Genomic DNA, 144,179 nt, shown 5'->3' on the forward strand with positions numbered 1-144,179 from the left:
CTGACATGCTGGGCTGCCCCATGATTAATGATGGGGATGTTTGTGGAGCCTCCTCCTCCGTTTAGCTGATTAATTATCCACCACCATTCATGACGGGATGTAACACGACTGCAGAGCTTTGATCTGATCCGTTGGTAGTGGGATTGCTTTGTTCTGTCTATCACATGCTGCCTCAGCTGATAAGCATGCATTTAGTCCTTTGTTGTATCTTCACCAGGCTGGCATCTCAATTTTAGGCATGCCTGGTGCTGCTCCTGGCATGCCCTCCTCTCTGAACTCTTCACTGAACCAGAGTTGATCACTCTGCTTGTTGGTACTAGTAGAGAGAGGGACATGCCGGACAATGAGGTTATAAATTGTGGTTGAATACCATTCTGCTGTTGCTGATGGCCCATAGCGCCTCATGAATGGCCAATTTTGAATTGCGAGATCTGTCCCGAATCTATCCCATGTCGGTGGTGCTGCACCGGACAATGCAGGGCATCCTCAGTGTAAAGTCAGGACTTTGTCTCCACAGGGACTCTGCGTGGTCATTCCTACCAATTCTAAATTGGACAGATGCATCTGCGACAGTCAGACTGTTGAGGGCAAGGTCAAGTAGGTTTTTCTGTCTTATTTGATCTCTCACTATCTGATGCAGGCCCAGTTTTGCAGATATGCCTTTTCAGGACTCGGCCAGGTCTGTTAGTGGTGGTCTACCAAGCCACTCTTGGTGGTGGGCATTGAAGACTCCACCCAGAGTACATTCTGATCCCTTGCCATCCTCAATGCTTTTTCTGAGTGGCGTTCAACATGGAGGAGTACTGATTCATCAGCTGAGAGGGGAGGGGGATAGTGGTAATCAGCAGGAGATTTCTCTGTCCATGTTTGACCTGGTACCATGAGACCTGATGGGATCCGGAGTCAATGCTGAGTCCTCCCAGGGCATCTCCCTCATTCTGTATACCACTGTGCGACTATCTCTGGTGGGTCTATACTGCCAGTGGGACAGTACATAGCAGGGATGTTGATGGAGGAGTCTGGAACTTTGGCTGTAAGGTGTGATTTGGTCAGTATGACTATGCCAGTCTATTGCTTGGCTAGTCTGTGAAACAGCTCTCCCAATTTTGGCACAATCCCAAATGTTAATGAAAAGAATTATTTTATTAATTTAATTTAATCTCCGGAGCATTAGTCCAGGCCTGTGGATTACTAGTCCAGTAACATTACCATTATGCTACCATTCTATTTCTGCCTGGGCCACCTTCACATTAGAGTAATTGCACTAATTCAGCTTTTTCTTTCCCTGTACTATCTAATATTATCCTCCTCAATTATTTATCTATTTCCTTCTTAATTGTCATGATAGGATAGTTTCAGTAGCCATTTGTGTTAACACATTCCAAATTCCAGTAACTCTTCACATGAAACATTTCTTTCAATTTCCTCATTTATGCTCTTATAACTCATTGTATGTTTATGCCCTCTTATTAATTATAATACCATGTCAGAGAAGGTGGAACTGAAGCAGAAAATTCACAATACTGGAAGATCCTGCCTCCCGAGATAAGGAACCAACCTAAGACTGGAGGCCACTACGCTGAGTCAGATGTGGTGTCCAAATCTCTTAAAAAAGCATTAGTTGTTGAAAACCTCCATTGAATTTTATATATAATTCTGCATTGGACTGTTGTGGCTATCTTCTTAAATGCAGAAAAAAAAACTTCAGTGGATCGGCTGCAATTAACATATACAAAATTTGTAATGATTCCCTATGCTATTGAAATGTGAGAAGATACTACATAAATGCAAGTTCATTTTGTTGCTTTTGTTGCTTCTTAGTCCTTTATTCCATCAGCTTGCTCTAGTCACCATTCTTCATGTATGAGCTCAGATTGTGTGCTAACAGGCTATCCAACTACAAGAGGCATTGCAGTTGAGATTGGTCCTCTTATCACCAGATAATCCTTGCATTCACTTTCTAGATCTTGTCCCTGGTGAATAATCATAAGGAAGAACTTAGACTATTCTTTTGTCCCACTCTGGGCACTTTGAGGCTGATAGTTCTTTCCTGTAGGTAGAACATTGTATTGTATTGCATTCGGGTGTTGCAATTGCATTGGTACTAATTACAAAAATCTTTGATTCTACTTTTTTCCAATTTCATATCTTGAGCACCAAGTTCAAAGTCCTTTTATTTGTTCTTACTACGTTCCTGTTAATATAGTCTGCACAGAATTCAATGTCGCCACCTAATCAAATAATTTAATGTTTTAAAAGTTAGAAGTGTTCCTGTAAAATAACAAAAACAATAACATAAAGCTTAGCAGTAAATTATGTAAAGGATAACAGCTGGTGGTGAAGTACATATAAAGCAATAGACATCTGGTAGTTAATTACATGTGACAAAAGATACCTGGCAGTAAGTTATACAAGAAGTAATTTTATCAGACTGCTTTGAAAACACCATAAATGAAGCCTGAGCAGTTTATGAACTCATGCAAAATCCTGACTTTGAATTACTATCATAAACTCAGTGCAGCTACTGAACTGTTATTTTTTAAAAAGCATCCTTTGGCTTTCTTACCTTTTCCTATTATTCTGTAGGCATGATGAGTAAGGTAAATGCAAAGTGATGTAGGTTAAAGTGTAACAGAGCTGTTACTTATGTAAGACATGAAGTTGTATGGCATCAGATTACTGCCCCACAAGTCACTTTTCATAAGCAGCAGATTAGAGAAACAAAGTACGTAGTTTATGTTATAATACTTAAAGTATATTGTATACAGTGCATCTCTATATAATCTATACTGAATGTTTAAACATCACATTGTAATATGTTCTTTTTGTATTATGAACCACTTAGCTCCTGATTTGATTGCCATTGTGAGATTTGGGACTCAGATCCCAGAGGCATGTGTCAGTATTTACAACTTTACCCAATACAAATCGGGAGTTAATAATTATACCTTTAAAATCATGTTTTTACATGTGTGATACTATGCAGGCAATTTTAACCTAACCAGCATGTTGGGAAAGAAGTGAGTTCCAAACTTCCTTTGTGCGTCGAAGTCCTACCTAATTTTACTCCATAAAGGTTTAGCTCTGATTCTTACACTATGTGCCCTATGACTAAATCCTGTTCCTATGTTCCTAAGGAGGCTTAATCTTAAAGTTAGGGTTAGGTCATTAAGGAGCAAAATCAGGAAGTAATTTTTTACACAAAGGAAGTAGAAATTTGGAATTCTTTCCTCCAAAAGGTTGTGAATGCTGGCTCAATTGAAATTTTCAAGACTGAGACGAGCAGATTTTTATTAGGTGAGGTACAGTATACAGATTAAAAGCATTAAATAGGGGTGAGCTGGTACCAATCAGTCATAATTTAGCTAATGGACAGAACAAGCTTGAGGGGCTGAATCGTCCTGTTCCTATGTTCCAACACTTTGCTAATTACTGGGAGTAAGCTGATGAGATATATATTTGATTGGGTTTATCCTGCTTTTTGTGGGCAGAACACACCTGGGCAATTTTCCACATTGTCGGGTAGACGTTAGTGTTGTAGCTGCACTGGAACAGCTTAGTTAGAGGCACAAGTAGTTATAGTGTAACTCATTATTCTAAACAGTTACCAACCTCAAGTGATTAAAATAAAAGCCCTTTGAGTACTATGGATATTTTTCATTAATATAGCTGCCATCTGAGTTTCCATGATATGTTGATTCCTTGACAAATATGGTTCAGTTGATAACTTTCAGTTCATGCATACAGCTCGCCCCATGGTATCAGGTTAATTAACAAGACAATGATTTTGCATGGGGCAAGGTACGCATGCAAACTGAGAGCTCATATTTGAGGTAATTTCTATATAATTTCAGCAGGAAAGTACATTATCATGGCAACCTAGAAGCTTAAAGTGATCGCAGATACTACAATAATTTACAGGAGAAAAAGTATCACCAGGAAAGAAATGATTGCAACTGTAATTTAGTCATCATTTATATCCCAAAAGAAATCATTATACTGAAGGGTACATTTCCTGCAATGGCAGCAATCATCAGATGGATCTCTAGACAGGAGGGACCCAGGACTGTGTAGCCTCAGGCATAGTAATGACAGCTCAGAAGCTCATAAGTTCTGTATTTGTATTATCTGTTAAATAATTCACGACCATGCGCTGCATGAGCTGACCTGCTAAATAATCCATACAAGGCTAAGTCATTAATTGTTATTTTTTGCAAGCTGATTTGTGATCAGTGATGTGCCATGTCAGGTTATTAATTTTTGGTGAAGCCTGAAAGAATTCACGATTACACTCCATCCATTTGAACGTGTGCATGTTGCTATCAGTAGGATAGATTTTCAACTTGCTACTTAGGCTTTGCAAATCGGCCATCTGATAAAGAAATCACCCAGTTTCCATTCCATTTCTTGGCTCAATTCAGTAATAACATGACAGATGATATTTGGTATTTAGCCTATTGCAACATTTGGTATATCTTGCAATTTTACTGTAGAAGCTTAAATGTTACTCTTTGAACACAATGCAATTTTCTGATCAGAACCAGGAATTTGGGGAGCCAATAACTGTGGATAAAAGCACTGTCCAGTGTAGTGCCAATTATACAGCAGCTTAAGATAAATGTCCAATTCCCTGGGTGGGGGCATGCTGTGTGACAGAGAGGCTGAAAAGATGGGAAAAGCCAAAAAAGCAAATATTTACCCAGTACATGCTACATATGGTAGCCATCTGTCTTGAAGGATGATGGTCTAAGCACCAAGGTAGTTCAGTTACTTTGCCATTTTGCAACAAAATGAGTGGCTGAAGAGCCCAATTCTTGAGCAACAATTCCTGCCACAATTTCTTTTTATTAATTCATGGGATGCAAGCACCACTGGCAAGGACAGCATTTGTTGCCCATCCTTAATTGCTCTTGAGAAGGTGGTGATGAGACACCTTCTTGAACAAGGCTGCAATCCATGTGATGTGGTGCATCCACAGTGCTGTTAGGAAGGGGGTTCCAGGTTTTTGACGCAGTGACAGTGAGAAATGATGCTGTAGTTCCAAGTCAGGATGGTGTGTGGCTTTGAGGGGAACTTGTAAGTTTGCATACATCCTTTTTCATAGAAGTCATGGGCTTGGAAAGTCCTTCAAAGGAAGCTTGGCGAGTTGCTGCAGTGTATCTTGTAATTGGTACATGCTGCTGCCACTGTGCACTGATGGTGGAGGGTGTGAATGTTTAAGATGGTGGATGGGGTGCCAGTCAAGTGGGCTGCTTTGTCCTGGATGGTAGGAGCTGCACTCATTCAGGCAAGTAGAGAGTATTCTATCACATTGCTGACTTGTGCTTGTAGATGGAGGACAGGCTTTGGGCAGTCAGGAGGTGAGTTACTCACCTCAGAATTCCCAGTCTCTGACCTGCTCTTGTAGCCACAGTATTTATATGGCTGCTCCAGTTGAGTTTCTGGTCAATGGTAATCCCCCCAGCATGTTGACAGTGGGAGATGGTAATGCTATTGAATGTCAAGTAGAGATGGTTAGATTATCCAGAACCTGGAGTCAAAGTCTGAGGATATGGGGGGTAGACCATTTAGGACTGAGATGAGGAGAAATTTCTTCACCCAGAAAGTGGTGAGCCTGTGGAATTCGTTACCACAGTAAGTAGTTGAGACCAAAACATTGTATGTTTTCAAGAAGGAGTTAGATATAGCTCTTGGGGCGAAAGGGATCAAAGGGTATGGGGAGAAAGCGGGAGCAGGCTATTGAGTTGGATGATCAGCCATGATCATAGTGAACGGCGGAGCAGGCTCGAAGGGCCGAATGACCTACTCCTGCTCTTGGTTTCTATGTTTCTATCTCTTGTTGGAGATGGTCATTGTCTGGCACATGGGTGGCACAAATGTTACTTGCCGCTTGTCTGCCCAAGCCTGCATGTTGTCCAGGCCTTGCTGCATATGGGCACCACTGTTTCAGTATCTGAGGAGTCGTGAATGGAACTGAACATTGTGTAATCATTAGTGAATATCCCCATTTCTAACCTATAATGGAGGGAAAGTCATTGATGAAGCAGCTGAAGATGGTTGGGCCGAGGACACTACCCTGAGGAATTCCTGCGGCGATTTCTAGGGAGTGAGATGACTGACTTCTAACAACCACAACCATCTTCCTCTGTACTCGACATGACTCCAACCATTGGAGAGATTTCCCCCGATTCCCATTAATTTCAATTTTGCCAGGGATCCCTGATGCCACAAAAAGTCAAACGCCACCTTGACATCAAGGACAATCCCTTTCATCTCCCCTCAGCTCTTTTGACCATGTATGGACCAAAGCTGTCGAACACAGGAACCAAATGGCCTTTGTGGATACCAAACAGAGCGTCAGTGAGCAGGTTTTTGCTGCCTAAGTGCTGCTAGGTGTCGATGACACTTTCCATCACTTTGCTGATAGCCAAGAGGGGGATATTGGGACAGTAATTGGCCGGGTTGGATTTGTCCTACTTTTTGTGGATAGCCCACACTGGCCAATTTTCCACATTGTCGGGTAGAGTGTTGTAGCTGTACTGGAGCAGCTTGGCTGGGGGTTGGCGGGGGTGGGGGAGTGACTAGTTCTGGAGCACAAGTCTTCTGCACTATTGCTGTTACGTTGCCTGTGCCCACAGCCTTTTCAGCATCGAGCACCTTTAGCTATTTTTTGATATCACGTGGAGTAAATCGAATTGGCTGAAGACTGGCATCTGTGGTGCTGGGGACCTCTGGAAGAGGACAAGATGGATTATCCACTTGGCACTTCTGAATGAAGATTGTTGCAAATGCTTCAGCCTTATCTTTTGCATTGATGTGTTGGGCTCCCACATCATTGATGATGGGGATATATGTGGAGGCTCCTCCTCCAGTGAATTGTTTGGCACGCAAGTAGTCCTGTGTTCTAGCTTCACCAACTTGACATTTCATTTTTAGGTATGCCTGGTGCTGCTTCTGGCATGCCCTCCCTGCATCCTCATTGATTCCCTGGCTTGGTGGTAATGGTACAGCAAGGGATATGATAAGCCATGAGGTTACAGATTATGGTTGAGTACAATTCTGCTGCAGCTGATGGCCCACATCACCTCATAAATGCCCAGTCTTGAGTTTCTAGATCTGTTCAAAATCTATCCCATTTAGCATGGTGCTACACAACATGATGGAGAATATCCACAATGAAAACAGGACTTCGTCTCCACAAGGAATGTGCGGTGGTCACTTCTACTGATACTGTCATGGACAGATGCATCTGTGGCAGGCAGGTTGCTGAGGATGAGGTCAAGTATATTTTTCCCTTTTGTTGGTTCCCTCACCACCTATAGCAAACACAGTCTAGCAGCTATGTCCTTTCAGACTTGGTCAGCTTGGTCTGTCGTGGTGCTACCAAGCCACTCTTGGTGATGGACATTGAAGTCCCTCACCCAGAGTACTTTCTGTGCCCTTGCTACCCCCAGTGCTTCCTCCAAGTGGTGTTCAACATGGAAGAGTACTAATTCATCAGCTGGGTGAGGGGGGTGTGGGATGGTTGCGGTATGTGGTAATCAACAGGAGGTTCCTTGCTCATGTTTGACCTGATGCCATAAGACTTCATGGGGTCCAGAGTCCATGTTGAGGACTCTGAGGGCAACTCCCTCCCGACTGTATACCAGTGTGCCGCCACCTCTGTTGGTTCTGTCCTGCCGGTGGGACAGGACATACCCAGGATGGTAACGGTGGTGCCTGGGACATTATCTGTAAGGTATGATTCCATGAGCATGACTAAGTCAGACTATTGCTTGACTAATCTATGAGCACATGCCCCCAGATGTAAGTAAGGAGCACTTTGCAGGATCGACAGGACTGAGTTTGCCGTTGTAGTTTCCGGTGTGATGGAATACTCTCCTCTTGCCTGGATGAGTGCAGCTCCAACAACACTCAAGAAGCTTGCCACCATCCAGAACAAAACAGTTGCTTAATTGGTATCCTATCCACCACCTTAAACATTCACTCCTTTCACCATCGATGCATCGTGATTGTATATCATCTTATATCTACAAGATGTACTGCAGTAACTCGCCAAGACTTCATTGACAGCAACCCCCCCCCCACCTCCCAACCTGCAACCTCTGCTTCTTAGAAGGCCTAGGATAACAGGTACACAGGAACATCACCACCTGTAAGTTCTCCTCCAGTCACACACCATACTGACTTGCAAATATATTGCAGTTCCTTCATTACCGCTGGGCCAAAATCTGAGAACTCCTTCCTGCACAGCACTGTGGAGTACCCATACCACCATGGTTGCAGCAGTTCAGAAAGCAGTTCATCACCACCTTCTGAAAGGCAATTAGGGAGGGGCAATAAATGCTGGCCATGCCAGTGATGCCAATATCCCACGAATGAATGGAAAAAAGGGGAAGGTGGTGTATGAAAAGTGTGTTTCTGGAGCAGCATTCAGAATATCAATGGCCAAGGCACATCAATCTCTGCCGTCAAAGTGAACAAATCAGCACAAAGAAAGATGTTCTCTTTCCTTCTGATGTTGGCTGAGCATGTCAATGCCAAAAGCATCAATCCCGCCACATGGCTACAGTACAAAAAAATATGAATGATCTTACCAGAACTGCCAAAGTTCTTAAATAAAAACAGAAAGCACTGGAAAAACTCAGTCAGCCTGGAAGCATCTGTAGGGAGGGAAACAGATTTAACGTTTCAAGACCAACGTGACTCTTCTTCGGAACTAGTCATAAAAGAGTTATATTGGATTCAAAACATTAATTTTGCTTCTCTCTCCACAGATGCTGCAAGACCAGCTGAGTTTTTCCAGCACTTTCTGTTTTCAGATCTCCAGCATCCATAGTATTTTGCCTCTATTATGCCATAGTTCTAATTTTGAATAGAACAAACACTGTAATACTACACTTTTTCCCAGCACTTCCAATCCTGTCTGCCCTTCCCAGGACGATTGCACAAGCCTCTCATTCAGTCAGAATGGACACTTTGTCACACCTCCCTCATCTTACACTCAAATACAGAACACTTGCTACTGTCCACAAAATTGGCATAAATAACCTTTGTGTCTTTACCAATATTAAACTCTCAACCAACATTGCTAAAACAAATTATTCAGTCATTTGTCTTAATACTGTTTATGGGACCTCACATTGCACAAATTGGCTGCTGTGTTTTCTTACTTTACAACAGGGTCCCTACTTCAAAACACCTCATTGGCTTTACAGCAGTTTGAGAATTCCAGAGGTGGTGAAAGGTGCAATTCTTCCTTTTATTTTGTTTGAACTTGAATAAATTTCACATTTCTGTTCTTTTATTCTTCACAATATAGACACTTCCTTTCATCCAACAACTTCTCTTTTTCCACACTTCCTGCCATTTCCTCTCCACATGAACCATAGAAAAGTTACAGTGCAGAAAGAGTCCATTCAACACATTGTGTCTGCGCCAGCCAAAAAGAGAAAAAAGAAACTAGCCACTCATTTTAATCCCACTTTCCAGCACCTGGATCATAACCTTGAAGGTTACAAGTTTCAGATGCAGATCCAGGTACTTTTTAAATGAGTTGAGTGTTTCAGCCTCAACCACCAACTTAGGCAGTTGTGAACACTATGCTAACCTATTTTACACTTCTGCAATCCCTTCTTGTTGCAGGACAAGCTGGTGCATAATAGAAGGGAGACAGCAAGAATTGAGGGAAGAACAGCCACCTTAAACTTGCATTCCAAATAAGGATGCTAACATTGACATTTGATGTTGGAGTTTAAGAGGCTGGAGGCAATTCACAGCAAGGTGCTTGCCATTTTTTTTGACCTTGGGAAGGAAGAAATTGAATGTTGATTGAGATTGCTACAGGAATTTAAGTGAATGTGTAGGTCTCCGAGGTGATTGTTGGATATTTATTTGGATAATCCTCCCAGTCCAGTTGAATTGATAATGGTTACTTCCCTATTTGTTTTTTCAAGCAAGGCTTTATAGTTAAGGGAAATACATGTGTATTTTAAATCTCTTTATTGTTAACATTGTTCTTCATAACAAATTGTTTTAAAAATAAGTAAGTTTGCAATTTTAAAAGAAACAAACACCAAATATTATAGCCTTGTTACATTGCCGTTGTGGCATAGTGGATAGCATCCCTATGCTGGACCAGAAATTCCAAGTTCAAGTCCCACTTCTGGACCTGGTGATTATGGAAGGTGCATTCATATCATGGCCAAAAAAAGGTTGACTATCAGTCTGTAAATCTTTCCAATACATCTGATGGCAAACAGTAACAGCAGGTGTTTTATGGTCAGCCATACTACAGAAGGCAACGTCAAACCACTGGTGTACTTTGCTAAGCATAATGGACCAATCCAACCCATGGTTGCCAACGCCCTCTTAGGGCACGTACCTAAAGGGAAAGGAGTTACAAGGAGGGGGAGGAGTTACATGTCTGCAGCCGACCTTGCTTATTGAGTTGAAATAGCCAGTTTTTCACTTTGTCTGGTTTATAAAATGAAACCTAATTTAATGCACGCCTTTATTGAAAAAGCTCCCTCTATTCAAAATGTCTTTATTTTTCTGATCACAAATCTCATTTGATTGTTGTCTGCCGACACTTTAATAGTTTCATCCACATTAACAGGAGATCTGAAAGGATTATTGTTACGCTTTCGCCATATTTGTGTCGCCGTTGTTAAGGTTTATACGACATACGATGCATATAAACGTATCTTGTAGAATATCTGGGTCGCTCAAATCCGGAGGCCAGGGTGTCGGCCTGTCTCCATGGTTACTGCGTCCGGAGACCAGATTTACGACAGTCTTTGTGCCAGGAGAGATTTTGCGCCAGTTTGTCGTTAACCGGAAGTGTCGCTTGACGGCAGTTGTTGTTGCCTGGGCTCCATGTGCTGGAGTTTGAGAGGTGGTCGAGAGGATGGAGCAGCAGGACGGAGAGGGGGAGAAGGGATTGAGCAGGTGAGAGGGGGGGGTATTTCCCTGTTCACGGGGTGTGTGGTTTGTGGACAATCCTGCAGCAAGTCTATGGCAGCAGGAGGTTACAGCGAACAAGCTGGAGTCTCGGTGAAGACACATCACCCAGTGATTCAGAGGGACTGGTGAGGCCAAAACGTGCTGCAAAACGGTTCAACTTTCTGAGACGAAAGTTGGATGCTTCATTGCTCCTTTATCAGTGAAATTGCTGACTGTGGTTATCTTCAGAAAGAAAATTACATCTGGGAGCGGTTGGGGGGAAAACTACGCAGGCTGGGGAAAACTACGCAGGCTGGAAGAGTCTGATCCCCACCCCACAATCAAAATGTTAACCTGCCTTTCGGACTGACAGTCGCTATTTATTTGCACTAGTTTCGTTGCATTTTTCCCAGATGTTGAAAAAGATAGTTTTGGAGAGTAAATTGAATGAATAGCTCATTTAGAGATCTAACATAATGCGCAGGATGGCCTCCTGTATTGCAAAATTCTATGTTGTTTAACTTCTACCTATCATTCATTTTACTTTTCAAAAAAAAATGTTCATTTAGTGTTGCCACCTGACTGGTTTCAAATGGGATAATATGGTTTTCGAATCAGCCGTTCAGAATGTTCTTGAGATGTTATATCAACAGCAAATATATGTTTTTGAAATAGAAGTTTGGTATTTGCATCTACTTCTGTGGGCCTTGTGATTTACAGAAAATAAACTGCAGTTGTTGCGACAGATTTGATCCACTTGAATCTGTAGTTGTAAATTATGTGGTGAATCATCTGCTGTGTTTTCCTGCAAAATGCCAAGCATACATCTGACAATATAAGTTGGACTCGATTACTAATACTCTCTTTCTGGACTGTAAGATTTAATGCCACACCAGGACTTGAGACAATGCATTAGGCAAGTACTGTAGAAACACTGCTTTATTGAGGGTGCTATCCTTTGGATAAGACATTAAAGGAAGCTTCTTTTCAGGTGGATATTGACATCTTATTGCGCTATTGGATGAAGAGCAGGTGTTCTTTTGGTGCCCTCATCAAAGTTGCTCTTTCAATAATTGCCATCTGAAAACAAGCTTTCTAGTTATTTGTGGGTTAATGCCAGGGCAGAATGGCTGTATTGTTTGCCTGTGTGGTAAAAGTCATTCTACTCCAGAAAGTAATTAAATGTTTTGATGATTTAAGGACGCAGTGCTAAAGAAGTGCCAAGTATTTTTTTCTTGCAATCCATAGTGCACTCCTAGTCATGTTGTGTTCAGAAGTATAGGCTGTTTTTTGTGCATGTTCTTATTTTGATAACTATATTGTTTAGCATGTTTCCAGCCTTAATAAATCTGTTACGGGACAAACTACTGTATATATCTCAATGATGATCAGTGTACCTGGTCCTACCCAGTTTGTAGTATGGCCCTTTTTGCTGCTAGCCCTTGTTTCCTATGCCTTCCACTTTTGCTTTTTACTTCTCTGCTTCTATTTCGTTCCTAACTTTGTTTCCCTCTTGTGTCTCCCTGCTCCGGTTCCCACCCCCCTGCAAATCTAGTTTAAACCCTCCCCCACAGTACTAGCGAATACCCCTGCGAGGATATTGGTCCCGGCCCTCCTGGGATGCAACCTGTCCAGGTTGTACAGGTCCCATGTTCCCCAGAATCGGTCCCAATGCCTCAGGAATTTAAATCCCTCCGTCCTATACCATCTCTCCAGCCTCACGTTCATTTGGTCTATTCTCCTATTCCTGTTCTCGCTAGCACATTGCACTGGGAGCAATCCTGAGATTACTACCTTTGGGGCCCTGCTTTTTAATTTATGTCCTAGCTCCGTATATTCTGCTTTCAGGATCTCATCCCTCTTTTTACCTATGTCGTTGGTATCGATATGGAACCAATATGGACCACAACCTCTGGCTGTTCACCTTCCCACTTCAGAATGTCCTGCAGCCACTTAGTGACATTCTTGACCCTGGCACCAGGGAGGCAACATACCATCTTGCGGTCATGTCTGCGGCTGCAGAAACTTTGATCTCTTCCCCTTACGATAGAACCCTCTATCACTATTGCTCTCCCACTCTTTTCCACCCCCATCCCCATCCCCATGCAGCTGAGCCACTCGTGGTGCCATGGACTTGGCTCTTGCTGCTTTCCCCTGAGAAACCAGCTCCTCCAGCGGTATCCATAAAAGAAAATCTGTTAGAGAGGGAGATGGATTCAGGGGACTCCTGCACTACTTGTCTAGTGTTTTTACTTTGTCTGGCGGTCACCCATTCCCTTTCTGCCTGTGCTCTCTTTACCTGCGGTGTGACCACCTTGCTGTATGTGCTATCCACGAAGATCCCATCCTTGCAGATGCTCCACAGTGACTCTAGGCACAGCTCCAGCTCTGAAACACAGATTTTGAGTAGCTGCAGCTCGAGACACTTCCTGCACACGCGGTCGGTCACCCTGGGCACTGGAAGTGTCCCTGACTTCCCACATCACACAGGAGGAGCATTCCATTTGTCTGAGGTGTCCTGCCATGACTTACCCTTAATTTACTCCCTTTTATTTTACTTCCTCCAGTTTAGAGAATATTAAGGGCAGAAGAAATACTTAGCAGGTCCTACTTACCAAGGCTACTGCTCTGCTTCCACCTTTGCTGCATTTTTTCCTTTTGTACCCTTAACCTACTTTCCTCCATAAAGAATTGCTCAAGCTTTCTCTTTCCTTTCCTCCACTACCCATAAGTTCCAACTTGTGAAAACTCAATTGCCATTCTCCTGGAACAAGGTAACTCCCACTCGCTAACATCTGGTTTTGCTGTCCTGTTTGATCTAACTGCCTCCCGGCATATTACATTTCAAATCATCATTCTTATCTTTTAATCATGATGTGACATGACCCACCAAGTCTCTGCAACCTCCTCCAATTCTATAACCACCCCCTTCAACTCTCTCCTTCTGTCCCTGGCCTCTTGGTATATGCATCCCTCGATTGGTGGTGGCCATCTAAGTCTGAGTACCAATCAGCACTCATTTCTCCTGTAACATAAATTGTTATGGTTGTTTGAAATTTGGCATTCTTGCATTTGTCCTGATGAGTTAAAGGCAAAAAGCTTTAGCAACATGTCTCTCTTTTCAGCAATATTTAATTCCTAGACACTGGAAGTCCTTGCCTATACCTTACTGCTGCCTTCTCCTTCAAAAATACTTATCAAAACACTGCTATGACTAGGATTTCATTTTAGCCTTGGTGGCTTTCTAGTATGGAAAACATTTTGATACTGGCTTACTGAAGTTTTCAAACTAAACTGATTTACTAACAGCCAGCTTATATAAAGTACTCCCGTTGTAAATGTGGGGATATTTCAGCAACAAGTCTGTAAATACAATTGCAGTTTTCACATGAAGGAATAAATTCATTGTGAGATGCGTGTCCTTCACATGTTTATTGTACTGCCTTGTAGTACAGTTCACCCATTCAAAAGCCTAGATCATTCTAGATGCATCCTGTTAACTGTTTTATTTAATACAACACAACAGCTGGTCTGTGTACATTAGAATGACAAATACAGTACCTGTCTTTCACTGTCAATCACCTGGACTTCTGCATGTATATGATTGTGTTCCTTTCATTATACACATATAATCAGATTAATAGTGAGCATACTCAGACACCAGCAGGAGCAGTTTTGCTGCATGATCTCGTTCCGTTTCTGTATTGTTGGCCTGATTCCAAGACCAGTAGCAGCACCTAAACTGCTGTGATGCTGATGTAGTTCTTTGATTACCGCCCTTATGGGAAACTAGACCTCAGACTTTTCTGCGTTTCTTTCAGTCTTCCTTCTGTAAAGAGAGGAGAATGGATGTGCACATTTCTGTATCCAGAATACAGACCAAGAGTTCTCTTGCAAGTCATGTAGTTGTTTAACTAGATATTGGGCAATAAAAGATGCATTCTGAATCCTAGAGCAAGCAAGGTCTGTTTAGGAGTGACCGGTGACGCTGTGCTCAGCAATATTTTCCCCTTTCTCCCCTAACTTACATTTCCATCCAGTATTGTTGTTCTTCAGATGCTGGCGATTCTGTCAATTATGTAGAACTCTGTTGTCACTTCTTTTCATTTATTCCTGGGAAGTGGGTGTCGCTGACTAGGCCAGCATTTATTGCCCATCCTGAATTGTCTTTGAGAAGGTGGTGGTGAGCTGCCTTCTTGAACCGCTGCAGTCCATGTGGAGTAGGTACACTCACAGTGCTGTTTACATATTTATATGCAAGTTCTATTTCTCTCTGCAACCAACAGTGCAACATTTGTTTTCGGCTACACTTTTATGGTGTAGGATATTTGAGAGGTGGTCTGTTCAGGACAGCACTGTAATTTATATTTTGCTGGTCCAAATGGGTTGGCTAAGAGCTGAACCTTGAAGTATAGCAAAATGACTGCCAACTTCCAATGCTTGTTGCTTCTTAAAGCGGTGTTCCCTGCCTCTGGAAGTAGTACCATAGTGCAACTAAAGTGGGGTCAGGAACAGGTTTTTGTTATTCTTAGCTTGCTTGCATTCAAAAATTTTCAGTTGATTGGCAGAGGTTCAGTTGCCTTATTCAAATAATTTAACTGAGGTAGGCCAATGTTATCTAGCTTTTGTACAAACAGTCTGTTCTTTTGCAAAATAATTTAGCTTTGGATTATTCAAATCTGTGGATTGTGAATGACCTGGTATTTTTCTGATTTTCAGGGATTTACTTGCTTTTGGAATGGAAGAGGAGGATTTGTTTCAGACCGAACATGTCTTGACTGCCAGTGAGGATGAGGTAATATCTTGTTTCTCGCATGTTGTTTTTTAAAACTGCTGCCTTTGTCACTTTAAAGCAAAAATCTTCAAACTGTGTCCCATAGGTCATGTGCATGCTTCAGAAATCGGACAGTAAAGCTCACGTAACTCATTTCTATTAATGCTCCTGTTTATTATTCAGTAGTTTGCCTTGTTGAATTTTGAGAGCCTGGAGGTGTGGGAAGAGCTGTTTGTAGTGCTGTTCCCTTGTTGATGGTAAACCATAAATCAGACCAAGATCTGTTAACATTGGCAACTTAATAATGCAGGTTAATGGGAGCCTTGTTGTAGAATTGTTTTTAGGATTATTGAGAAAACAAGGCCCACAGGTCACCAGCCAGGTTAACTTAAAAAAAATGAGATCAATCAGCAATTAATAATCAGGTGATACATTTTCAGGTGGAAATACCTGGATGCTCAGAAGACCTGCAAAATCAGTAAATGTCAGTTTTATCTGTCATTAAACTCCTTAGCTCTACAATTGTTGAACTTCTTGGTGTGTGTGTGTGTGTGTATATACCAATGATTTAAAAAAAATTCTCCTCTCTGCTGTTTCTCTTTGAGTTTTTTTATATACATTTATTGATTGTGGGTGCTCCTGGCTAGGCCAGCATTTATTGTCCACCCCTAATTGCCCTTGAGAAGGTGTTGGTGAGCTGCCTTCTGGAACCACTACAATCCCTGTGGTGTAGGTGCACCCACAGTGCTGCTAGGGGTTGGGGGCGGGAAAGTTCCAGGATTTTGACCCAGCGACAGTGAAGGAACGGCAACATATTTCCAAGCCAGGATGGTGAATGGCTTGGAGGAGAACTTCCAGGTGGTGGTGTTCCCATGTATCTGCTGTCCTTGACCTTCTAGATAGCAGCGATCATGGGTTTGGAATGCACTGCCTAAGGAGCCGTGGTGAGTTTCTGCAGTGCATCTTGTAGATGGTACACGCTGCTGCCACTGTTGGTCAGTAGTGGAGGGAGTGAATTTTTGTGGAAGGGATGCCAATCAAACGGGCTGCTTTGTTCTGATGGTATCAAGCTACTTGAGTGCTGTTGGTGCTGCACTCATCCAAGCAAGTGGAGAGTGTTCAACACACTCCTGACATGTGCCTTGTAGATGGACAGGCTTTGGGGAGTCAGGAGGTGGGTTACTCGACGCAGGATTCTGAGCCTCTGAGCTGCTCTTGTAGCCACAGTAGTTATGTGGCTAGTCCAGTTCAATTTCTGGTCAGTGGTAACCCCTTGTATGTTGATAGTGGGGGGATTCAGTGATGGTAATGCCATTGAATGTCATGGGGCAGTGGTTAGATTCTCTCTTATTTGAGATGATCATTGCCCGGCACTTATGTGGCATGAATGTTACTTGCCACTTGTCAGCCCAAGCCTGGATATTGTCCAGGCCTTGCTGCATATGGACTTGGGCTGCATCAGTATCTGAACAGGTGCTGAATATTGTGCAATCATAAGCGAACATCCCCGCTTCTGACCTTGTGATGGAGGGAAGGTCATTGGTGAAGCAGCTGAAGATGGGTGGGTCTAGGACACTACATTAAGGAACTCCTGCAGTGATATCCTGGAACTGAGATGATTGACCTCCAACAGCCATAACTATCTTCCTTTGTGCTAGGTCTGACTCCAACCAGCAGAGAGTTTTCCCCCTGATTCCTGTTGACTCCAGTTTTGCTAGCGCTCCTTAATATCACACTCAGTCAAATGCTGCCTTGATGTCAAGGGCAGTCACTCTACCTCACCTCTGGAGTTCAGCTGTTCTGTCCATGTTTGAACCAAGGCTGTAATGAGATCAGGGGCTGAGTGACCTCGGCGGAACCCAAACTGGGCATCAGTGAGCAAATTATTGCTAAGCAAGTGATGTTTGATAGCACTGTTGAAGACCCCTTCCATCACTTTACTGATGATCAAGAGTAAACTGGTGGGCAGTAATTTTCCGGGTTGGATTTGTCCTTTTTGTGTACAGGGCATGCCTGCGTAATTTCCCACATTGCAAGGTAGATGCAAGTTTTGTAGCTGTATTGGAACAGCTTGGCTGGGGGCGCAGCAAGTTCTGGAACATAAGTCTTCAGTACTATTGCCGGAATATTCTCAGAGCCCACAGCCTTTGCAATATCCAGTGCCTTCAGCCGTTTCTTGATGTCATGTAGAGTGAATCAAATTGGCTGAAGACTGGCATCTGTGATACGGGGGACCTCCAGAGAAGGTCAAATGGATCATCTACTCTGCACTTCTGGCTGAGGATTGTTGCAAATGTTTCAGCCTTATCTTTTGCACTGATGTGCTGAGCTCCTCCATCACTGAGGATGGCGATACTTGTGGAGCCTCCTCCTGCAGTGAGTTGTTTGATTTTCACCACCATTCACGACTGGATGTGGCAGGACTGCAGAGCATAGGTCTGATCCAATGGTTGGGGGATCGTTTGGCTCTGCCTTATCACTGCTGCTTATGCTGTTTTCCGCACAAGTAGTCCTTTGTTGTAGCTTCACCAGATTGACACCTCAATTTTAGGTATGCCTGGTGCTACTCGTGGCCTGCCCTCCACTCTTAATTGAACCAGAGTTGATCCCCTCGCTTGGTGGAAATGTTAGAGTGGGGGACATGCCAGGCCATGAGGTTACAGATTGTGGTTGAGTACAATTCTGCTGCTGCTGATGGCCCACAGTGCCTCATGGATGCCCAGTCTTGAGTTGCTAGATCTGTTCAAAATCTATCCCATTTAGCATGGTAATAGTGCTACACAACATGACAGAGGGTATCCTCCATGAAGACAGGACTTCGTCTCCACAATGACTGTGCGGTGGTCACTCCTACTGATACTGTCAAGGACAGATGTGTCTGCAGCAGGCAAGTTGGTAAGGATGAGGTCAAGTATGTTTTCCCCTCTTGTTGGTTCCCTCACCACCTGCTGCAGACCTAGTCTTTAACAGCTATGTCCTTTTGGACTTGGCCTGCTCGGTCTGTGGTGGTGCTATCGAGCTGCTCTTGGTGATGGACATTGAAGTCCCCCCACGCAGAGCACGTTCTGCGCCCTTGCCATCCTCAGTGTTTCCTCCAAGTGGTATTCAACCTGGAGTACTGATTCATCAGCTGAGGAAAGGCGGTACGTGGTAGTCAGCAGGAGGTTTCTATGCCTGTGTTTTGACCTGCTGCTATGAGACTTCATGAGGTCTGAAGTCAATGTTGAGGACTCCCAGGGCAACTCCCTCCTGACTGTATACTACTTTGGCATCACGTCTGCTGGGTCTGTCCTGCCTTTAGGCTATGGGATATTTGGGTTAAATGTTCAGATCAGTATATTTTGACAAAGGTTTGATAAACACAGAATTAGATGATGCAAAGCTCAGGTTCTAAAAGCTTTAAAAATTTAGAAAGGCACTGCACCCATACAAACAATCTAGTGATGAGTTTAGGTGAGGCAAAAATCATTTGAAATATATATTCTGCACCACCCTTCATCTTGTTCAAGCATTTTATGCCTGAAAAGATGATCAAAAATGGGACTGAGCTGTACTGATGTGCAGTGTGAATGAGTCATAGATTTTCTAATAGCGATGATGAGTCCTGGTGGATAGGCGCCTCAAATTAGAGCAGTTGGAAGACTTGAATCTGCACCTGTAGTATTAGCTCTTTAGTCTATTATTAGAATCTTCCTTTTGTGGAGCCACTGATTCATTTTTTAAAATTTTGCTTTTTCAGGATGACAGTGATGATGAGAGGAAGCACCAAAAACTACTGGAGGCAATTAGCTCCCTGAGTGGCAAGAAAAAGTAATGATATCCAGTGTCCTTACAAGTCACAGTGAGAACTGACATGGACTTTTGCGTGTATCACATGGTGCAGTGTTTTTAAATCACTGAACAATTACTAGTCCTAACGCAATCAGCTGTATAGTGCAATTGCTTTTGTGGTTGAGAAGCATTGCGTGAGAGAATCTAAAATAGGATTGTCAACTCATTACACACAAATTAATCCTCTGCAGTCGGATCGCAATATTTTAAAAGTTTATTTTTAAATACCGAGTAAAAGAAATGTTCTATGTATTTGCATAATTCCTTTTCATAATATTTAGGGAATAATTATCTTATCATTCTGTATATCCGCTTTTACATGATAATTAATATACAACCAATTATCTAAATTTATCATTTCTGAGTAGTGTTTTCCCAAACTAGATAAACAATTTCTTACTGTAAGGAGCAATTACACCATGTTTCTCATTTTCATTTCTAATTCCAGGAAGAAGTTGGCAGAGAGGACAGAGGCCAGCTTGCAGGTGTCAGAATTTACTGTCAGTTCAGAAGGTACAGTACTGGGAAGAGTTTCTGTACAAATAACCTGTAAAATCAACCCGAATACTGGTAACACTGACCTTAATGTATGATGCACTCATTTTTCTTTGGTCTCCTTTGTCTTTCTTTCAAATTCTATCCTTGTCTGTACCCACTGATATGATTGTCCAACAGCTTTAGATCAATAATAAAATACTATACTTTTTTTTATAATCCATTTTGTTTCCCTAAGGCCCTCCTGTGCATCAGCACTCATTAACGCAGAGGCCAGTGAAACAAAAATGATTCCCATTCCCTGGGATGTAGGTGAGACTGGCCTTGGTTTATTAGCCTACTAATCTTCTGACATCTAGCTGAAGTTAAGAATGTGCAGAATTTTCATTCTACACTTGCTTCCTTATTCAAATGTGATGAGAACATGAGTACCCATATATCATGACCTGATGTTTACTTCTTCCGAGAAGGTTCTGCATCTCATTATGTTTGCCACAAGAAGTCATCTTAAGTCAGGAACACTATGCCCCATCAGTGTTGGCAGCCTGGCTTATTGGCTAGATATTAAAGTCAGTGGCCTACATTTTGCAGCCTGGTAAAAGGATACTGTTAACGGTTCATTACATTTAAACTTGATCACAACAAAGGCAAGATTTTCTATGACCTTTTGCTTTGGAACTTGATAAGTAATCCAAAACAGTGTGGATCCCTTTTCAGGGGATCTGTGTGAACAGGGCAAGCAGCTGTGTAATTCCTTAACCAATCAGATTGAAGATTCCTTGCTGAGATGTGCAGTGTCTGAACTAGGAAGTGCAAATTAGAATTGTTAACTCAATGCCAAGTCATGTACAGGGAGCAAAATAAAGAGAGAGAAAGAAAGATGGAATTAGAGAGAAAGATAAAAAGCATATATCTTTAAATCTCTAACAATAGTTAAAACCTGAGAGAATGAGAGTCCACGTCTGTAAAAGTTAATTTTAAGTGCCAAGGAGGTTTTTTTTGGGACTAATTAAGACTTGGCATGCTAGGATTTAACTTTGACTGAATGAACAAGCTATAATTTTTTCTGATGTGTTTAGTGGGCGTGTATCAGTTAAGTATCACAACATCACAGTGTTGAATGCTTTTGCATATCAAGCCTCTCAACAAAACACCAGTATAGTGCAGCTTCTGGAGAAGCAAAGCAACAACTAATTTCCAGGTTTAACTGCGCAAATGTGACCGTCAGAGGTTTTTGCTCAATTTGTTCTGTAATAACAGAGCATTGAGCCTTAATTTTATGACAAACTCCAGATTATTATTTATAGATCATGGCATTAGTAATATCCTAAAATCCACTGCTTTGGTCTGAAGCCAACATGTTGATAAATCGCTTGTTGTGATTGAATTGTTGCTTCAATTTCTCATTTGTTGTGGGACTGCTGTTAAAAAAAGTGTAAATTGCAGACCCCGCAGTGGCTTGGATTTCTCATTGGTTAGCTGAGCCATAGGAAAATCCCAGTTTGGATTCCTCATCTGCTGAGTTAGTTCAGTTTGGGCAGCAGAAAGTGATACAATTGACCTCAGTGCCCTTGGGCTGAGGAGAAAAAAAAAGCTCCATTTGTTTCCTAATTGGTTATCCAGATGTGAGTGCTGCTGTAAGGCCTCATTTATTACCCATTCCTAGAAACTCAAGAAGGTAATGTTGTGCCTACTCTTTGAATAATTATATTATTGTAGAGATGCTGCTCTCATTAAATTGTTCAGTAGAAAATTCCAGAATTTTGACTTGGCAATGATGGCAGAATGCAAGTATATGTCCAAGATGGCACGTGGCTTGAAGATGATATTTTGATGGCATTACTGCTCTTGTTTAGTAGCCAGCATCGCTTGCTGAAGTGGAATGCATTTTGACGTTGGGTGAGAAAAAGAGAGACCTCAGCTGTAATATCTACCCCTTCTCTCAATGCTCAAGTAGCCTGCATACGAACATACAAAATAGGACCAGAAGTAGGCCATTCAGCCCCTCGGGCCTGCTCTACCATTCAATAAGATCATGGCTGAGCTGGTTGTGTTTCGAGTTCTACATTCCCACCTACCCCCAGTAAGCTTTGATTCCCTTGCCTAACAGGAATCTATCTACCTCTGCCTTAAAAATATTCAGTGACCCCACTTCCACTACCTTCTGAGGCAGAGAGTTCCAAAGCCTCACAAGCCCCGAGAGAAAAAAGTTCTCCTCATCTCTGTCTTAAAAGGGTGACCCCTAATTTTAAAACAGTGCCCCCTAGTTCTGGACTCACCCACAAGAGGAAACATCCTTTCCATGTCCACCTTGTCAAGACCATTCAGGATCTTCTATACTTCAATCAAGTCACACCTCACTCTTCTAAACTCCAATGGAAACAAGCCAAGCCTGTCCAGCCCATCCACATAAAACAACCTGCTCATTCCAGGCATCAAATAAACCTCTGAACCACCTCCAATGCATTTGCATCCTTTCTTAAATAAGGAGACCAAAACTGCACACTGTATTCGAGATGCGATCTCACCAATGCCCTATGTTACTGAGGCATAACATCCTTTTATGTTCAATTTCTCTCGTAATAATGCATAGCATTCCATTTGCCTTCTTGATTACATGCTGTACCTGCACACTGACTTTTTGTGACTCATGCACGATAACAACTGGATCCCGTTGCACCTCTGAATTCTGCAATCATTCTCCATTTAAGTAATACTCTGCTTTTTTATTCTTCCTGCCAAAGTGAACAACTTCACATTTTCGCATATTATACCCCATCTGCCAGATTTTTGCCCACTCACGAAACTTATCTATATCCGTCTGCAAATTCCTTATGTTGTCTTCACAACATTTTTTCCTACATATCTTTGTGTTGTCTGCAAATTTAGCTATCGTGCTTTCGCTCCCCTCACCTAAGTCATTGATGTAAATTGTAAAACGTTGAGGCCCCTGCGGGACCCAACTAGTCACATTCTGCCAAGCAGACAAATACCCATTTATGCATATTCTCTGTTTTCTGCAAGCTAGCCAATCCTCTATCCAGACTAATATGTTATGCCCTATACCATGAGCTTTTATTTTCTGCAGTAACCTTTGATGTAGCACCTTATCAAATGCCTTCTGGAAATCCAAGTACTGCACATCCACAGGCTCCCCTTTATCCATAGCACATGTTACTCCTTCAAAGAATTCCAACAAATTGGTCAAACACAACCTCCCTTTCACAAAACTGTGCTGACTCTTCCCGATTACCTTGAGTTTTTCTAAGTGCCCAGCTATAACCCCCTTAATAATCAATTTTAACACCTTTCCCACGACAGGTGTCAAGCTAACTGGCCTATAGTTTTCTGTTTTCTGCCTCCCTTCTTGAATAGAGGGGTTATATTTGCTACTTTACAGTCTGAAGGAACCTTTCCAGCATCTCGCAAGTTTTGGAAAATTAACACCCAACACATCTACTACCTCATTAGCCACCTCTTAAGAGCCTAGGATAAAGTCCATCAGGACCCGGAGACTTGTCAGCCTGCAGCTCCATCAGTTTGCTCAATATAATTTCCCTAGTGATTGTAATGTCGCCAAGTTCCCCTCTTCCCTCTCCCCTCCGCCTCCTGATTTACAGCTATTACTGGAATGGTTTTTAATATCCTCTATAGTGAAGACAGAAGCAAAATATTTGTTCATTTCATCTGCCATTTCCTTATTACCTACTATTAACTCCCCATTGCCAGTTTAGAGGACCTACACTCATTTTACATACTCTTATCATGTTTAAATACCTGTAGAAACTTTTGCTATCCGTTTTTAGAATTTCTAGCTAGCTTCCTCTCATACCCAATTTCTTTCTCCTGATTAATCTTTGTCATTCTCTGCCGTTCTTTATATTCTGACCAATCTTGCCGCTCATCTTTGCGCAGCAATATGCTTTTTCTTTAAGTTTGATGCTTTCCCTAACTTCTTTACTTAATCACAGATGGTGGGTCCTCCCTTTAGAATTTTTCTTCGTCATAAGAATATGCTTATTCTGAAAACTCCCCTTAACTATCTGCCAGTGTTTCTCAATTGATCTATCCCCTAGCCTAGTATCCCAGTTAACTTCAGCTAGCTCAGTTTTCATGCCCACTTAGTTGCCCTTATTTAACTTTAAAATACTGGACTTAGACCCACGCTTTACCCTTTCATACTAAATATAAAACTCAGTCATATTATGGTCACTGCTACCGAGGGGTACCTTTTATCCTGAGGTCATTAATTAATCCTGTCACCTTACACAATACCAAGTCTAATATAACCCACGCTCTGGTTGGTTCCAGAATGTGCTGTTCTAAGAAACTATCTTGGAAAGCATTCTATGAGCTCCTCTTCCAGGCTACTGCTGCCGATCTGATTTTTCTAGTTTATATGTAGATTGAAGTCACCCATGATTATTGCTGTCCCTTTATCACAAGATTTCTTCTTGTATACTTTGACCTACATTATGGTTACTTTTAGGGGCCTGTAGACCACTCCCACTAGTGACTTTTTTCCCCCGAGTATCCCTCATCTCCAGCCAAACCAATTCTACATCCAGATTTCCTGAACCAAGGTCAGAATCACAGAATTGTTACTGCACAGGAGAAGGCCATTCAGCCCATGTCTGCACTGGCTCTCGAAATGAGCATATTATGACAGTGCCATTCTCCTGCCTTTTCCTGTAACCCTGCACATTGTTTCTATTTGAATAATCATCTAATGCCCTCTTGAATGCCTCGATTGAATCTGCCTCCACCTTCCAGGCAGTGCATTCCAGATTCGAAGCACATGCTGTGTGGAAAAAGTTTCTTCTTCTTTTGTCCAGATAAACAAAAATTGCTGTACACACAAAGCAGGACAAATCCAACCTGACTAATTACCACCCCATTAGTCTACACTCTGGCCATCAATGAAGCAATGGAAGGGATCATCAACAGTGCTATCAAGTAGCACTTGCTGAGTAATAACCTGCTCTCTGATGCCCAGTTTGGGTTCTGCCAGGGCCACTCAGCTCCACACCTTATTACAGCCTTGGTTCAAACATGGACATAAGAGCTGAACTCCCAAGGTGAGGTGAGAGTGACTGCCCTTGACATCAAGGTGGCCTTTGACTAAGTGTGGCATCAGGAGCCCTAACAAAACCTGGAGTCAATGGGAATCAGGGGGAAAACTCTCTGGTTGGAGTCATACCTAGCACAAAGGAAGATGGTTGCGATTGTTGGAGGTCAGTCATCTCAGCTCCAGGACATCACTGCAGAGTTCCACAGCCTGACCATCTTCAGCTGCTTCATCAATGACCTTCCTTCTGACATAAGGTCAGAAGTGGGGATGTTCATTGATGATTGCACAATGTTCAGCACCATTCACGACGACTCAGGTAATGAAGCAGTCATGTCCAAATGCAGCAAAACCTGGACAATATCCAGGCTTGGGGTGACAAGTAGCAAGTAACATTCGTGCCAGGCAATGACCATCTCCAACAAAAGAGAATCTCACCATCGCCCCTTGACATTCCATGGCATTACCATCACTGAATACCCCACTATCAACATCCTGGGGGGTTACCATTGACCGGAAACTGAACTGGACTAGCCATGTAATTTCTGTGGCTACAAGAGCAGGTCAGAGGCTAGGAATCCTGTGACGAGTAACTCACCTCCTGTCCACAATGTACAAGGCACAAGTCAAGAGTGTGATGGATTACTCCCCACTTGCCTGGATGAGTGCAGCTCACACAACACACAAGAAGCTTGACACCGCCCAGTACAAAGCAGCCCACTTGATTGGCACCACATCCACAAACTTTCACCCCTTCCACCACCAACACACAGTAGCAGCAGTGTGTATCATTCACAAGATGCACTGCAGGAATTCACCAAGGCTCCTTAGACAACACCTTCGAAACCCACAATTACTACCGTCCAGAGGACAAGGGCAGCAGATAAATGGGAACACCACCACCTAGAAGTTCCCTTCCAAGTCCTGACTTGGAAATAGATCGCTGTTGCTTCACTGTCGCTGGGTCAAAATCCTGGAACCTCCTTCCTAACAGCACTGTGGGTGTATCTACAGTGTGGTTCAAGAAAGCAGCTCACCACCATCTTCTCAAAGACAACTAGGGATGGGCAATTAATGCTGGCCCAGCCAGCGAAGTTCACATCCCGTGAATGAATAAAAAAATGCAGGAGGAGGCCACTCTGCCCTTTGAGCCTACTCCGCCTTCAATGAGATCATGTTTGATCTGGTTGTAACCTCAACCCCACATTTCTGCCTACCCCAGTAACCTTTCTTCATCTTGTTAATCAAGAATCTAGGTCCACCTTTAAAATATTCAAAGACCCTGCTTTCACTGCCTTTTGAGGAAGAGTTCCAAAGACTCACCACACTCTGAGAAAAAATATTTCTCCTCGTCTCTATCTTAAATGAGCGACCCTTACTTTTAAATGTGACCCCTAGTTCTCAATTCTCCCACAAGTGGAAACACCCTGTCCACATCCACTTTGTCAAGACCCCTCAGGATCTTAACGGTTTCAATCATGTCACCTTTTCTTATAAGACAATCTGCCCATTCCTGGTATTAGCCTAATAAACCTCTGAACTGCTAATGCATTGACATCCTTCCTTAAATAAGGAGACCAATACTGTGCACACCACTCCAGGTGTGGTCTCACCAGTGCGCTGTACAGCTGAAGCATAACCTTCTTACTTTTCTATTCAATTTCCCTCGTAATAAATGATAACATTCTATGTGCTTTCCTAATTACTTGCTGTACCTGCATACTAACCTTCTATGTGCTTTCCTAATTACTTGCTGTACCTGCATACTAACCTTTTGCGATTCATGCGCTAGGACACCCAGCTCCCTCTGAATCTCAGAGCTCTGCAATCTCTCACCATTTGGATAATATGCTTTTTTATTCTTCCTGCCAAAATGGACAATTTCACATTTGCCCACATTATACTTCATTTGCCAAATCTTTGCCCACTCCCTTAACCTATCTGTGTCATTTTTTGTAGCCTCCTTATGCCATCTTCACAATTTACTAGTTCCTACCTACCTTTGTGTCATTAGCAAATTTAACACCTGTACCTTCGGTCCCTTCATCCAAGTCATTTATATAAATTATAAAAAGCTGAGGCCCTAGCACTGATCCCTGTGGCACACCACTCGTTACATCCTGGCAACCAGAAAACGACCGTTCATGGCAATGCTCTGTTTCCTGTTGGCTAGCCAATCTTCTATCCATGCCAATATGTTATCCCTACACCTTATTAGATTAGTTAATTATTTACTGTTTAACTTACTGTCACTGAAGATTCTTTTATTGATTTAATCAACTCCCACACTTTGTTCTAGGTGCTAATGAGAAGATTGAGCTATCAGATCTGCTGGGAACCATTCAACCATCCTCTTCCTCACTGGACTCTGTGAAAAAACAGCTCAAGATATTTGAGAAGACAAACAAAACTCTAGATTTACCTCTCAGTAAACAGCAAAGTGAAAAGGTGAATTATTTTAGGGTTCATATAGTGTTTGGTTAGGGTTAGCAGTTGCATTCTGAATTGTGATGAGATTTGTGCTGTGACCAGCACTATTGACCACTTGGATCAGAAATAAATCAAAAAATTACATGGAAGAAAATATTAAAATGTTTCACATAAACTGGACCAAATCATCCCCCTCAGATTTTTTGAGGCTGAAATTATTTGATTTTTGACTCATTAATGAAAATATATCAAAAAAAAAAGTTGACATCATTCAGTTCTCTCTTTATGATGTTTTCTCAAGTCAGCTATCAGCAACGCTCCATCTAATTTTTTTATTGTAATGCACGGCTTATTCATTTAAGTGTGTGGGGCCTTTGAGTTTTTTTTTGCGTGGCCATACACATGCAGTAACTTTAAGGGACCGATTTGTGCTTGGTCTATGGACAAACCTCTGGGTTGCCGCACAGCCACCCAGCTAAGAGGGAACATTGGCTTGGAGTTCGATATGCTGGTCAGTTCTGTCATTGTGTAGGTAGCACATTAGATCTGTATAATGGACAAAATAAAAACATAAAATGCTCTGAATTCATATTCATCAGTATCTGAAAGAACAGAAGAGGATAAAATTTTAGGTTGAAGCCATTTCACAGAATTGGTAGGTGATAGATATAGAAATTCTAACCCCATCACTCTTGCAACAGCCTTTCTTAATAGCAACAAACAGTAATTAGCAAATAAACTACGTACACCGATAAAACCGAAATAAGTGCAGCTCCGTGTCAATGATAGTTGATTATTTGAACATGTTAAAACAGTTTATTTCTGTCAAAAGATTCAAAGATCGTTGGCATACGAGAAAACATCAAAGGAGGTTGCGAAATGGAATCGTACTGTGCTACAGAACCGGAAAGCGGAGCAGCTCACCTTTCCATTAAATGAGGAACCAGTTACTGTCAAACCAGTGGAAGAAATAATAGCAGGCTGGAAGGTATGATGCAACTCATAGTACATAGAGGATATTTTTTTGGGAAGAGTCGCTTCATTGTGCTTATTACATCGACAAGCCAAAAGTTAAATTTTCCACAGTCAGCCCTTATTCATAGGCTGGACATGGGTGAAATGGTTATCTCCCTTTCCTAAGTCCAAGGCCGGCGTTGCACAATTCCCGTGAATGGGGGCCAAGCTTTCATTCTCCAGTTGACTTCCTCGTGATGCAGATCTTAATTTAGCAGTTGCAAAGAGTAGAAAACCATTTTGTTAAATCTTTTGTTCAAACATAATCCTGAGTGAAAAATCCATTAAACCATGTAAGTCAACATTAGCAACACAGTCTGTATTACCTAGAAGCAACAAAGGCTCAACTGAGTTATACAGGTCTGTGTCAGAAAATGTGTCTTCTAGGAACTGTCTGGGAATGGTGGAGAAAAATTCACTGCCTCCTTACCTGTCCATGGATCAATATTTTCCTATACTAATTTAGAATCACAGAATAGAATAATAGAGCATAGAGCCAAATACGATTCAAACCAGGAGTTCAGCATGCAGGAAATCATTGCCCTGAACCAATATCCAATTTCTGTCTGAAAATTTCCGTTTTGTATATATCCTTTCTCTGCAATAAATGCATTACAGCTGAGTAGAAATTAGATTTGTGGCTCCGTTGATCTCTATGCAGTTAAGGCAGCCAGTGGCTACGCCGTATAGTTCAACTAGGTTCCAGCCTCAGTGCTTGAAGCTGACTTAGTTGATGTCTTCCAGAGCCAACAGATAGAATGTTACAATTGATTTCAATGGCTCAAGCTGAAGAGAGGGAAAATGAACTAGTGTTTAACTTGTAATGTGTTTTCTATGACCTCTCTATCCTTCCTTACTGCTAAGTGCATATGTAAATGTTGGATGAAGACAGAATTAGTCTTCTCTGTGATGCCTTTAGTGGTAAAATAGCCTGCTGACACTCACTTTCTGCGCTTGTGTATAAATAATGGTCACATGAAGAATTATAAAATGATGTAGTGCAAAAATGAACCATTTGTCTGCACTGATTTTACTCAAGCCATTTTCATGCACACTTCTCCCTTTGATAATTATTTTTCAAGCTGCTCTTCAATTTCCTATTAATGTTTTTAGTTTTTCAACGGTCTTCAGCAAGCAATTACATATTCTAACCATACTGACTAAAGACATTTTCTAACTCCATTTCTTTATGACCTTAAATGTGTACCCCTTAACTGCTATCTGTGGAAATAAGCTATTATTGTTTACCTTATTATAACACTTCATAATTTTGAACAACTTCAGTGGGGTTTGGAAAAACCCTGGGCCATAGGTTCTGAGCTCCCCAATGTTGAACTTGGAGGGATACCCCAAAGATGCGCTGTGGAACCCCGCCAGGAAATTTAAAGGTGCATACTTGACTGGGCAATTGCCCTGCTCTGGGAACCATCCAAAATTGTGACTTAAATTGCAAACTTCGAATGGTTCCAGCCATGTTACGCAAATAGTTACTCAGACAAAGCTAGAAGAATTAAAACCTCTTCTAACTTCTGAGTAACTGTTGTAAAGACACAGACTACCCTCCCCCACCCCACAGGCCCTACCGTTCCAACACCTCCCCCAACCCCCCTAAATCCTATCCACCTAACTTAGGCACTTGCCTTCTCTCTGGCCTGTCAATTTTAATCGGACCTTTAAACTTACCTGGTTTATAGTAGCTAGTGCCGTAAAAAAGAGGGTGTGCTGGGCTTCGGAGACAACTGTACTGCCTGAATCTCGCCAGGCCCGAGTCCAAGGTCGAGACAGGCACGGAAGAAATTTAGAGCAAGTAATTGAGCACAGAGTGGAATCCAACACTGATTGCCACTCCGAGGAAGTTATGGCCCCCTATCTTCTCAAGTTTCTCCAGGACTAACTTTCATCGCTGGTAAAATCCTGGTGAATTTACTTCATCTTTTCTATTGCTTTTATATTGTTATCATAATTGGATGTCAGAACTATACACAATTCTCCAACGGCAGCCTAACTAAGATGTTGCTTTTATATTCCATGCTTCTAGATGTAAACGCATAGATTCCATCTGTCTTATCTTCGGACCTTATTTACTTGCATTATCACCTTTAAATGCTTATGTATTGTATGTGAAAGCTTCTCTTGCCTTACTTAAAATCTTGCCATCAGAGTTTATTTCCTTTCCGTATTCTCCTGTGATATTTTACTTCATATTTCTCTACATTTGAGTTGTATTTACTAATCTACCTGCTCATCTTGGTCCCTCCGTAGTTTTTCATACCTTATCACAATTTGACATGGCCCTACTGGGTGTCATCAGCAAATTTCAATATTATTCCTTCAATTCTTATGCCTGAAATACAATTCCTATGCCTTTGCTGAATAAGATTAACCTCAACAATGACCCCATGGAATACAACTTAACATATCTTTCCAATCTGAGAAATGCATCTTACTTATAAACTTTGCTTTTTGCCCTCTAACCTCTCTTTACATGCAACCAAATTTCCTTTAATGTCACTGGTGAAGTGTCATATTTGCTAATGCTTGTGACACCTCACCATCATGATTCACTGCTTGCAGCAGATGAGGGGAGATATTTTTAAATAATCTCTGCAGAGTGATTTGTCCTTACTTTTATTTGTTTATTCCAGGCACGGACTCCCTTGGAACAGGAGATTTTTAATTTGCTTCACAAGAACAAGCAGCCCCTGACTGTGCCTATACTGACAGCTACAGAACAGGCTTCCATTCGAGCTATGAGTCTGGAGGAGGTATGTTTCACGTTTAAGGATGCACATGTTATATAGAAATTATCATTTATCTGCATTTGTTGAGTCACTGATTCAGTAGACTAATTAGACACTAATCTTTTGTCTTTGGGAGTGGAGCGCATATCAGCCAGACGGAGAGGACTAACGTGTTCTCTGCTGGCTAGAAATTAGCTAGGACGTTTTCAATCCATTGCTCAGTAGGTTACAACCACAGTATCGCACTACATTTGACATTATTATGCAGAAAAGATAGAAGGTGTGAGAAATGTGAAATGTTACTCTGGTACAGTGGGAGGTGATCTTTAGAGTTTTGCAAAGATTGTAAGGAGTTTTACTCTGCATTGACACTACATCTGATATAGGAATGCTCAACACAGTGATGAACTGGAAAGCACTAACATCTCCCTTGAGAAGACTGAGGATTCACAAAAAAGTTGTTTTGTTTAAAAAAAAATGGACCCACCCTGATGATGTCAGCCAATCTGTTTTTAAATATAATGCACATGTATCTGCACAATTAAGCCTGGTCTCCAGCATGTGTCTGAAGTATCACATTTGTAAAATGCCTCAAACCTTAAAGGCTTGCTACTTCCTGTCTGAAGTTGAGTCACTCAAACAATCCTTATCTGTTAAGTTAGTCAAGCTAATTTGATTCACTAGTCAGATATATAAGGTGTTCATAATCAGTGCCATTCATTGCCAAGTATGCCAAGATGGTGGTATTTCCAAATTACCCTCAAAGAATAACCAGTCCGAAGACCAATTGATTCCTCAGAATCTTAATTTGAAAGTTATAATATAATTTGTATCTACCCCCCCGAAAAAAGCATTTACCTGCGTATTGTCCTGATGTGTATTGTTAGATTTCTTACCTTGGACTTTCTGCTTCTGCTCCCAGCTGATGCAATTTTCCAACCATTAAAATTAATAGCTGTAAAATCATATGGTGGAGAGAACATTAAAAGGATTCAAAGTTAAAGTTTAAAGTTATCAGATTTGAACCAGTTAGGCACACTTACAAGGGATAGCTTTGAATGTTTGAACTATAGGGGAAGAAATTGAAACTTCTCATACCAACCTTAAAACGTAAAACTGGCAAAATGAGGCACAGTTTTGGGGAATAAGTCTTGAAAGATGTCCAACCTGAAATTGAGTTGGATGATTCATCAGGTGCTGAACAGAAGTTCCAGGCTTCAACGGAAAGGGCCTAATGCGTGTTTTAGGATATTTCAAGAAATTGGTGTCCCGAACAGAGGCACAAGACTCACTTGTGTATTTTAGTCATTTTCATTTAAATTTATGTGGAACAAAGAGATGCAGGAGTGCCACTCCTGGTTACAGAATGTTCCTGCTAGTCTTGTTTGGACCCCCTGCAGTTATCCAGCCTCTAGCTTCAGGCATAAATTGCGGCCATTTTTGTGCTCAAAACGGGGCTAGCATGAATTTCTACCCCGAAGATTCTCAAGTCATACCTCGCACAAAGGAAGATGGTTGTGGTTGTTGGAGGCCAATCATTTCCATCCCAGACCATTGCTGCAGGGGTTCCTCGGGTTAGTGTCCGAAGCCCAACTACCTTCAGCTGCTTTATCACTAACTGTCCCTCCATCATAAAATCAGAAGCGAGGATACTCGATGATGATTGCACAATGTTCACCATTCGCAACTTCTCGGATACTGAAGCAGTCCGCGCCCAAGACCTGGGCAACATTCAGGCTTGGGCTGACAAATAACAAGTAACATTCACTGCATACAAGTGCCAGGCAATGATTATCTCCCACAAGAGAGAACCTAACCATTTCCCCATGGCATTCAGTGACATTACTATCGCTGAATCCCCCACTGCCAACATTCTGAAGGATTCCCATTGACCAGAAACTGAACTGGACCAGCCATGTAAATATTGTGGCTACCAGAGCAGATCAGAGGCTGGGAATTTTGCAGCAAGTAACTCGCTTCTTGACTCCCCAAAGCCTGTCCACCATCTACAAGGCAGAAGTCAGGAGTGTGATGGAATACTCTCCACTTGCCGAGATGAGCACAGCTTCAACGACACTCAAGAAGCTCAACACCATCAAGAACAAAGCAGCCCGTTTGATTAGCACCCCATCTACCCTCTTAAATATTCAGCCCCTCCACCACCGACACACTGGTGGTAGTGTGTACCATCTACAAGGTGCACTGAAGCAACCTGTCAAGCCTTTTTCAAACAACACCTAGAAGGACAAGGTGCAGGTGCATGGGAACCCCACCACCGGCAAGTTCCCCTCTAAACTGACTTGGAAATATGTCATTGTTCCTTCACTGTCACTGGGTCAGAATCCTGGAATTCCCTTCCTAACAGCACTGTGAATGTACCTATACCACATGGTGTGTAGCGGTTCAAGAAGGTGGCTCACCACCTTCTCAAGGGCAATTAGGGATGGGCAACAAATGCTGGCTAAGCCTGTGTTGCCCACATTCCATGAAAGAATAAAAAAAATGTTTTCTTGTTTCGTTTAAGGCAAAAGAACGTCGAGCTGAGCTGCAGAAAGCAAGGGTCCTTCAATCATACTATGAAGCTAAAGCGAAAAGAGCAAAGAAAATCAAGAGCAAAAAGTAAGACTTTCAGCTTCAAAATTAGCTTTTTAAATGAGAAAATCTACTGTTCAGTTGACAAGATATTTGACTGAATCTTGTAGAAAAAGGACTTCTCCTGCACCCTTCAACTTGAAACATTTTTGCATCGTAACTTGGCGGAAGTGTGAACTGATAATGGTGTGAAAAGGATAGTGGGCATCTGGGACCTCGTTGATGGGTGGAACTAGCAGTGGATCTCTAATGAGATGTAAAGATTGAGAAAGAAGCAGGAATGACTGGATTGGTGAATAAAGTCAAATCAGGAACAGAAATGAGAAAAAGGGAAAGAAAGATTGAATTAAGGAAGAGAAAAAGGGACAAGAAACGCATAAATAATTAATTAATTAACATTGGACATTTTTAAAATTCGTAAGAATTTATTACCTGAAAGAATTAAACTCTGCCATTTAAATTGCTCAATTTCTGGACCAGAGAGGTTGATTGGCAATCGTTCACAATTATCATGTAATTAAAATGGTACTTGTGCTGTTAATTACCAGACATTACTTTCTGTAATGAGTTTAGTGGGCAATTAATGTGCAAATAAAAACAAGTTCTTGAAAACAACAGAGGACTAAGGCCAAGATGTTGCTTGTGTAAAAAAACTAAATCAGCCTGCAAGTTCTGGAAATTCGTGTGATATCTCTTAATCCCCTGAATTTGTCTAACTTTTGGGCATTGACATCATTCAGGACAAAGTGCCCTGCTTGATTGGCATTCCACCATCTTAAACATTCACTCCCACCACCACAGGAGCACCATTTACAAGATGCACTGCAGCAAATCAGCAAAGTTCCTTTGGCAGCACCTTCCAAATCCCTAACCCCTGCTGCCTAGAAGAACAAGGCAGCAGGTGCATTGGAGCACCAGCACCTGCAAGCTTCCCACCAAGTCACACTCCATCCTGACTTAGTGAAGGAAAGCTGATATATTTCTGTCACTAGTTCAAAATACTTAATAGCACTGTGGATGTACCTATGTCACAGACTGAAGTGGTTCAAGAAGGCAGCTCAGCACCTGCTTCTCAAGAGCAGCTAGGGATGGGCAATAAGTGTGAGCGACCTCAATAGTGGTGCACACGTCCCATGAACAAACAGTAGAAAGCACTTGATGTGTCTAAGTAAGCCATCTAACTGTCATTATAATGCATTTCCAAATCTGGCTTAATTCAGTTTAAAAATGTTAGTGGCATAGACAGTTTGGTTACAAAAGAAAAAGCACATTTATATGGACAAAGATTTAGTATATAATGGCCCTGATATAGAGATTAATCGTGAGTTTGTGTATAATGTAATGTTTTGAATGTCTATTATGACTGCCTGTAAGCAGTTTATTACGTGGTGAATATTGAAAATTGCAGATTCCACAAAGTGATGAAGAAGGTTAAGCAGAAGGAGATTTTGAAGCAGTTTGAAGAACTCAGGAAGACCAATCCTGAGGCAGCTCTTGAAGAACTGAATAAGATGGAGCAAAGACGAATGGAGGTGGAAAATAGCATCGTATTTAATGTCCTGTCATTATTCCAACTACTGGAACATACTACACTTTACATGCATTATTGCCACTATTCAGTACATCCAAAAACCAATGAGTTGTGACAATACACACTTAAAGCATTTTAATAATAACCAAAACCTTTCTTAATTGGCAGATGTGGGAGAGGCAAATTGATTCAAGGGAGGTCAAATCTACCAATTTTCCTGTGTAATCTCAATTTGGCAAGTTCATGTACACAGTTCATTCTGATTTTTAGTTACAATTTGATTTTGTTCTAGCATTTGAACAATTGTTTTGATCATGCACTGTAGTTTATCGTCCTATCCGTTGTTGAAGGTGGTAATGTATTTAGCCATGACATTATACTGTCAGCCTGATTTTGTGTTATGAATGTTTAACATAACTTCTTCTGACAGTAAAAAGGACATTAATCTGTTTATTTTAATACTGCACAGTGTAACTTTTAGGCCTTACCATCACAATGAAATGACTCCAATCAAAGCTGTGACAGCCATGGTTCGTTGATAGCCTTCTCACCTCTAAGTAAGAAGGTGGTAGCTCCAGAGATATGAGTACAAAATATCTAGGCTTCATTGAGGCATGCTGCACAGTCAGAGGTGCTGTCTTTCATATGAGATGTTAAATTGAGGGCGTTATTGACCCCCCTCAGGTGGATGTAAAAGGTTCCATGGTATTACTTCGAAGAAGAGCAGGGGCTTTATTCCTGGTGTCTTGGCCAATATTTATCCCTCAATCAACATCATGTAAAACAGATTATTTGATAATTGTCAGATGGCCCTTGTGTGCAGATTGGCTACTGTGTTTCCTACATTATAAAAATGACTTATGACTCTTAAGTACACTCTGGGGCATCCTGAGGTTGTGAAAGGTAATGTATAAATGCAAGTGTTTTTTCACAAGTGTGACTGTAATGCATCTTTCCTCCTTGACCACTCTGCCGTAATAGACAGAGTCAACTACTCCAACCTCCTCCACAGCTCCTCTGTTATCTAGCTCAATGGGACGATTCTTGTTTAATTTCATCCTTACCACTCAAATAACAGCCACAGCATCTCCAAAGCCCACCCCACACTATCACTTCTGAAGTTCCCAATGATCTATACTTGACCCCCACCCTCTTCCTCATTTAAATGCTGTCCCTTGTTAAAATTATCCAATAGAATGGGATCAGCATCCACATGCATGCTGGCCAATCTCAGCTCTACCACTCCGCCATGCTGCTCTCTGTCAAACTGCTTGTTCAACATCCAGGCTTCAATGAGCCAAAGTTTCCTTTGGTTAATTATTGGGAAGAACAAAGGAGAGCATTTCGGGAAAAGTGACCATAATTCAGTAAATTTCAAGGTACTGGTGGATAAGGAAAACAGGAGTCCTCGGATTAAGGTGCTTAATTGGGGGAAGGCTAATTATAAGAATATTAGGCAGGAACTGAGGAATCTAGACTGGAGGCGAATGTTTGAGGGCAAATCAACAACTGACATGTGGGGGGCTTTCAAACATCAGTTGATAAGAATTCAGGACTGGCATGTTCCTGCTAGGATGAAGGATAAGCATGGCAAGTTTCAGGAACCTTGGATAATGAAGGATATTGTGATATTAGTCAAATAGAAAAGGGAAGCATTCGTAAGGGCTAGAAGGCTGGGAACAGATGAAGCCCATGGAGAATACAAAGAAAGTAGGAAGAAACTTAAGCAAAGAGTCATGAGGGCTAAAAAGGGTCATGAAAAGTCACTGGCAACCAGGATTAAGGAAAATCCCAAGGCCTATTATACATATGTAAAGGGCAAGAGGGTAGCCAGGGAAAGGGTGGGCCCACTCAGGAACAGAGGTGGGAATCTGTGTGTGGACCTAGAAGAAATGGGAGAGATAATGAATACTTATCATCAATATTCACCAAAGAGAAGGACTTAGCAGTCAATTTGTCTAGGCAAGAGTGTGTAGATAGCCTGGATCATGTTGAGATCAAAAAAGAGGTGTTAGGCATCGTGAAGAATATTAAGGTGGATAAGTCCCCAGGGCCAGATGGGATCTACCCCAGAGTACTGAGGGAGGCAAGGAGGAGATTGCTGGGACCTTGACAGAAATCTTTGTATCCTCACTGGCTACGGGTGAGGTCCCAGAGGACTGGAGAATGGCCAATGTTGTTCCATTGTTTAAGAAGGGTAGCCGGGATAATCCAGGAAATTACAGGCCGGTGAGCCTTACATCAGTGATAGGGAAATTATTGGAGAAGATTCTTCGTGACAGGATTTACTACCATTTGGAAGCAAATGGGCGTATTAGTGAGAGGCAGCATGGTTTTGTGAAGGGGATGTCATGTCTCACTAACTTGATCGAGTTTTTCGAGGAAGTGACAAAGATGATCGACGATGGAAGGGCAGTGGATGTTATATACATGGATTTCAGTAAGGCCTTTGACAAGGTCCCTCATGGCAGACTGGTACAGAAGGTAAAGTCGCACGGAATCAGAGGTGAGCTGGCAGGATGGATACAGAATTGGCTTGGTCATAGAAGACAGAGGGTAGCAGTGGAAGGGTGCTTTTCTGAATGGAGAGCTGTGACTAGTGGAGTTCCGCAGGGATCAGTGCTGGAACCTTTGCTGTTTGTGGTATACATAAATGATTTGGAGGAAAATGTAACTGGGCTAATTAGTAAGTTTGCAGACGACACCAAGGTTGGAAGAGTTGCAGATAGTGAAGAGGATTGTCAAAGGATACAACGGGATATAGATCGGTTGGAGACTTGGGCGGAGAAATGGCAGATGGAGTTTAATCTGGACAAATGAGAAGTAATGCATTTTGGAAGGTCTAATACAGGCAGGAATTACACAGTAAACGGCAGAACCCTTAAGTGCATCGACAGGCAGAGGGATCTGGGTGTACTGGTCCACAGGTCATTGAAAGTGGCAACGCAGGTGGATAAGGTAGTCAGGAAGGCATATGGCATGCTTGCATTGGCAGGGGTATTGAGTATAAAAGCTGGGAAGTCATGCTGCAGCTGTATAGAACCTTGGTTAGGCCACACTTGGAATATTGCATGCAATTCTGGTCACCACATTACCAGAAGGATATGGAGGCGTTGGAGACAGTGCAGAGGAGGCTTACCAGGATGCTGCCTGGTCTGGAGGTTATTAACTACGAGGAGAGGTTGGAGAAACTCGGATTGTTCTCACTAGAGCGACGGAGATTGAGGGGCGACTTGATAGAAGTTTACAAAATTATGAGTGGCATGGACAGAGTAGATAGAAGCTTTTTCCCAGGGTGGAAGAGTCAATTACTAGGGGACATAGATTTAAGGTGACAGGAGAAAACTATAAAGGTGATGTGCGGGGCAAGTTTTTTTACGCAGAGGGTAGTGAGTGTCTGGAATTCACTGCCAGAGGGGGTGGTGGAAGCAGGTACGATAGTGGTGTTTAAGAGGCAGCTTGACAAATACATGAATAGGATGGGAATAGAGGAATACGGACCCCAGAAGTGCAAAATGTTTTAGTTGACGGGCAATATGATCGGCGCAGGCTTGGAGGGCCGAAGGGCCTGTTCCTGTGCTGTACTTTTCTTTATTCTTTGTTCTTTCTTATCATCTTCAGCCCACATTGTGTGGCTCCTTTAGATTAATTCTTCCCTTTGAAAAGAAGACTAATAAGTGATTTTTATTTACACCCAATGTACTGTTATCGAAAGATCAATGCTGTGTTTGATATTAGTCTGTCTCCTCTAGTTTCTCAGGTTCTCCACTCTGTTACCATGACATTGATAGATGGGTTTTTCACCTGCAATTTTTTTCTACACCTTTGAGTTTCTCCTTTTTTCTCATCTTTACAGATATGTCCTGAAGGTATAATTTTGAAGGTGACATGAGAACATAATTTAGGGGTCAAGCTAAAACCCTAAACTTATTGAGAGGTTTAAACCAGCCTTTACAACATCCTGGTTGAGAAACTTCATGGGAGACATGCGAAGAACAGCTCTTGATTAAAATGTTTTTTTTTGGATAGGGGAGAAACTAATACAGGTCATAATTCCCAATGACAGGAGATATAAGTAGGCCCATTTTTTTTTGAAAATAGGAGATACTCTTCCAAAAATGGTCAACCCTATCCATTCTCATTATAATTGGATTAGCAGGGAGTAATACACAGACTTAGTTAAACAGGGTTGTTTGCGTTAGGCATTCCTTTTCATTTCATCAAGCCATAAAGTTGTGGGATGTTCCATTCATCCTGTTTTAATGATAGTCGATGGCAAAGTGAATTTTGTTATTCAAGCATCATTCTCAGATCAAATTTCTAAATGTTCTTGGTGGTGGAAATGATTTACCATGAGCAAGGACCATTTAAAAACTGATGCCCATAAATGGATTTAGCTCTTAACAAACAAAATAGTTTTGTAATTGATGTTCCAAACGATTCATCTGTTTGTTTGTCTTTCAAATAATTTGTCATTTGTCTAACTTCAACCACCATATACAGCAAGGGGCTTGTTTTGTACACTCAGTTTGTAATCAATGGATCTAGAATCTTAGAAAGGAGCAAATGGTGAGTGGGGATTCTTGTTGCCACAAGTAATGTTACCCATTCTGCAGCAGAAAAGAAGCTTGGAATAGTGTTATTGCTTGATTTTAAGAGTTAAAAAGAGTAGCTACCATTAACTGCAGAAGACAGGTGGAGAGACCAAATTAGGAAGAGAAATAAGAGAGGGAATGAAACAAAGGGGAGCAAAGAAGAGAGATGCAGAAAGAAAGTAATGTGCCTCTGTAGACGGGGGTGAATATCAATAAGCTAGCTATCCCAAAGATACAGGAATTTCCATGGACATGACATCAGTAAGGATTGATCGGTTATAAGATGACACTGCTTCCTGGTCAGCACTTTATAGGTGTTTGACTGAAATAATACAGTGCTGACAACGGTTTCAGATAATTAACATTAGATTTCTATACTTTAGCAGAACATCAAACAATTCATCATTTCCACACTTCGCAATGCATTTTGCCTTATGAAAGAAAGCAAATGATCATGGAGACAATCTCTCTAGGGAACATATAATTGGCAAGCCAGTAGACTGCTTGTACATAATGACACCAGTGGTATTTATGTGCCCATAATGTTTCACATTGACACATGATCATGCTTCCGCTTGGCACTGGCATAGCATTCATTCAGTAATGCCTAAGAAAGCTGGTCATTGTTTTGTTATTGAAACAATGTCTGCTCTTTCGCAAAACAAGACTTTTAAAAAAAAACTGGATCAACAAGGTCTGTGGTAATATCCAATGCCATACTGAAAAGACTGTTTAGTTTGAGAAGCACAGTCCTTGACACAAATGAGGAACATTAGAATTTGTAAAAGAAACCAACTGACTGGACTGCTTTTAGGTGGAGATCTGTTGCACCATAATTGCACCATGTAGGCTAGAAATTACTTTTTTGCTGTTATGGAAGCCTTTGGATAACTTGACTGTGACAAAAGGTTTAATTAGCACTAGGGTTTCTGAGTGAATAATTTCAGGATCTTGTCTGAGATCAGTAGGAATTTACTCCTGAGCTAGAAAATGGAAAATGTGCAACAATCATAATGCTTAGTCTATATTTTACAGGCAACTTTATGTATGTTATAAAGCTGGATTGTTGATAGAGTATGGTAACTTTTATTTTTTATTGTTAGGAACGAATGACACTTCGGCATCAAAACAGTGGAAAATGGGCCAAATCTAAAGTTGTCATGGCAAAATATGACACTGAGGTAAGGTGTCCTTTTGGAATTGACAGCTAATGCCTAACTTGCCCAATCTTGCCCATCAATGCATTCCTAAGTAACAGAACCTCTGAATACGATCCATGAATGCTTATGCTAAGGTGTGGTCTTATGAGTAAAAGTAGAAATTGCTAGAAGTGCAAGTTTGGTCAGTAATGACTTTATTTGCAGACAGACCTTTCTAAACTTACAGCCAGTTTCTCTATGCCCTCAAATATTGCTGTCTAGTCAGGTGTAAGATGGTTTTGTAGCACTCTGATTCATTTTGAAATTGTGCCTAATCCAATATTATACATTACACAATTTATTTTGAGGTTCTAAACAGCTCATTTGTGCGTGTAGAAGATTTTTCCCTTACTATGATCTTGCATTATGAAATATACAAACATACAAAATTTTTAGAACAGGAAGGTACTAGCTGGTCCACTAAACTTGTCCCATCATAATCATATTCCATTCAAGCATCCCCAATTGATCCCCAATAATCCCAACAACAGCCATGTAACCACCTTTGAGAGACAAGAATCCAGGAAAAGAAACCAAGGTTTCAGTGAAAAAAGAATTATTGAAAATTACTCTCCAACTGTCCCTCAGTATCCCCAGCCACCCTCCCACCCAACCTACGTATTGCAAGCAAAATGAGTTCCAGGATATCAGTGATCACGAGGTGTATTACCCAACATCTCCTCTATCTTTTATGCACGGTGATACCAACCTCAGCCAAGAATATAAGTAGGAGCAGTAATCCATATGGTCCCTCAAGCCTGCTCTGCCATTCAGTAAGATGATGACTGATTGTTGACCTCATTTCTACTTTCCCACCCCACCCCATATCCCTTGATTCGCTTAGAGCCCAAAAGCCTGTCTATCTCAGCCTTGAATATACTCGTTGACTGAACATCCATAGCACTCTTAAGGTATAGAATTCAAAGGATTCACAACTCTTGATGAAGAAATTCCTCCTCTTCTCAGCCTTAAATGATTGACACATTATCCTATAACTATGCCTGATAGTTAGACTCTACAGCAGGGAAAACATCCTCTCAATTTCTATCCTGTTAAATGCTGTCAGAATCAGCTCTGATTCTTCTGAACTCCAGAGACTATGGACCCAATCTGCTCACCTCTCATCATAGGGCCAGCCCACTTATCCCAGGAATCAATCTGGATGAACTTGTCCATCTCCCATTTGCAGCAAATTCACACTCCCTGCACAAATGGACAATTTGTTTCACAGGTCAGCTGACTCTACAAAAAAAGTTTTTTTCTGGAATTTAGCCTATTTCTGTGAATACATAGGTTGTATTCATGCTCCCTGATTCTTTCTGACCTATTTAATTCAAACACTATCCACACAGACATAGTCTAGTCCCTTCATTATTTTAAATATCTCAATCAAATCTTCCCAAAGACCAAGTTTCTCTAGAGTATACAGATACAGGCCTTGTAAACCTGCCATTATAACTAAAACCTTTTTAAATGGGTAGCCTTTTCCAGAGCTTCTATATCTCCCACTATTTGAGTGGATTAAACCTGTCCGCAGTATTCCAGAAGAAGGCTAACCAAAGTCTTCTACACAGACAAAATTTTACATTGTAATGTCCAAACAACGCATCTGTTTGCCTATACCATACCCTCGTGGTGAAACACATCCTCTGTAACACCTAGGTCTCCTCATACTCAACAGACATTAGACATTGGTATATGCAAGCCCAACATTAGCCCTACTCGTATGGATAACCATACATGTCATCATTAAATGTCACATGCCAAGTGTGGATCTTTCTAACCTCAGCAAAATCTTTCTGTCTCTTGTGGACGTAAATGGCAGTTCCCTCAATGCGTTCATCCAGATTAGATACAGACACATGAATTAGGAGTAGGCCACTTGGCCCCACGAGCCTGCTCCACCATTCAATAAGATCATGACTGATCTGATTGTAATCTCAACCCGACATTCCTGTCTACCCCCAATATGTACTGTACTTAAATTTCCAGATGGAATTTATTAAGGTTATTGTGGAAAATTAAAGCTCATGATATAGGGGTAACATATTGATATGGATAGAAGATTGGCTAGCTAACAGGAAGCAGAGAGTTGGCATAAATGGGTCTTTTTCTGGTTGGCAGGATGTGACGACTGATGTGCAACAGGGATTGAGGCTGGAGCCTCAACCATTTACAATTTATATCAATGACTTGGATGAAGGGACTGAAGGAATGGTTGCTAAATTTGATGATAACCTTTCACCCCCTTGTTAATCAAGAATCTACCTAGCTCTGCCTTAAAAATATTCAAAGACTACTTCTACCACCTTTTGAGGAAAGGGAGTTCCAAAAACTCACGACTCTCAGAGAAAGAAATTCTCCTCATCTCTGTCTTAAATGAGCGACCTCTTATTTTTAAACAATGACCCTTAGTTCTAGGTTTTCCCACAAGAGGAAACGTCTTCTCCACTTCCACCCTGTCACGACCCCTCAGGATCTTGTATGTTTCAACCAAGTCACTTTTTACTCTTCTAAACCGCAGCGGACACAAGCCTAACCTGTCCAGCCTTTCCCCAGAAGACAACCCGCCCATTCAGGGTAGTCATCTAGTAACCTTTCTCTGAACTGCTAATGCATTTACATCTTTCCTTAAATAAGGAGACCAGTACTGTACACGATACTCCAGATGTAGTCTAACCGGTGTCCTGTACAACCGAAGCATAACATCCCTACTTTGTAATCAATTCCCCTCACGATAAACGATAGCATTCTATTAGCTTTCCTAATTACTTTGTTGTATCTGCACACTAACCTTTTGTGATTCATGCACTCGGACACCCAGATCCCACAAAATCTTAGAACTCTGCAATCTCTCACCAATTAGAGAAAAGCTTTTTTATTCTTCCTGCTAAAATGGACAATTTCACATTTGCCTCCATTTGCCGGATTTTACCCATTCTCTTAGCCTGTCTATATTCCTTTGTAGCCTCCTTATGCCCTCTTCACAATTTACTTTCCTACCTATCTTTGTGTCGTCAGCAAATTTAGCAACCGTTCCTTCGGTCCCTTCATCCAAGTCATTTATATAAATTGTCAATAATTGAGGTCCATCACTGATCCCTGTGGCACACCACTCATCACATCCTGCCAGCCAGAGAACATCCATTTATGCCAACTCTCTGCTTCCTGTTAGCTAGCCAATGTTCTATCCATGTCAATATGTTACCCCCTATACCATGAGCTTTTATTTTCCTCACTAACCTTTGATGTGGTACCTTATCAAAGTGCCTTCTGGAAATCTAAGTACAGTACATCCACTGGTTCTCCTTTATCTACAGCACATGTGACTCCTTCAAAGAACTCTGATAAATTGGTTAAACACGATTTCCCTTTCTCAAAATCATGTTGACTCTGCCTGATTGCCTTGAAATTTTCTAAGTGCACTGCTATAACGTTTTTAATAATAGCTTCTAACATTTGCCCTATGGTGGATGTTAGGCTAACTGGCCTGTAGTTTCCTGCTTTCTGTCTCCCCTTTTTTTGAATAAAGGAGTTACATTTGCTATTTTCAAATCTAATGGAACCTTCCCCGAATCTAGGGAATTTTGGAAAATTAAAACTAGTGTGTCAACTATCTCACTAGCCACATCTTTCAAGACCTTGGGGTGAAGTCCATCCAGACCTGGGGATTTGTCAGCCAACAGCCCCGACAATTTGCTCAATACCACTTCCCTGGTGATTGTAATTTTCCTGAGTTCCTTCCTCCCTTCCATTTCCTGATTTGCAGCTATTTCTGGGATGTTACTTGTGTATAGTGAAGACTGAAGTAAAATACCTGTTTAATTCATCCGCCATCTCACTACTTTCCATTATCAATTTCCCAGATGCACAGTCTGTAGGACCAACACTCACTTTGTTAACTCATTTCTTATTTAAATATCTATAGAAACTCTGACTATCCATCTTTATATTACTAACTAGCTTTCTCTTGTACTTTATTTTTTCCCTCCTTATTAATCTTTTAGCCATTCTTTGCTGTTTTTTATATTCTTTCCAATCTTCTGACCTGCCATCCATCTTTGCGTAATTATATACTTTTTCTTTAAGTTTGATACTGGCCTATTGTGTAACAGCCTGTATAAAGAACTAAATGTTGATTCAAGTAAGTAAAATACTTTTTAAAGGGGAAGGAAAGCCCAGCTGGAGTATAAATTGTTCCAGTGCTCCTTTTGTGTTTATAACCTAGAGCCATTTTACCCCAGAACAATAGTCTTATTATTGTTCTGCGATATTGGACACCCAAAGTCACAGGCCTCCATTGCAATCATTGTAGAGCCTTAGGGAAACATAGGGCTCCTCTCCAATGCTTACATCACCAATTTCCATTTGAGTACAAATTTTTACTTTTTGAAAAAAGTATAACATTGTATGTGTTTGTTTTTCAATAGACTTTTCTTCCTCTGTAACTTCATTAGTTTCCTTTGACTATTTCCTAAACTGAAAGTTTAGCATCTTTTGATATATAATAAAGGAATGTTGTATGCATCCAGTGGTGAAATCAAATTGATCGTTATTGTGAATAATCACACCATATGAATGCTGATAGAAAGACGAGACATGGATTAACACTGAAAATGGAACGCCAAGTTACGGTCGCCTCTCACCAATGTGCTGGACATTTTCTTCTAAAACATGTCATTAAAATACTCTAAAACATTTCAGTGTGTGATTCTGTTAAGTAAATATTCCTGCTTTCTGAATTGCATTTGGTGGCAAATGAATTTATTAATTTTTATGGAATGCAAGTACATCAGTTAGCTATTTGAAGTACACCAATACATCAACAGAATCAGATTTTATTTAATTAATTCTGTTAATATTGTCTACTTTGTTTAGGCTCGCAATGCAATCCAGAAGCAGCTGGAGGAGAACAAAATGCTTACAACAAAAGTGTTAGTTCCATCGGAGAGTGAGGAAGAAGCTGAAGCCGAGGTGGACATGGGTGATACTGTTCCAGGTTTTGTGAATGATGTTGAGACAAATATGGTAGCCAACCCTTGGATGTTGGGAAGATTGAGTACTGATGCTCAGAGTTTTGAAGCACAAGAAAGGGAGATTGCCACTCTTGTAAAGGTTGATGGAAATGAAGAATCAGATGATGGGGAGAAACTATCAGAAGATGAGGCTCTGCTGCAGGAGTTTGAGGAACGGCGGAGAACTCGCAGAGATGGTGAGCTGGCTGGATCACCTGTTATTGTAGATGAGAACAAGGATGAAGAAAATGTGAAAAATAATGATGAAGAAAAGGAAAGCACTGTCCCTGATGACCAAGGTGAGAAGGAAGAGCATCTTGAACAAGACCTGAATGAGTTTAATCATCTTTTTCAGAAATTGATTCAGAATAAATCGGAACCTACATCAAGAAACCCTAAAAAATCTCAAAGGAAAAATAAGAAAATGAGAACTAAGAAAAACAAGGAGGATGTAGAGATGTCAGAAGAGCGAGAAGAGCCAATACTAGATGAACAGTTAGAGCGCAAAAGGACAATGGAAGAGTATGAGACTTTGGGTCAGGATGAAGGCCTTGACCTTAGTGAGGCCTCAGTCTTGGATAGACAACAGATCATTGGAGATGCAGTAGATTCAGAAAATAAATCCAACGCTAAAACTGAAGTAAAAAAGAACCAGCTCATCAATCCTAAGAATGTGTTGATGGTTGCATCCAAAAGCATTGAAATGCCTTTGGTTCCAACAGCAATAAAAGAGGAGGTAAGAGAATTAATGATGGATTTTATTGAGTTTAATTCACATCAGCCAGTTGATAGAGATAACTGGGATCTGTGGTTGTTAATTTTGATTCTTCAGCCACTCATTGGTCATTTGCCAGTTTTGTTTTGGGATGTGATCTAATGGGAATTACAGGAACAGGGCAATCAATAGTTCCATTGAGTCAGTATTAACAACACTGAATCCAATGCACACTTTTTCTAATTGGCCATTTTGCTGTACCTTACCAGTGTCCCTCAAGCGTAAGAATGACCCTGAAATCATCATTATTAAAAATTTCTCTACCATTCTGAAAATTAAGATTTCCTTCAGTGTTTGAAAGTGAATGATAGGTATTGTTGGATATGGTGTTTCCTAGATACTGGGACAGATCAATCTAGCCTGTGCATTCCAGTAAGCTATAGCTAGTTAATAGAGAAATTCACTTGAATTTTGCTTCCAATTTCCACCCTTCTCTCACCTTCACATGGCCCATCTCCGACACTTCCCTTCCCTTCCTTGACCTCTCTGGCTCCATTTCTGGTGGTAGATTGTCCACCAACATTCATTACAAGCCCACCGACTCCCACAGCTACCTTGACTACAGCTCCTCACACCCTGCTTCACCTTGACCCCTTTTTTAAATCCAATTTTTAAAAATTCTTTTATTTGTTCATTTTTTAAATTCTTTTTCCCCAATTCCCCCAACTTGTTTTAATACTGTGTTTTCACAGAGCACTGACCCTTGTTCTGCTATTAACACCTTCTGCCATCTTACCTTTATGCCACTATCAGCATCATCTTTACTCTTTACTACCATTAACACTCCCTTTATCCTGTGTCCATGACATCTTTGTCAATCTCTCCTTAGCTGTCACCTATCCCTGATTTTCTATCTTGTTCCACCTGCTCCACCTCCTCTTAAGCATTATAAAATCCATCACATCATGTTTCTACTTCTCCTTAGCTCTAAAGAGTCATATGGACTTGAAACGTTAACACTCTCTCTCTCTCTCTCTCTCTCTCTCTCCACAGATGCTGCCAGACCAGCATTTTCTGTTTTTATTACATGGTGTCAAACCTGTTGTGCAAATCAGGCTTGTAAGGAGAATAATTTTCTGGTGCTTTTTTAAAATATTCGTTCATGGGATGCTCACTAGGCCAGCATTTATTTGCCCATCCCTAACTGCCCTTATTCAGAGGGCATTTAAGAGTCAACCACATTGCTGTGGGTCTGGAGCCCCATGTAGACCAGACCAGGTAAGGATGGCAGATTTCCTACCCTAAAGAGCATGGATTTTTACAACAATCGGAAATGGCTTCATGGTCATTATCAGGCTTTTAATTCCAGATTTTTTTATTGAATTCAAATTTCACGAGCTATTTACTATAGCTATTTCAATAGCTATTTACTGTTTAAGAACCAGTATAATTTCCTGAACCAAATAGAATTGTAGAACTGAGGCTGAAATTCAAGAGTTATAATTTCCAAATATCGTCTGAAAGGAAAAAAAATCAAAAATCCAGGAGTAATCTTCCGACGAATGTTGGGAGTCTCCTTGCAGCCCAGCCCCATATTTGCTACCAATGTACCACAAGATATTAAAACACAAAAGGCTGGAAAAACTTTGCAGGTCTGGCAGCATCTATGGAGAGAGAAACACAGTTAACCAAGTCCAAAATTACTCTTTGGAACTAGGAAGAGGTAGAAATGTGGTGCTGTTGAAAAAGGGGGTGAGGTAGAGCAAAAGGGAAGGTCAGGGATAGGTTAGAAGCTGGGACAGATTGAATAACAAAGATGTCATGGAACTAATACCAAAGGGAGTGGTAATAATTGTAGTAAAGAAACAAAGCATTGGTCCGGAGTAAGTGTATAATAAAAGACAGCAAAGACATGAAAACAAGATCAGACGAGCACTTGGCAAAAAAAAAACAAGATGGATGACAGGTCATGTACTGAAGTTGTTGAACTCAATGTTGAAACCAGAAGGCTATAATGTGCCTCATCGGAAGATGAGGGGCTTTCCTGAAGCTTGAGTTACTACAAACTATTCTTGGATAAGGCTCTTAATTCATCACTTGAAAATATGCACAATTTAAGTGAACACATTTTAAACGTTTCACTTACCATTATTGTACTTCATTAAAAACCAGTGTAGAAAAGTGATTTGGGGATAACCAAGTAATGAAAGAAATGACCTGACCAAAAACTAATTTATTTGTGGAAAAATGGAACGCAGTTAGTATTCTGGAATTGTAACTAAATTCAATTGTTTCAATCCAAAAATTCCAATTCCAATTATTTTAAATTAGAATTAATGGAGAAATTGTGCCAGAATTCATAGGTATATCAGTGTTCTGTAGCAGTTGTAGTGACTGTACCTCTACCGTAACCAAATAATGATGTGTTTTGAGTGTAACTTTTACATGTTCATTAAGTTAAACATGGTACTTACCTGTGGCCCATGGGCTATTTGCAGCCTGCCACACTTCTGCCTCAGAGCCCTTTGATAAACTTGATGCTTCTGCACCTTTGGGTTTCCATTCATGATCTTCCTGGTTGTGGAATACTGAATTGACTAAACTAGGATTCAAATGCTTTCTTTCTTCTTCCACAAAACATAACGGGCAGACTTTTCCCGCCGGCAATTTGGGGGCGGGGCCCGCTCGCCGACGGGAAAATGACGAGGGATGACGTCCGGAGGAACCTATTTAAATATTGAGGAAGGCGGGTGGACAGTGAAATCAGCTGTCCGCCCGCCGACCTGTCAATGGCCAATTGAGGCCATTGACAGGATCATTAAGATAATTAAAGACCCTGCCCGTCCAACCTTAAGGCTGGCGGGCAGGTCAGGAACCCCAGCGGGCTTCTGATAAAACATGAAACTTCATCCACTGGCAGGATGAGGTTTCATGTCTGTTTTTATAAACTTTAATAAAGGTTATGTCCTTTTTATTAACATTTCCCATCTTGTGTGACATTGTCACATGAGGGGGACATGTTAATTTTTATATTTTTTTAGTTTTAATGTTTTTGACACTGTCAGTAATCTCCTTGGGACAGCACCTAGTCTCAGGGCGTGCGAAAGAGCACACTGTGACAGATGGGGAATTCCCCCCCCCCCACACACACACACACACACACACACACACACAGAGGAAGTGCAAAGCGCTTCCTGTCGGGCAGGCCACTGGGCGGGCCTTAATTGGCCCACCCACTCAAAATGGCGGCGGGCCCCGTTTCGGTGGCGGAGTTCGGCTGCCCGCCTGCCCATCAAGGTAAAGCATTACTGCCTGTGAAAGGGCCTATTACACTAAAACTATCTAGTTAAACTATTGATTTTTTAAAAAAAAGAAAATTAATTTTCCTTTGGAAAGGTGTCTTGCTTCCATGTGGTAACTGCTAATCGTGCACAACTGAAACCAGGAACCTAGAACTGTCAGCAGAAACCAATGCTGTCTTGCAGTTGTACATTGTGTTGCAACATCCCTTACAGTGCTCCTTGGGCAAAATATTATTTGACATTGTGGCCCTCAACAAGAAATCACTGAATAACATTGATAAAGAAGAAAAGGATATGTAGTTAAAATAATATTATACAATGCATTAATTAAATATATGCAGTACATCAAATTAAGGTATAAAATGTGACAGGAAAATAAATATAGACATAAATACATTGCATTTGGAAATTACAGTGAGCCTCTGTTCTTGAAATAATTTTTAACTTATTCTTTCACATTAGAATGAGGAACAAGAGGACCAGCGCATGGTCATCCAGGAGGCCTTTGCATCAGATGATGTCATTGATGAATTCATAAAAGACAAGCAGAGGCAGATTGATGCTGGCAAACCAAAAGACATCGACTTAATCTTGCCAGGGTGGGGTGAGTGGGCAGGACAAGGTCTTCAACCAAGTGCAAAAAAGAGAAGAAGGTAGGTCTCTTGGAAGAATGACCATGATGTAAACAGGTCATTGGTAAGTTAGGACTATAGATCTCAATCTTTTTCAGCAATGAAGAAGTGTTTAATATTCACTCCATATGGAACAGAGGTTAATTCTGAGTCAGTTGATATCTTTAAAAGGGAATTGTTTTAATACATGTCAAGAAAAGGCACTGAGGGCTAGAGAGATTTAATAGATCTGTTTGATTCATAACAGAGTTAGGAATAGTCTACGGAGATCGGCAATATGGGGTGGAAGGCTTGGTGGGACAATTTTTTCAAGTTTATATAGAACTGCTATTGTAGAATTCCCTAGGCAGTAAAGTGGCAGATGGTGTTTCAGAAACCATCTAAGTTTTATTTTCTAATTTTTTGGATGTTCAGCAATTTCGCATACTGTGATGATTTGTTATAGTTAAATATTTTGCAAATTGAGCCAGGTACAGAAAGTTGAGAGATTGCAAACATCTTGTTGAAGATGTGATAGAAATATTGGAATGTGTATATTCTATTCTAGCAAGCTGTTTGAGTCCCCTCCTTCCCCCCCACCATTTTTTTTTTGCAATGATGTTTTTAAATGATGCTGAGGAAGATGCTCATTTGCAACTGGAAGACTGATGAGCATTTTCATGTCTCTTGAAAACCAAACAAGAAAGATAATTGATATGTGGAGATCACCATAGTATTTCTGATTGGGTCTTCTCAATTTGTATTCTATCAAGCTTAACTGGCTGGAAAATTGTAAAGTGTCTTACTAAAACTGCATCTATCCCTGTTGACTTACTGGCACATTATTCTTGCAGTATACTAATTAAAACATTTTCTCCGATTATCACACAATTTCCTTTGACTAGCTTACAGAATCTATCAAAAATTAGTATGGGGATCTCCCCATATTCAATATTTGCAGATTCTCTGCACAGAAAATTATGAAAATGTTGAAAACTATTCTTAGATTATGTTCAGCAACCAAAACAGAAAATGCTGGAAAAACTCAGCAGGTCTAACAGCATCTGTGGAGAGAGAAACAGGTAACATTTTGAGTCTGTAAGACTCTTCTTCAGAGCTAAAGAGAAGTAAAAATGTAATGAAATTTATACTGTTTAAGGTGGGTGGAGCAGGTGAAGCTGGATAGAAGGCCAGTGATAGTTGGGAGCAAAAGAGAGATTGACAAAGATGTCATGGACAAAGGGGGTGTTAATGGTAGTGGTACAGACTAAAGAAGGTGCTGATGGTGGCATTAAGGTAAGAAAGCAGAATATGATAATAGCAGGACACGGGTAAGCACTCTGGAAAGAACAACATGAACAAGTGACACATGGCCCTTGTGGGGGTGGAGTGGGGACAATGGTAGGAAAAAAGATTGAAAATAGGATAAAAGGTGGGGATAAAATAATGAATAAAAATGAAAAATAAAAATAAGTGAATAAAAAGTAAAAAATAAAAATGAATATTGAAAAAAGGAGTGAGGATAGAGGAGGCAGTTCATGGTCTGAAGTTCTTGAACTCAATGTTAAGTCCGGAAGGCTGTAAAGTGCCTAATCGGAAGATGAGGTGCTGCTCCTCCAGTTTGCGTTGGGCTTCACTAGAACATTACAGCAGGCCAAGGACAGACATGTGAGCATGAGAGCAGGATGATGAGTTGGAATGGCAAGCGACAGGAAGGTCTGGGTCATGCTTGCGGACAGACCGAAGGTGTTCCGCAAAGCGGTCACCCAATCTGCATTTGGTGTCTCCAATGTATAGGAGGCCGCATTAAGTGCAGCAAATGCAGTAGACCAAAATGAAGGAGGTGCAAGTAAGTGCTGCTTTCACCTGAAAGGAGTGTTTGGGCCCTTGGACAGTGAGGAGGGAGGAGGTAGAGGGGCAGGTGTTGCATCTTCTGTGATTGCATGGGAAGGTGCTGTGGGAGGGGGATGAGGTGTTGGGGGTGATGGCGGAGTGGACCAGGGCGTTCCGGAGGGAACGGTCCCTATGGAATGCCGACTGGTGGGGGGGTGAAGGGAAAAAGTGTTTGGTGGTGGCATCCTGCTAGAGTTGGCGAAAATGGTGGAGGATGATCCTTTGAATGTGGAGAATGGTGGAGTGAAAACTGAGGACAAGGGGGACCCTATCATGGTTCCGGGAGGGAGAGGAAGGTGTGAGGGCAAAGGCACAGGAGATGGGTCAGACACAGTTGAGGGCCCTGTTAATTTTTTAACTTTTACTTTTTATCCACTCAATTTTTATTTATTTTCATTTTTATTCATTTTTATCCCCACCCTTTATCCTATTTTCAATCTTTTTTCCCCACTGCTGTCCCCTCCACCCCACCTCCACCCCACAAGGGCCATTTGTTACTTGTTCATGTTGTTCTTTCCAGAGAGCTTACCCTTGTCCTGCTATTATCACGTTCTGCTTTTTTACCTTAATGGCATCGTCAGCTCTTCCTTTAGCCCTTACCACCACCATTAACACGCCCTTTGTCCTTTTGACATTTTTGTCAATCTCTCCTTTGCCCCCACCTATTGTTGGCCTTCTACCCAGCTTCACCTGCTCCACCCCCCTTAAACAGTATAAATTTCATATTTTTACTTCTCTTTAGCTCTGAAGATGAGTCATATGGACTGAAAACGTTAACTCTGTTTCTCTCTCCCCAGATACTGTTAAACCTGCAGAGCTTTCCAGCATTTTCTGTTTTTGTTTCAGATTTCCAGCATCCGTAGTATTTAGCTTTTATCTTCGATTATATGACACTGTTAAACCAGATGATTACAGGCCTATTAATTTAACATCTGTGGTAAGGAAAATTTTGGTATCTTTCATGAAAGGTGAACATACTAACCATCTGGATGAAGAGAAAGTAATTAGAAGCAGCCAACATGGATTTCAGAAATGAAGATTGTGCTTTAAAAACTTAACCAAACTCTTTGAGGAGGTGACATATTTTTGATGCAATGGCTGTGTCATATATGGACTTCTGGTCAACTTGACAAAGTATTATACAGGAAGCTGTCAGTTAAATGATCAAGGAGAGGGTAGCAAATTGGATTTAAAACTGGTTAGAAGGGTGGAAACAGAATAGGAGGTAAGCAGTGCTTAGAAGTGGATAGCAGCATCCCATAAATTCTGGTACCACTTCTGTTCACTACGTACTTCAGTGATTTAGAATGCAGGCTTAAGGAAATGTCCATAATTGTAAAGGGTGCTAAAGAGGAAGTCATGGGACAGAATTTTCCCCCCATCAGGGGACAAATTCTGGAGCTGGTGCGTGCTGGTGCGCTTCCGATCGGCACCCCCCAATCGGGGGCGCACCGCCATTTTACGTGGGCGGGCCAATTAAGGCCAGTCCAGCGTGACGTCTGCCAGGAAGTGTGCGCTCCCTGTGTGGGTGGGGGGGAGGATTCCCTAAGTGCTGCCTCAGAGACCAGCGCCAAATTCAAAAATGTTAAAATTGGAAAAATAAAATTTCCCTGACATGGCCCCTTATGTGACACTGTCACATGAGTCGGGACATGTCCATCTCTTTTAGTTAAACTTTTATTAAATTTTTAAAAACCTACATGAAACCTGATCCTGCCCGTGGATGAGGTTTCATGTTTTCTCTGAAGTCCGCCAGGGCTCCTGGCCTGCCTGCCAAGGTTGAACGGGCAGGTCCATTAACAACTGAAATTACTTTTTAAATGGCCTCAATAGGCCGTTGACAGGTCGACAGGTACACTGCTGATTTGGCTGCGCCCCCGCCGACCTGAAAATTGAAATGATGCGGGGTGATGTCGGGAGTTCTGCCCGACGTCATCCCGCACGCTGACCGGGAAATCCTGCCCGCAGTAAATAATCTAATGACTAAAAGAAATTGCTAGGGAATATTGATAAGATGGTGGAGGGGACCAAAAAGTGGCAAAGAAATTTAATTTGTGAGCTGGTATATTTTTTGGTTAAAAAAAAATGATAGAAATTATGCTTTGAATATGGGAAGAACAGAGATTTTGAGGGTTCTGACATTTACAAAACAAGACATTTGAAAACAGCAGTTGATGTGCCTAAGGCCATAAAAATGGTTTGGGAATACTGGGTTTAATGGTAAGAGGTTTAGAATATAAAAGTTGAGGTACAGGGTCATTATATATAAAACTTCTGTCAAACCATAATCGAAGTACTGAGAGCTGTTTTGGATGACACACTGTAGGAAGGATGCTGAAGCAATAGGCTGCAACACAGGTTCACTCGTATGCTGCTTGATATAAGGGAAAACAAATTTAGAAACAACCCAATTTCCTTTGTCTTTCTTCATTAAAGCAGAGTTGCGTACAGGGTGATTCAGCTGAAGTATTGAAAATTATGATGGATTGGATAGGGGAGATCAAAACCAACTGCTTTCAATGTTGTAAGGTCTAGAATGATGGGACATTATTATGAAAGATTTAGAGCAGTATTTATGAGAGCAGTTTTAAAAGAAAATCTGATACTTCTTCATTTGCACAAATCTAAAAATGAAAGAGAACATGTTGTTGTTGAACTTCTTATTTTGGAGGTGTTTTTATTTTACAGGCGTCAAGAGAAAGTATCATCTTGCCTAGCCCTAATTGTACTCTTGTTACTGATTCTCTCTAGATTCCGCATTAAAGCTGCCCCGCCTCCGCCTAGGAAGGATCAAAATTTGCCTAATGTCATAATCAGTGAAAAACGAGACATTGGCGTTGCAGCACACCAGGTGAGGGGGTTACCACACTATTGAGCTCAAGATCTGATAAATATACAGTCCATTCCATGGGAATGAATACTAGATATGTACATGAATAAGAATTTCAAGGGGTGTTTGGTGATATGCCATTTTACTTCAAACTTGGACTTGAATCTGGGCCAGACTTGATGTTTGTATTGAGTTTGGCCAGTTAAACCCAGTTTTTAGGAAGGTTAGCTTCACAGCCCAAACTTCTCACAATTCAACACACATGTTATATTCAGAGAACCCAAAATGACGACTGCCATCAAAATGTGCCACCACACTGGTGTACTGGATGATGCAGTTCAATGTTGAAACAAATTGCTGGAGCAAACTAGAGGGAGCTTTCCTCTGAATCTAATCCATGTTATACCTGAGCAGTGAATGATTTTTCTGAACACTAGAAAAACATTCCATTTTCCAGCACCTTTTATTCTTTACTAAGCACAATTCACCATAAATAAAGGAGGAAGATACTGTCTTGCTAGAATGTGAAGGTTTGATTCCAAGTAATGTCTTGAATGAATGTTTCAAAATGAAACCCAAACCTTTTGGTATATTGGTACAACTTGCCTAAGAAGTTTGTTTTTTTAAATTATTTACTGACCCAGGCATATTAACAGCCATTAGGATAGGATCAAATTATTTTATAAAATAAACAGTTCCAACAGGAATGACTACACTTTTCAACTTTTGAAATATGGCATGAGGGAATGTTAAGTTAGTGGTTTCATGGAAATTTGTCAGTCCATCTGGGAGGTTTTATTACTTCGTATTTTAGACCATAATTATGTGACAATGAAAATACCCACCAGTAAACAATATGTATGTTAATACAGTTACACACAGTCACAGCATGAACTTTTAACATAACCTGTAGCCCACAGGACGTTGACATTTCAGCCCTCCATCTCCCCCTCCTTTCAGGCCTTCCTTGGACCCACCTCTTTGACGTAGTCGATCCTTCCTTGGCTTATTGTCAGGTTTTTTTCCAAACTTGTATGTGAGGCACTTTAAGGTATTTTTCTATGTTACAGTCACTGTATTAGTACAATAGTTATCATTGTTAATGAATATTTGGTGGGAGAGTAACATGAATTATAAACATATGTGTGAGCATACAAATTAGGAGCAATAAGACCTTGGCTGATCTGATTATAACCTGAACTCACATTCTCACCTACCCCCTTGTTTATCAAGAATCTTATCTACCTCTGTCTTAAAAATATTCAAAGACTCTTCATCAAAAGGTGGTGAAAGCATAGTTCCAAAGGCTCAGAACCCTCAGAGAAAAAAATTCTCCTCATCTCTATCTTAAATAGGCAACCTCTTGTTTTCAAACAGTGATCCCTAGTTTGAGATGCTCCCACAACACAAAACATCCTTTCCACATCCACCCTGTCAAAACCCTCAGGATCTTATGTTTCAATCAAGTTGCCTCTTACTCTTCTAAACTGCAGTGGATACAAGCCTAGCCTATCCAACCTTTTGTCATGAGACCAACCCATCTATTCCAGGTATCGGTCTAGTAAACCTTCTCTGAGCTGCTTCCAATGCATTTACATCCTTCCTTAAATAAGGAGACCAATACTGTACACAGTACTCCAGATGTGGACTCATCAGTGACCTGTATAACTGACACATAACCTCCCTACTTTTGTATTCAATTTCCCTTTCAGTAAATGATAACATTCTATTAGTTTTCCTAATTACTTGCTGTAGCTGCACACTAACCTTTTGCGATTAATGCACTAGTACACCCAGATCCCTCTGCAATCTCTCATAATTTAGATAATTTGCTGCTTTTTTATTCTTCTTGCCAAAAAGGACAATTTGACATTTTTCCACATTATACTCCATTTGGCAGAACTTTGCCCACTCACTTAACATATCTATATCCCTTGGTAGCCTCCTTATGTCTTCTTCAGAACTTACTTTCCTACCTATCTTTGTGTCATCAGCAAACTTAGCAACCATACCTTCATCCAAGCCATTTATATAAATTGTAAAAAGTTGAGGCCCCAGTACTGATCCCTGTGGCACACCACTCATTGCATCTTGCCAACCAGAAAATGACCCATTAATGCCAACTGTTTCCTGTTAGCTAGCCAATCTTCTATCCATGCCAGTATGTTACCCCCTACACTATGAACTTTTATTTTCTTCAATAACCTTTGATGTGGCACTTTATCAAAATGCTTTCTGGAATCTAAGTACAGTAAATCCACCGGTTCCCCTTTATACACAGCACATGTTACTTCTTCAAAAAAACTCCAATAAATTGGTCAAACATGATTTCCCTCTCTCTAAACCATGTTGATTCTGTCTGATTACCTTGAATTTTTCTAAGTACCCTGCTATAATGTCTTTAATAATGTTTAATTATGAAAGAATGTTTCTCTTAATGGAAGAGACTAGAACTAGGGAACCACTTTAAAAATAAGGGGGATCTCATTTAACGCTGAGCTGAGGAGAACATTTTTTTCTCTCGGAGGGTTGTTAGCCTGTGGAATTCTCTTTCCCAGAGAGCAGTGGAGACAGGGTCAATGAATACCTTTAAGGCTGTGTTAGATAGATTCTTGATTGACAAAGTTATAGGGTACAGGAAAGTAGAGACTAAATCAGATCAGCTGTGATCTTATTAAATGGCAGAGCAGGCTCCAGGGACTGAATGGCCTACTCCTAATTTGTATGTTTGTATGCATTGGTGGCCATGCCTTCAGCAACCAAGGTCCTAAGCTCTGGGATTTCCTCCCTAAACCTCTCCACCTCTCTACCTTGCTTTGCTGCTTGAAAACTTTGCTTCTTTTAATCTTTTGGTCATCTGCCCTAATATCTCCTGTGTGGCTCACTGTCAAATTTTGCTTTACAATGCTCCTGTGAAGCATTGTAGGACAGTTTAGTCTGTTAAAGGCATTATATAAATATAAGTTGATATATTGTCCTATCAAAAACAGTAGTAGAAGCAGAAGCTGCAAAAGCTTTCAAAGCAGAAGCAAATGAATAATTGAAAGAAGAAAAAGTACGGTGAGATATGGGGGAAAGAGTGGACATTTAGAGCTAAATGGATAGATTAGTGAACTAGCACAGACGTGTTCCAGTGAATGAGCTATCAAATTCTATAGTTCTGTCTTTGAATCGATTTAACTTCAGGTTCTCTTTAGGAATCCATTCTTACACGGACTTTTTAAAATTTTGTATGCATGTTGTACTGCAAAAATATTTTCCAGTAAAATACAGCAAATTAAGCTCAAGGGCAAACCCTCATGACTATTTATTTCAGTTGAGTTGGTGGTGTTCTCAAAGTTCTGTGCGCCACCTCCAAATGTTAAAATGGAGCTTATTGTGAGGGGTTGCAGGATTATTGTCATTGCTATGCTGTATGCAGCTTTCACCTGCACAAGAGTGTTATCACTGATCCTTCACTCCCACTTGGGAATAGTAAATAAATAGAAATTGGACAAGGAAAATCCAGATTTTTACAGCATTCTTTTAAACTAAATGTGTTGAGCATTTTATATTTCTTTCTTCTTCTCAATGCACTCTTACTGCTCTGAAATAATAGTAAATGACCCCTAAATAACTGGTCAGTGACTCACCCATTGTAATCTCTCCTTGGGTTCCTCACCCAGATGAGCATTCTTCATTTGTTTGCCTTGTCAATGAATGTTGGCAGACTATTCAAGTTGGAAGGCATCATGTAGCCCCTGACATCAACATTTGCATACATTCCAGAAAAGGTTAATAGAAAAGTGGCAATTTTCCCAACCCATAGATGTGGAGTTCAAATGTAGCTCTTCTACCACCACTCTGACTTATTTAATTACTCATTAATTGTTAATTGCTATTTAATGGACATTGCACTTGAGACATTTCTGATCTGTACAGATCCATTCTTTACTGGGCAGTAAAACTAGTATTTGGTTAACGAACGGGAAGCAGAGTAGGCATAAATGGGGCATTCTCAAGTTGGCAGGCTGTGACTAGTGGGGCCTCAGCTATTTACATAGTATTTTAATGACTTAGACAAAGACACAGAGTAACTTATCTAAGTTTTCTGATACAAAGATAGGTGGGAATGTTGCAAGGATGACACAGGCTGCAAAGAGATATAGACAGGTTAAGTGAGTGGGCAACAAGATAGCAGATGGATTATAATGTGGGGAAGTGTAAGGTTATTCACTTTGGTCATAAGAATACAAAAGCAGAATTTTTTTTAAAGGCATGAAGCTTGTAAATGTTGATGTTCAGAGAGAGTTGGGTGTGCTCATACAGGGAACACAATAAGTTAGCATGTAGGTACAGAAAGCAATTAAGAAGGCAAATGGCATGTTGGCCTTTATAGCAAGGGGATTGGAGTACAAAAATAAGAAAGTCTTGCTACACTTGTTTAATGAGACCTGAAGTATAGTGTATAGTTTTGGTCTCCATATTTAAGGAAGAATATACTGGCATTGGAGGCAATACAGTGCAGGTTCACTGGGATTGGTCCCTGGGATGAGAGGGTTGTCCTTTGATGAGAGACCTATACTCCCTGGAGTTTAGAAGGATGAGAGGTGATCACATTGAAACATACAAGATTCTGAAGGGGATTGTCAGTGTAGACACTGGGAGGATGTTTCCGCTGGATGGGGAATCTGAAAATCAGTCTCAGGATAAGGGGTCAGTCTTTTAGGACTGAGATGAGGAGAAATCTCTTCATTCAAAGGATTGTGAATCTTTGGAATTCTCTACCTCAGAGGATTGTGTGGACACTTCATCATTGACTACATTTAAGGCTGGGATAGCAAATTTTTGGTGTCGTAAGCAATCAAAGGATGGGGGCAGGAAAGTGGAGTTGAAGCCCAAGATCAGCCACGATCATGGCAGAGCAGGCTCGATGGGCTGTATGGTCTACTGCTATCCTGTGTGTTCTCAGGTTCTACTGTCAGGAGCTAAGACAGTTATTTTAGCGAAATGCATGTAATACTTCCATGCTAAATTCTATTTAGTTAAATCCTTCGTGAAGCCACTATTTACTTAACAGGAATGGACTCTGTCACCTTGCTACTAGTGTGTGAATAATAAATAATCTTGCCTGGGCTCCAAACACTGAATTCTTTGTTTTGATGCAGGTAAATGAACTACCTTTCCCATTTTCCCATCGGAATCAATTTGAGAAAAGTATCTGTGCCCCCATTGGGAATACGTGGAATACCGAGAGAGCAACGCAGAAATTGACTATGCCAAAAATTGTGACAAAAATGGGAGCAATAATTGAGCCAATCTCGGAGGATGATTTACTTCAAGATACGAAGAAAAGTGCGAAGGCAAAAGTGGGACAGAATCCTCATAAACACAGAAGAGTACAGCAGAAGAAACCACCTCACTAATGTCAAAAAACATTGCTTATACCACAAAGCTACTAACTTTTGGAGTGTCCAGCAGATCCTTGACCTGTTATGTAATAATGGATTTTTGTCATTTCTTTGCAGTGTGTGTTAATCAATTCTACCAACCAGGCCAGATTTTTGTCCCACCTTGACTGTACCACAATGTGCTGAGGTGCCCTCTGACTGACTATCAGATTTTTGTAGAATGATGAAGAGATCGAAACTGTTGTCACATATTGCGATAAGAGTGGTTTTATAAATAGCATTTGCAGAGTTTATATCTTATAAATCATGCGGGAGAATTGCAGCTCATTTGTGATTCTATTGCAAGTGAACCTCCTGACTGCACTAATCCAGGCAAGGGCAAGGCTCTCCTGGATAGATTAGGTAATTTGTAAACTGTGAGGCATAAGATTTGGATACTGAAAGGAACAGTATTCCTTAACGAAAACTGCAGTAATATAATGTGTAGTTTAAACTATTACTAGAGAAGAGATGGAGAGGAATGGATGTTGCAAGGTAAACATGAATAAAATACTCCTGCTGATGAAAGCTAGTCATGTGAAAGACATTTGTTAAAAATAACTGTTGGCTTTGTAATCTGGTTAATTCAAACCCTGATTTTTGTTTAATATCTGTGGCAGCAGCACCCCCTATAGGACCAGGTATACAATTGCACTATGTATGTTCATCTTAAATAATTAGTCCAATTTGTTTCATTTCCTGACTGAAGAGCCCTGGGTGATGCAGCTGTAATATAGAAGGTATGTGGTCAGATTCAAAGTGAAGACTGATCAGTTTACAACTCTGTGAAATGCATGATTTTTTTTTGTGGGTGGTTCATAGTTCAAGGGGGAATCAGCAGTCTTTTAGCCTACTCATTTATCATAGTGCAACAGGAACCATCAGCTCTCTGGCATCTCACCTAAGGGATGTTCTTCATGTGTGACTGTGGATATTGAATGTTGTTGGGCCAGCAATGGTCACTGACCATCGTTCTGTGGCTCACTTATCATTTGCTCTGTTATCCCCTTCAGAGTTGTAGCTGCTCCTGAACTCTCTCCCTCTGATTCCCGTCTCTTGATCATTCTCCTCTCCTTCATCCTAAAATCAACAAATATGGCTTCAGGCAGCTAGGCCCCAAACTCTGAAATTCCCCTCTCCACTTCCCTGTCCTCTAAGACCTTCCTTAAAACCTATCTCAAATATTAGAATGAGGATTAATCCACTGGCAAGTTGAGGTTTACTGCATTCATCTTTTATGGTGTTCATATCTTCAAATGCAGAACTTAAGTTTAAAAAAAAACTGAGCTTCCCAGTAAGTTGTTTCAATAGTGAGTAGCTTAGCCTTACAGATTAAAAAATTTCAAATTCAATCCTTGATTGGTTGAAGTTAGCTATGCTACAGTAGAGCTCAGCATCCTTGGATTATGCTTGGCAGTTATGTCCCCATGTGTGAATAACAACACCAACAACAGCTTGTATTTAAATAGTGCTTTTAACACAGTAAAATGTCGCAAGAGGAATATTATTAAACAAAATTTATCACAGAACCACACAAATATTAGGGTAGATGAGGGTCAAGAGGTAGATTTTAAGGAGAATCTTAAAGAAGGAAAAGGTGATTGAGAAAAGGGGAAGTTTGGAGAAGGACTTCCAGAGTTTATGACCTTGACAGCTGAAGGCACACCACTGATGATGGAGTGATTAAAAATGGAGGTGCAGATATCTTGGGGTTGTAGGGCTGGAAGAGATTGCAGAAATAGGGAGGGAAGACTCAATTGAGGGGTTTGAAACCAATGGTGAGAATTTTAACATCAGGGCGTTGCCTAATCGGGAGCCAATGTAGGTCAGCTAGTACATGGGTGATGGGTGCAAGTTAAGACATGGGCAGCAGGGTTTTGGATGACCTCAGGTTTACAGAGGGCATTAAATGGAAGGCCAGTCAGAAATACATTGAAATGGTTAAGTCTAGAAGGAGCATCGATCAGGATTTCAGCAGCAACTGAGGTGAGGCAAGGCTGGAGTTGAGTGACGTTACAGAGTTGGAAATAAATAGTCTGAGTAATGGTACAAGTATGTGGTCAGAAGCTCATCTTGGTGAGATATGACATTTAGATTGCGAACACTTTGGTTCAGATAGTTACTCAGCAGAGTAGTGGAGTCATCTAGGGAACGGACTGTAGTCTGCCAATACACATTGTCCAGGTTCATATATGTAAACATTACAGAAGCAATTAAATAATGAAACCTATGAAATTGTACCTTAACAAAGAGGAGGAAATGGAGAAAAATAAAATAAACTTAGCTCAGATTAAATTTGAACATGGTACAAAATTGTTGATACCTAAATGGTTGATTTCCATCTCCTGTTACATGTGGACAAAAGTTGTAAGAAAAATAAATTTGGAATTGAGAATAAGTCAGCAATTTGTCCATCTGCATCAGTTTGTTCATAAGTCCTGCTTTTTCAAAGTTGCTGTCCTGTACCTGCTGAGATAAGCCTGATCCAGAATGGATGGTAAAGCACTGTCTTCCAGTGCACACCCAAATTTCTGTGGTGTTTGAGATACCACACTTAGTGAGTTCAGATTCTTATTTGCTTGTAGCGATAACCATCTGTGTCGGCATCTCCAGACTGGTCTGAAAAGTAATGTAATTGTGAAAACAACATGACGTTTGTACCTATTGATAATACTACCTGACCTGGTATGCTCAACAATGAATTTGGAGAAGTGAACTGTTCATCTCTTGCCTGTCTCTAAGGTACAAATTCTTAGATATTGAATGTTTAGCCTTATCTACATAGAAGTTTTAGCCTTTAACTGCTAGTCACCAAACTTTGAAGTGACTTGCTGTATATAAAGCACTTGTATCTAAGATGTTATTAAGTGCTACATAAACACAAGTTTTTCATTTATCTTTAGTAGAAATGGTTTTTCTAAAACTGATTTTATTCAGGGTGGCTTTGTGACATAACAGTAGTATTTAAGATAAAAGCAAAATGCTGTGGATGCTGGAAATCTGAAATAAAAACAAAATGCTGGAAAATCTCAGGTCTGGCAGCATCTGTAGAGAGAGAAACAGAGTTAGCATTTCGGGTTCACATGACTTTTCAGAGTAGTATTTAAGATGATTTGTATGTATTTTTAATAGTTTTACAAAAAAAATTGCAGCAAGGGGCCATGTTTAGTCCAATTAGTTCTCTCCTCATTCTCACGGTTGTTGGGCATCTAATACGTTTCAAACACTTCCATGAGTTAATTAACATGCAAAGCAAGAGAAATTGATGAGTGTGAAACAATCTGTTGGTAAATCTGTTGGCATCTAGACTTAGACTGGTATGTTTAAATTCTACAACAGCTATCTGTCACTTTTGTTTAATTTGAACTAATGTTCAGAGTTCAATTTTTCTGCATTGCTTAATGTTTCATATCCCTCAGTGAGGTGCTCCTAAACCACTGCCATCCCAGACAAAAAAGCATTTTGCTCAATACTCCCCCCTCTACACTCGATCACTCCTATTGCTTTTCTTTGTACTCTGTCTAGTGCTTATTTATATTTGTGGTATAGTGGCCAGAATTAAACAATATTTTCTGTTTTTTTCCAGCTCTTGTAGTTTTCCTTTTATCTCTAACCTTTGGGTATGTTTAGTCACTACAAGTTGTTCATATTGTTGTTCCAAATTGTTCAAATTCTATCTTCTTTAAATAATTTCATAAGCCAGAAATATTAATTAAATTAAAGGTGAGAAATGTTCCGCATTCCAACAGGATATCTGCATCAAATTAATGTAATCAACATATTAATAGCTAGACAGATACCAGCCTTGAATCCTGCAAAAGCCAATGGTTATACATAAGGCTGCAACATGCCATTTATTCTTGATTTTCTGGTCATCTGAAAAAAAACAACTAAACAAACTTTTATTATTACACACACAAGATATATGTGCAATATAGATTGCAACCCTTCTAATAAGTCCCCATTTCCAGAGTTCTGGATCACTGTGCAGCTTCATTTTCTGAAACATGCTGCAAGTTCATTCCTAGTTTTGAGGACACTAGAATATTCTGAACAGTATTGTTATGTAATGTACAAATTACAGGGCTTTGTTACTAATTACATGGCCATGGCATGTTTAACTCGTTCATTTAATCCATTGGATACTGAATTGTACAGACCAGGAGGTCCAGGTTCAATTCCCAATTTATCTAAGAGTAATATAATTGTACTTGGTACCCTTTGGTTAGGGAGAGAAATTCAATGGGACACCCTGCTCCTAATTGTTGTTAACAACAAGATGCAATTGTATAGTGTCTTTAAGGTAGGAAATGTCCCACAATGCTTCATAAAGGGGGAAAGACCCAAATAAAAAATGGATTTTCATTCATGGAAGAACAATTACCTGAAAGCTTGGTCAAAATATGGCTTTTGAAGGAAGATCAAAAACAGGGAAGGAATCCCGAATGGGGGCTGAAGGCTCTGCCATCAATGGCAGGGAAAAGAGAGCTTGGGGGTGGGATGCACCAAAGGTCAGAGTTGGGGAACTGAAAAATGTGAATGGGATATGAGGAGGTTTCAAAGAATGTGTGCTGAGGCTCTAGGAGAATTTGGAGGCGAGGGTATTAAATTAATGTACTAGGTGACACTGAGCTAACATAGGTCAGTGAGGAATGAGGTGTGTGTGAGTTGGGCTTAAAGTGGAAGAGGATATCGCCAGCTGATTTTGAACAAAATGGAGTTTATGGTGCATGGTAGACTAGCAAGGACAATCTCGGAAACATTGCATTTGGAAGTTACTGCTGGGAAATGCACATGTAGGTGGTGATTGATGAAGAAAGGATTGATGGTGATTGTGATGCCTTTCATAGCCAAATAACCTTTTGATAGACTGTTGTGGATCAGCTGAGTGGAGGGGGTTGTGACCATATGTACCCCAGCAAGAATCAGTGCTTTCAAAAGAAATGAGAAGAGCAAAACTAAGATAATTGATGGTAGGGGTTAGGGTTGCCAAACCTCCAGTATTAGCCTGGAGCCTCCAGGAATTACACTGCTGTGTGCAACCCTGGAGAAAAATCACCAAGATGCTAAAGATGTTTTTTAAAATGTTCTTTGAACGTTTCTCTTTAGCAGATACAAAGATAGTGAAAATGGGCAATAAAGGCTGTTTGGCTGACAGTTGAGCATCATCCAATTGGGTAATGAATCTTTTTTTGCTTTCCAATTGGCATAGGAAGGCAGTGCATCACAAGGATGGACGTGTTGGTCGATTAATGACTAGAATGTAGGGGCAAGTCATGTGATGAAACCTCCAGGAATACATTTAATCACAGTAGGCAACCCAAGTGGAGGTGGTGAAATTTGGTTAAGTTCTTTCTTAGTTCATGGCATTAAACTAGTCTCATAACCATATCATGTCAGTAGCCAACAATCTGAATCATTTGAAGTTCAACTTCTATGTAAGTGGATTGTTTCTAGCTGCACCAAACACTACAACCCTGGCTACCAAGGCTATCTTTGATCCTTCCACTAGGGTATGTTCTGGTAGCTTGTACTATTTGCTGTTTCTTGGCCTTTTTTGTGTTTTTGAATTTTGATTTTCTAAGCAAGGAATGATATTGCTAGGGCAAGGCTTTCCATCTTTTGGTTGGAACCTCTGCATTACTTCACTCAGCTGAGCCACAACAATGTATCAGGGAACTGTGTTTCAGAGCTGGATAGTCCCAAGGCAGATGCAGCACGATTAGGTCCAGATTAAACTTTGCCTCAGCACCAACATCAGGAGAGCATCCTCTATTGATCAGTATGGCTGTTTTTAATCTGACTAGTCTCTGCAAGTTTCTTAGCCTTTATACGGTATCGCCCCATGACATCAGAAGTTTATCATGTTAGAAATATTAAGTATGGTCATGTGTCACAAACATTACAGAATCATAGAAAAGCACCTTTGCATTGCTGTACAAAGCAACTTACGTCCAATTTAAAAGTTGTTATCGATTTCATTACGATCTCCAGTCACAACATATAAAGGGTAAAATTTGATTTTGGCGGTAGTGTAAGATGATAGTGAATCAGTAAAAAAAAAATTCCGGCTGGGTGTAAAGTGGGCAGCCAATTGAATTTCACTCCCATAATCCGTTGCTCTCTGAAGAAGGGTCATACGGACTCGAAACATTAATGCTGTCTCTCTCTCTGCAGATGCTGCCAGACCTGCTGAGTTTTTCCAGAATTTTTTGTTTTTATTTCAGATTTCCAGCATCTGCAGTGTTTTGCTTTTATCTCTCTCTTTTTGTATGACTGAAAGAGATTGTGAATGCAAAACCATTACAGATTACAATCTTATGGTTCATTGAATGAATGCTATAAACCAAGAAATGTTTTGTGATTTTGAACAATTTTGACATTACTAAGTATACAGGAATTATTCCTGCAGATGGTAAGAAACAAAATTGGCATCTTTTGGCCTTTCACTTCCCTGCTCACAGCTGTACATGTTTTGCACACTCGCACAGTAGATTGGCTCCAAATTCAGCGTCTCCTGCAGTTAGAAAGTACAGCACACAAACTGTGAATTTATGTAATTCTGTCACTTCGTTCATGTATTCCCAAGGTTATGGACTCTACTCTCACAGACCAGAATGAAAGTAGTTTGGATTTGATTAGCTCTGACCTACAAGGTGTGAAAAAAACTGGTCTTGATCATTTAGATCAAAGAAGTAATGAGGCTCCACAGTAGATGTGTGTTTTCATACATGCATAATATAGGCATAAATCAGTTTGAAATTTGCTACCAATACATTTTCAGTGAAGGAAAATATGTTTTTTACAATCACAGCTTTACATACGTTAACTTGGGGCCTGCATCTATTATTTCTGTTTCAGTCAAAAACATAATAGGAGTGTAATTGAGCTCTGAAACCTATATCTTAGGCACTACATGTTGGAATGTATTAGTTGACTAAGCAAGATGCACTAATATGAGCTCTCCAAGAACATTCACTAATGCCCTTTAGGGAAGGAAATCAGTTGTCCTTACCTTGTCTGGCTACATGTGACTTTAGACCCCCTACAGTAATGTGGTTGACTCAACATGCACTCTGAAAAAGCCTAGCAAGCCACTCAGTTATATCAAACCGCCTCAAAGTCTCAAAAAAGGAATGAAACCGGATGCACCACCCGGCATCTGAGTCAACTCAGACTTGTCGACCCCGCAAAGTCTCCCTTACTAACCTGGGGGCTAGTGCCAAAATTGGGAGAGCTGTCTCACAGACTAGTCAAACAACAGCCTGACGTATCTTACTAAGGAATCATACCTTGCAGATAATGTCCCAGACTCCACCGTCAACATCCCTGGGTATGTCCTGTCCCATTGGCAGAACAGACGCAGTAGAGGTGGCGGCCCACTGTTATACAGTTGGGAGGGAGTTGCCCTGGGAGTCCTCAACAGCGACTCTGGACCCCATGAAGTCTCATGGCATCAGGTCAAACGTGGGCAAGGAAACCTGCTGATTACCACGTACCACCCTCCCTCAGCTGATAAATCAGTGCTCCTCCATGTTGAACATCACATGGAGGAAGTGCTGAGGGTGGCAAGGGCACAGAATGTACTCTGGGTGGGAGACTTCAATGTCCAACACCAAGATTGGCTCGGTAGCACCACTACTGACCAAACTGGCCAACTCCTAATGGACTTAGCTGCTAGCCTGGGTCTGCAGCAGGTGGTGAGGGAACCAACAAGAGGGAAAAACATACTTGACCTTATCCTCATCAACATGCCTACCTCAGATACATCTGTCCAAGACAATATCGGTAGGAGTGACCACCGCACAGTCATTGTGGAGACGAAGTCCTGCCTTCACATTGAGGATACCCTCCGTCGTCTTGTGTGGCACTACCACCGTGCTAGATGGGATAGATTTTGAACAAATCTAGTAACACAAGACTGGGCATCCATGAGGTACTGAAGGCCATCAGCAGCAGCAGAATTAGACTCAAACACAATCTATAACCTCATGGCCTGGCATATTCCCCACTCTACCATTACCATCAAGCCAGGGGATCAACCCTGGTTCAATGAAGAGTGCATGAGGGCATGCCAGGAGCAGCACCAGGCATACTTTAAAAAAAAGGTGTCAACCTGGTGAAGCTATAACACAGGACTACTTGCATGCCAAACAGCATAAGCAGCAAATGATAGAGCTAAGCGATCCCACAACCAATGGATCAGATCAAAGTCCTGCCATATCCAGTCATCACTGGTGATGGACAATTAAACAACTCACTGGAGGAGGAGGTTCTACAAATGTCCCAATCTTCAATGATGGGGGAGCCCAGCACATCAGTGCAAAAGATAAGCCTAAAACATTTGCAACAATCTTCAGCCAGAAGGGCCGAGTGAATGATCCATCTCGGCCTCCTCCAGATGTCCCCTGCATCATGGATGCCAGTCTTCAGCCAATTTGATTCATTCCACGTGATATCAAGAAACAGCTAAAAGCACTGGATAGTGCAAAGGCTATGGGGCCTGACAATATTCTGGCAATAATATTGAAGACTTGTGCTCCAGAACTTGCCACACCCCTAGCCAAGCTGTTCCAGTACATCTACAACACTGACTTCTACCCAGCTATGTGGAAAATTGCCCAGGTATGTCCTGTACACAAAAAGCAGGACAAATCCAATTTGGCCAATTACCGCCTCATCAGTCTACTCTCGATCATCAGTAATGGAAGGGATCATCAACAGTGCTATCAAGTGGTACTTGCTTAGCAATAACCTGGTCACTGACACCCAGTTTAGGTTCTGCCAGGGCCACTCAGTTCCTGACCTCATTACAGCCTTGGTTCAAACATGGACAAAATAGCTGAACTCCAGAGGTGAGGTGAGAGTGACTGCCCTTGACATCAAGGCCGCATTTGACCGAGTGTGGCATCAAAGAGCCATTGCAAAACTGGAGTCAATGGGAATCAGGGGGAAACTCTTCACTGGTTGGAGTCATACAAAGGAAGGTGGTTTTAGTTGTTGGAGGTCAGTCATCTCAACTCCAGGACATCACTGCAGGAGTTCCTCAGGGTAATGTCCTTGGCCCAACCATCTTCAGCTGCTTCATCAATGACCTTCCTTCCATCATAAGGTTAGAAGTGGGGATGTTCACTGATGATTGCACAATGTTCAGCACCATTCGCAACTCCTCAGATACTGAAGTAGTCCATGTCCAAATGCGGCAAGGCCTGGCCAATATCCAGGCAAGTAACATTCACTCCATTCAAGTGCCAGGCAATGACCATCTCCAACAAGAGAGAATCTAACCATCGCCCCTTGATGTTCAATGCCATTACCATCACTGAATACCCCATTATCAACATCCTGAGGGTTACCACTGACCAGATACTGAACTGCTCTCATAGCCCATATAAATACTGTGGCTATGAGAGCAGGTCAGAGGCTAGGAATCGTGCGATGAGTAACTCACCTCCTGACTCCCCAAAGCCTGACCACCATCTACAAGGCACAAGTCAGGAGTGTGATGGAACACCCACCACTTGCCTGGATGAGTGCAGCTCCCACAACACTCAAGAAGCTTGACACCGTTCAGGACAACACAGCCTGCTTGATTGGCACCCTATCCACAAACATTCAATCCTTCCACCACCGACACACAGTAGCAGCAGTGTGTACCATCTACAAGATGCACTGCAGGAACTCACCAAGGCTCCTTTGCCAGAACCTTCCAAACCCACGGCCACTACCATCTAGAAGGACAAGGGCAGCAGATAGATGGGAACAGCACCACCTGGAAGTTCCCCTCCAAGTCACTCATCATCCTGACTTGGAAATATATCGCCGTTCCCTCACTGTTGCTGGGTCAAAACCCTGGAACTCCCTTCCTATCAGCATTGTTTGTGTACCTACAGCACATGGATTGCAAAAGTTCAAGAAGGCAGCTCACCACCACCTTCTCAAGGACAATTAGGGATGGGCAATAAATGCTGATCCAGCCAGCGAAGCCCACTTCCTGTGAATGAATAAAACAAAATATGAATAAACTATTAAAATTTATGATTAAAGAGCTCACAATATAATTCACCAGTCTTACCTGAGTGATTGGTGAGTTTGTGTTTGAATTATAGAAGCAAACACAACAAAAAGGATCATGAACCACTCACAGGTTGGTTGCTGGATTACTACTCTTGGGTGTTGATGCATTGCATGTGTTTTTGGAGCTTTCGTATAGTTGCCTCAAGTTTCAAAAGTCTAGTGGGTGCAGTTTGACTAGTGCTGGAATACTTTTTGTTCATTTAAAAGCTTGCACTGAAACAATGCTTCAAGGCATGAGTGACCTGGTAGGTCTTCCTCTTGGAAATGCAGAATGAAGGCCACACAGAGAAGGAAGGGGGATGGGCAGCAGGATTCCCTGCAGGAGCCAATACTGTTGAAGGCCTTTAGGGAGTAATTCTCTTAATTTCAATGATGTCCAATGATGCTTCACTTCACAAGAGGTTAAGACTGGAGACTGAAATCTGCCAACTGCGATCTCAAAGCAGGGCAAGGATCACATTTCCTATTGCTGTCAAGGTGATCATGACTCTTAACTTTTATCTGCCTGGCTACTTCCTGGTTGCTGCTGGAGATGTAAGCAGCATCTCACAGCTACAGTGCATTGTTGTATAAAGGAAGTTTCTGAGACAGTATATTGTCACAAACATATAGTTTTATTATAGATTTTATAAAAAAGTTAATTTTCCTTTTAAACAGACACAAGAAGCAAAAAGAAGACAAGGAGGCAGTAACCCCCCCCCCAACTTAGAAGGGCAGGTGAAAGGAGGACCCAAAGGCAGTAACTAGAAGAATGATCCAATCCAGTCCAGTCTGTGGCTCCAGAGTGGAGTAGCCGCGTTCTGAGAGGAATCAAAGCATGGCATAACAGGCAAACAAATATGTGATTTTGCTTGATTATCTTCAAAAATTGTGTAATTTACGAGCAATTGTAAGGTTTTATTAGTTGTAGTAAGGTTTACTCGCAGTAGTAAAAGTTATTTGAAGTAGCAGTGTTTATTTGTTTTCAATTAGTTAAGAAAAATAAACAAAATAAAGATGGCAGGCAGGTGAGGTGCTCGACTGCAGAATGTGGGAGCTCCCTGGCACTGGTGTGATCCAGGGCAAATACATCTGCAGAAAGTGTCTGCAGCTTGCAGAGCTTTGGCTTAGTCATTGAGCTGGATGCTGAGCTGCAGATGCTGTGATGCATCAAGGAGGGGGAAGTTACCTGGACGCTTTGTACCAGGAGGCAGTCGCATCTCTTAGGATAGGGTCTTCTGATATGGTCAGTGGCCAGGATAGGAAGGTATGACAACAAGTGAGACAAGTACGGGGACCCAGGAGGTAGAAGTAGATGGAGCCTCAGCCTTTGCAATTATCCAACAGGTTCAAGGTTCTTGCAGCCTGTATGGATGAAAAATGTGGCTGCCACTACTTTTGAATTGAGCAACTTTCTATTATTTTTAACTTTTTCTCCTTGCCTCTCCTCAACTTAAGATACTGACTCTTGTTAGATAAAACATAAGATATGTGCATTTCTCCTGCTCTTCCCTAATATTCAACATTAAAAATGTAGATATTTAAAAGAGGCAATATTGTTTAACGCAACCTTCAAATTATTTTTAATTCCCAATTCTTTTAGGCCTCTCTTGTGCCACATGATATTCCGTGTAGAGAATATATGTAAGAATCTGATTCTTGCTGTCTGCCAATAGTTAGCAACTGGTTGGTGCATTGAGTGAATCACATTCTCACTTTGCTTTCCTGTTTCCTGATCGTCTGACTGACAGTCGGAGCTTGGTTGATAGGGAATCACAGAGGTGAACACACATCCTACCACATTGGCACTGTGCACAGAATCTTGATTAGGCAGGGGATGAAATCAGATATTTTCTTGCTCTTGACCAATTACCATTGACACTCGAAAATTTGTGTATGCACAGCAGATGAGTCTGCCTCCAGTCACTGTTGTATAGGTTTATACATGAAGAATGGTCTTCCAGTCTCAATTATAGAGTTTATGAAACTGAACCTCAGCAACAAATGACATCTTGCGGAGAAAGGGCACAAAATTGGGAGGGTAAGTAAATGGAAGATTAAATGTGCCCTGTTTTAAAAAGATAGGTTATTATGGTGCCCGATCAAGCTGTTAGCTGGTAACAATTTCATAAAATCAGGCAATGGTAACACTATGCTTCACCTAAGCTTAAAAAAATGTAGATTACAGATCAGAATTACTATACATAATAGAGTATCAGTTGTTGACAGACCTGATCCATTGTTTGTAACATCAATAGGTGACCAACCCTACCCATGGTATATGGTAATATTAGTAGGTGGCAGACATGACCCTCATTATTTGATAATAGCAGCAGATTCCAGACCTCTCTCACAGTATGTAACAACACCAGTTGGAACAGAACCTAGCCACAATGTTTAATAAGATCAGCAAATAATAAATCCAATAGTCCATGACAGATCCAACTCACACTGTATTTAATAATATCAGCAGATGACAAACTTTACCAATAATATTTAATTATACCAGTGGATGATAAACTTATGTTATACAATAATACCGGAGGTCACAGGACCAACTCTCCACATATATCAGTAGGAGACTTAACTGACCCGTGATACATAATAAAATCATGATTAAAGCTGTTTTATTTTGAAAGCTGTCAACAGATCTGGTATTAGTAAAAGTGCCCCAGTGATCTTAAAACGAGTCAAAGTTTGATATCTTCCGGTGGACATAACTTCTTGAAACAAACCATCTATTTCTTTGTTTTAATGACATGATCCTTTAAGGGAAGTTTAATAAGATAGAAGGAGTCTCTCCACAAAAATATCACCTGCATGTCATTGGAGAAGGGGCAGGTGTACACAACATGTTGAAAATAGTAATATATCTGTTTTTCTTGTTTTGAAAGATTTATATCCCCATGATCAGGATTTTGTAATTTCTCAGATTCAATCTCATAAATTTCATGAACTCCTTTTCATTATTCTCAAAATCTGCCCCCCTGAAATTACGTTGTACCTATGTTCAGTGGTTTAAAACTCTAATGCACTGTGCCACAGTTAAATTGTGGTACTTTAAAAAGAAGCCCTCCCAATGGTCAAGTGAGTAATAGCACTACTTGGTCTAGTAAGAGGCCTTTCAGACAGAAATGTCGATGTTCCAGTTGTCATCTTATTGTCAGGTCTTTCTGTAATGTCTGCCTGCAGGAGATACGGTCCCTTGCTGAGGTTGAGATAGGAGAATTGTTCCTTGGACACTTTGGGTGGATGTGGCCTCCTGCTGAGAGCCACCCTCCTCCTCCTCTTCTCTCTTTGAGCCTCCTCTGTGTTGCCTTTGCTCAATTTCCTACTGCACCCCTGACTGAGAGAATGTGGCCTGACCAGAACCCTTGAAGTCAGAACCAAGGCCTTCACCACGTGTGGTACCACTCCCTGTCAACCTCACTAACTTTAACTAGCAGTAGGAAACGTTCAGCATTTCTGCAAACTCAGGCAGAGCCAGTAGAAATTAACTAGCAACTTAGCAGATGATCATTTCAAATAGCTCTGGTTGGGAGTGAGGGAAGTGGTTCTGCCTGCCACTGAATGCATGCGCCATTTGCATGTTTAAGAGAGGGCGTTGGCTGGATCAGCAAAGTTGAAAATGACAGTGCTGGTGTCAAATCCGCATTGCATGCTGGCTAACATCCTATTCTGCATACCTTGTCTTGCACACTCCTAATAGGCGTGCTAACACCCTTACCAACGCAAACAATGCAGATACTATTTTGGTACCAAAAATGGCAATTGTAGCACTGAAATTACATGTGCTATGGAGCTGAATTTTGCAGCTCAGATGAACAGGAGAAGAAATGGTCATCAAACCTGTTATACTGAGTCATTCTTGTGCATTTTGTAGTCCTTGAGCGGCATTGACAAAGACCAGTACACTTGAACACCTTCTAAATCTCTTAAACTGAGAAGCTGGACCACACATGCTAGCTTCCAAGTCCCATTCTTGTTGCCTAGTCTGTAGCAGTGGATCTGTTGTGGTTGCCTCTCACACATTCATTAGAACCATCAGTTTTCTAAAATAACTTTTAAAGTATACTTTCTTGGTTAGGGAAGATGCATGGTGTAGGGAGATTTCAGCAGAGAAATGCAACAAAATAATAAATAAATTACAAAATGAAGTAAAAAGTGATACACTCTTGTCAGCAAAGAAACAGAAAAAGCAGAGTACCACTTCTCTTTGTAGCAGGACTGCCATCTTGGAACTGCGCCAACTTAGTTGCAGCTGTGTGTTCCTGCCTACAACCTGAACACGTGGCTCAAAGACAGATGGGAGAAACATCTGTATCTGACCCTCCATGACTTTAGAGATTGAGAGGCTGTTCATTTAAGTGTTACACAAAAAAACGAAAGCCTGCAGCTATTTAGGTCACAGAATGGAAGGAGCACACCTAATGATTTACAGGCTGACATGATGCCCAAAGAGATCATTCTCTGTGTGCATGTACATGCAGCTTAAAAGTTTTTTTTCAATTAAATAATTCCTCGTAAAGCAAACTAAAGATAATTTGGCTGATTCTCTCCCCTCTCCTATGGCATTGATTCTTACTGGAATACAGTTACACGGAGTTGCAGCAGTGCTCCAGTCACTCACCCAAGTTGCCATTCATCATGTATGAACTAAATCATTGACTTTCAATAGGGTATTGCAGCATGGAGGATATAACAGCTGTCCTTAATCCTGTCCCCACCAGATCTGTACACGTACACACACACACACACCACAAATATATCAATTCTGTGGCCTATGTAGCAGAGGATGACTGGAGTTTCTGACTACCAGGTTTCTTGTTTATGTCCAATTGATCCAAGTTAGGTAATGCACTCATATTTTTAAACCATCTATTTGTTTCAGCTTTTTGCTAATTAAATTTTTATATTAAATAGATGACGTAAAAGTATGAATAAAATGTTTAATTTTATGGTTTCAAATGGTGCTCACAAAGTTGGTGAGGTACAGTGTTCAGTAGAATATTTGTTGTAATATGCCTTTAAGAATAGCAGCATAACATCACTGTGACCCAGTCTTAGTTTCATTTTTGCTTTGAGCAGAGCACACACACAGCTCTGATGTCTTCAAGCTTTATACTAATGTATAACTGTTCTTATGTGCCTAGTCTTAATAAATGAACCCATAACGTGTTTACCTAATGCCTTGAGTGGCAGCTGCAGAATGTGAGAGCTCGTGGTCACCAGTGTGATCCAGGGCAATCATGTCTGCAGTAAGTGTCTGCAGCAGGACGAGCTTTGGTATAAGCTGGAGGCCGAGCTACAGACACTGCGGCACATCGGGGAGCAGGAAAGTTACCTGGACTCTTTGTTCCAGGAGGCGGTCACACTCTTTAAGACAGGATCATCTGATTTGTTCTGTGGTCAGGGACAGGAGGGTTTGACAATGAGTGAGGCAGGTATTGGGATCGAGAAGGCAGGAGTAGAGGAGCCTCAGCCCTTGCAATTGTCCAACAGATTTGAGTTACTTGCAGCCTGTATGGACAACAGTGGAGGCTGCAGGATGGATGAACGAACTGACAATGGCACCATGGTACAGGAAGCCATTCAAATAGGGGGAGTTAATAGGAATGTAGTGGTAGTAGGGGACAATATAGTCAGGGAGATAGACACAGTTCTCTGCAGCTGAGAGCAAGAGCCCAGAAGACTGTTGTCTGCACGGTGCCAGGGTTCAAGACATCTGCTCTGGGCTGAAGAGAAACTTGCAGTGGAAGGGGGAGGATCCAGTGGTCATGGTCTACGTTGGTACCAACGACATGGGTAGGACTAGGAAAAAGGTTCTGCTGAGGGAGTATGAGCAACCAGGGGCTAAATTAAAAAGAACATCAAAGGTAATCTCTGGATTATTACCTGATCCATGAGGAAATTGGAGTAGGGTAAATCAGATTAGAGAGTTAAATGTATGGCTCTAAGATTGGTGTGGGGGAAATGGGTTTTGATCCTAGGGGCAATGGCACCCGTACTGTGGAAAGTACTGTTCGAACAGTCTTCACCTGAACCATGCTGGGTCTAGGGTTTTGGTGAGTCATATAGCTAGGGCAATAGAGAAGGCTTTAAAATAATAGTGGGAATGAGGGATCAAATGAGGGAAGATGTGTTAAATTCAAGAGAGAGGACAAGGCAAGAGTGCAGGGTAACGATAACCATAGTGTAGCAGGAAGGGACAGTGTAAAAATTTAACATTGCACCAACAGATAAGGCGAGAGATTGCAAAAATAATTTTTAAAAATGAATTAAAGGCACTCTATCTGAATGCACACATCACTCACAGCAAGATAGATGAATTGATGGCACAAAGAGAAGTAAACAGGTATGATCTAATTGCCATTCCGGAGGCATGGCTGCAGAGTGACCAAGGCTGGGAACTGAATGTTTCAGGGTATTCTACATTATAAAGAATAGACAAAGAGGGAAAGGAGGTGGGGTAGCACTGTTAATAAAGGATGAGATCAGTACACTAGTGAGAGAGGGTCTTGGATTGGATGATCAAAATGTAGAGTCAGTTTGGGTGGAGCTATGAAACAGCAAGGGGCAGAAAACATTGTAGGAGGTGTTTATATACCACCAAACATTAGTGGTAATGTAGACCATGGTATAAATCAGGAAATTCGAGGTGCATGATTTTTTTTCATTTGGTACTATTGCCAGAATATTGTCGGGGCCCGTAGCCTTTGCTAGTGAGAATGGGGAACTGAAAGAAATTAGTATTAGTACAAAAAGTAGTACTGGAGAAATAATGGGATGAAAAGTTGATAAATCCCCTGGACCTGATGATCTACATTCCAGAGGGTTGAAAGAGGTGGCTGTAGAGATAATGGATACATTAGTGGTCATTTTCCAAAATTTTATAGAATCTGGAATGGTTCCTGCAAATTGGAAGGGAGCAAATGTAACCCCACTATTTAAGAAAGGAAAGAGAAAACATCGAACTACAGACCTATTAGCCTGACATCAATAGTAGGGAAACTGCTAGAGTCCATTTTGAAGGATGTGATAACTTGGAAAACAATGGTAGAATTGGGTAGAGCAATATGGATTTATGAAAGAGAAATCACATTTGAAAAAGCTGTTAGAGTTTTTTGAGGATATAACTAGTATAATAGATAAGGGGGACACAGCAGAAGGTTTTCAGAAGGTTTTTGGTAAGGCCCCACACAGGTTAGTAAACAAAATTAGAGCACATGGTAAATAAAAATGGAAAATGCTGGAAAAGCTCAGCAGATCTGGCAACATCTGTGGAGAGAGAAACAGAGTTAACATTTCTTCAGAAGAGTCATACAGACTCGAAACGTTAACTTGATTTCTCTCTCCACAGATGCTGCCAGACCTGCTGAGATTTTCTAGCATTTTCTGTTTTTATTTCAGATTTCTAGCATCTGCAGTATTTTGCTTTTATTAGAGCATATGGTATTGGGGCGATATCCTGGCATGGATTGAGAATTGGTTAACGAGAAAAGAGAGTAGGAATAAATGGGCCATTCTCAGGTTGGCAGGCTGAGACTAGTGAGGTATTGCAAGAATCAGTGCTTGGGGCCAAGCTAATCACAATCTATGTCAATAATTTGGATGTGAGGACCAAATGTAATGTTTCCAAGTTTGCTGATGACACAAAACTAGGTGGGAATGTGGATTGTGAGGAGAATGCAAAGAGGATGCAAGGAGGATTCAAGGGGATCCAGACAGGCTGAATGGGCAAGGACATGGCAGATGGAATATAATTGGAAAAATGTGAAGTTATCCACTTTGGTAGGAAAAACAAAAATGCAGAGTATTTCTTAAATGGTGAGAGATTGAGAAGTGTTGATGACCAAAGAGGCCTGGATGTCCTTGTTCATGAGTCACTGAAAGCTAACATGCAGTTGCAGCAAACAATTAGGAAGGCAAATGGTATGTGGGCCTTTATTGCAAGAGGATTTGTGTAGAGGAGTAAAGGTGTCTTGCTGCAATTGTATAGAGCCTTGGTCAGACCACACCTGGAGTATTGTGTACAGTTTTGATGATCTCACCGAAGGAAGGATATACTTGCCTTAGAGGGAGTGCAACAAAGGTTCACCAGACTAAATCCTGGGGTGGTGGGAGGAGAGATTGGACCTGTATTCTCTCGAGTTTAGAAGAATGAGAGGTGATCCCATTGAAGCATACAAAATTCTTACAGGGCCTGGCAGAGTAGATGCAGGAAGGATGTTTCCCCTGGCTGAGAGGTCTAGAACCAGAGGACACCGTCTCAGAATAAGAGGTAGGCCATTTAGGACTGAGATGAGGGGGAATTTCTTCACTCAGAGGATGGTGAATCTTTGGAATTCTCTAACCTCGAGGGCTGTGGAGGCTCAGTCATTGAATATGTTCAAGACATGGATCGATATATTTCTAGATATTAAAGATATCAAGGTATATGGGGATGATGCGGGTAAATGATGTTGAGATGATCTAGTTGAATGGCAGAGCAGGCTCAAGGGGCAGAATGGCCTACTCCTGCTCCTATTTCATATATTCCTATGTACCAAGCACAGCCAGACCATTGAAACTTTGAAATGTACATTGATAGGCGCTTATTGAGCAACCTCCAGATATTCTTTGCAATTAGTGACTATTAGGCTGGGCCCATACTTCATTAAGTTTGTAGAACAGCTAACCACTTCTCTGAGCCAACACTCAACCCCTTTTTAGCTCCCTCAGCCTCAAAGCCTAACACATTTAGCCATATCAACTCGGCTAAAAAGCCATTGTTTGTGCAGTCATTATTTAATAAATAATTCAGGAAACTTCATTACCCAAAGTGTTGTTCCATGGAGTAATTGAGATAAATAGTATAGATTAAGAGAAAGCTAGATAAGATGCACGAAGAAAGGAAAAGAAGAATATGCAGATAGGGTTAAATGCAGTAAGACTGGAGAAGGGACAACAATATCAACTTGTATGTGTATCGCACCTTTAACATAATAAAACATCTCAAGGCGCTTCACAGGAGCATTATAAAACAAAATATGATACTGAGCAACATAAATAGAAGTTAGGTCAGATGACCAAAAGTTTGGTCAAAAAGGTCGGTTTTAAGGAGCATCTGAAAGGAGGAAATGAGGTAGAGCTGGGGAGCTTTAGTGAGGAAATTCCAGAACTTGGAGCCTTACCAACTGAAGACATAGCCACCAAAGGTGGAGTGAGTAAATTCAGAGATGCTCAGGGGGCTAGATTTAGATTAGCACAGATATCTCAAAAAGTTGTGGGGCTGCATGTGATTACAGAGATAGGGAGGGGCAAGGTTATGGAGAGTTTTGAAAACAAGGATGAAAATTTTAAAAGCAAGGCATTGCTTGAACAGGAGCCAGCGTAGGTCAGCGAGCCAGAGGTTGTAGGTAAATGGGACTTAATGCAAATAAGGATATGGGCAGCAAAGTTTTGGATGACCAAATTTTATACAAGGTAGAATGTGGGAGACTAGCCCACAGTGCATTGGAACAGTCAACTCTAAGGGTAACAAAAGCATGAAAGTTTCAGCAGCAGATGAGCAAAGATGAACTCGGGTGATTTTACGGGGGCAGAATAGATACCCTTATTGAAGGAAATTTTATGGATATGTGCTCGGAAGCTCAGCTCCGGATTGCGAACACCCTGGTTTAGTCTCGGAGAATTGCTAGGGAGAGGGATGGAACAGTAGTTAGGGAACAGATTTGGAGAGGGGACTGAAGACAATGGCTTCAGTCTTCCCAGTACTTCATTGGAAAAAAAATTCTGCTCATCCAGTATTGGATGTTGGATAAGCAGTCTGATAATTTAGCACCAGTGGAGGAGTCAAGAAAGAGGGAGTGGTGAGATAGAGCTGAGTGTTGTCAGTGTAGATGTGAAAACTAAAGTTGTGCTTTTGAATGATGTCTCCAAGGGGCAGCTTGTAGAAGTTTTGAAGGGCAAGTGGTGGAAGATATAGCCAGGCAAGGAGACTTCATTTAGGGGGAAAGTGTCACTGGCCCTCAGGTGTCTGTTAAGGCCATGATGTCAATGCAATAATTCACAGTAAGTTCATGGTTGGCAAAGGCCTTGTTCACACGTAAACAGACATTTGGAGGGGGTTGCATAGAGGGAGGGTGAGAGCTGACCTGCTGGCAAAGTCCACAGGGTTCAGTATTGGGAGGGGTGAATTGGACAGGAATGAGTCTGGCAAGATTAGCCCCCAATGGAGACGCTGGGCAGAAAGTTTAGCAAGAGTTGGCTGTGGCAATTAAGGTTGCTGTCCATAATGAGCCATCACTATGTGCTTCAATGAACTCTTCAGAGGATGCTGAAAGAGGCATAGTGGCATGGACCAGCTGGACCAAATCACCTGTTTATGCGCTGTGATGCCCCAGTATATTATGAGCTTATAGAAATGTATTTATCTCTTTGTTCACAGGATGTGGGCATCACTGGCCAGGCCGGCATTTATTGCCCATTATTAATTGCCCTTGAGAAGGGGTGGTGAGCTGCCTTCTTGAACCGCTGCAGTCCATGTGGTGTAGGTACACCCACAGTGCTGTTAGGATGGGAGTTCTAAGTTTTTGTCCCAGCAACAGTGAAGGAAGAGCGATATATTTCCAACTCAGAATGGTGTGTAGCTTTGAGGGGAACGTACAGTGGTGGTGTTCCCATGCATCTGCTGTCCGTGTCCTTCTGGGTGGTAGAAGTCGCAAATTTGAAAGATGCTGTTGAAGGACCCTTGTTGAGTTGTTGCTGTGCATCTTGTAGATGGTACATACTGCTACCACTGTGCCTCGGTGGTGGAGGGAATGAATGTTTAAGACGGTGGATGGGGTGCCAATCAAGAGGGCTGCTTTATCCTGACAGTGTCAACATTCTTGTGTGTTGTTGGAACTTCATTGCAAGTGGAGAGTATTCCATCACACTCGTGACATGTGCCTTGTAGATGGTGGGCAGGCTTTGGGGGATTTAGGACATGAGTTACCTGTCACAGAAGTCCCAGCCTTTGACCTGCTCTTGCAGCCACAGTATTTATATGTCTAGTCCAATTCAGTTTCTGTTCAATGGAAACCCCAGGGTGTTGATTGTGGGGGATTCAGCAATGATGCCATTGAATGTCAAGGGTGATGGTGAGATTCCCTCTTGTTGGAGTTGGTCATTACCTGACACTGTGTGGCACAAATGTTACTTGCCACTACTCAGCCAAACCTGAATGTTGTCCAGGTCTTGCTGCAAATGGAGACGGACTGCTTCAGTAACTGAGTAGTCACAAATGGTGCTGAACATTGTGCAATCATTGACAAACATACCCACTTATGACCTTATGATGAAGGGAAGGTCATTGATGAAGAAGCTGAAGATGGTTGGGCCTATGACACCACCTTGTGGAACTCCTGCAGTGATGTCCTGGGACAAAGATGATTGACCTCCAATTACCATAATCAGTCAACACTTTTAAAATTGGACACAAAAAGACTATTAAAATGGCTGCTACAAATCATGCGAGCTTTAGCGTTTCATTCTGGACAAAGGAACATTAAAACTCAACTTGTGGGAGTGGATGGACACTAATCAGCTTTCCATTGTAGGATAATGGTTTTGAATCTCAAAAATGTTAAACAATAACATTGGATGTTGGAATCAACATAGATTTTGGAATAGGACTTTGAACTTGTAAAAAGTCACATGAGGGAGCCACGTTGTTTGTTTTTAAAATCAGCTAGAAGCTGTTTGCAGACAAAATTCCACAAAAGCCATCAGGCTAGCTGGAAGTAATTTAAACAGCCAAGATAATCAACAGCAATACCTTGTAAGTGGGAGATCCTAACAGAGATCTCTACTCCCCCAACCTGTACCAACTTCAAGTTCACCTGAGAATCAACCAGCTAGAAATTTGACTGCTGGAAACCTCGCAGCCTGCTGAGACTCCTTTGCTTTACAAGATCCTCGCTTCGACTAAAGCATCAACTCCATTCAAGAAACCAGGCCTACCGCAGGGGTCCAGAGATCATAAACCAGAGACAATTTGTAACAGTGGTTACAGGTAAAGATAGTACAATCTTGCAGTGTGTGAAAGTGTGAGAACAAGTGACTGAAACGTCATGCTTAATTCTGGGTAAGTGTGTGAGAATAAACCTCCTTTGTTTTGAACAGTGTGCTGCTGAAATTATTTAATCTGGGAACCACACTCCATGTGTAAGAAAAGACCTGCCTTTTACATACAGAACATACTAATCAAGGGCAGTAAAAGGAACATTCTGTCCGTGACAGCTGTAAATCCTATGTAATCACACAAAGTGCAAGCATGTTTCTCATGTTGCGCAGGGTACCCTTACCAACTGAACTGTTTGAGCAATCATTTCTATTTCTATTAAGTTTATATAGAGTCCTGTTGTATTTCTAATCCAGCATGGTTTATTATATAACACAGGAGAAAGCAGAATGGAAATTGAAAGTTCTTTATAAGTATGATGGTAATATTTACACAAACAGATCAGTACTAAAATTAAAAGACATTTTGTTGCTTTGTTCATCTATTCTGCAGAAGAAGCTTGAGTGATATCACATTTCTCCATTTATTATTAATGTAAAACCTCTAATAAAGAAATTACAAGTCTTGCTAGAGTGTGATGTAGGGACCCACCTTCACTGCTCAGAGGACCAATGGGCAACTAGTTGGAAATAAGTGGAAAATGGATCCAGAAAACCTGAACCAACCCCAAACTACCAAACAATGAAGGGTGACAGCCCAGCCCTAACCCTCAAACATTGAAGGGGAAGGACAAGCCAGACCATCATGGGGTGGGGAGAGAAGCATTTACCCACAATGGGGAGAGGACTGTGTGTGGGGGGACAAACCCCAGGAATGACAGTCAGCAGTGCTACTCTGACAATTTGAGATGAACCCTTATCTATTGGACCGGGTCAAGGAAGAGCCCAGGTCAGACCCAGTCTGTTTTAAACAGGGGGAAATGATTAATTTCACATTCACATTCAGTCTTCTCCAAACCCACAATGTTACTGAGGCGTGTAGCTTGGTAATGGCAAATCTAGGTGGAAGTGGGTTTCATTCCAAATCTATTTAATCTTGAATAGTTGAGCTGGCTCTAAATTATTAAAAGCATATGTAGTGTTCAATTGTTCAGTGTTTGATTAAGTGTGATTGCTGACTTTTGGCTACTCACTGTGTGATTGGTTAAGCCTGGGTGTAGTTACTGAGAAAGAGAAACTAAATGGTAGGCAAGCAGTTGGAAGCATGAGAGCTGATATTTTAAAAGCATTGAATAAAATTCCTGTTGTGTGCACTCCAGGTTCTATGCATCATCTCTGCATATAACACAACAGTGTGGGTGCATTGCAGGGAAATGTTAACCTACTCTGCATTTTTATCAGCTTCAAACCAGCGGGGGCTCAAGCCCAGGACCTTCTGCAACATGATAACCATTACACCATGGAACTCATCCCCACCCAGAACCCCTGCCCAGGGATCAAGAACATCAATCTCGCAGATCGCCCAACGCAGGTGCACTCTCACAATCTCACTGATGGTAGCCAGGCAGCTACTGAGGCTGCATGGTGACATGACAGCAGGAACCCAAGTCAGAGAGGAGGTCACCAGCTGTAATAGGGGGGGGAGACCCTGAGAGAGAGGGAGGAGTCTTGGGGGCGGGGGGGGGGTTGTGAGTGCAAGACCCCACAAGAAGGTGGTGGAGATGCGGAAAGATGGGGTGAGATCTTGAGAGAGAGGGGGAAACTCTGGGTTGTGGGGGGGATGGGGGGAACTCCAAGACAGCAGGGGAATGCAAATGATGGGTGCAACCCTGAGAGTGGAGTTGGGGGCAAGACCCCGAGAGGGTTGTCAGGTAATCATGGGAGAGGGGTGGAAGCGGACCCGAAAGATGGGGGGGGCCCAGAAATAAGGGGAAGATCTCAAGAAAAGGGGGGACCTGAGACAAAAGTGGGGGAGGGGTGCAAGGAGAGGGGATGTCTCTGGGAGAGGAGGGGGAGCCCGAGGGGTGGGGGGGGTAGCCCAAAAGAGGGGAGGGAGCGGGCCTGAGTAACCCTGAGAAATGTCTGTATACAACCAGGTGCTCAATGTCAAGAAAGGGGGAAAATCTACAACAGAATTTCTTGGGGGAATAAGATGCTGCATTGGTTAAGGCTGTAGTGGTTCATCCTATGGGAGGTGGATAGTCCAGAAGCTGTGGTATGTGTAGTAGAAGAGTCTGGTATATATAGGGTTAATGTGGGACTGAGTACAGTACTGCCTATACAGTGATGTAAGAAGGCACATGACCTAGACCTAGGGTCACTGTGGTGTTGGCCAGAGACTAGTTAAGACCTTGGCTGGCAATAGCTCCATGCCTGTGCCTTTTGCTGTATATTTATATATAGTTACAAGTGGTTAGTTAATAAAGACTTGCTGTTAACATACAGAAGACTACAAAGACTTCTTTAACAGACATGCTCTGCAACCAACACAATCCCAACAGCATGCATCTTGTTACCGTGAAAGTCCAATGCCCAAAGTATCTTGAAACATCTTGAAACTCACAGGAACATTTACAAATCACAATTTGCAGCTCAAATGTCAGAAAAAGTCCACAATGAAAAGATATAGTTTTCAACATGTTTTTGAACATAAATAGTTTAAACATTAGTTGAAAATTCTGTGGTAACAGTGTTGTTTGGGCAGGGGTTGAGGTTGATATTCAAACCGGGCCAGAGTTTATAAGTTGCTTTTATTGAGAACCTGGCCCAGTTAATTACTCAGCCTGATGCATACCATGGTAAATGTTGAGTTCCCAGTCATTGGAGACTACAGTAAAATACCTGGGAATAAGAAGCTATAGGGACAGAGAAACAAAGAAAGTTACCTGCATCTTAAACAAGCGTTTTAAGTGTAAGTGAACAATTATACAAACATACCTGAATCTTTCTGTATTAGGTGTGTCCACTGCCATATCTGACTAGTTGCCTCTCCCTCTCTTCTGTTATTTCTTCTTTGGAAGCCCAAACTCCTCTTTTCCACAATAAACCATGTCCTCCAACATTAGGTTTGCCAGCCAAGATTATCCAGGAATCTCCAAGAATTAAAAATTGATCTACCAGGTGCTGCTGACAACTTGGGAGTAAAGTACTTTGGATGTGGGGTTCAGACAATGTGCCTCAATATCCAGTCCTCTTAATTCCTGTCTGGCACCAACTCATCTCCAATAGCAGTGTTTCTATTACCAGTATTGGTGCTGCCTCAACAAGTATCATGGAAACCACTTCTTTTGGTGAGTCTTGGATTCCCTGGAGACCAGCTAGTAGTTGTTTTATTGTGTTCACGTCAGTTTTAGTCTCATTATGCTCCTGTGCAAAACCTTGGGACTTTTTATTATGTTAAAGGCACTATATAATTGCAAGTCAATGTTGTTGGCACAATGCAGGAGCTGTTACTGACAACACTAAAGACAGCGTCAGAATTACCAAGTTCCAGAAGTGAATTTAGCTCAGGTTATGTGGTGAACTCAACGACAATCTCCTCCTCCCCGATGAACACTAAGATTTTTAATTCTAAAATCAATGTCTTCTTATTTGTGATGATCATACAATCAAATTGTTGATTTGTATACACTTCTGTTTATAGCATAGTACAGAAAATGGCAAGTTATAGAGTCATAGAGGTCTACAGCACAGAAAAGGCCTTTTGGCCCATCGAGTCTGCGCCAGTCAAACAAGTACCTAACTATTCTAATCCCATTTTCCAGAACTAGGCCCATAGCGTTGTATGCCATGGTATTGCAAGTGCACATCCAAATACTTCTTACATGTTATGAGGGTATTTGCCTTTACCGCCCTTTCAGGTAGTGAGTTCCAGATTCCCACCATCCTCTGGGTGAAAAGATTCTTCCTCACATCCCCTGTAAACCTCCTGCCCCTTACCTTAAATCTATGTCCCCTGGTTATTGATCCCTCCACCAAGGGGAAAAGTTCCTTCCTGTCTACCCTATCCAAGACTTCATAATTTTATACGCCTCAATCATGTCCCCCCTCAATCTCCTCTGCTCCAAGGAAAATAACCCCAGTCTATCCAATCCCTCCTCATAACTAAAACTCTCCAGCCCAGGCAACATCCTGGTAAATCTCCTCTGCACTCCCTCTAGTGCAATCACATCCTTCCTATAATGCGGATTCCAGAACTGCACGCAATACTCTAGCTGTGGCCTAACCAGCGTTTTATACAGCTCCGGCATAACCGTCCTCCTCTTATATTCTATGCCTCAGCTAATAAAGGCAAGTATCCCATATGCCTTCTTAACCACCTTATCTACCTGTCCCGCTACCTTAAGGGACCGGTGGACATGCATACTAAGGTCCCTCTGATCCTCAGTACTTCCCAGGGTCCTACCATTTATCATGTATTCCCGTGCCTTGTTTGTCCTGCCCATGTGCATCACCTCACACTTATCCGGGTTAAATTCCATTTGCCACTGATCAGCCCATCTGACCAGACCGTCTATATCCTCCTGTAATCTAAGGCTATCCTCTTCACTATTCACCACCCCACCAATTTTCGTGTCATCCGCAAACTTACTGATCAACCCTCCTACATTCAAGTCTAAATTGTTTATATATACCACAAACTGCAAGGGACCCAACACCAATCCCTGTGGAACCCCACTGGACACAGGCATCCAGTCACAAAAACACCCCTCGACCATCACCCTCTGCTTCCTGTCACTCAGCCAATTCTGGATCCAATTTCCCAAATTTGCCTTATATCACAAGATCATGCATTTAAACCAAAAGAATGCAAAGCTACTGGATATTTTTACACCATGATGTTATCTGTAAGGATGTGAAGCATAGCTGAAATCAGTAAGAGCTTCTTTGAGAATTCAGTTTGTCAGCCCACACACGATTGATGGAAAAGCTCTCCAGACTAAAACAGACAAATGTGTTTGAAATGAAGGGTATTCTCTGTCAGAAATTAAAAACAACAGCTGATTAATGTTATTGGGCCTCCAGTGGGAGGGGGAATGGGAGGGTGGTCTGACCTCGTTCTCTCAGACCCATCATTTTCGGCATTGCTGCTGAATGCACATGGGCAGTATTCAATCCCGGGGATAGAGTGGTTTCTCTGCCACTATGGATGCTGGGAAAATAACTCCCCATTGCACTAAAGCCATTTCTTTCAAAAATGTGCTGCCACCTTGTGCTGACCTGCACTGACTGACATCACCAGCCTTGTGAACCAAGGAAAGTGAGTGTGGACATGCAGCAAGCAGAGCATATGTTTCCTGACTCAATGCCAGGAAAAGTCTCAAGAGAAATAATAAGATTTGAAAATGTAAATATAATGTATATAATTCAGCCTTTCATGAGTGGTTAGTGGGTTTTTTAATGAAATCCAATCAGACCATTTTCTTTCAACAAATTCTAACTCTACAGTTTGACCTAATACACATGAACAAATTTATTTGACCCTTAAATGGCCCTGGTTCATTGTTAGATCACTGATGTTACAAATCAGCAAAATTTGGTTGCTAGAGTAATATGATTCAAATCAAATGTCCTTAACATCATTACATCAATGCTGCCACGAATCTGGAGAAAAATAGATCTCTGTGCCTGTGGTTTGCATCTGTGCACTTTCTTCAACCCCTTACATCCTTTTAGTTCGAAGGATTTCTTAAGTGACAACTACAGGCACAAGATCAGAAGCAAAGACACTCAACTACAGGGACCCATCTTTATATGGCAAATCAATAACATTTGGAAAGTCTGGGCACATGTCATGTGATTGGACATCTTGCGATTAGAGGTTGAGTGATCAAACTCCAGCAATACTTCCACCAAGAGTTTGGAACCCTATTCGACGATGATTCCCTTCCCTATTCAGTTTTACATGCGAACAAGGAGCAGGAGTAGGCCATTTGGCCCCTCAAGTCTGCTCTACCATTTAATAAAACCGCGGTTGATCTGATAGTAACCTCAAATCTGCATCCCGCCTACCCTCGATAACCTATCATCCCTTGCTTACCAAGAAACTATCCACTTCTGCCTTAAAAATATTCAAAGATTCTGCTTCCACCGCCTTTTCAGGAAGAAAGTTCCAAAAACACATGACCCTCAGCGATAAAAATTCACCTAATTTCCGTTATAAATAAGTGATCCTTATTTTTAAACAGTGACCCCTGAGTTCTAGATTCTCCCACAAGAGAAAACATCCTCTTCATATCCACCTTGTCAAGACCCCTCAAGATCTTATATGTTTCAATCAAATTGCCTCTCACTCTTCTAAGCGGACACAAGCCTAGCCTGTCCAACCTTTCCATGTAAGACAACCTACTCATTTCAGGTATTAGTCTGGTAAACCTTCTCTGAACTGCTTCCAACGCATTTACATCGTTGCTTAAATAAGGTGACCAATACTGTACGCAGTACTCCAGATGTGGTTTCACTAGTTCTCTATATAACTGAAGTATAACCTCCCTACTTTAGTATTCAATTCTCCTCGCAATAAATGATAACATTCTATTAGCTTTCCTAATTACTTGCTGTACCTGCGTACCAGTCTTTTGCGATTCATGCACTAAGACAGCCAGATCCCTCTGCACCTCAGAACTCTGCAATCTCTTGTCATTTAGATAATATGCTTCTCTTTTATTCTTCCTGCCAAAATGGACAACTTCACATTTTCCCACATTATACTCCATTCGCCAGTTATTTGCCCATTCACTTAACCTATCTATATATTTTTGTAGCTTCCATACGTCCTCTTCACAACTTACATTCCTACCTATCTTTGTGTCATCAGCAAATTTGGCAACCAACCCATTCATTCCTTCATCCAAGTCATTTATATAAATTGTAAACAGTTGAGGTCCCAGCACTGATCCCGGTGACATACCACTCATTGCATCTTGCCAACCTGAAAAAGACCCATTTATGCCTACTGTCTGCTTCCTGTTAGCCAATCTCTGAGAACAGTGTGAGCAGTTTAGGGATTTCTTCAACTTCAAAATTGAAACCAAAATCTCCTCTGTTGCCACAAGCTCTTGTTGCTCCAACACCCTTGTTGCCCTGAATCCCTTAAGACTCCCTATTCTCCAGTCCTGACTCCAGAATGCTCTACAGCTGTTCTCTTATCATCCTCAGTCATTAACTCTTACATCTCTGCTACCTACTCCCTCAACCTCCTGATTCAGGTCCTGAACACTGAACTATATCTTCTTGGCCCAATGCTCACTGATCTTTAAATTGCTCCCTTTCTACAGGGAACAACCCTCCCATCATCGCAACTCTCCTTAAAGTGCTCACTATCAACCTCTCTGCGCAAGCCTGCTATTTCTCCACTTTCCCATTTCCCACCTCACTTTCTTAACTAAGGTCCTTGCATGCATCCTTGCCACCCAAGCTCAGTTCTACCAGTCCTTACGTAAATCTCTTTAATCCAGCATCCAAACTGCCCACAGCACAACTTTTTAATTATCTGCGATGAAGTAAACTGAACTTTAACAATGTTGTGGATCCCACTTCTAACTTCTTTAAATTATTGTATTCCTGTTTCTTTCAGGCATACATACGTTGAAGAATTGGTAGGAATTCATCCTCACTGCCATCTCTGACATCAATGACAAAGGGCACCGACGCAGGAACTGCCACCCACCCTTGCCACCCCAGGAAACCTCTGCACTGCAGTAAAAGTGTCCTACACTAGAACCCACCTCCATCCTCTGGATTTGCCCCATTGTTGCCTGAAAAAACATTGTTAGATTTCGGAACTATTGTTTTTTCCAACCTTGTGGTTTTCTGTTGTATGGAGATGTGCAGTGGTTACCAGAAACAACAGAGTCACTTGAGAGTCATGTAGTATACATCATTGCACTCTCCTGCATACAACCTTATATGATTCAAATATTAGATGCTCGTTACACACTCTCTCTCTCTCTCTCTGTCTCTCTCAATTAGTTGGGTGTTGCTAATGTTCTTTCATGAAAAAAGACTTTGAGACATGAGTCTGTAGAATTGCTGTTTGGTCTGATCTTGCAAAAGGTCATTTGTAACACACTGAATCCAATATACCAGTTCAAATCGGTTCTGTTTTAGAGTATTTCAGCCAAAGCAGCAAACAGGAACTGAATCATCAAAAAGACTTAAGAGATAATTTGACTGAAGGTTGAAACTCTAAATATTACAAATTCAGCTTATTTGAAATAAATTAACCTGACCATTTGGGAAAACTCATTTCCTCTGATAGGATTAGATGTGGAGAACCCACTGTACTATGTAGGAATGAACTGATAATAGTGCACTATATTGAGGTTAGCTAATCCTATCCAAGAGGGCATGAGGAGTACAATAATTATCCATAGGCTAGAGAGAAGGAAATCAGGCCAGATTCCTGCTCCTAATCGATCTTTATTGAGCCCTGCTATTCAGTGCATGTATGTGTGCATTGGGTAAGGATAGGATCTGACGTAGTTCTGATGCTCTCTGAGATCGAACAGCTTTCTGACACTCATTACCAAAGTAAGACTCATTAAAAAAAAAGCTCAGTGAGATCCACAATCAAATTTGACTGGATGAACAAATATGACTGCCTCTCCTTGAATCTTTAGCCATTTCACTTTCAGGAACACGAGCAAAATACTGCAGGTGCTGGAAATCTGAAATAAAAACACAAAATACTCAGCAGCATCTGTAGGAAGAGAAACATAGTTAACATTTCAGGTCAATGATCTTTCATCAGAACCTTTTAGAAACCTTATTCTCACTTATTGTCATGTTTAAAATCATATTTAAAGGAACATGAATTCCTTTGGTGCATACTTGGTAGCACACTGCATGTTGGGCACAGAACTTAATTTTTTTAGCAAGGTGTTAATATTGCAAAAAGAGATATTGCTGTAAAGGTAGATGCTACCATAAACACCAAGAGAAGCAGCAGAATGTTGCATAACAATAGAAAGCAGGCAATCCAGTTCTTTTCCCTTCTGGTTTGTAAAGCTGTTTTACAGTTTAAAATCAGGAGATGGCAGTTATGAGCCAACAGACATCTGGTGATAGATCTCGGTATAAAATTACATTTGTCACCCTTTGCAAAATCCAAAATTGGGCAGCTTTGGGATGGGATGGTGGAGGAGGGGGATTCAAGGCTTGAGTTCCAAAATTTATCTTGCTGCTGAAGAAAATGCTCTGAGGAAATAATAACCACAATAATTAATACCCCGGATCATGAGGCACAGAGTTAAGTGGAAAAATTGGTTTCTATTTTAAAAATACCTCAGGGCTTGGTTTTGGGACCAATAATGTTTCTAATTTATATGAATGCTGGATTCAAAAATTCAGTGCAAACTGGTCAAATTTGCAGTGATACCAAAATAGAAGGAGCATTGGAATTGGAGGAAATTTAAGAACAAGTTAGCTTTCTGTCCCATTTTCCCTCTGACACATAGTCTTGCCCTTATTTCTCCCCCACATCTCAGTAGCAGTTTGGGGAAATTGTATCTAGGGCCCACATTGGGAGATCAGCCCAGCATGTCGTTTGATTTAAATTCAGGTCTGCGAAGACACCTTCTCATGTTCAGTAGCATCAGCCACTCCCATAAGCAGTTTGAGAATCTTAGTTTTCTGAAGATGGACATATGCTCCACTATATCTACTTGCGTAATAGCATAATACAGGAAAGTAATAATCGTACCTCTGTGACCTACACCAGATATTTGTGTCTTTTGCATTTGTTGCTGACGATACAAAGCTAGGTGTAATCTAAGAAGTGAGGACATAAAGAGGACATATAAGGAAATATAGACAGGTTAAGTAAGTGGGCAACATGGTGGCAGAGGGAGTATAATGTGGCGAAGTGTGAGGTTATTCACTTTAGTAAAAATAGAAAAACAGAATATATGAAATGTCTTAATGTTCAAGTTCGGAGGGAGTTGGGTGTATTCATACAAGGAACACAAAGTTAGCATGCAGGTACGGTAAGCAATTAGGAAGGCAAAAGGCATGTTGGCCTTTATTGCAAAGGAATTGAAGTACACGAATAAAGAAGTCATGCTACATTGTATAGGGCTTTGTTGGAACCACACCTATGTGCAGTTTTGGTCTCTATATTTAAGGAAGGATATACTTGCATTGCAGGCAGTATAGTGAGGGTTCACTAGATTTGTCCCTCAGATGAGAGGGTTGTCCTATGATGATAGGCTGAGTAAATTGGGCCTATATTCTCTGGAATTAAGAAGAATGAAAAGTGATCTTATTGAAACATACAAGATTCTAAGGGGGCTTGAAAGGGTAGACACCAAGAGGTTGTTTCCTCTGGTCAGGGAATCTAGAACATGGGGGCACAACCTCAGGATAAATGGTCATAAGTTGACATGAGGAGAAATTTCTTCCCTTGGAGGGTTGTGAATCTTTGGAATTATCTACTTCAGAGAGTTTTAGATGCTCCATTGATTAGTATATTCAAGATAGACAGATTTTTTAGTCTCTCAGGAAATCAAGGGATAACGGGGCAGGCGGGAATGCAGATCAGCCATGATCGTATTGAATGGCAGAGCAGGCTTGAGTGGCTGTATGATCTACTTCTGCTCCTATTTCTAATGTTCTTATGTGCTTATGTATACTTTTTTAATCTCTCTGAAGGTGGACTGAGCAAACCACTTGGTGAGATGAGGTCTCATACAAATTGATAAACTGCTTTATTTCACGGTTGCTGAGAACATAGAACAGCAACAGTTCACTTAAACCAATCCATACAATTTACCTATGTTTAATAATATAGAATTCATTCCACCCAACATCGGCTTACTTGACTTAAAGAAGGTTGCTTCTCACAATTTGCCAAGATTTCTAACCTCTTCACCTTCCCAAAAGCTCTCTCAGGGATTTTGGTTTTGAAATTTGATTGGCTTTGAAGTTGGATTGTTTCAAAAATACTTTCTGGCAGCCTATGTCCCAAATTCTGTTTTATCTTCTTTTGTTTGCATCCCAAAGAGAGCAGTGTGTATCTACAAAGATGCACTGCAGCAATTGGCCAAGGCTCCTTTGACAGCACCTTTCAAACCCACTACCTTTACCACCTAGAAGGATAAGGGCAGCAGGTGCATGGGAACACACTACAAGTTCTCCTCCACTCACCATCCTGACTTAGATCTATAGTAAGTGAACCTACACCACATGGACTGCAGCAGTTCAAGAAGGCAGCTCACCACCTTCTCAAGAGTAATTAGGGATGGCGAGCTGGAAATCACACGGGCAAGGAAAAAAAATTGCAGTCAATTGGACTCTTAAGGGCCTTAAGTGGCCGGTAATTAATGGTGGGTGCTGCTCTGGCATCCACATGCCTGCCGAGCAAAATATCATGTGCAAGTTTATGCCCAGGCGGGATGTAAAATTCTGCCCATTAGGCTTACATTTATCGTGACGGCTTGCTACATTTGGTTATATTTCTGTCTATATTAGTGCTTAAAGCAGACCAATCTAATGTTGTAAATTAGTACATTTCCAATTATAATCTGATAGGAAATAAGATCTCAGCAAGGCTCGCAGGAGAAGTGCTACAAATGACCTCGGGAAGGGGGAAAATAAAGTGGAATTCTTGCTCCTCGTCTGTATTCAGTGACCTAAACAGAAAAAAAGAGATATATTTGATGTCCACTGAGGACAGGGTTTAGGTTTAACTGTGATGTCCCCAGGACAGATAGCGTGTCAACATTCACCACTGCAGTCACATGTAAGAAACATTTATTTAGGAGAAATGCTGGAGGTTTGGCACTGTTTGTTGAGTCAGCAGCTTCAGGAGATAAGGAGAGAAAGTTGGAAAGAAAAAGGACCCATGAGATTTTGGAGTGATTGGTACAGGAAGAACTAATCAAAGAACACCATTAATAGTTGTCTCCTGTACTACAACTGCAACAAACTCCTGTTCAGTGACTGATGAGCACTCGATAGGTTGCACTAATAGCCTTGCCAAGAATATAATTGATAGTGTGGTCATCACACAGGCTAGGAACAAGCCTACTATTCATCTAGTCTGGTCATTATGGCATATCTCCCTCACTTTCACAGGGCAGGCATCCTTACTGAAGTACTAATGTTGCGGGTAGAACTGTCTCAACATTGTTATATGCTCTATTTTGAAACTTTTGTTTTCTGATCACTCAATTTGGAAATATCTAAAATGTAGGTCTAGCCCCAAAAGTTTGTCTTTTTGAAAAAAAACTGAAATCCATTTTCCCACTTACTTCACTTAGTTAGCATTGAGGAGTGAGCTATAAAGTTTTTAATAGCACAGTAAACATCAGATCTCAAGCCACCACCACACTCCCTATGAAATATTTATCTGGCCCTCATCCAGTTTTATATTTGGCAAAAGGTGGCAAACCTGGGTTGTTTGCATTCATTGATAATAACTTGGTATCAGTCGTAATCATTGGTTGTAACCAAGTTACAATATGTACCATGTAACCAAGTTCCAGTGAAACACATTTTAAACGATACAGAGTTCTGAGTATAATTGACTCTTTTTAAAGATCCCTAATTTTTCAAATACCTTTACCATTATTTCATCACTACAAGTCTTAATTTACTGATTACCTACATCTCATTCAATCACTTATTAAACGAGTGTCATTTTCAAGGAAGTGTATGTCAGGTACACTGAGGTAAACTTTATGGTGTCCTGTACCTGGGATTCCAGGATGCCTTCAGCTCAGGCCCTTAAGCTGCTTCATTAGCTTAAAGCATTATGAATTTGGGGTAATATGCGAAAATGGATAAGAAGCTAGATTAATGAAAGAAAACATTTTGTATTTGTTAGGGGATTGACGTTGATATGAGGGGGAAACACTGAGTCAAGTGCAGCACAAACTGTTGTTGGGGCTCTTATCTTTGCATTAATGACAAACTAGGAACAGTTAATTTTCTGAGTAATCCTGAATCTCGCCCACCAGGAGTGCTCATTGAGAAATCATAGGCGGTGTGCCAGCATGCTGGCAGCAGGCAGGCTTCACCAAGACGAGGGAACTTTTGTTAAAATTACCCTCAGAAACTGAATGCAAACTGGGGATACCAAAATTAAGGGGGAAGTTGAGTCAAAAAGACACAGCTGGGACCTGCATAAAATGTGCAAAACAGTGATAGATGAAGTTTGATAGAGTTATGATTAAGGTAATGGAAATTAGAAGAAGGAATGTATGACCTACACTTGTGTAGCATCTTTCGATTAAATATTCCCCGCTGCCCAACTTGGTTTCCTTCCAAGTCAGACAAGTCTCAAGGTTGTCCCACAGCCCATTGGCCAAACCTAGCTCTGCCACTGGGATCAGAGCATGCAGATGCAAACCAGGTCATCTGATCATTATCATTAAGCATATGCAAATTCACTATTGTGTTGCTTATATTTGTCAGCTGTTGCTCAGTTGGTAGCACTCTGGCCTCTAAGTCACAATGGCCTGAATTTTAGCTTGTCAGGCAAGCGTGATTGGCAGGGCCAGAAGCAGATATGGAATCCACCCGCCCTCGATTGGCTCCTGACATCAATTTCATGCTGGCTGGTCAATTAACTGCCAGCTAACGTGAAATGCGCACTGAGACAGGCTCAGCACTGCCAGTGGGTGCCAGGACCAGCAATGGTGTGGGCAGGAAGTTTAAGTGGAGTTCCCTGAAGGCTGGAAGTTTTTGTTCAAGAGCCTCTGGGAGCACCTTTGAAAATTGAATTTTTGAGTCATGACTTCAGCTATTACACTGTTACTGTCTGCAGTAGGTCTTCCACATCCACAGCCCATGCCAGGTGGGATGGAAATTCTCATAGCCAGTCTGCCCCCCGCCTGCGGGTTTTGCTGGAGACAGTCAGTGCCTGACGTGACATCAAGCTGCTGCAAGACATTAAGAGGAGGCCACCTCACATGACAAAGAAGGTCTGGATAGAGGTGGCAGGTCTGGTCAGCGGGCATGATGTTGTACACAGGACCTGGATCCAGTGCAGGAAAAGGTTCAATGACATTCTGCGCTCTGCCAGGGTGAGTACTGAATCCATTTGGAACCTTGGGTAGATAGTCTTTGTGGATGGCAGCACTTGTTGGTGCTCACAGGTGTGAAATGCAAAGCATAAAGTGGCACATAATCCTGTGCCTTGATAGACTATGGCTGGCATGTATGTCAGGGTGAGGTGCGGCAAGGTGATGGGCACTTGAACTTGCGTCTTTGGGGAACAGGCTGGGTTTGTCTGGCATGTAGAGGGGGGGCTAATGAAAGTGCTTCTGTCCTTACAGGAGAAAAGGAGTCACAATGCACAGGAGCGAAGACGGACAGGTGGTGGAGTCCCAAACCTTCTTCTCTTAAGTCAAGTGGAGGAACAAGCACTGGAGATAGCATGCGAACGTGGAGCCAGGTCCACTGGTTGTGGAGAGGCAGGGATCTCAGATGTGGGTAACAGTCCAGTGGACAGGGAAGAGATTGGGGGAGGGTATGTGAGATGTAGGGAGACTGTCATATGAAATCCACTAATCCCCATTGTTTGTCCATTCAGAAGTCTTTGCTCAGTCAGTTGTCCATTCTGAGAAGCAACCAGACTGCTTGCATTCTGACTTCGTAATGCTGCTCGATACTGACATTTTTTTCTTCCTCCTTCAGATGGAACATCATCACGACCTCAGAAGGACCCCGAGGACCCCCCCCTTGACCTCCGAGGATGACCAGCTGCCAGATGCACCCGCATCACATCCTCCCTCCGCACCATGCATCAACGCAGATACAGGCACATCAGTGGGCAAATGCATATTGGAGCAGATGGTAGTGCATGCTGGTGAAGGCAAGTCACACTTGCCTGGGGAGCTGGAGGAGGCAGAAGTCCCCAAGGCGCCAGCAGTTGGAGGATTGCTGGAGACCAGGACAATGCTGAGCCCGAGGCAGATGATGAGCCCTGGAGTCATCCATTAGGTGGCAGACTCTGGATGTCCAGTGGGATACACATGAAGATCTGGCAGAGATCCCTGAGGGTCTGCATGCCATGGTCTCAGCGTTGGAGGAGTCCATGCAGGCCGTGAGCACTGCATTGGCCCAGAGATCAGATTACACAGCTTCCTCCATAGAGAGAGTGGTGATTCTCATGGAGAGGCAGCTCTAGGAACTCAACTGGGGCTTTCTAGGGTTGTGTTCAGACTTGCAAGCCCACATACTGGCAATGACCTCAGCAGATCACTGCCGATGTGAGAGATGGATGAAGCACCTAGTAACTCTTCTAGCAGCCCATTCATCTATAGTGAGCAGGGAGGTTCAAACCAACCTCATGTTGGCAGACAACTTGCATCTAGGGGCTCCTCATGATGGCAGCAGCCCCTCTGTCCCTCTGCCAATGACTGTCACATCTGAGGAAGCCGTGATGACCTAGGAGTGCCATGTTGCTGGACTCTCCCACCCAGACGGGGGCATCAGAGTCAGCTGTCCACCTCCAATCCAGCTGCTAGCGAGTGGGTGCACCAAGACATAGCATTCGCAAACAGAAAATTAAGTCACAATGATCACATAAGGGGCCTCCTTGACACGTGTATAGTTTTGCATATACATCTTTGCCTTCAATATTAAGATGTTAGATAACGTGCGATGGCCTTACCCAGGAGTCGTGTTCACACATATAAAGGGCTGAAAAGTTTATTTCAGAGGTAGGGACATGAGTGGAGAGAACCCATCAGCACCCATCATTAAGGTGGCTTTTCCCTTGCCATCACCTTGATCCTTTGCTTTGGACTCTGAACTGAAAGTCCTCTGAATCAAGGCCTGCCTGGTCTCCCCACCTCCCATAAGCATCCTCACATCAGGATCGTGCTGCTCACCCTGAGGCTCTTCAGGCTCCTCCTCATACTCAGCACTTGAATCGTTCTCTGTGGCCTCTGGAACAGCAATGCCGTCTTCATCCTCAAATGGGTCCCCCTTGAGAGAGAAAGATTATGCAGTGCGCAACAGACAACAACAATAAGGGAGATGCATTCAGGAGAATATTGCAGTGATCCCGGAGTGGTCCGGGCAGTAAAACTTCATCTTGAGAAGGCCTATGGTCCTCTCAATTATTGCCCTTATGGAGGCATGACTGCAGTTGTAGCTCTCCTTGGCTGCAGTCCTTGGGTGTCCCAGCACTGTCAGCAGCCACCTTTCCAGCAGATAGTCTTTACACCCAGTAGCCAGCCATCCAAGTGTGCTGCAGCAATGAGCAGCCGTGGTACCTGGCAGTGACACAGGATGTAGGCATCATGGCAGCTTCCTGGACACCTGGCACAAACCTGCAGTATCTGACTCTTGTGGCCACACACAATCTGGGCATTGAGAGAGTGGAAGCCCTTTCTATTGACAAAGGCACCCGGTTCTCCTGCTGGCACCTTTATGGGCACATGTGTGCAGTCAATGGCTCCCTGAATTCAGGGAAATCCTGCAATTGCAGCATAGCATCTGGCTCAGTCTGCCTGGCTGACCTAGTCTGTCCTGAAGTGAATGAAGGTGTTAACCCTTTGGAACAGCGCATCTGTGACCAACTTGATGCAGCTGTGGGCAGCCGATTGCAAGACACCACATAGATCTCCCACTGACCCCTGCAAAGAACCTGAGGCATAAAAGTTCAGGGAAACTGTCATCTTCAGAACCACTGGCATTGGGCGGCAACCTACACAGTTGGAGGCAATTTCGGGGCCCATCATCTTGCATATAGAGGCAACAGTGTTTTTGGAGAGGTGGAGCCTTCTTTGGCATTGAACTTCTGACATGTCCAGGTAGCATGATCGCTGCCTGTACACACTACTTGCCGGGTAACAGCACCTTCTCCAAGTCTTTCTGCCTTCCACTTCCTACTAGCCCTCCACCCCTTCTTGATTGCATCTCTTGATCCATAGGACCGACTCTGGGACGGCGCCTGCGGCAACTGGCCTCCTCTTCCTCTAGCCCTCTCCTCCTCTTCTGAGGAGGTCCCTCCTGCTGAGTACACAATCCCCATGTTTATCCAGATGGTTGCACAGTTTAATGTACTGAAGGGACTTTTCTGCAGAAAGCCTCTGCAAATGTTTAAAGATCAGAGAGTTCTCCAAAACACCCAAAAAATACCAGAAACAATCTCTAAACCAACTCCAAACAATTCACAACAAAGCTCCTAATGCCTCACCTTACCAACATCTTCTGGGCCTTTTATCCCACCCTAAATGTAGAATGAATGAAAAACGTGTAGGCCTCCTGGCCGATTGGCCTGTGCACCAAGCACAAAGCGCACAGGCCACCCAAAATCACTGTCAATTGGCCTTTAAATGGGCTTAATTGGCCCTTTAACTGTCGGTGGGCTTGGTTCCGACTTCTGCGCGCTCTCGCTGACCAAAATATTGCAAGGTGGCACCATTACATTGGGTCACCCTCCCAACATCATTGCGCCCCATTTCGCGACCGTTCATGTTGACCACGTGCCCGCTTAGCCAGCGCAAAATTCTGGCCAAGGTTCTGAGTTTAAGACCCACTCTAGGGCTTGAGCACAAAAATCAAGGTTGATTGCACCATTAAGGGAGTGATGCACTTTCGGGTGCCATCTTTTGGATGAGATGTTAAACTGAAGTCCTATTTGCCTGCTCACATGGATATAAAAGAAGCCGTGGCACTAGTTAGAAGAAGAGCAAGTGAAATCCCTGGTGTCCTGACCAATATCCCTCAATCAACATCACAAAAAACAGATTATCTGGTCATTATTACAGTACTGTTTGAGGGGGTTTGCTGTGCACAAATGGCTGCCATATTTCCTACATTACAACAGTGACAACACTTCAAAAGTACTTTTCTTTCTTCCTTTCTGATATCCCTCATGCCACCTCATGCCCCCATGCAAGGCTATGCCCCTCCACCCACCCCCATAGCCCCTCATGTCCACTATCCCAAGGCATGCACCCCAAACAATAAAAGCGTCAATTATCCAGACTCATTAAAGTTTCAATAACTGAAACTGCAAGCATTTGAAACTGCTTTGCCTTGTGTAAAGAAACATTGTGAAATAGACAGCATAGGTCAGAGAGCCAGAGCTGTCAATCAAGCAATATTTTCCTAGGGGCTCAGATGTTTCAACAGACTAATGAAATTCTGGGCTCTCAGCCAAACCTCATTATTTATGCTTGGCTGAGAACCCAGAAATCCAATTAGCCTTTAAAGGATCTGGATGATTGACACTTTTATTGCCCTTGGTAAAAAGGAGCTTTTCTTTTAAGGAAGTGGAAAGTCATCAATGAATGATTGTTTTTTGAAAGCTTTTTTTTTTAAAAACACATCCTACTTTCACTATAGGGTTCATTTCTTCTATACAATATATAGTGGGTGAATGGGCATCGAAGTGCCCAAGCTTGACATTTGGGCCACGAGAGGCCATAGGGGTTACTTTGGTGGGGGTGGGGTTACCTTGTTATTGGGAGGGTCATGAGGAAGACCTTTTGAACTTAGATTTTAAAAGGTCCCCTCATGCAGACTATGGTTAATCTTCTGAGGTGCTGTGAGCCATGACTCATTGAAAAGCTGGCCTTCATGAAAATTGCAGAAGACATGCTTATCCCCACAATGGAGCCAACCAGGTCAGAAGTGCTGGGTGCAGGCTTTTGACCCAAACCAGCCCACACCCTGAAAATGCCCTGTTGAAATTTGGAAACAGTACACTGAAATAGCACAGCAAAGATAAGAGAGGGCTCCAAATTCTGTGACGCTGTTTGGTACTCACTGTGTCAAAAGTCCAGGCCAGGAAGGATGTTGGGTTTTCAGCAGGAGGACAAGACGCCCTCGAGACTGCAAAGTAACTGGGAAGAGGTGGCAAGGGTTGCGACTGCTCCGAATTGGGCATCACAAACCTGGCAGCAAGAAGTTTAATGACCTTACTCAGCTAATAATGGTGACTGAACGCATATATCCATCACCCACCACTCCACACACCTTTCACGTTGTTCAATTCACCACACCCCATCACCCACCCAACAGCACGCCCTGGCACTCAACCACTAGCACATCCTAGCATTCAGAACTCACCCCTAACATCCTTGCACTATACCGCGTCCACATACCAATGCTGCCAGCCTCAAAACCACCTCTTGCTACCTCCGCATACTTCTAGCTGTTCAGCTGTGGCACATGCATCAGTCAAACACACTAGCATAGAGTCACTTACATTCTTCCCTCTCTCTTGCAGAAGTTCATCGACAGGCAGAGGACCCTTAGATTCCATCTGCTTAGCACTGTTGTGCAGATGGTCCTTAGCCATAGGCTCCAGTGTTGCGGACCCAGTGGCACCTGCCTCTGCTGAGGCTATCCTGGATGATGGTAAGTTGCTGCCTTCTCCAGCATCTCCACTGTTACACCCCTGATAGCCAGATGGTGAAGGAAGAATCCAAGGCCAGTCTTTACTTGAAATAAGTTTATTCAGAGTGAAACATTGCCGGTCTAAATCTCTGACTCTACTCCTGTGTCAGTATCTCTTTGTATGTGCTTAAATAACAATCCAATCAATGCCCTCCACCTGTATGTACTTAACTTTATCTGATATAATTAACATGCACCCAATCCTCACCCTCATGCTGGTGTGCAAATTCCCCCACTGGGGAGAGGTGTCAGCTATGGCTCAGTTCATAGCACCCTCGCCTTTGAATCAGAGGGTTGTGGGTTCATGTCCCACTCCCGGAAACCAAGAACTGTGATTGTACTCGAAAGAGTTGCAATCTGTGACTGTTGATAACTCGAAAGAGTTTCCCCCACTGGGGAATTCATACATGAGCCTAACTCCTTGCCTGGCTGTAAATTACACATGCCGGTGACTCATAATGTGTAGATCCCAACTCTAAACTAGCCTCTAAGGTACTCACAGTGTCAGTATCTGAGCTAGTGGCTGTGAATGTTAGATTGAGTGATGGTGTTTCTTTATCAGAGCTCTCTTTGTCCTTTCACATGAGGCTGCAGTGGCTGAGCAACTGGCAGTTCTTGACTATATAAAAGCACAAAAGTATAAGGGAAAGGTGCGGGAAGGGAAGGTGTGGAAGAAAGCAGAAGGCCCACAGTCACTCCATCTGCAGGTTCCATTTCATGGCACCTTTCTGCTGCAGGGGTCTCAGATTTGGACCTAGTTGGGCATATTAAAGGAAATTGCTGATGAACACGCACACTGAAATACTCAATGCATTGGCAGGCCTGCCAGATAGCCTCCTGTCATTGGCTAGGAGCATGGAGGAGTCTGGCTCACCATGACTGAGAGCATCGCACAGAATTTGGAGCTCACCACTTAAATTATGTCAGACCGACCCACAATGGAGCATCTGAGAGCTGCTGCCTCAGTTTCCACTGCAGCACAGGTTGCTGCCACCTAACATCCCAGTGTTGAATGGAAGCTCAGATGAAGCTCTTGAGTTCTCAGGTTGCTGCCATCCAGTTTCAGACTGCTGCTATTCTGGATGCGGATCTCAGTGCTCGATGGGGCATGCAGACTCTCAAAACAATGCAGCAAATCCAGCAGATTACAAGCATTGCTGAGGTGCCACTCTGTGAGATTGACAGTGATACCGCGGAACACGAACCTGTTGACATCTCTCAGGATCACAGCATTTATTTTCCCACCACTGCCATTGCCTTTGCTGTTGCCTGTCAGCCAGCCAGCCAGCCCAGACTGTTGCCTCCCATGCTGAGGTAGTGCAGTGCACAGCTGGGCCCGCAAGGCCCAGAACTACTCACAGACATCCTCCAAAATCACCCGTAGTCTCCCCCAGTGAAAATCAGCAGCCTTCCAGCAACCATGTTGTATAGAGGTTTTTGCTGTAGGCCTTTATTGAATCCAAGAAGAGAAATGGATGTACTGTAAGGGAATGGTATGTTCATGTTGGAGGTGGGGTGGCAAAGTTTCTCTTATCTGAAGTGAAGCCTCACTATTCTGTCCCTCTTGCTCCATTTAGTTGCACGTGGTGCATGTAGTCTCCTCCTTTCCTCCTTCTCTTCCTCCTCCCCATCTTCTTCTTCCTCCTCCTGCTCCAGAGGTGGACTCCAGATACCAGGATGTAGTGGCTTGGCCCTCATAATTGTGAAGTTGTGGAGGACAAACCATAGCATCATAAACATACATCATAAACAGTGAATTCCCTGCTGTAACAGGCCAATAGCTTGCTCCACAATGTTATGTGCGGATCCATGGTTCTCAGTGAAGGCCCTCCAACTAGGCATGGCGGGATGGTGGAAGGGGGTCTTGAACCATGCATGGAGGGGGTAGCCCTTGTCTCTGAGGAGCCATCCTGTTGGTTATCTTGGAGGCCCAAAGACAGTGGGTAGTGCAGACTGTCAAATTATATAAGCATTGTGCGTGCTGCCAGGATAGCAGACATTCATTGAGGTGAATTTCTTGGTGTGATCACATTGGTTGACCTTGAAGTTGTGGTGTCACTCCCCGTTGGTGTGGCGAACCCACAGAGCCAAAGACATCCATTCAGTGGCACCCTGCACTATTGGGAAGCCTGCTACCCTGACAAACAAACATGACCTTTCATCCTGGTTTTCCTTCCTCAGGGAGAAGAGAATGTAGTGCTGTCTCCTATCTATTTCTGTGGACTGCGAATTGCAACATGTTGCTGATGTCACCAGCCTGGTGGAATTGGTGCAAAGAGCGAAACGGCAATGCTAATCTTCACAGCCACTGGGAGGGCTGTCCTCACCCTGATTTAAAACTCCAGGTCATTATGAAGGAAGTGACATAACTCCATCACTACTTCCTGAGTGAAGCGAAGCCTCCTTGAGGCATTGCTCTTGGTTCATCCCAACCTAGAACTGGAGCTCCCAGAAGACTCTCGGGTTAGGACTTTTTAAGGAGAGCCCACCTTCTCCCTCTCCCTCCCCAGGGAGGTTCCCCTCTCTGCCTCCTCCTCTTCTGAATGTCCTGCTTATGCTGATGAACAAGTGGCCCTGCAACTAATAGCCCCATACTTCTGCAGGGGTAATGTTATTTTCTACCTGTCTGTGGTCTGCAGTAACCTCCATACTCCTCCAGCAACTCACCATAGTGTTTCAACCAACTTTGCCTGAGTACATATATGTCAAAAACACCTCAGCTGCAACTTGTTGAGTGGCCCTTTAAATAGCTCAAGAACTAGATTCATCTTGCTTCCCAGTGCTTGTTTTTCTAAGTGAATAAGAAAAGCATCCTTGCATATTTGTTAGCCAATTATAGTATTTGTGCGTTGCACCAGCCCATATCACGATCTCACTCTTTCAACCTCTTTGGGTGCTTACAGGGGATGCACGTGCGTGTGACACTCTAGTTGTCTCACACCGTGGCCATCACAACTCCCGCACTTCAACACTGCAGGTAGACCTGTCAGAAGTGGTGCTACACAAATGAATTTCATGACCAGACTGTTGCCAATGGCTGAAGGTGCGAGAAGCAGAGGGCACAGATTTAAAATGATTTACAGAAGAACCGGAGGTAACACGAGGGAAACCTTTTTATGCAACAAGTGGTTAGCATTAAGAATGCACTGCTTCATAGGGTGGTGAATACAGATTCAATAGTGGCCTTCAAAAGGGAATTGTCTAAATACTTGAAGGAGAAAAAAATTGCAGACATATGGCAAAAGAGTGGTCCGAGGTGCTGCGGAGGGTAATGGGACAAACCAAATTGCTCTACAAAAGAATTGGGGCAGACCCAACAGGCCAAATGGCCTCCTTCTGTGCTGTGCTATTTTATGACTCTATGGCCTGAATCTTAACGTTCGTCGGGTGCACACAATTGGTGGGCCCAGAAGCAGACGCAAAATGTGCTTTCACCCGTGATCGGCCCCCGAACGCAATTTCACGCTGGCTGGCCAATTAACAGCCAGCCAGCATGAAATGCGTGCTGAAAATGCCTCAGTGCTCCCGAGGGGGGCGAGAAGAGGGTGGACGCCGACAGAAGTGAGGGAGCAGGTTGGCGCTTCTCACGAGCTCCCTGAGAGCAGACAACTGCTGTGGGGCTGCCTCGGGGAGCTGCAGACCTTGACAGATTAAATGGCAAAAAAAAATGCACCAAAAAACATCAGTCCCCAGGTATCTTTTTTTTTTATTATATTTCACCCTGGACATTTCATCCCACCCTGGATCGAGATTTCGGCAAAAATGTAAAGGCCACCTGGCTGAGTAGCCTGTCCACCAACTGTAAAAGTGGACGGGCCATTTAAAATTGATTTCAACTGCTTCCTTAATGGGCTTAATTGTCGGTGGGTGCGCTTCCGACTGCTGTGTGCGCCCGCCGAGCGAAATATCACATGAGTGCGTGATGATGTTGGGATGCGCACCCAACATCTTCTCGTGCAATTTCACGCACTGTTGGGTCAGGCATGCGCCTGCACAACCAGTATAGAACTCTGGCCTATGTTTCAGTCAAATGCCAAATTGGGCAAAAACTGGACAGAGCATGCATGAAGCATGCTCTGTTCAAATTTTCTGAGTCAATTGCAGCCTAGCCAGGGTCCTTAAAGAGATTAAAGATGTGTAAAATGACACGGGGATGTGTCGGGCGTGCGTACTGACGTCACCCCGCGTCATTTAGATTCTCAGTTGAGTGGGCGTGCAGCCAAACTGTCAACGGCCTATTAAGGCCATTAAAAAACTAATTATGATTAATGGACCTGCCCATCCAACCTTAAGGTTGGCGGGCAGGCCGGGAGCCCAGGCGGGTTTCGGAAAAAACATGAAACCTCATCCACAGGCGGGATGAGGTTTCATGAGGGTATTTAAATATTTATGAAATGTTTCAATAAAAGTTATGGACATGTCACATGAGGGAACATGGCAGGGAAATTTTTTTATCACCTTTTACTTGAAGTTTTCAATTGGAACCGATCTTCCTGAGGCAGCACTTTGCCTCAGAGAGATCTGTGCGCTCTTTAGCACGCATGCGCGAAAGAGTGCACTCCCGGCTGAGGGAATCCCCCCCCCACCCTGCCCGCACAGGGAGCACACAGTGCTTCCTGATGGACCTCACGCTGGGCGGGCCTTAATTGGCCCGCCCACGTAAAATAGCAGCACCCCCCCACAACCGGGGGCGCCGATCGGAAGGCCACCTGCCCACGCCCGCACCCGCACTTACCCCCCCAGCTGGGTAGAAAATGTTACCCTAAATGTAAAGTATAAACAGCATTCTCCAACAACATTCTGAAATGGCAAAAACACTTTATATTCAAAACATTAAGACCCTTCTTGACAATATCAATGCATCCTGTAAGACAGGGGATACTTAAATGCAGCTCTGATAATAACCTTGCTTTTTTTTTTTCGACAGTCTGCCATTGACTTACACCTTGTTGCATTTTCTAGCATTTCAGAATCAACTCTGTTTTTCAAACTAATAATAATCTTGGAAGGGTTATGGACATTTTAAGCTGCTCCTGGTAAATTGGGTGAGGTTCTGTTTTAGAAGGACATGCAACAAACTACTGTTATAGTGCAGCCCTGCGTCACTTATGGCTAAAAGGTATGGTCGTCCTGCACCCTTTAAATTAATTAACAGTTGATTGCTGTCCTAGCTTGTTGGGTCAATTAATGACAGAAATTTGCTGTACATGTGTGATGGTTTCACTCGTGAGATGGGATGGATTTTAACTTACTTAGGGTTTCAAGCAGGAAACCCCACCAATGAGCTCATTGCCCATCCATCCGTGTCAGAATGAGGCCACAACCATTTTAACCACTGGGCCTCACCTGTATACCATTAGCCAATGTCCCACTGAAATGGGCAGGAAGCAGCTGTAGTCTGCAGAAATTCGGGCAGCCTCGTTCTCCCACCAGGACTAGTCTGGAACAAGGGAGATCTGAATTCTCCAACATGAGAACACTTTGGCTCCTCATGGTGCCACAATGGAAAGTGAAAATACTTACCTTAGAGAGCCTTCTCTGACAGACCTTCACCTGACAGAAAAGCCACAGTGGCTCAGGCAGGAATTAAAATTGCCATCAGAGCCTGATCATGGTCATGTAACATTCCTTTACAAAACAAAAACAGAATTACCTGGAAAAACTCAGCAAGTCTGGCAGCATCGGCGGAGAAGAAATCAGTTAACGTTTCGAGCCTTCATGGCCCTTCGGCAGAACTGCAGCATAGTTTCAACAAGGGAGAAATATAAATTGGTTTAAGGTAGGTTTTGGGGGGGGGGGGGGGGGGGGGTGGAGAGACACATTGAGGGTGTGGTGTGAGCAGATAATAATCAAAAGATGTCACAGACAAAAGGGTCAAAGAGGTGTTGAAGGTGGTGGTCTTTGTCTGAGAAAAGTGCTAATTAAGAATGGAAAACAGGATATTCAAAGTACAGCTCTAGTGGGGGTGGGGTGGAAAGACTAAAGGTTTTAGTTTTAGATTTAAAAATAATGGAAATAGGTGGGGAAAGAAGAATCTATATAAATTATTGAAAAAAAAAAGCGGGTGGGGGGGGAAAGGAAACGGGGTGGGGATGGGGGGAGGGGGAGTTTAAGATCTAAAGTTGTTGAATTCAATATTCAGCCCAGAGGGCTGTAAAGTGCCTAGTCGGAAGATGAGGTGCTGTTCCTCCAGTTTGCGTTGGGCTTCACTGGAACAATGCAGCAAGCCAAGGACAGACATGTTGGCAAGAGAACAGGGTGGAGTGTTAAAATCGCAAGCGACAGGGAGGTTTGGGTCTTTCTTGCGGACAGACCGCAGGTGTTCCGCAAAACGGTCGCCCAGTTTGCGTTTGGTCTCTCCAATGTAGAGGAGACCGCATTGGGAGCAACGAATGCAGTAGACTAAGTTAGGGGAAATGCAAGTGAAATGCTGCTTCACTTGAAAGGAGTGTTTGGGCCCTTGGACGGTGAGGAGAGAGGAAGTGAAGGGGCAGGTGTTGCATCTTCTGCGTGGGCATGGGGAGGTGCCATAAGTGGGGGTTGAGGAGTAGGGGGTGATGGAGGAGTGGACCAGGGTGTCCCGGAGGGAACGATCCCTACGGAATGCCGTCAAGGGGGGTGAAGGGAAGATGTGTTTGGTGGTGGCATCATGCTGGAGTTGGCGGAAAGGGCGGAGGATGATCCTTTGAATGCGGAGGCTGGTGGGGTGATAAGTGAGGACAAGGGGGACCCTATCATGTTTCTGGGAAGGAGGAGAAGGCGTGAGGGAGGATGCGCGGGATATGGGCTGGACACGGTTGAGGGCCCTGTCAACGACCGTGGATGGAAAACCTCGGTTAAGGAAGAAGGAGGACATGTCAGAGGAGCTGTTTTTGAAGGTAGCGTCATCAGAACAGATGCGACGGAGGCGAAGGAACTGAGAGAATGGGATGGAGTCTTTACAGGAAGCGGGGTGTGAGGAGCTGTAGTCGAGGTAGCTGTGGGAGTCGGTAGGCTTGTAATGGATATTGGTGGACAGTCTATCATCAGAAATTGAGACAGAGAGGTCAAGGAAGGGAAGAGAAGTGTCAGAGATGGACCATGTGAAGATGATGGAGGGGTGGAGATTGGAAGCAAAATTAATACATTTTTCCAGGTCCCGACGAGAGCATGAAGCAGCACCGAAGTAATCATCGATGTACCGGAGAAAGAGTTGTGGGAGGGGGCCGGAGTAGGACTGGAACAAGGAATGTTCCACATACCCCATAAAGAGACAGGCATAGCTGGGGCCCATGTGGGTACCCATAGCCACACCTTTTATTTGGAGGAAGCGAGAGGAGTTAAAGGAGAAATTGTTCAGTGTGAGAACAAGTTCAGCCAGACGGAGGAGAGTAGTGGTGGATGGGGATTGTTGGGGCCTCTGTTCAAGGAAGAAGCTAAGGGCCCTCAGACCATCCTGGTGGGGGATGGAGGTGTAGAGGGATTGGACATCCATGGTGAAGAGGAAGCGGTTGGGGCCAGGGAACTGGAAATTGTTGATGTGACGTAAGGTGTCAGAGGAATCACGGATGTAGGTGGGAAGGGACTGGACAAGGGGAGAGAGAAGGGAGTCAAGATATCGAGAAATGAGTTCCGTGGGGCAGGAACAGGCTGACACGATCGGTCTACCAGGACAGTTCTGTTTGTGGATTTTGGGTAGGAGGTAGAAGCGGGCCGTCCGAGGTTGGGCGACTATCAAGTTGGAAGCTGTGGGAGGAAGATCTCCAGAGGAGATGAGGTCAGTGACAGTCCTGGAAACAATGGCTTGATGTTCTGTGGTGGGGTCATGGTCCAGGGAGAGGTAGGAGGAAATGTCTGCGAGTTGACGCTCAGCCTCCGCGAGGTAGAGGTCAATGCGCCAGACAACAACAGTACCACCCTTGTCAGCGGGTTTGATGACAATGTTGGGGTTGGACCTGAGAGAACGGAGTGCAGTGAGTTCAGAGAGAGACAGATTAGAATGGGTGAGAGGAGCAGAGAAATTGAGACGGCTAATGTCACGCCGACAGTTCTCAATGAAAAGATCAAGAGAAGGTAAGAATCCAGAGGGAGGGGTCCAAGTGGAGGGAGAATATTGGAGGTGGGTAAAAGGATCCGTTGAACGGGGAGAGGACTCCTGCCCGAAGAAGTGAGCACGGAGACGAAGACGGCGGAAGAAGAGTTCAGCATCATGCCGAGCCCGAAATTCATTGAGATGAGGGCGTAAGGGTATGAAACTAAGTCCTTTGCTGAGCACTGAACGTTCAGCATCGGAGAGGGGAAGGTCAGGGGGTATAGTGACTACGTGGCTGAGGCTGGGATTGGAAGATGGGGTGAGGAGGGAGGGACAAGCAGGGGTGGAGGGTCCCAGATGGGTGTTGGAGTCGATGAGTTGTTGGAGCTTGCGTTCCTTAGCACTTGAGAGAAAGAGAAAAAGTTTCTTGTTGAGGCGACGGATGAGGCGAAGAATAAAATGAAACTGGGGGCACGCGCAGCTTTGAAAAAGGGTGCGGCAGTGCTGCTGGAGGGAGAGGTCGAGTGTGTTCATATGGCAGCGCATGGCACTGAGTGTGGATCTCAGAATGCGACGGGAACAGCAGTCCGAGAAACGTTTTATGTCCCGGAGATACCTGTAATCCTGGGTGGGTTCGAAACAAGAGGGATGGAATTTCAGTTGAAATCCACGTGGGGTGAGTCGGAGACGGAGACAGTCACTGAGAAAGGAGATATGGCTGTGAAAGCGGGTTTTAGTAAACACCTTGTCAAACACCAGGAGAGAAATGGAAAGCAATGAAGGTGAGCAGGGCAGAAGAGACAGTCGGAAATCCTGTCGGAGGACAGAACCATACTTCTTCCAAGAGGGCATTTTTTTGAAGAGAGGTGGCAGTCAATCAAACACAAAGATGAAAACAAAAAGCTAAAAACTACTGCGGATGCTGGAAATCCAAAACAAAACAAAAACAGAATTACCTGGAAAAACTCAGCAAGTCTGGCAGCATCGGCGGAGAAGAAATCAGTCAACGTTTCGAGCCTTCATGGCCCTTCGGCAGAACTGCAGCATAGTTTCAACAAGGGAGAAATATAAATTGGTTTAAGGTGGGTTTGGGGGGGGGGGGGGGGTGGAGAGACACATTGAGGGTGTGGTGTGAGCAGATAATAATCAAAAGATGTCACAGACAAAAGGGTCAAAGAGGTGTTGAAGGTGGTGGTCTTTGTCTGAGAAAAGTGCTAATTAAGAATGGAAAACAGGATATTCAAAGTACAGCTCTAGTGGGGGTGGGGTGGAAAGACTAAAGGTTTTAGTTTTAGATTTAAAAATAATGGAAATAGGTGGGGAAAGAAGAATCTATATAAATCTATATAACATTCCTTTGTCTGCTATTGCAAACCACTGAAGAAAGCTCCCTTTGCTTTGGGCAAATACTGTCCAGTTGAAATCTGGCTAAGAATCAGAAATGGCAGGGTCAATGAGTTAATCACTAAATAGATTTAACTGCTTTCCTGCCTGGTTCCTGCTAGGTGAATAGGATTAAAATGCACCCTGAAGTATGATGCAACACAAATGAATGCTACTTACAGAAGCTTTAGGGACCTTACGCAAGTCTACTGGTTTCACTTCCTTTCATTAGTAATCTAACCCCAAAAACACGGAGCTGAATTTAATGCCGCCCCCCTTCCCCCCAAAATCCCGGCAGTGAGTTTGGAGGCTGGTAGGAGATCTTTTAATTAGCTGGTTGGGTGCAGGGTGGGCATCCTGCTGCCTTCCTACCTCTGCCCTGATTAAGTCCAGGGCAAGAAGGCTTGTGGATGGCATTCCCGCCCTGACGCCAATTGAGGCCCTTAAGTGGGCAATTAATTCCCACTAAGGGCCTCTTCCTGCTACTGCTGATATTCACCCAGCGGCGGGCAGGGCAGTGTCATGCGGGAAGTCTGAAAAGCAAACCCTGTCAAGTTTAAACTTGCAGGCTCCAGGTGGCGGGGGGGCGGGGGGGGTGGTGTTGGTGTGTGGATTCTCTCATTAAAAGGTACTTAGTGCCTGATTGTGCGTCCCGGCATTGGGAAGGGGGGCCCACTGAAACCCACCCCTCATCCTTTTTTTCCAACCCACCTGCCCGCCAGCCAGTAATCCCCATCCTGCGACACCCCCCTCCTCCCCCCTTCCAAATCCTGCCTTCACTCACCTTTGGCCTGAGTTCCTCACTAATCCTGAGACTGATGGTGCATTGCTAATAGCTATCAATGCTCCAGACTGGCACTTAATATGGCGAGCCATCCCCAAAGGAGATGACTTGGCACTTTCCTGGCTCTTCAACTGACAGGCAAGATTCCCCTCACCTGGATTAAATTCCACCCATAAACTAAATTTGTGACCTGAGACTTTTTTTACAACATACTCCAAAATTAATCAACTGGCAGCGCATTCTACCTTCATAAGACAATTTGTCACTGTTGTTGAGTACATGACAGCCTAGAGCCAGGCAAAGGGTTATGTCATGGAGGTTAAATGCAGACCCAGACTAGCTGGACTGAATGACCCGTTTCCCTATTGTGACTTCTATGCATTGCTATCTTTGTTGATTTAACTATTTTAAATAAATAACTAAGTAGCAGACAGAGAAATATCATGCAAACACATTATATATTCATCTGCTATAATTGATGAATAATTTCTAGCCTATACTGCACCTAAGACGATTTTATGTGTATTGGAATTAATAAGCAATACACACTCTGATCAATTTTTAAAAATAAAATGTATGAACATGTGGTTTGCAGGAATAGGCACAGGAAGCTAAATTCTGAAGTGTAAATAGACCTGACTGCCTTCCATCTCGGGTTTGCATTTTATTATTCTCTTATTAATAATTAATGTCACATCTCATAGTATCCAATGGATGCTGTCTGTTCCAATCCCAACAGTGAAGGCTCTCTCACCACTCATCCACAAGCTTTCAAAGTTACACAAGGCTACCACCCAAAAGGCCAATGATCTGAGTCATACATCAAGGTAGTAGACTGCAGTACAATTCTCAATATGGGACTCGTAGAGCAATTTTAAAAGATTAAATAAAGCTCATCACCATTCCAATGCCGCTCACTATTGTATTTCCAAATCCTGTTAATTCTACATATATAGTGACAGGAATGTTCAAACAATACCTACTTAATGCATCCTTACCATGACCCAAAACAAAAACAGAATTACCTGGAAAAAACTCAGCAGGTCTGGCAGCATCGGTGGAGAAGAAAAGAGTCGACTTGAAGGGTCGTGAGGACTCGAAACGTCGACTCTTTTCTTCTCCACCGATGCTGCCAGACCTGCTGAGTTTTTCCAGGTAATTCTGTTTTTGTTTTGGATTTCCAGCATCCGCAGTAGTTTTTTGTTTTTATCTTACCATGACCCATTTGGGATTAATAATGAGAGGTAATATAAACTAAATGGTACAATTTTAAAGGAGTCCAGGACCAGAGAGACCTGGGGACTACACACACAAACCTTTGAAGATGGTAAGACCTGTTGATGAGGCTATTAATCTTCATTCTCCTTTCTGCCTGATTCTGACAACCTCCAGTCTCAGTGCGATAACCACTTTGATCCTGACCTCCTGTTGTCCAATCTTTCAATTGATCTGATTGGTTGATACTGACAATATGTGAAAAAAGTTAGTTTTCTTTTGTAGCATTGACAACTCAACACATTCGCCAGTCTTTCACGACCACTTGCCCCTACCCCTCCCTGGCAGCAGGTTAGTTTTATTTTATAACATCAAAAACTGCATAAAACACATTCCAAAACAAAGTTCCATAACTGCTAAAACAAACAGGTATCCCCTGAAACATGAAAGCTTGAAAATCATTCACTGACTACTGACAAAGCCAAAACTTCAACACAGCTGCCAGTCACCGTGGTGTCGCTTTCTTCAGCTGGGGGCTTCACTTGGACCTTGCCCTCATCTTCCTCCATTTGCGCTTCAATCTGCGCATCCGTTTCTTCCTCCACTTGGCCCTCGTGGCCAACTAATTGAACTCATGTCTCTGAATTATTCATCCAGGCCCTTGGTTTACTAATCAAGTACCAATTCTACCATATTCCCGTACCTGCTCATTATGGAGTTAGCTGATCTCAGTTGTGCTATAATTAGTTACAATAACCCTGGACCGAGCAAGAAAAACATTGCCCAGCGTTCCTGCTTTTAACTGCTGTCTAATGATACTCTATAGGAAGACACACGTATGCATATTGAGCAGAGACAGAATCTGGTTTACCACAGTCAAATAATCAAGGTATCAGAGAGTTGTCAGTACTGAGAACTAAGTGACGTGCTGGCTGAGGCTCACTCAAAACCCATTGGCTTACACAGTGCTAAAATCAGGCCCATGAGACTGCACTTACTGAAGACGAGAGAAGTAAAGAAAAACAGAAATATCAAGTTTGCTTAAAGACACAAATCTAATCCTCTGATTTATTCAACAGGAATAAACAATTCTATATTCTAATGTCATCTGAATGCCTTTACTAAATGGCTGCCTTGCTATTATCATTCCATTTTCCAGGGACCTTTTAAGGAAATCATGGCAGTTGGTATAAGAATTTATGGAGCAAATTTCATGCTAGGTTTGCTTTTTAAAAATCAATAAAAAGAAATTAGAATTATACTTCCCAAAGTTAAATTCTCTCAGTGGTTTGCTATGCTCTTGTCACAGCTCAATGGACGTCTGGTGGGATACTTTAGGAAAAAGGAGGGTGCCCACATATGTTGGGTTTTGATCTTAAGAATTCTCACTTGACCTTGAAAGAGACAGGGCCTCCACCTATCCTCTACACTTACATGAAGGGAATGGAAAGGGTGTAAGAACTCTCTAACCTAGAAGTTCCCAATTTCTCAGCCCTTAAAGGACTTATCGGAAGTCAATGAGATAAGGCATACCAACCTCTAGAGGGATGGAAGTGGGTCATAAAGGGTTGGGGGGAGTCCCTAAGATATCAGCTTATGGGGCATAAATTCAGGGTAGTGGTAAATCCTGCTGGAAACGTGCATGTGTGGAGTCACAAACAGAAAATAATTTTTCCTGCTTATCTCCAGAAAGAATTATCCAACCCAAATTTTCCACCCTTACCCTGAAACCTTCACTTTCTTCATTGTCATCAGGAATCATGATTTTAGGTGTGGGTTTTCAGTTGGTTGACAAATATCCACTCAGTTGTAACAAACCGCTACAAAGGAATGAAACCAGATGGACCGCCCGGCATCGACCTAGGCACCGGAAATGACAACGACAATCGCGGCCCTGTCGACCCTACAAAGTCCTCTTTACTAAAATCTGGGGGCTAGTGCCAAATTTGGGAGAGCTGTCTCACAGACTAGTCAAGCAACAGCCTGACATAGTCATCCTCACAGAATCATACCTTACAGATAATGTCCCAGACTCCACCATCACCATCTTTGGGTATGTCTTGTCCCAATGGCAGAACAGACCCAGCAGAGGTGGCGGCACAGTGGTATACAGTCGGGAGGGAGTTGATATCGACTCCGGACCCCATGAAGTCTCATGGCATCAAGTCAAACATGGGCAAAGAAACCTCTTGGTGATTACCACGTACCACCCTCCCTCAGCAGATGAATCAGTGCTCCTCCATGTTGAACATCACTTGGAGGAAGCACTGAGGGTGGTAAGGGCGCAGAATGTACTCTGGATGGGGGACTTCAATGTCCATCACCAAGATGGCTCGGTAGCACCACTACCGACCAAGCTGGCCGAGTCCTAAATTACATAGCTGCTAGACTGGGTCTGCGGCAGGTGGTGAGGGAACCAACAAGAGGGTTCTTGACCTCATCCTCATCAACCTGCCTGCCGCAGATGCATCTGTCCATGATAGTATCGGTAGGGGTGTCCACCGCACAGTCATTGTGGAGACGAAGTCCCACCTTCACATTGAGGATATATTCCATCGTGTTGTGTGGCATTACCACTGTGCTAAATGGGATAGATTTTGAACAGATCTAGCAACTCAAGACTGGGCATCCATGAGGCGCTGTGGGCCATCGGCAGCAGCAGAATTGTACTCAAACACAATCTATAACCTCATGGCCCGGCACATCCCCCACTCTACCATTACCATCAAGCCAGGGGATCAACCTTGATTCAATGAGGTGTGCAGGAGGGCATGCCAGGAGCAGCACCAGGCATACCTAAAAATGAGGTGTCAACCTGGTGAAGCTATAACACAGGACTATTTGCATGCCAAACAGCAGAAGCAGCAAGTGATAGACATGGCTAAGCGAGATGGTAATCAGTCTCCATTGTCTCTGCAGTCACAGGAGATTCAGCCTTTTGCATTGCATCTCTTCCTTTGAAGCATCTCTGTCTGAAGTAGGACGTGACACCTAAGAATTTTCAAGAAAATGGTTACAGTCTCAGCCAGCTTTTGCTTATCTGTCCTTTTTAAAAAACACATATCTTCCTCAAAAAGTTCTATATGCCCGAAAGTAATTCAGGCTGTGATCTGCTGTCGTGACACTTGTCCACATTCCAACACCACTGTTGACCCTGTCTCAATAGTTGTTTAAAAGGCTCATTGACCTCTGTTAAATTTGATAGGAACTTGCCAACTTGATTGACTATCCCAAGGAATCTTTGAAGCTCAGTTATACTCCTGGGTTGTGGAAATGCTCTGATTGCTTTTGATTTTTGTGGATCAACTGTGATTCCATTAACTTATTTATGTGACCTAGAAACTCGACCATAGGTTTGGCAAATCATTCAATGTTAGGCCTGTATCCTGTAAGACTCTGAGGACCGCTCTGAATCTGCAATCATGCTATTCTCTCATGGAGCCATGTCTATGTATGTTGTCCATATGGAATATTACTACTTCCATGCCTGCTAGGGTGTGAGGCACTGTTCTCTGGAAAATTCCTGGAGCAGACATTATTCTAAAGGGCATTCTATTGAAACAATAATGACCGAATGGCGTTATAAATGTGGTCAGTAATCTGGATTCTTTGTCTGGAGGGAATTGCCAAAATCCACTGTTCGCATCCAATTTGGTAAGTAAAGTACTCTTGGCTAGTTTGGCAAGGCTCTCATCCACTGAGACCATCAGCTGATTTCACGTTCCACTGATTTGTTTCATTGAGTTAAACCCATGCAGGTTCTAAAAGAACTGTTTGGCTTTGGAATTGTAACCATTCCTGAACACCATTTTGTTGACACAGTGACTGGTGAGATAATCCCTTGCTGCGGCATCTTTTCAATTCCATCCTTGACTTTGTCCAAGTGTGGGTGAGGGACTTTCCTCAGTGTAAAGAGGCAATTTGGTTTAGCATCAGCCTGTAGAGTGACATGGTACTTAACCTTTAACTTCCCTAGGCCTATAAACAATTTTGGAAATTCATTTCAAAATGTACTGCTGTAGTTCTCATCAGCAACTTCATTCACTTTATAAATTAATTTCAGTTCTGGCATGCCTTTCTGCTTGGTAGAGAGCACTCTTGATTTTGAATGACACAGACAGGTTCAAGGATTTCTCAGCCTTTATACTTCAGCTTTGCCACACGTTAGCCTTTCACTTATAAAGCTGTCCCACCAGGTTCTTGTAATAGTTGAGGGTTGCAATGTAAACTGTTTGAACCATTTGACTTCAATCTGATAAAACAGGAACCCCTGCTCCTGTGTCTAGTTTAAACTCTTTGGGATGTCCGTCCACTTCAAGTTTAATACCCTAATACTTGTTTTCAGTATTATTTACCTCCCGCAGGAAGGCTAGCTCCTTTGCTTGTGTTTCTTCCACTTTTTTTATATGGCTCTGTTTTAAAATTTTCTCCCTCTTTTTAACAGATTGTTTTGAGTGACAAACAGTTTTGAAATGGCCTATTTTTCCACAGTTTTGGCATTCTGCTCAATGAAGAGTGAAGGAAGGAGCAGTACCAGGCATACCAAAAAATATGAGGTGTCAACCCGGTGAAGCTACAACACAAGACTACTTGCATGCCGAACAGCATAAGCAGCAAGCGATAGACAGAGCCAAGCGATCCCACAACCAACGGATCACATCTAAGCTCTGCAGTTCTGCCACATCCAGTCGTGAATGGTGGTGGACAATTAAAACAACTCACTGGAGGAGCAGGCTCCACAAATATCCCCATTCTCAATGATGGGGAGCCCAGCAGATCAGTGCAAAAGATAAGGCTGAAGCATTTGCTACAGTCTTCGGCCAGAAGTGCCAAGTGGATGATCCATCTCAGCCTTCTCTGGAGGTCCCCAACATCACAGATGCCAGTCTTCAGCCAATTCAATTCAGTCCATGTGATATCAAGAAACTGATGAAGGCACTAGTTAGTGCAAAGGTTATGGGCTCTGACAATATTCCAGCGATAGTACTGAAGACTTGTGCTCCAGAACTTGTAGTGTCCCTAGCCACACTGTTCCAGTACAGCTACAACACTGGCATCTACCTGGCTACGCAGAAAATTGCCCAGGTACGTCCTGTACACAAAAAGCAGGACAAATCCAACCCGGCCAATTACCGCCCCATCAGTCTACTCTCAATCATCAGTAAAGTAATGGAAGGGGTCATAAACAGTGCTATCAAGCAGCACTTGCTTAGCAATAACCTGCTCACTTATGCCCAGTTTGGGTTCCGCCAGAGCCACCCAGTTCGTGACCTCACTACAGTATTGGTTCAAACATGGACAAAAGAGCTGAACTCCTGAGGTAAGGTGAGAGTGACTGCCTTTGACATCAAGGCAGCATTTGACTGAGTGTCGCATCAAAGAGCCTGAGCAAAACTAGAATCAATGATAATCAGGGGGAAAAATCTCCAGTGGCTGGAGTCATACCTAGCACAAAGGAAGATGGTTGCGGTTGTTGGAGGTCAGTCATCTCAGCTCCAGGGCATCAGTGCAGAAGTTCCTCAGGGTGGTGTCCTAGGCCCAACCATCTTCAGCTGCTTCATCAATTGACCTTCGTTCCAACATAAGGTCAGAAGTGGGGTTGTTTACTGATTATTGCACAATGTTCAGCACCATTCGCGACTCCTCAGATACTGAAGCAGTCTATGTCCAAGTACAGCAAGACCTGGACAATATCAAGACTTGGGCTGACAAGTGGCAAGTAACATTCGCACCACACAAGTGTCAGGCAATAACCATCTTCAACAAGAGAGAATCCAACCATTGCCCATTGATGTTCAATGGCATTACCATCACTGAATCCCCCACTATCAACATTCTGGGGGTTACTAGGGGGTTTGACCAGAAACTGAACTAGACTAGTCATATAAATACTGTGGCTACAAGAACAGGTCAGAGGCTATCACAGGGAATCCTGTGATGATTAACTCACCTCCTGACTCCCAAAAGCCTGTCCACCATCTACAAGGCACAAGTCAGGAGTGTGATGGAATACTCTCCACTTGCCTGGATAAGTGCAGCTCCAACAACACTGAAGAAGCTTGACACCAGCCAGGACAAAACAGCCCACTTGATTGATACCATATCACAAACATTCACTCCCTCCACCACTGATGCAAAGTAGCAGCAGTGTGTACCATCTATAAGATGCACTGCAGGAATTCACTAGGGCTCCTTAGAAAACACCTTCCAAACCCATAACCACTACCATCTAGAAGGACCAGGGCAGCAGATAGATGGGAACCCCACCACCTGGAAGTTCCCCTCTAAGTCACTCACCATCCTGACTTGGAAATATATCGCCGTTCCTTCACTGTCGATGTGTCAAAATCCTGGAACTCCCCTCCTAACAGCACTGTGGGTGTACCTACGCCACATGGACTGCAACGGTTCAAGAATGCAACTTACCACCACCTTCTCAAGACCAACTAGGGATGGGCAATAAATGCTGGCCCAGCCAGCGAAACCCACATCCCGTGAATGAATTAAAAAAAACTCTGTGCCCCACCCCACCCCATCCTTGTTGGATATTCTTTTCACTTGTGCAGTTTGTTCCTGCCAACTGAAGACATTTCAAAATGGTGGTTGGCATGCTTTTCCCCATTTTGGCAGGCTTAGGCTTTGGCCTGCTTTCTCTTCTATGGCCTACAAATTGAATGTTCTCACTCGATCTTCTCTATGAGACCTCTCCTTCCCCATGAACAAATGCCCAATTCTGTTTCCTGAGTTCTATTTGCCTTGCAATCCGCACTGCTTTTACTAGTGTTAAATCCTCTCGTCTGCAAGAAATCTGATAATGCTTCATCTCAGACCCCAACTAGAATTCTGTTGTGAATCATCTCATCCTTTAAGGTTCCATAATCACAGTTCCCTGCCAGCCTATAGAGATCGTTGATGAATGAAACCATGCCTTCGCCTGGTCTTTGCTTTCTTTTATTAAATTTACCCCTCTCTATTATTAAATTCTGATGGACACTGAAACAAGAGTCAAATGCTTGCAGGACTTCTTCATAAGAAGTTGAAGTTTTATCAACCCTCGTTATCATGTCATCAGCGATAGATCCCATTGCATAAAGTGACCTGGTCTTTTTGATTTTTTTTTTTAAAGAAGATCTGTACCTTGTGAACCTTTTTCTCCAGCTGTGCCAGTTCTGGGCCTATTGCAAGCCTTCTGCACTCTGAAATAGTACTGGGAGTGGTAGTGCCGATTCCATGCTTCTGCTGAGCCCTGGAATTTTCATGCTTCTGATTGCTCTTCAGACCTGTGTTCACTGCTGTTTGGTCTCTGGGTCTAGCTTGTATCTGCTGCTTCCGCTATGTTCCGGTGTCTTGGTGTGTCTTTTTATTTTGCTTTTGTCTTTGCTTCAAGGGTCTCTTTACTTGCCAGCCCTGTCTCTTCTTTTTAAGGTCTGCTGGGTCTTTTACTCACAGCCACCATGTTTTGTTATGTGATCAGAGTCTAGACAGGTATTTTGGGGATTGTCTATTCTCCCAAAGTATGCTGCTCGAGTCTGCAGTTTCTCAAAACTATTACTCTTCATTCACAGCAAGTATTTACACATTTGGACCTCTACACGATTTTAGAGCTTCTCCTCCTTCTAAATCTCTCTTCCTTCCTAGTCATGTGATCTGACATCATTATTATATCAATATCAAATATGCTTCTGATGTTAACCTATCACTCTACACTTGTCACTTATCAGCCAAGCCTGAATGTTGTCCAGGTCTTGCTGCATGCAGACACAGACTTTCATTATCTGAGGTGTAACTAATGAAACTGAACATTGTGCAATCATCAGTGAACATCTGCACTTCTGAACATAGGTTGGAGGGAAGGTCATTGCTGAAGCAAGGACATTGCCCTGAAGAATTCTTGCAATGGTGTAAGGTTAAAAGAACTGGTTTTAGTTCATTTAATGCAGGAGCCAGTCTCCTTGTTTGCACTTTGGTGAGCAATTGGGTGTCCACATCTGTGTGGAGTGCAAATTGAGTGGCATCTGTCTAAAAAATAAAAAGGGAGAGAATGGTAAATGGATGACAAACTGCAGCAAAAGGATTTGCCAGAGACTCTGTTATATCTTTTAATGTAGTATTGTCATGTCCCTGGTCACCTGCAAATGGATCTCTTATTAACCAACTGAGATTTAGATTCAACTGGCATGCTGAAAGCTCAAACACCATCAGATATTTCCTGCCAGCTTATTTTCCCAATTATGTTATCAGACTCTTTTGTTATTGAGAAAAGAAAAATCAACTGTGAAACCCTTTATGGTTAATCTTGATGTCTTCTGTTATTTAAAGGTGTTATTGCCAGAAGTCATACATTGCATCACAGAGTAATAGCTTTAAACCAGACATTATGAAGAATTTCTTTACAAGAGTGACATTTGTTTGAATAAATTTGCAACGTGAGTAGTAGTAGTAGAAATGTTAAGGACATTCAAAATGAGAGTGAAATCTATCATGAGAGAAGTAGGGTACTGGCGGATAAACTTTGCTTGCTGAATGGCGTTTTCTATATTCTTATATTAGCATCTTATGAAGATTTTGGGAAAGTTTCCAGTTCTATTTATAAACACCCAAGAAGGTCATGCCATTTGCATCATGAAAATGTAATCTATGTGTTAGCTCATTGCTAAAATGTTACCGTGGCATAAATGTCATTGCAGTGTTTCCATGTGATGTCACAATGAAAATAACGCTGACTGAATTCCTCTTCATGTGAACAACAGTTCTGTTAATGTGATTATATTTTGTGTCCCTTCATGGTTCAGTACGTTAATGTATTTTGTAGCGTGGTACCAGGCCACACAGAACAGGAAGGCCTCAGATCTGATCTCTGGTCTGTACACAATTAGGCAAACTTAACTGTGTCTGTGGAAGGGCCTACAATTGCCCTTCAGCACTTCTGCACTAGAGAAAGAAAAGTAAGCCAAGTTTCCACTCCTCATTACTTTCCTCTGACTCCTGTTCGAAAGTGCATGTGTGTAAAGGTTGCATGATTTGTTTGTGATGGTTAAATAGCCTACTGATATTTTTAGTTTATACATGAAGAATAGCTACTCAGTTAAGGCACCAGAAGGTGGCCAATGCCTAGGAAACTTTACCCCAGCTATCAGGGAGTGCTATCAGGGGAGCAAGACAGAAAATGGCATACACGTTGACTATCGGTGTTCTAAGCTCACAGCTTTCAAGCCAGAGGATAATTTGCAACTTTGACTCAAGGCAGTCACCTTGTGAAGAGGACTGCCTACTTGTTGTAGAATCTGCCTGATAGTTATGGAAAAAATATCCAGTGCATTCTACAACTGGCAGGCAACTTGCTCCAGCGGGGATGCAGGTAGCATGGTTGGAAATTATCCCCTATGTGTCAGCTTGTTAGAATTTCATCAAAGCTATTAAATTTCATACTGGAAGTAGGAAGGTGGACTTGATGTCAAAGGCCGGACATATCTTGCTAAATGGCAGACCAAACTTGAGGGGTTGTGTGGCGTACTCCTGCTCCTAATTCTTATATGATGTTTTTATAACTGAAGTTATCAGTATCAACCAATTATTATCAGGTGAAGGTAGCCCAGGAAGTTACCAGATCCAAAGAGATCAGAGGTTGGAGAACCAAAAAAGTCTTTGGAATGATCTGTTTTTTGAGAATGTAAAGTATCTGCTTTCAAAGAAGTTTATATAACAAGTATAAACTTGTAAATACACTTTCAGGGTAATGACCAGTTATTGTCCCATATGAATGTTCATTGCTCCAAGACTGGTTGCAGACAGTTTTTAGATGAGGAGGAATACATGAACTGGTTTACTTGTATATTTCTGTCATTGCCTTGTGAATAACATGGCTTAGAAATACAAAAAAAGGAGCAGGATTCAAATCATGGTGAATTTTGCTTAATATAAAAATTACAGTCCCATGTTTGGGGTTTTACTACAGTGTACTATTGTGCCGCCCGAGCTAGCAAATGTCCTCTTTGTCGCTATGGTGCTTAGTTATGTTGTATATGTTCATAGGGCCATTTCCTTTATTACTATGCAGCAAATCAGGAGAAAACCCCATCATCTTTAATACAGTGGCTATCGCAGAAAGTGAAAATTGATATTAATAATCAATAAGTAATTGCAAACCCTACACTGATGACACCCAATCAGATCCGCCTAAGAACACAAAAATTTCTGCAAACCATAGCTGGTTACTTCCTCTGCGTATCTGCTGGGAGTTTCTGCTGCTATTCCTGTGAATTTATAGGGTTGGACTAGGAACAATCATAAGGAAATGCATCCTCCATATTTATTGCAATCATTTACAAAAAAAAACAGAAATGCACTTGTAGCATAAGGGTCTGGCATAGAAAGAATGAACGTGGGACTGGGTAAAGTACAACCCATAGTTTGATGGAAAGGAACACATGACCCAAGTCTGGAGGGTAGTCTGGGATTGGACAAAAATGTGTGTGGAGGCAAGCATGGAGACAGCTCTTAGCGTAGGCCCTACACTGTATATAAATACATAGTTACTGGTAGTTAATAAACGCTTACTGTTAAACTATACATGACTCACTTCTTCGAGAGACCGAACGAACTACACACATCCTACAACAGCACTGTGTAATAGAATAGAACAATGTAAACCTTATTAGTAGGACCAAAGAGCATCATAGATTTAAAATTACTGTTAGCACCCCTCCTGGCCAATAATTAGTGAACATAAAATTATTACCGACTTAATTTAAACAGGCTAACACCTTTCAAAATAGCAGACAGCAGGCTGTCCTGTGAACATATCAAGAATTTGACTGTGGCTATCACCAATAGTAGTTTGTAGATTTTAAACACAGTGTGCCTTTTTCAGGCACGGGACGTGACTCACGATCTACTTGCACCCAATCCTGTTGGGGCAGGCAGCATGCACACGTCATGCTGCCTCATTTCTATGTAGCATTTAGCCAAGTACAACACACACTGCTGGCTGGCTGAGGGCCCAGCAGTAAGTGAGGCGAGCATTTGTTGCAGCTAAACTCCAATTCTTAAAGGTAGCTTGCCCCTCTTAAAGGGGAACTGCATTCATTAGAAGAAAGCTGCTCCTGCTGATTGTGTGAACTGAGATTGGCTGTAAATGAACATAAAAAAAAAACAGGAGCACAAGGAATGAGGGAGGGCTCCTAGGCCCATGGATGTGGTGCTAGAGATGTTAGTTGTAATATAAAGGGTTAACAGAATGGATATGCTAATCTATGATGATGTGGCACTAACATCAGGCAGTCTTGTGCTAGGTAATGTAGGCAGCAGACAGGTAGCCCCGAGGGGATATGTGCTTTCCCTATTACTCACTGCATACATACTGTAAATAAACAAGATTGAGTTAATATCCAGATACACCTACAGCTCTTCCTTCTAGAATCCTAGCTTAGCGCATTTTGAAACATTAGTGATGGAGGTCAATAAGAGGAGGCAGGCTATGCTTTCACAGGAGGCCCTCAAGGAACACCCTCCGAAGGGGGTGGGAGTAGCTGGCGAGGGAGGGCAATTCCCGTAGTCTGGCCTCGAAGACCTGGCAGCAGTGCCACAAAAATTCAATGACCCCCACAGGGATGGTCAAATTCAGTGAATACATTCTCAAAGGACATCTCATACCCACTGCACCACTAACTTCTCACGCTGCTCAATGTATCATCACAAACCTATCACTCACCCAAGCAGCACTCCCTGGCAGTCAGAACTCAGGCCTAACATCCAGATACTCCACCACATCCTCACATACATTCCAATGATTCCAGCCTCATGCCAACTTCTCGCTACCTCCACTCACGTCCAGCTATTCAGCTGGTGCTCCATTTTTTTTGTGTTCACTTGCAGGAAAATCACCCAGAGTGCTACTCAATCATTGACATTCTTTCCCCGCTCCTGTAGGATAAGGTGGCACGTAATCACAGGGAGTAGAGCAGGCCTGGCTGAGGCCATGCATGCCTGCATCACCTAAGCCTTTTGCAGGAGAAGCTGCTCTTAACAGGAAGCCAGCTACAACAGAGCCAGTTGCATCCAGTGTTGCTGAAAACATTGAGGATGTCAATATATTCATGCTTTATGCCCCTTCTCAGGTCCTGCTAAAACACATCCTGGATATCTGGAATGAAGTGCAAGCTGCTGATGGTGTGACCATTGACCTCTTGCTTTATACCCAAACATCCACACTTCCTTAATCCCAAACACTACCCTGCTGATTTTCTGCTTCAGATCCATGGATAAAGAAGCAATGTCACTTGATTGGGCACCCACAGCCATCAGTTCAGATACTGATACTGGGTGAACTTTGAAAGGTAGTGCAGGGTTGGGTTAGTGAGTAACTGGGCAAGAGTGGGATGCAGCCAGGCCAAGGCCAAAAGACAGCTTGGTACCAGTTCAATGTAAAGCAAGGTCATTCAGTAGTTCTGCCACAGCAGAATCAGGTGAGGCGACATACAGAAGAACGCTCACAAGCACGAACGCTGAGATACATAGCGCATTGGCCATCCCTGCCAGATGGCCCGATTTCATTGTCAAGGAGCACAGAAGAGTGCAGCTCCAACATCGCACAGCGCATCATGCAGAGCTTGGAGCTCATTCTTTCCAGAGTGGGGGTGGTAACCAACTCTATGATAGAACTTGCAGACCCAACATCTCCTGGTCGCTGTCTCAGCTTCTACTGCAGCACAGACAGAAGTCACACAAACTTCACTGGAACCTCAGACTGAGGCCCTGAGACCTCTGGCTGCTGACATGCAGGCTCAGATTGCTACTATTGTAATCGCAGTACTCAAAAAGGAACATGCAGGCTCTCAGAGCAGTTCAGCAATCTGTCCTCCAACAGATTACTAGGATTGCTGATTCAACCCAGGGAGTGGCAGTGGCTCTGCAAACCTGCTGTGCTCTCTCAGGATGACAGCATTCATTCCCTCACCACTGCCACTCTGCCAGTGCCCTTGCTGGTACATGTCAGCCTGCCAGCCCACTGCTGCTGCCCATGCTGAGGTGATGGAGCCTAAAACCGAGCTCTCATGTCCCAGACAGCGCTTCAAGGAAGCCCATCTGTAGTACCCCCGCTGAAAGTCAGCAACATCCAGCAGCCATGCTCGAGCCACAGGGCAGCACTGTGTAAGGATCACTAGGCTGGACAAAGGCACCCACAAAACAGACATTAAAGGAAAGCACAAGGTTGAATAGGTCATTAAGGTTTGTTAATTGGGTGGGTAGTTGGATAAAGATGTTATGGAGTGTTTCTGTTGATGTCTTTCATTGCAGGCTTTGGCCAAGAGGATGATGCTATGATGGAGTATTCCAGATTGATGGGAAGATAAGGAATAGTGGAGACATTGTGGTGGTGAAGGGATGATACCCTAAGAGAATCGGAGTCCAAGGTGCTCCCAGACAGACTGTCCAGAACAAACAGGTCCCAGATGACCCCTGGCTGCTTCATCCGCCTCTTCCTCCTCCTCCCAAGGTGACTTCTGGATACCCAGTGATAATGGCTGCACACTCATATGAAATGATGTTGTGGAGGGCACAGCAGACCACCACAAACTTTGATACACACTCCAGAAAGTAGTATAAGGATCCCTTGAAGCAGTTCAGGCATCAGAACCATTGTTTAAACACAGCGATGGTCTGTTCCGCAGTGTTTCTGGTGGCAGCATGTCTTTCATTTCACACTCATTGTCTTTGCACAGTTGGTTAGTGAAGGTGGGCCATCAGCATCTATACCACAGGTAGGCTCTTGCCTCCAAGCAGCAACAATGTGGTTCTTGATGGCCCAAAACCCACAGGACAGTGCAGTGCATCAGGATGAAGGCATTGTGGCTGCTGTCAGGATCATAGGCATTCACCAACAATGGTTTGTGCGTGGTTGGACACCAACTGCCCACTAATGGATTGGTAGCTGTTGTGGTCCCTGTACCTCCCCGTTGACATGTGGGGCCTGCAGAACAACATATGTGCAGTTGATTGCTTCCTGCACCACCGGGAATCCCACTATCTTGGCAAATTCACCTACCCGCTCATCCTTCTTCTCTCTGCTCACAGCGAACACAATGAAATCACCTCCTGGATGCAGCCTTGGACTGAGATGTTCACTATGCTGCTTGCTCTTGCATGAAGCAGTCACAAAGAAGTTTAAAGCAATGATGACCTTGACAGCCTCTGGTAACATCCTCATGCCCAGATGTGAGGCTGTAGGCCCTCTTGAAGGAGGTGACAAAGTTCTGTGACCACCTCCTTTTGGAATTTGAGGTGCCTCAGGCATTGCCCCTGGGGAAAGCAGAAGTAGTGTTCTCTGAAAACCTGTGATGTATAGGGCCTTCTGTAGAGGAACCTCCTTTTCCTCCCTCCGCACAGAGCACCCCTTCTCTGGAGCCTATGCTCCATCTCCCCTGTCACATTGCATGCCCCAGATATGGACAGCTACAACTATAGCCCCCATATCTTGGGCAGGTGAACAAATCCTCTGCGGATAGTTGTACCAACTCACCATGACAGCCCCCAAAAAAAACACACAATACTCCCACAAACATTCCAGACACAAAAGTAAGTCAAAAGCACCTCACCTGCAAGTTGTATGCCTGTCCCTTTAAGTAACGCGAGTCGGGGAGCTTGTCACGCAGCTAAGCATGTTCAGCTGTGAGGGATTAGTACAGGCATTCAGTGGGCCTGCGCACTGCGAGTTTCAAAACCAGCCCATAAAGCTGATTGAAATCACAACCTGAGTACTCCTGAAGCTAGTACCCTTCCCAACACAGGGGATGCTGCGCATGCTGCACTGGAAGCATCTGAAAGCACTGTGCACATCATTTTGTGAATTCAAGATTCTAAAGCGCCGGAACCAGCAGCCAGATTTTGTTTGAAATGTGCAGCTGTTCAAAGGAAAGAGAGGTTAATGCTTTTGTGCAACCTCCAATCAATACTACGTTCCAATCTTTTATATCAATGTTATTGACTCACCATTATCCCCCTTGAGGCTGCTTACAAATAAAAGTTAATTATTTAAAATAGTTAAATCAGCATATTCTCCTCCCAAATAACCCAAGTACCTAACCTTAGGCTGTCATGGGAACAAGAGCAAGGTGCAATAGCGAGCCAGTTTTGTATTGTGATGATTGCATTATTGTTTGATACTATTGTAAAATTCATCAATTAATATGACCTATCGAGGTAGATGTTCAAAGAAAGGAACTGGACTTTAGAGCTGGAGCCCCTACAATTACTTATATTTTCATATTTTAAATATTTGTAACCATTCCATGTGAACTTATTTTTGTTATGAATACATTTGGGGAGCGGCTGCCCCCAGAACCGATTAGAAAATAAAAATTCACATTGTCCCTCTAATTTCTAAATCTATCACTCCTGCAAACTGTAAGTTTGTGTACTTGGTTTTCTTTCCCTTGCAATAAAAGGGATAGAATGTTGGGTATCCCCTTGGTGAAGTTATGAAAAATCTGTATTCTGCTTCCTTTATACCCTACTTTATTGTTTTCAGGAAACTTAAATCCAGCGCTGTTTATCAGTCATAATTTTTTTTGGTGGGGTTGGTAGTGGGGGACCCTGTCTACTTTTGAAATAGTTGTTCAGCTTTCTCTAGTTTTCTAGGTTACTACATACAAAATTAAAGGTAACAATACTATCACTTTGTTGTCTCCATACTATCAGGCACCTTGGCACATAATCATGTTTTAACTGAAGGCAGGGCATACCTTGTCCATTTATTTGAGAAATTCTGGAGTTGGGATGAGGGAAACTCCTCTTTGGGAAAGTGTAATGAAGGACAGCTGCTGACAACAATTTTTTTTTATTCATTCATGAAATGTGGGCATCACTGGCTAGGCCAGCATTTATTGCCCATCCCTAATTGCCCCTGTTCAGTGGGCATTTAAGAGTCAACCACATTGCTGTGGGTCTGGAGTCACATATAAGAACAGTAGATTTCCTTCCCTAAAGGAAATTAGTGAACCAGATGGGTTTTTACAACAATGGTTTCATGGTCATCATTAGACTTTTAACTCCAGATTTTTATTGGATTCAAATTCCATCACCGGCTGAGGCAAGATTCAAACCCAGGTCCCCAGAGCATTACTCTGGGTCTCTAATCCAGTGACAATATCACTAGGCCATTATCTCCCCACAAATGATTCTAATACTACTATTCTGGGATAATAAAGCAAAGATTTCAATGTCATTTTAGTGTCCAGTTATTATTGTTGGAAACATAAATATTGGAGTCCTGAGTTTTAATAACAGTATCTTCTCTTGCAGCTTCTCTCCTATTAGTTTCAGTAGTAAAATGTCTAAACCACAAATCAAAATCCACAGGTGGCAGTTCCCTTCCCTGTCATCCTCACCAGTCTTGTGTAAAAATAACCATAATACCAGGGTTAGGGAACTCATGTTTACTCAGGCGTGGTGAGGTAAGGAGAGGAACTAGATTTGACAAGTGGAATAATTGAATTAAAGCATCCAGCCAGTCTGTTACTTTTTCAGCCAAATGCGTGATGCAGTGCAGATGCTCTTCAACTTTTAATAAGAGGAAACCACAACTCCAAACTTGAGTATAGAATCTGTGTAGGTTGCTGACCATGTTCCCGTTCCTCCCACCCCAACTCCGGCCCCCATCCCATCCAATACCCACTTCCCTGGGAAACTTTCATGTAGCAACTCTGAAAGCACTGCAGACTCCCAGCAGAAGCAGAAGACTGTCAAACTGCAAACGGTTCAGTTGGCACTTTTTCACCACTCAACAGCATCTCTTGTGGACAGCATCAGTCTATTATACCCACTTAGGTGCCAGCTGTATACATGGATACCATTGTAAGGAATTGGCACAATCAAACATGGCATCATGATTAATATCACAAAGACTCAAACATCTTTCACCTTTATGTAATATTCCAGTCTAGGCATACCCTTTACAAATCCCTAAAATTAGACATAATGTCATTGAGATAAAATCAAAGCAAATGCAAAAAATACAAACACTGTTCATTATCACGCTGGGAAAGGACCCTCTGCATGTTGTCATTTTTAGCAATATATGTTTATTTTAAATATCTGACAGTTGAATATCAAAGTTTGCAATTTCTCCAATGAGACCTCATAGAAATATAAAAGGCACTTAGTATGACAATAAGGACAGTGAGCATTACTTTCAGGTACACCATAGCAGTAGGCCCAACCATCTTCAGCTGCTTCATCAATGACTTTCCTTCCATCATAAGGTCAGAAATGGGAATATTCGCTGATGGTTGCACAATGTTCAGCACCATTCGCGACTCCTCAGATACTGAAGCAGTCCATGTTCAAACGCAGCAAGACCTGGTCAATATCCAGACTTGGACTGGCAAGTAACATTCCCGCCGCACAAGTGCCAGGCAATGACCAACTCAAACAAGTGAGAATCTAACCATCACCCCATGACATTCAATGGCATTGCCATCGCTGAATCCCCCACTATCAACATCCTGGGGGTTACCATTGACCAGAAACTGAACTAGACTAGCCATATAAATACTGTGGCTACAAGAGCAGGTCAGAGGTTAGGAATCCTGTGGTGAATAACTCACTACCTGACTCCCCAAAGCCTATCCACCATCCATATGGCACAAGTCAGGAGTGTGATGGAATACTCTCCACTTGCCTGGATGAGTGCAGCTCCAAAAATGCTCAAGAAGCTTGACACCATTCAGAACAAAGCAACCTGCTTGATAGGCACCCCTTCCACAAACATTGACTCCCTCCACCACCGATGAACAGTGGCAGCAGTAGGGAACATCTACAAGATGCACTGCAGAAACTCACCAAGGCAGCACTTTCCAAACCAATGACCGCTACCATCTAGAAGAACAAGGGCAGCAGATAGATGGGAACACCACCACCTGGAAGTTCCCCTCCAAGCCACTCATCATCCTGACTTGTAAATATATTGCCGTTCCTTCACTGTCGTTGGGTCAAAATCCTGGAACTCCCTTCCTAACAGCACTGTGGGTGTACCTGCAGCAGTTCAAGAAGGAAGCTTACCACCACCTTCTCTAGAATAAATTGGGATTGGCAACAAATGCTGGCCTAGCCAGCGATGCCCACATCCTGTAAATGAATAAGAAAAAGGACAAGTGAGTCCAGTTTTAGAAACTTGAAGGAACAGTTGTACAGCAGAAACCCAGAAGTATTTCTTCACGCACAGAATAATCAACACGGGGATGGATGGCCAGGAAGGATTGTTGAGGTCATGATACTGGACTTAATAAACATTTCGATGATGTATTGGGAAGAAAGTATAGATGGCATTCTGGAAGATAGAGAAGAATTGGACTGAAAGGAACTTCTTCATCCAAACCTATCTTATGAATTTCTGATCGAATGAAGATGCTAGCTCTTGCTCAGGTACAATGGCCACCAGCAGCCTTCTGATATCTCACCCCAGTGGGAAATCTTGGCAATCTTCTTGGTATGCAACCTTAAACAATACAGAGTCAAAAATGTGCCACACTTCTGGTGCATTTCTATATCAAATCTGGCAGAATGAGGCGGATTGGCCTGGAACTTGTTGAGGATCCGAATATGCCAGGTCTTGGCTTTGATTAGGTGTTTCTACTGGTCTTTTAAGGGGCAGGAACATCACTTGACTACAGCAAGGCCAGTGTTGCCATGGAGATGGAACAGGGAATGGTGCCAGCGACTTTGGGCAAGGATTTTCCTTTTCCTAGACTTATCAGAGGCTTGGCATGAGATGGAAGGTGAAGCCTCCAGAAGGTGCAGATGAGGCGGTGGGGAGACGGGGGGTGGAGTGGAGCCTGATCCATAGAACTACCCAGTGAAGGCTGAGTTTTTAAAAAAGTTTTGGCCCCTTACATTGTGAGTCCACAGAAAGTTGCGAAGAGTTTCACAATCAATTAATTATTTTTGAAATGTAGTGACTGTTTTGCAGACAAGCACCAATGTATGCTAAGAAAGATTCCACATATAGTAACTGGGTTAAGTGACTATACAATTTGTTATTGCTGGTGTTGGTTGAGGAATGAATAGTGGCCAGGACACTGAAAGAAATCTCTGCTCTTCTTTTTAATGGTGTCATGAGGTCTGAACACGCAAGAGGGGCTTCAATTTACATCTCATGTAAAAGTTGACGCCTCCACCAAAGCAATGCTCTCTCTTTACTGCAATGAAGTCAGTCCATATTTAGTATTCAAGTACCTGGAGAGGGACTTGAACCTTTCTGACTCAGAATCAGTGATGCACAATATAGCGATAAGGTAGGTGCAGTGTAAATCAGAATGTTTCTCTAATGACTTCTGTGGTAAATTTTATGGACTTTTTTGCTTCTCCCTTTTAAAAGTGAGTGAAGCAATTCACATTTAACTTATTTTTTTGGTAAGGATTCAGATTAAAATTCATTGTGTGAAGCTCTTTGATATGTTTTGTCATGATTTGGTACAAAATATGCTATTAATTGTAATCAAAAATTAAGCTAAAGAATATAATGTAGGTGAAGGACCAAGATCCATAGTGCAAGATCTAGAGATTTGTAGAAGATAGGAAGAAGGGAAAACTGCAGGATAATTTTAACTTCATCCACCTGACAGAAATCAAGCAACACAGGAATTAAAATTGACCATCTCATGGTCTGATACCACCTTTTGGAGATTTTAATATTGTTGACTCAGGCAGTCAGCTTATTTATACTTTCCTGTTGGAGTCCTATCACTGAAGGGAATTTTGATGGTCTACAGGCCAGAGTGATGGTCGTGGTCACTCTGCTGAGTGTAACCTGCCAGACACTCTTTGGAGGCCATGATAAGTAACTTAAAAGCTTTTCTCTGTGGGTCCTGGAAAAGGCAGCAGCAGTTTTCCAGGCCTCGCAGGAAATGTCTGGGCAACCCTCCCTTCTCAACTGCGAAATCCAACCGATCACCCTTCCCCCTACCCTTGCAATTTATCTGAATGCCAGCTTGTGGCATCTGAGTAGCCCATGCTTCACCTGCTAGTAGCTTGCCAGCCTCTTTTCTCCCCCCCCACCCACCTTAAACCAATTTATATTTCTCCCTTCTTCTAACTATGCTTCAGTTCTGCCGAAGGGCCATGAAGGCTCGAAACGTTGACTGATTTCTTCTCCGCCGATGCTGCCAGACCTGCTGAGTTTTTCCAGGTAATTCTGTTTTTGTTTTGGATTTCCAGCATCCGCAGTAGCTTTTAGCTTTTTGTTTTTATCTTTGTGTTTAATTTACTGCCACCTCTCTTCAAAAAATGCCCTCTTTGAAGAAGTACGGTTCTGTCCTCCGACAGGATTTCCGACTGTCTCTTCTGCCCTGCTCACCTTCATTGCTTTCCATTTCTCTCCTGGTGTTTGACAAGGTGTTTACTAAAACCCGCTTTCACATCCATATCTCCTTTCTCAGTGACTGTCTTCGTCTCCGACTCACCCCACGTGGATTTCAACTGAAATTCCATCCCTCTTGTTTCGAACCCAACCAGGATTACAGGTATCTCCGGGACATAAAACGTTTCTCGGACTGCTGTTCCCGTCGCATTCTGAGATCCACACTCAGTGCCATGTGCCGCCATATGAACACACTCGACCTCTCCCTCCAGCAGCACCGCCGCACCCTTTTTCAAAGCTGCGCGTGCCCCCAGTTTCATTTTATTCTTCGCCTCATCCGTCGCCTCAACAAGAAACTTTTTCTCTTTCTCTCAAGTGCTAAGGAACGCAAGCTCCAACAACTCATCGACTCCAACACCCATCTGGGACCCTCCACCCCTGCTTGTCCCTCCCTCCTCACCCCATCTTCCAATCCCAGCCCCAGCCGCGTAGTCACTATACCCCCTGACCTTCCCCTCTCCGATGCTGAACGTTCAGTGCTCAGCAAAGGACTTAGTTTCATACCCTTACGCCCTCATCTCAATGAATTTCGGGCTCGGCATGATGCTGAACTCTTCTTCCGCCGTCTTCGTCTCCGTGCTCACTTCTTCGGGCAGGAGTCCTCTCCCCGTTCAACGGATCCTTTTACCCACCTCCAATATTCTCCCTCCACTTGGACCCCTCCCTCTGGATTCTTACCTTCTCTTGATCTTTTCATTGAGAACTGTCGGCGTGACATTAGCCGTCTCAATTTCTCTGCTCCTCTCACCCATTCTAATCTGTCTCTCTCTGAACTCACTGCACTCCGTTCTCTCAGGTCCAACCCCAACATTGTCATCAAACCCGCTGACAAGGGTGGTACTGTTGTTGTCTGGCGCATTGACCTCTACCTCGCGGAGGCTGAGCGTCAACTCGCAGACATTTCCTCCTACCTCTCCCTGGACCATGACCCCACCACAGAACATCAAGCCATTGTTTCCAGGACTGTCACTGACCTCATCTCCTCTGGAGATCTTCCTCCCACAGCTTCCAACTTGATAGTCGCCCAACCTCGGACGGCCCGCTTCTACCTCCTACCCAAAATCCACAAACAGAACTGTCCTGGCAGACCGATCATGTCAGCCTGTTCCTGCCCCACGGAACTCATTTCTCGTTATCTTGACTCCCTTCTCTCTCCCCTTGTCCAGTCCCTTCCCACCTACATCCGTGATTCCTCTGACACCTTACGTCACATCAACAATTTCCAGTTCCCTGGCCCCAACCGCTTCCTCTTCATCATGGATGTCCAATCCCTCTACACCTCCATCCCCCACCAGGATGGTCTGAGGGCCCTTAGCTTCTTCCTTGAACAGAGGCCCCAACAATCCCCATCCACCACTACTCTCCTCCGTCTGGCTGAACTTGTTCTCACACTGAACAATTTCTCCTTTAACTCCTCTCACTTCCTCCAAATAAAAGGTGTGGCTATGGGTACCCGCATGGGCCCAGCTACGCCTGTCTCTTTATGGGGTATGTGGAACATTCCTTGTTCCAGTCCTACTCCGGCCCCCTCCCACAACTCTTTCTCCGGTACATCGATGATTACTTCGGTGCTGCTTCATGCTCTCGTCGGGACCTGGAAAAATGTATTAATTTTGCTTCCAATCTCCACCCCTCCATCATCTTCACATGGTCCATCTCTGACACTTCTCTTCCCTTCCTTGACCTCTCTGTCTCAATTTCTGATGATAGACTGTCCACCAATATCCATTACAAGCCTACCGACTCCCACAGCTACCTCAACTACAGCTCCTCACACCCCGCTTCCTGTAAAGACTCCATCCCATTCTCTCAGTTCCTTCGCCTCCGTCACATCTGTTCTGATGACGCTACCTTCAAAAACAGCTCCTCTGACATGTCCTCCTTCTTCCTTAACCGAGGTTTTCCATCCACGGTCGTTGACAGGGCCCTCAACCGTGTCCGGCCCATATCCCGCGCATCCTCCCTCACGCCTTCTCCTCCTTCCCAGAAACATGATAGGGTCCCCCTTGTCCTCACTTATCACCCCACCAGCCTCCGCATTCAAAGGATCATCCTCCGCCATTTCCGCCAACTCCAGCATGATGCCACCACCAAACACATCTTCCCTTCACCCCCCCGACGGCATTCCGTAGGGATCGTTCCCTCCGGGACACCCTGGTCCACTCCTGCATCACCCCCTACTCCTCAATCCCCACTTATGGCACCTCCCCATGCCCACGCAGAAGATGCAACACCTGCCCCTTCACTTCCTCTCTCCTCACCGTCCAAGGGCCCAAACACTCCTTTCAAGTGAAGCAGCATTTCACTTGCATTTCCCCTAACTTAGTCTACTGCATTCGTTGCTCCCAATGCGGTCTCCTCTACATTGGAGAGACCAAACGCAAACTGGGCGACCGTTTTGCGGAACACCTGCGGTCTGTCCGCAAGAAAGACCCAAACCTCCCTGTCGCTTGCCATTTTAACACTCCACCCTGTTCTCTTGCCCACATGTCTGTCCTTGGCTTGCTGCATTGTTCCAGTGAAGCCCAACGCAAACTGGAGGAACAGCACCTCATCTTCCGACTAGGCACTTTACAGCCTTCCGGGCTGAATATTGAATTCAACAACTTTAGATCTTAAACTCCCCCTCCCCCCATCCCCACCCCATTTCTTCCCCCCTCCCCCGCTTTTTTTTCAATAATTTATATAGATTCTTCTTTCCCCACCTATTTCCATTATTTTTAAATCTAAACTAAAACCTTGTCAGTCTTTCCACCCCACCCCGACTAGAGCTGTACTTTGAATATCCTGTCTTCCATTCTTAATTAGCACTTTTCTCAGACAAATATCACCACCTTCAACACCTCTTTGACCCTTTTGTCTCTGACATCTTTTGATTATCTGCTCATCTCCACAATCACCACGCCCTCAATGTCTCTCTCTCCCCCCCCCACCCACCTTAAACCAATTTATATTTCTCCCTTCTTCTAACTATGCTTCAGTTCTGCCGAAGGGCCATGAAGGCTCGAAACGTTGACTGATTTCTTCTCCGCCGATGCTGCCAGACCTGCTGAGTTTTTCCAGGTAATTCTGTTTTTGTCTTTTTTTAACACCTGTTTTAGGCGGATAAAATATTAATGAAGGCTTAGATAATAAAACTGTTTGGTCTTCCATGGAAATGGCTGTGAGAAAGTCTCAGTGGTTCCCATTTTCTGGCTATCCGGGAGTTAAACCCATGCTTGGGAGAGAAAGGACCGCATAGTTTTGATGTCCAAGAATGAGGTAGAGTTGGTGACAGTGATATGAACCTTGATTTCAACAAAAAACAATTCTTTATTTATTAATAAAGTATACATAAAGACCCCTGTCTATAATGTGCCTCTTACTGTGATGATTTCTATCTGACCCCTATAGATAGTGTCATAATTAAGTTAGCATCAATGAATTGAATTTTATGCTCCCTTGCTGGTGGGTTTGCAGGCAGGCGGGGCCTATAAAATTGCCCGGATGGCCTTTCCATCTCCCTCCTGCCCACCCTGCCCTGTACACAATTTTACAGTGGAACTTAAGTAGGAAATTAATGATTACTGAAGGGCCATTTTCCACCCAGCATCAATCTTCAGGCTGAGGGAAGGAGTTCAGGGGAAAGCCTTGAAAGTCACGCTGTTCAGGCCTCGGGTGAGAAGGGGGGAGGAGCGCCTTCTTCACTGACTTCCTTTCCACATTGGGCACCCCCCCACAAGATCTGCCCTCTGTGGATGCTCCCTCCCCCACTCCCCCACTCCCCCATGACCTCTCCCTCAAGACCCCCACCCTCCTTGGGCCTAACCTCCCCAACCCAATGTGAGACCACCCGCATGGTCCTGGACTCTGGGACTTTGAATCTGGGACTGCTTGTAGTCCCAGTCCTGGCCACTGCTGCCACTGGCACTGCTGGGACTACATAGCTGCCGGCCAATCATATCGGTTGGCAGCTCTCTGAGGTGGGACTTATTTCCGAATGAGAGGCGAAAGTCCTGTCTCCAGCCAATTAATGCGCTGGAGGATTAAATGGCTGCAGCGGGGATGCTTTCCCACTAACTCTTAAGGTTTCCCGCCCCATCATCTGAAAAATCCTGCCCTCTTTGACTGTATGTCCTTGTATAATATAATGAGATTGATGCTCCATTCCACTAGATTTACCATCAACTGAAGTAATGATTGTTACCATCTGAACAACTCAACATGCAATTTAAGGAAGCTGCTGCTTGTCTTGTTCTGGGGTTTTCAGACAGTGTTTTTTCTCTTTTCTATTTCTAATTTTCTCTTTTCTTTCCCATACACACTGACTCTCACTGAAGAACCGTTCCAAGGATACTGGGAGCTTTATTCATGTAAGCAGCCAATCTTAGTGCGTAAGGCTAGACAATTTGTCAGCAGGGTTGGTAACATCATGAACATCATGGGAACGTTATAATTGTGACTAGTTTTGTCCTAATTCAGAAATTTGGGTATGTGCATTGTCCAGCAGAAGATGCTGCACAGTGATTGTTTATTCATTTTTGGAATGTGGGCATCGCTGGCTAGGCCAGCATATATTGCCCACCCTTAATTGTCCTTGAGAAGGTGGTAGTGAGCTGCCTTCTTGAAGCGCTGCAGTCCATGTTGTGTAGGTACACCAACAGCACTGTTAGGAAGGGAATCCTGAATTTTGACCCAGCAACAGTGAAGGGATGGCGACATCCAAGTCAGGGTGGTGTGTGGCTTGGAGGGGAACTTGCAGGTGGTGGTTTTTACATGCATCTACTGCCCTTGTCCTTCTAGGTGGTAGAGGTCATGGGTTTGGAAGGTGCTCTCAAAGTAGAGGTCGTGGGTTTGGAAGGTGCTGTTGATTAAGATCAGTAACCATGGATGAATTTTCCTCTTTGACATAGAAGAAGGATAGATCAATTACAGATCCCCATGGCCACTCCAGCTGAGATCAAAGGGTTGAAATTCATGGCTCTTGTGTGCAATCCTGCTGGAAATGTGGCAGATAGGTTTTTAGGCCCCAAAAAACTCAGCATACACAAGGAACTGAACCTGGGATCTCCCTGATCAATATGTTCCCATCCATATTCCCATCTATATCTGATTATGCCATTACAAACTGTGTCATGAGGTTGGAAGGTGAAGTGGAATGGGTAATCATGGAGCAAAGTTTACTGTAATTTCAAAATCATAACTGGCAGCTGAAGACACCACCAAAAGTGAACTCTTTGTAAATATCAACAATGGCTAATAGAAATGCTGGGGCACTGCCCAGTTTGGTACTGATTCATACAGAGTAGGAGTATCACAAGTTTGATCGTTAATCTGTGCTGAATTAGTTAACTCTTCTGAGATGGTGATGGAGATGCCACAATGGCAATAACATCCTCAGGGTCAGAGAGGGGAAAATTAAATCAAGGTTCTTTTTTCTCCTAACTGGCATCGGGTGACTTCTGCTGGTGACTACCTATATGTCATGTCAGATGAAGATATGTTTAGGCTAAGCTGTGGTGTCCCCTATATTCAAATAGCCTGTCAGTCCTAGGGCTTCCTCTGATCTTCCACCACAACTTTGGTGGAGGATCTGCAGAAATTCCAGAGAAGTACTGTTTACACCATTCCCTCTGGGATTTTTGTGGACCTTCCATTGAAGTTGTGACAGGTGGTCATGAGACCCCTCATGTAAATTCAACATTAACTGGTATATGTGTGAATTCAACTTTAACAATTTGTGCTGTACTGAAACTTAACAAATAGAACGATAAATGGGTTTTCACCATGGTAACATGGTTGCTGTTGGAGACAAGCCCAACCGAACTTGAAGAGTATGTACAATTTTAATTTGCATTCAGCCAAATTATTTACTATATGTGGGAAGACCGCCACCTGCATATTCCACTGCAAGCCACAAACCACCCTGATTTGGAATATTATTTTGTTCCTTCACTATTGCAGGGTCAGGAACCTGGAACCCCATCCCTAACAGCACTGTGATGTATCTACACCACATGGACTGCAGCAGTTCAAGAAGATGGCTCATGACCACCCTCTGAAGTGCAACAAATGTTGGCCTTGCTATTCACATCCCATGAAAGAATAAAAAATAGTGCTAACATAAATCAGCATTTGTGATCAGTTTTGCTGCAAAATATTAGTCAAAGCGCAAGGCCAATGCACATACCTATCTTTATATCTAATCCATTAATAATGGTATATAATTAGTTATATTACTGGCCACTGGATAATCAGCCATGATCATGGTGGTGCACAACCAGTATATGGGTCCTGATAATGTGCCTCTTCATGGACTTAGCTGAGGGCCGCTATCAGTGATGCAGTAGCTTGATCTTTGATGCCCTTTCTCTAGCAGCTGCCTGGGAAGGCCCATTCAATATCTGCAGCAGTTCAATAATAATGAGACCCTCAGGTGCAGGGGATGTTCCCTGTATGCCCATTTTTTGGAAAAGTGAATCTTTACCCCTTTAGCCTTCATCTGATCATGTAGAGGTGAGGTCAGGGTGGGGGGAAGGGCTAGGTGTAGAATCAATGAAGGTTAGGCTGAGTACAGTTTGATATATAAACTTGAGTTGATCCTTTTACATTTTACTGCAAGCAATGGTTGTAATGGTTTGTTTCCAGGTCCCCTCCCTTCCTTTTCTGTTATTTGGTGCCTACAGATCTTGGTTCCATGTTTTTTTTAGATTTTCTGTGGGTTCTTTCATGTTGAGGTGAGTGCATTCTACAGGACACAAATTTATTTATGATTATAAAAGCAAAAGTATTTACTATGCTGAGTTTCACTATTTACTATTTACCTGCTGAGTTTTTCCAGCATTTTCTGTTTTTATTTCTTTGTGATTATCTTGGGCATTGAAAATGAGTACATCAAGAAGTTTGAAGAATGTTTCTGGCTCCTGGAGCAAAATACCCAGACACATGGCCAACGGAGGTGGAGTTTTTGCAATAATTATTGAATGAACACGACCTCATGTTCATAAGGATGTTGGTCAAGTCTGATGCTGTAATTCTCATATCAGGCTCTGAACTTACTTATGGACCTGGGAGTTCTATGCTGGACCAGATTAGAGAGAGTTTCACATTCCTTCTTCCAGACCAGTAATGTTATTGCAACTTATAGGATTTTTCTTACCCTCTCTGGTCTCTTGTGAGGGTGTACGAAGGACAGAGTAAACAATATGTTATTTTGAGACTTCAGTTTCCATACCCAACTATGAGCTCTGTGATGAGGCTGTATTCCATAATGCCCCTGAGCTGGCTGATCCAGTAGTAGCAACTAAGGTTTGAGAGGACCAGTCCTCCCTTGAGTATGGGGAATTGAGGTGTCATAGTCATACCTGAGGCCTTTTATCTGCCCAAGTTAATTGGAAAGAAGATTGGCTAGCTAACAGGAAACAGAGGGAAAGAGAAAGGTATTATTATGGGAAATGAAAAACAGATCATGACAGGAAGGGATAGAAACCACAAATCTAACAGTAAATCAACAGATGAGACTAGAGATTATAAAAATAATAAAAGGATAAAACTAAAGGCTCTGTATCTGAACGCACAAAGCATTTGAAACAAAACAGGTGAACTAAGAGCAAACAAAGGAATAAATAAGTGCGATTTGATAGCCATTATAGAGACATGGCTGCAGGAGGACATGGATTGGGACCTGAATGCTAAATGGTATAGGACATTTAGGAAGGTCAGGAAGCGAGGAAAAGGTGGAGTGGTGGCTCTGTTAGTTAATTATGGTATCAGCGCAATGGAGAGGGATGACCTAAATTCAGGAAACTAGGATGTGGAAATGGTTTGGGTAGAGGTGAGAATGGTAAAGACAAGAAGTCACTTGTGGGAGTCGTGTACAGGCCCCCTAATGGTAACCACATGATAGGATGGAGCATAAAGGAAGAAATAATGGGAGCTTGTCAGAAAGGCATGGCGATAATCATGGGAGACTTTAATCTACATGTAGACTGGAAAAGTCAGATGGACAAAGGTAGCCTAGATAAGGAATTCATAGAATGTTTCCAGGATAGTTTCTTAGAACAGCATGTTCTGGAGTCAACCAGAGAGCAGGCTATACTAGACCTGGTATTGTGCAACAAGATGGGATTACTTAATGACCTCATAGTGAAGGTGCACCTGGTAACAGTGACCATAATATGATTGAATTTTACATTCAGTTTGAGGGAGAAAGGAGTGAGTCTGAGACTACGTTTTTAAACTTAAATAAGGACAATTATGAGGGCATGAAAGCAGAACTGGCTAAAGTGAATTGGCAAATTAGGTTATGGGATAGTTCAATAGAGATGCATTGGCAAACAGTTAAGGGGATATCTCAGAATACATAGAATAGATACATTCCAACGAGTATGAAAAAGTCCAAGGGACGGACACACCATCCGTGGTTAACTAGAAAAGTTAAAGACAATATTAAACTTAAATAAAATGTTTATAATTGTACAAAGATAGATGGAAGGCCAGAAGATTGGACAGAATATAAGGAACAGCAAAGGATGACTAAAAGATTAATAAGGAGGAAAAAAATAGAGAAATTAGAGCACGAGAGAAAGCCAGCCAGAAATTAAAAAACAGAGAGTAAGAGTTTCTATAAATATTTTAAAAAGAAGCAAGTTAGCAAAGCGAGCGTTGGTCCAATAGAAAGTGAATCTGGAGAATTGATAATGGAAAAAAGGAAATGGCACTTGAATTGAACAGGTATTTTGCATCAGTCTTCACTATAGAGGTAACAAGTAACATCCCAGAAGCAGCTATAGACCAAGAAATAGAAGGGAGGGAGGAACTCAGGAAAATTACAATCACCAGAGAAGTGGTACTGAGTAAATTGTTGGAGCTGCAGGCTGACAAATGTTTGGGTCCTGATGGACTTCATCCTAGGATCTTAAAAGAAAGGCTAGTGAGATAGCTGATGTATTGGTTTTAATTTTCTGAAACTCCCTAGATTTGGGGAAAGTCCTATTAGATTGGAAGATAGCAAATGTAACTCTTTTATTCAAAAAGGAAGGGAAACAGAAAGTGGGAAACTACAGGCCAGTTAGCTTAACATCTGTCATAGGGAAAATGTTAGAAGTTATTATTAAAGAAGCTATAACAGGGTACTTGGATAAGTTCAAGCTAATCAAGCAGAGTCAACTTGGGTTTTGTGAAAGGGAAATCATGTTTAACCAACTTACTGGAGTTCTTTGAGGAAGTAACATGTGCTGTGGATAAAGGGGAACCGGTGGATGTGCTGTACTTGGATTTCCAGAAGGCATTTGCTAAAGTACCACATCAAAGGTTATTGCAGAAAAGAAAGGCTCATGGTATGGGTGGTAACATATTGGGATGGATAGAAGATTGGCTGGCTAACAGGAAGCAGAGGATAGGCATAAATTGGTCTTTCTCAGGTTGGCAAGATGTAACTAGTGGTGTGCCACAGGGATCAGCGCTGGGACCTCAACTGTTTACAATTTATATAAATGACTTGGATGAAGGGATGGATGTGATGGTTGCCAAATTTCTGATGACACAAAGGTGGTAGGAAAGTAATTTGTGAGGAGGGCGCAAGGAGGCTACAAAAAGATATGGATAGGTCAAATGAGTTGACAAAGATCTGGCAAATGCAATATCACGTGGGAAAATGTGAAATTGGCCATTTTGGTAGGAAGAATAAAAGAGAAGTGTATTATCCAAATGGTGAGATATTGCAGAGCTCTGAGATGCAGAGGGATCTGGATGTCTTAGTGCATGAATCACAAAAGGCTAGTATGCAGGTACAGCAAGTAATTAGGAAAGCTAATAGAATGTTATCATTTATTGCAAGGGGATTTGAATACAAAAGTAAGGAGGTTATACTTCAGTTATACTTCAGTTATACAGAGCACTTGTGAGACCACATCTGGAGTACTGTGTACAGTATAGTTCAACTTATTTAAGGAAAGATGTAAATGCCTTGGAAGCAGTTCAG

The 144,179-nt window shown here is 42.7% G+C and overlaps 1 protein-coding gene across 2 annotated transcripts; it reads left to right on the forward strand.

Annotated features, from left to right (window-relative positions):
• The first annotated feature begins 10,408 nt into the window (after window positions 1–10,408).
• LOC144683733 (U3 small nucleolar RNA-associated protein 14 homolog A) lies at window positions 10,409–61,537 on the forward strand. 2 transcript variants are annotated; one of them, XM_078547065.1, is made up of 14 exons: window positions 10,409–10,950; window positions 15,664–15,739; window positions 19,458–19,528; window positions 19,998–20,062; window positions 27,412–27,560; window positions 28,375–28,530; window positions 31,202–31,321; window positions 33,822–33,916; window positions 35,298–35,421; window positions 41,119–41,196; window positions 46,093–46,965; window positions 50,709–50,899; window positions 55,502–55,601; window positions 60,728–61,537. In XM_078547065.1, the coding sequence occupies exons 1-14, from the start codon at window positions 10,910–10,912 to the stop codon at window positions 60,983–60,985; spliced, it is 2,397 nt and encodes a 798-aa protein (XP_078403191.1). In that variant the 5' UTR covers window positions 10,409–10,909; the 3' UTR covers window positions 60,986–61,537. The 2 variants fall into 2 exon arrangements, with proteins under 2 accessions (XP_078403191.1, XP_078403190.1); XM_078547064.1 differs by lacking the exon at window positions 10,409–10,950 and adding an exon at window positions 10,969–11,090.
• The last annotated feature ends 82,642 nt before the right edge of the window (window positions 61,538–144,179 follow it).

The sequence above is a fragment of the Cetorhinus maximus genome, chromosome 8, assembly GCF_964194155.1.
Source record: "Cetorhinus maximus chromosome 8, sCetMax3.hap1.1, whole genome shotgun sequence".
In the NCBI taxonomy this organism is placed as follows: Eukaryota; Metazoa; Chordata; class Chondrichthyes; order Lamniformes; family Cetorhinidae; genus Cetorhinus; species Cetorhinus maximus.

Coding starts and splice junctions, on each gene's coding strand:
- LOC144683733 (XM_078547064.1), top strand. CDS start 11,017: ATGGCAGCAGGAGGTTACAGCGAACAAGCTGGAGTCTCGGTGAAGACA. Junction 27,561..28,374: donor GTAAACAGCAAAGTGAAAAG/GTGAATTATTTT, acceptor TTCTGTCAAAAG/ATTCAAAGATCGTTGGCATA. Junction 31,322..33,821: donor GAGCTATGAGTCTGGAGGAG/GTATGTTTCACG, acceptor GTTTCGTTTAAG/GCAAAAGAACGTCGAGCTGA.